Genomic DNA, 144,179 nt, shown 5'->3' with positions numbered 1-144,179 from the left:
GATGAGCAGGAGGGGTCTAAGGTATACGGTAATTTGATATCTGCCAAGGAGTTTCCGGAGGTGGTGCGGCTGAAGCTGCAAAAAGAAGTACAATTGGTTAAGATGGTGGGGCCATTTGCAGAGCCCCCACTGGCTAATTTGAGGGTTTCACCGCTGGGAGTGGTGCCCAAGAAGGCGCCAGGGCAGTTTCGGATGATACATCATCTGTCATATCTGAAGGGCTTGTCTGTCAATGACGGGATCGACCCGGAATTGTCAGCAGTGCGGTATGCCTCGTTTTATAGGGCCGTAGAATTGGTAAAGTTAGCTGGGAAGGGCACCATGTTGGCAAAGGTAGATGTGGAGGCAGCATTCTGTTTACTCCCGGTTCATTCTAAATGCCACCATTTGTTGTTTTTTTTTTTTTGAGGAGGCTTTCTTTGTTGATCTAACATTGCCAATGGGCTGTTCTATTTCCTGTTCATATTTTAAAAAGTTTAGCAGTTTTGTGGATTGGGTTGTTCAGGTAGAGGGGGGAATCTCATCGCTAGTGCGTTACCTAGATGATTTCCTGTTCGTGGGTCCGGCTGCAAGGCAGGATTGTCAGTTATTGATGGAGACATTTCAGGGGTGGTGAAGGAGTTTGGAATCCCGGTGGAAGAGAAGACTGAGGGGCCCTGCACATCATTAATTTTTTTTGGGATTTGTATCAATTCAGTGCGATTGGAATGTAGGCTGCCAAGTGGACTTGAAAACGTTGTTAGCAGTCATGATCAGGAGGACTTGAAAACGTTGTTAGCATTCATGATCAGGAGGCAAAAGGTGACTTTGAGGGAACTCCAGTCTTTACTCTGTAAACTGATTTTCACCTGTAAGATCATTCCAGTGGGCAGGGTCTTCTTCCGGAGACTGTCGTTGTGGTGGGAGTGAAAGAGCCTCATCACCATGTGCGCCTGACTTGGGAGCACAAGGCTGACCTTCAGGTGTAGAAGTCCTTCTTGGAAGAGTTCAACGGGAGGACGTTGATACCTCAGGCAAGAGTGTTAGATTCAGACATTGCACTATTTACGGATGCAGCTGGGAGCATGAGGTTTGGGGCCTATCTGGGGGGGCGTTGATGCTTGGGTCAGTGGCCGATGGATTGGGTGGAAGCTTGTTTGATGAAGAATGTAACTTTCTTAGAGCTGTTTCCTTTGGTGGTTGTTTTGAATGTCTGGCCAGAGGTATTAGGGAACAGGAGGGTGACGTTCCATTCTGATAACAGGGGGGTGGTGTTGGCTATAAATAAGTTGTCTGCGAATTCCCCAATTATCCACTTGCTCCGCCTGTTTGTGTTGGAATGCTTGAGGGGTAATGTGTGGTTTAGAGCTGTACATATAGCTGGTAAGTAGAATGGTATTGCTGACGCTATTTCCCATTTGCAGTGGGACCGCTTCCAAGCACTGGCACCAGAGACAGAAGAGATGGGAGTGGAATGCCTAACAGAACCGGTTGTGAATTTGATGAGGGGAGCTTTAGCTCACAAGACATGGAGGGCCTACGTCCAGGTATGGCAAGAATGGGTCAGTTTTTTTGGGGCGTAGGGGTTTCTGGGATGAGAGTGCGGGGAGGCAAGAAGCCTTGTTACAGTAGATGAAAGAGTGGGATGAAAGCAGGGTTTCAAAGTCGATGGTTCAGAGGAGGCTGTCAGCCCTAGCCTTTTTGTTTCAGTTGTTAGGATGGGTAGATGTTACAAAAGCGTTCGTAGTGAGGCTGGCGGCTAAAGGGTGGTCAAAAAGGGGGGGTACCAAGGACAGCAGAAGACTGGTTGTTTATTCTATTTTGGTTAAAGTTGTAGTTTCTATTTTGAGGATCTGTGAGTCGGACTATAAGGTGTCTTTGTTTCAGTCAGCTTTTGTGTTAGCCTTTTTTGGAGCGTTCAGGGTATCGGAATTGGTAAGTGCAAACAAAAGAGACCCTGGGGAGATTCAGGCCTCTGACATGTGGCTTGATGGGGAAGCGGTTTGTATTTGGTTGAGTCGGTCTAAGACGGACCAAAAGTGTATGGACGTTTAATCCGGTTGAAAGCCGTTGGTGGGGTGTGCTTTTCAGTGTTAGCGGTCAAAAAATGTTTAAGTGTCCGTAGGGCTGGGGACGAACCATTTTTGGTCCACAAGGTTGGAACTTTCCTTTCCCGTTTTCAGTTTGTGTCAGTTTTTAGGAAGTCCTTGCCCTTAGCTGGCTTTAATTCTGCTGAGTTTTGTTCTCATTCTTTTAGAATTGGGGCAACCGCGGAAGCTAGTTTGTTGGGTCTTGGGGAGGTGGCTATTAAAGACATTGGGAGGTGAGCTTCTAGGAAATTTAAGGGGTATGCTCGTCCTCACTTGGTGGTTTAATGTGCGTTTTTATGTGTTTATATTTTTCAGGTCCAGTTTCTTGTTGGATTATTGGCCATTCATATATATATTGGGCGAGAAAAGCAGCTTCTGTTAAGGAAAAGGGTGCACAGTTGAGTTTTGAAGCCAGTGCAGTGCAGTTCCATTGCTGGGGTCCCGGGGCTTGAAATGGGAGCAGGTTTTGTTAAAGGTGGTGGACTTTTCCTGTTTTTTTCCGCCCTCCAGGTATGTTTTTGAGTCATGCTGGGGGGAATGATTTAGGTTTAATGCTTCAGAGGGTACTGGTGGAGAATATTAAGAGGGATGTTGGTCGGTTGTTACAATTGTTCCCTGGTTGGTTGTTATTTGGTCTAAAATCGAGCCCCGGTTGTCCTAGAGGGCGGCCTGGGATGTCAAAAAACTTGAAACGTCCAGAAAACAGGTGAATAGGATGGTGATGAGCAGCTTTGTCAGGCAATGTGGCTGTGTGTCAATTCAGCACATGGAATTTGAGGGGGAGTCAGGCAGCTGTTTTTTTCTGAAGGATGGTGTGCACCTTAATGAAGTGGGGCTTCAGTTATTTAACTTTAACTTAAGGGAGTGGGTTATAAAGGCTGTGGAGTTGGTTGGTGGGGCTAGGCTCTAGTTGCCTTGCCTTGTGGCGGGGGTGCTTGCTGAGGAATCATTGGTTGGGTAAAAGGGGTGTACCTCCTGGCTTGCCAGGGTAGGTTGGTTCAGGGAGATTCTGAACTTGGTTCCTGAGTCTTTGGGTGGGCAAGCACCGCTGGTGGGATTTCTGATGTATAGTTTGAGTTATTTATTTTATGCAATAAGTTGGTTTCATGTTTCGATATGTTAATTTAATAAATCTGTGATGCGGCCTTTATACCCCAATTTTGGTGTCTGAGTATTATTGCGGAATATTGCACATATAGGGTCAAGGGAGCCCGGACGTGGCCATACATGGGAGGGCATTTGACCCTCATTGGGCATGCAGCCTAGTTGGGTGGGTAAGGGCTGTTGGGGAGGAGATTAGGTTTTAAATGGAAGGCCCTCTTTCATCCTGGAGCCAACATGTGGGAAGTAGCTCCCTCCCTCCCTCCCTAGGTTTGGTTTTGTTGCAGCACTTTTTGGGGCAGGGGTGCTTGCTGGGGAATCATTGGTTGGGTAAAAGGGGTGTACCTCCTGGCTTGTCAGGGGAGGTTGGTTCAGGGAGATTCTGAACTTGGTTCCTGAGGCTTTGTGTGGGCAAGCACCACTGGTGGGTTTTCTAGTTTGAGTTATTTATATTATGCAATAAGTTGGTTTCATGTTTTGATATGTTAATTTCATAAATCTGTGCTGTAGCCTTTATACCCCAACTTTGGTGTCTGAGTATTATTGCGGAATATTGCACATATAGGGTCAAGGGCTTTAAAATAGAGTTTCATACAAACACGTGTCTATAGATGCATATGTAAGTATATTTATATATATATATATATATATATATATATATATATACATATATGTGTGTGTGTGTGTGTTTAGATACGTATATATGTTTTTATTTACAGACATATACACACATAAATACATATGTACACACCTAAAGACATATAAGTGCATTGGAGCCCCTTGCAGTTAATAGATGAAAACATGTAAAAAAAACATTTTTATTCAATATTCATTTTAGTAAAGTGTTATACTGTTTATTTATTGTAAATATATTTTACATTCCAAGGTTCTTAACATATGAGGAATATGTTATAAGTATTTCTAAATAGATATTCCTATAAATATCTTTATATATCTATACCTATATATAGATAATCCAAACAGATGCACTCCATGAAACAATTTCTCTTAATGCCACGGTGCCATATAATAATCCAGATAGTTTTGCAAAAATAAGCACTCACTGGTCTTTATAAAACTTCACATTTAATGTAGAAAATTTAAAAACAGAGCATAACGTTTCGAGACCACAGTGGCCCCTTTGTCAAATGCCAAACACAATACCAAACAATCTTACCTACTAAAACCCAGTATACACCACCTAATATACCCAGTGTCTAATTATCATATCCCCATCAGCTGAACGGAACTCCAACGCTATTTGAGTTCCATGGAGCACACTGCGTTCCAGTGACGTCACCGTCACCTGATACGCACTTCCTGATTCAATATTGACGTTTGCACGCAACATCTGACAGCTGTCAAAAATCGTACACGTGTTGGGAAAACATCCACGGCAGAATCATCCAGTAGTGTCATGTATGTATAGCATCCCATAATGCGTCTAACTATAAATTTGGAATAAGGGATATACTTTAACCAAAAAACCTAAAACATTAAAAACAATAGAGGACCTATACTATGTACATTAAATATTGACATCAAACATATCAACATTCATATGGATACATTTCTTCAAGATATATATATCATAGCCAACAGGGAGTATGGTGAGAAACTCATATTTGAAACTGAGGTACTACGATGGAAATTGATTGATCCAAGGACATTATCATGTCCGTATAGGTGCATAGTAAATGTCCATTTAGTCATTGCAGTTGTTGCAGTCTTGGGGAAACCAGATCCAAACTACTTAGGGCATCTTACCACATGTTAATGTCCAAGTATTGTCTATGTATGCCAAAACTTTCATAGTTTGCAATGTGAGTTAACCCCTTAATGACCGGACCATTTTTCAATTTTCTTACCCTTAATGACAATGGCTATTTTTACATTTCTGCAGTGTTTGTGTTTAGCTGTAATTTCCCTCTTACTCATTTACTGTACCCACACATATTATATACCGTTTTTCTCGCCATTAAATGGACTTTCTAAAGATACCATTATTTTCATCATGTCTTATAATTTACTAAAAAAAAAATAATAAAATATGAGGAAAAAATGGAAAAAAAACACACTTTTTCTAACTTTGACCCCCAAAATATGTTACACATCTACAATCACCAAAAAACACCCATGCTAAATAGTTTCTAAATTTTGTCCTGAGTTTATAAATACCCAATGTTTACATGTTCTTTGCTTTTTTTGCAATTTATGGGGCAATAAATACAAGTAGCACTTCGCTATTTCCAAACCACTTTTTTTCAAAATTAGCGCTAGTTACATTGGAACCCTGATATCTGTCAGGAAAACCTGAATAACCCTTGACATGTATATATTTTTTTTTAGAAGACAACCCAAAGTATTGATCTAGGCCCATTTTGGTATATTTCATGCCACCATTTCACTGCCAAATGCGATCAAAAAAAAAAAAAAGTTCACTTTTTCACAAAATTTGTCACAAACTTTAGGTTTCCCACTGAAATTATTTACAAACAGCTTCTGCAATTATGGCACAAATGGTTGTAAATGCTTCTCTGGGATCCCATTTTGGTATATTTTATGCCACCATTTCACCGCCAAATGCGAGCAAATAAAAAAAAAAACTTAACGTTTTTCACAATTTTAGGTTTCTCACTGAAATTATTTACAAACAGCTTGTGCAATTATGGCAGAAATTGTTGTAAAAGCTTCTCTGGGATCCCCTTTGTTCAGAAATAGCAGACATATGGCTTTGGCGTTGCTTTTTGGTAATTAGAAGGCCGCTAAATGCTGCTGCGCATCACACGTTAATTATGCCCAGCAGTGAAGGGGTTAAATTAGGTAGCTTGTAGGGAGCTTGCAGGGTTAATTTTAGAGATCAGCCTCCCACCTGACACATCCCACCCCCTGATCCCTCCCAAACAGCTCTCTTCCTTCCCCCACCCCACAATTGTTCCCGCCATCTTAAGTACTGGCAGAAAGTCTGCCAGTACTAAATAAAAGAGTTTTTTTTTTTTTTAAATAAAAATAATAAAGTATTTTAGCTGTGATGGACCCCTGCCTTAGCCCCAACCTCCCTGATCCCCCCTCCAGCTCTCTAACCCTCTCCCTTACCTAATTACCACCATCTTGGGTACTGGCAGCTGTCTGCCAGTACCCAGTTTGGCCCCAAAAACCCCCCAAAAAGTATTTTTATGAGTGTTTTATGAACCTTTGGCAGTAAATAAAAAAACAGTATTTTTGGGTATGAAGTGGTCAAAAATGGTAAAACTGTTTCATCAATGTGTCCCCCCTCAAATGCAGACCTCAAGGACCTGTCAATTTTACTTTTAAATGCACTAGTAGGATTACCTCTCAATTTTGTATATACTTTTGCGTCATTAAGTTGCCTAAGTGCTTCCATTCTATAGTCGCTGTAATCTAGGATGACAATGCCACCACCCTTGTGAGCCGGACGAATGATGATGGCATTGTCATTCCTTAAATCTTCAAGTGATTGTAATTCATTTTTAGTCAGATTTGAAAAGGATTTAGTATCTCCAGTAATACAGTCCAAGGACATCATGCTTGTGAAACTTTTAATCGAGGGATTAGTATTAGGGGGATCACATGATGAATTAGTTTTAAATCTATTTGGTGCATTCTGTGCTGTATCTTTAAAGAAATCTTTCATACCTATATATAATCATGTATATTTACAATCATATATTTATACTGTATAGGTATAAATATAAATTGCACCAAAATACCATTAGTTATATGTAGAAGTATGTATTTATGAATAAACAGAACATATTCTGGTACGTGAAGAACATTGGAATGTGTATTACTCATATTTTCATTTTTTCATATTTTCATTTCGGGTTAGTCCACTTGTTAATATGTGATCGGGTTTGCGAGCGAGTAGTAAAAGCAAATGCAAGTAGCTTTGCAAGTGCAATGCCTAATAGGGTTCAAAGATAAGAAACCTCACTCACATTGACTCTCTCTTAAAATATGACAGCACAGCATATTTCAATTACTTGGGTTTTTGGGTACCTGGTAGTTGTGTTATTTCTATAATAATTTTGTTACTCTCATGTACCAATAAATACTGTTTTTTCACTGTTTGTCCTTATGTCACAATTTTAAATTTTAAATCTCACTTGAAATTGAACTGGGAAAAGATAAACATATTTTAAACATCTTCCTAATATAAATGAGTATACATTATATACAATAATTAATACTCTGAAGGTTTATTATGCAAAGAGTACTAATGACTTGTTGAACACTTGAAGCTTAAGCTGAGGACTTGACCTAGATTTGCCTTTGTTGACTCGAGACTTGACTTGGACTTGCCTGTCTTGACTTGGGACTTGACTTGGACTTGCTTGTCTGGATTCGGGACTTGACTTGGGACTTAAATACAAAAGACTGGAGACTTACTTGTGACTTGCAAACCAATTACTTCCACCTCTATATATATATATATATATATATATATATATATATATATATATATATATATAAACATATATATATATATTTTTTTTTTAAATTAATTATTTATTTATTTTAAAATTTAAAAAGTGTTTTAATTGAATCCCCTATCTTCCCTCTCCAAAATTATATCTATTTTATAAACACGATCAAATAATGATTTTAATCACTGCTGTATTAGATATGTTTTGTAACATTTTCCTCGGATGCTTGAAAATTCTAATTATAAACAAAAGTACCTCCTAAAAATTGTGCTATTATCTGCCATTGTTTTCCTGAATGTCCACAAAATATGTTCTCTCTGCATTCTGTCACCTCAGCTGGTCACAGCCCATTTTCTTTGTCCTGTTTGTTCATTCCACCATGACTGATTTTTCTGTCACTGTCCCCTCTCTGTCACCTGCGCCCGGCAAATTTTTATTTATTTTTCTTGCCCCCTTGTTTAACCTCCCACTGCTCACCGGTGACAGAAAAAAAAAGCTGACAAGAAAGAGAAACAAAATAGATAATAACAAATACAATTAAAGAGATTGAGAAAAACAAATAAAGAGGGGGCAAAGTAACTTATCTGCAAAAGGGGATGAACAGTTGCTGCAATTTCTTATATCTGTCAAGAGAAGGTCAAGAGAAGGAGGTGGAAAAGGGAACAACGAAGAAGTAGTGAGTGATCTGCAATGGAAACTTCTAATTAAGACATTAAAAATCTCTTCATGTTGTAAACTTAGACCTTTTAATCCCAGACAGTGGTAACTATCAGATCTGCATTTTAAATTCTTTTTTTTTCTTCTTCTTATTCCTCATTGCACAGTAGCATAAGGGCTTAAAAAAATCATACAGAAGTTCCTACAGCAGAAAAATATGTTCATTTCTTATTTTAGTTAGATAAAATGCTTCTCTAAATCCCCTGTCTGCAGTTTTACTTTTGCTGAAATAAATCTTATTTTTCCCATTTTAACCACTACAGATGTGTGGAGGATCGCCAGTGGAATCAGGACAAATTCTGTATCAGCAGAATATTCTCAACAGATTTCTTTACAGGGAATCAGCAGTTCAATTACACATAAATAATAAACTTACATGAACTAATAAAAATATTTTCAAAGTATATATATATTTATATTCCCTAGACACATACAAAACAGGGAAATGGACTGGGTACACATCCTATGTCACTGAAAAATTATATACATCTAGACCAGAGATGGTGAACCTACTTACAGGTGCCAAATGTGGCAAATTTGCTGATAATTTATTTTTTTAACAAAATCCTTTCTTTCTATTTGCATTTAATCCCTGCAGTAGATTTAAATACAATGTCAAATTCCATTATGACTCCAGATGTAGAGAGAGATGATGAGCCAATGAAAATAGAGATGATGAGCCAAGGTATACATGTTTAAACTCAAATCAATTGTCATATCCACATAAGAAGCAGAATGGGGGCATTGCAAGATAATGTAGGATATAAATAAAGTAAAAAAGGAAAATTGTTTAAAAAAAACCCCGTTCTAATCAAATATAGAAGAACTAGTGTTAAAGCCTGTGTACACGGACCAAAATGTTTAAGGAAATAAATATACCTATCCCTCTATCTCAATCCCTATCCCTCTATCCCTGTCCCTCTGTCCCTATCCCTCTATCTCTTTCCCTCTATCCCTATCCCTCTATCTCTATCCCTCTATCCCTATCCCTCTAGCTCTATCCCTCTCTCTATCCATCTATCCCTATCCCTCTATCCATCTATCCCTCTATCCCTATCCCTCTATTTATCTTTCCCTCTATCTCTATCCCTCTATCCCTATCCCTCTATCTCAATCCCTATCCAACTATCCCTATCCCTCTATTCATCTATCCCTCTATCTCTATCCCTCTATCCCTATCCATCTATCTCAATCCCTATCCCTCTATCCCTATCCCTCTATTCATCTATCCCTCTATCTCTATCCCTCTATCCCTATCCCTCTATTCATCTATCCCTCTATCCCTATCCCTCTAGCTCTATCCCTCTATCCATATCCCTCTAGCTCTATCCCTCTATCCCTATCCCTCTATCTCTATCCCTATCCCTCTATCTCTATCCCTTTATCTCTATCCCTCTATCCCTATCCCTCTATCGATCTATCCCTCCATCCCTATCCCTCTCCCTCTATCTCTATCCCTATCCATCTATCTCTATCCCTCTATCCATCTTTTTCTAGCCATCTGTCCCTCTATCTCTATCCTTATCCCTCTATATATATCCCTCTATCCCCATCCCTCTATCCCTATCCCTCTATCCCTATCCATCTATCTCTATCCCTCTATCTATCTATCTATCTATCTATCTTTCTATCCCTCTATCTCTATCCCTCTTTCCCTATCCCTCTATCTCTATCTCTATCTCTATCCCTCTATCGATTTATCCCTATCCCTCTATCGCTATCCCTCTATCTCTATCTCTTTATTTTTCTGCAGCTTAGGATTTCCCTAACCCTCCAGCCTCCCTGATCTCCCCTCAAACAGCTCTCTAACCCCCCCCCCCCTCTAAATAGTGCCACCATCTTAGGTACTGGCAGCTGTCTGCCAGTACCTATAAACACCTTTTTTTTTTTTTTTCTTAGTGTAGTGGTCCCAACACTTCACCCCCTCCCGTTATTGCCATTTTGTACCCCCCACACCCTCAAACCCCCTTTCTGTAGTGTAGCTGCCCCATCCCTCCCAGATTTCTGTAGTGTGGGGCCCTCCCACTCCCTCCCCTTCCCGCTCCACTGCTGAGCTGCCCACCCACCACCAGCATCCCATCCACACCTCCCGCACACAGTGTCACCGTCTATAACTATCAGGCATCTGCCCTCATATGGAGACGGAGCACAGATCACGCTCTGGCTCCATATGGGGCAGATGCCTGGAGCTTCAAAAACTCCAGCTCTCGACTGTAACTTAACGGCTGAGAGTGCTGAAGCTTCCTGAAGCTATCTTGCACCTGCGGTTAAGGCCAGGTATGTCTCTACTGTGCATGACTACATCGGACAAACATACTTGGCCTTTTATAATATAGGATTTTATGTTTTCCCTAGAATGCCAGAGTAAATCTGTTCTATGTATAAGCAGTTGTTTTAATTGCTAATGTGTTTTATTGATATTTAAGAAAATTAAGTGAATTCCTTCTGTAATGTCCCTTTAAATCACAAAGGCTGTAACACAGCCTGAGTAGGATCTGGTGCTTCAGAAAATGTGCATATAAAAATAGTGTACATTTTGATTATGGAAATATGCTGAGAATGTTTTTTTTTATTTGCATGTTCTATCTGATTAATGATAGTTTAACTTTGACTTTAGTGACCCTTTAATGGATTTTCCCATATTGAGAACTTCTGCTCTCCCTCATTTGTCTAATAATTATCCCAGTTACTATTAAAAAAAAAAAAACCTAAACCCTGGAATTGTCCAAACCTCAGTTAGGAATGACCAAACCCCACACAACTCATACAATGTATTACGTGACTACTATTTATTTTGCTGTCTGCACTAAAATAAGAGGGCTGCACAATTAGACAGATTCCATGTTGTTAAGCCATGACCTTGGTTGTTTTGGATATCCATTTGAGAATTTCAGAGTACAAAAGTAGCTCATAAACAGTAAAATACATAGCAATTCTATGGGGCCGATATATCAAGTTCCGTATGGTGCTTAATGCCCCTTGTTTCTGGCGAGACTTCAGGCTCACCAGAAACAGAAGTTATAAAGCAGCTGCTCCATAACTTGTCTGCCTGCTCTGAGGAGGCGGACAGAAATCAACCCGATCTAATACGATCAACCCGATCGAATACGATTGTCCGCGAATCTGCAGGAGACGGCATTGCACCAGCAGTTCACAAGAACTACTGGTGCAATGATAAATGCAGACAGCGTATGCTGTCGGCATTTATCAATGTGCAGCGGACATGATCCGCTATATCGAATCATGTCTGCTCGCACCGTAATAAATAGGTAAATAAAAAAAGTTTGCCAATGGTATAAGCACACAGTGCATTATTTAGACGTAGGGGTAGTTTACCAAGCAGCGGATGCTGCTTTTAACCCCTGTACTTTCCGGCTCGCCAGAAATCTAAGTTAAGAAGCACTGCTCCTTAACTCGTCCGCTACCTCTGAGGTGGCGGACAGCAATCAGCCCAATCAGATACGATCTGGTTAATGGACACCCCCTGCTAGCAGCTGATTGACCGCAAATGTGCAGGGGGCGGAATCGCACCAGCAGTTCACAAGAACTGCTTGTGCCATGATAAATGCCGACAGCATATGCTGTCGGCATTTATCGATGTGCAGCGGACATGATACACTACATAATATCATATCCGCTCACACATTAATAAATATACTCCTTTAATAATGTCAATCATATTCCTAATAACGTTATCTGTAAGTTTTACAAGTGCTGTTAAGTCTTTATACACCAGTGTTAATTTTGACGGCAAATTCCGATTTAGTCTTAGTTTTAGTCTATTGACTAAAATGCCATTTTAGTTTTAGTCATATTTTAGTCATCTGAATTGTTTTAGTCTAGTTTTAGTCGACTGAATCTCCAGTAGATTTTAGTCGACTAAAATCTAAGGGGTTTATTATAGTGTAATGCATTATTTAAGCATTTCTCTATAATTTGCAAACTGATTATATACTCCAGGAGTAAACATAACAACTGTTATTATTTATGGTATTAAGGTTTAAACATGCAATACAGACACAGATTTAGCCGTTGTGATATATAAAATCTTTATTAAACTTAAAATTAAATAATACCAAGTTTCATAAACAAACAGAAGTGCAACTTTAAACTATAAAAAAAAAACTGTAAACTGTATTGGCTGTATTGCACATATTACCCAATATAAAAACTTTAACTTCTGCAGCTAGCACAGGCACAGCATAACTTAAACCCATACTGTTGGGTTATGCTTATTTCTATAGGAAGAATCAATTGATTGTTCACTGATTCAAACATTTTTCGGCATCGATATTAGTACTGCTCTAGAACTTCGAAACTCATTAAATACTCCTGGAGTAAAGGTTTATTAACCTGTTTTTATTTATGGTATTAAGGTTTGAACATGCAAAACAGATTGAACAGATTTAACTGTTGTGATATATAACATCTTTATTTATCTTAATATTTAATAAAATGACGTTTTGTACATTTTACAAAAGAGCAGTAATTAGATATGGATTGATTGTAACACCCTGCATAAAAAAAATTTTGTCAGCAAATTTTGATTTAGTTTTAGTCGTATTTTAGTCATCAGAATTTCTTTAGTTTTATACTCATTTTAGTCTAGTTTTAGTCGATGAAATTAACACTGCTATACACAAAATTATAAAAGTGCTGAACATATAACCCCCTCAATTTAAATATTTATGAGTACTTTAGCTTCCAAATCACTCATTCAATATAAATTATTAACAAAAACACAGCTTCAAAATAGTAGTTGAGCTATTTTTAAAAAATGCAGCTTTTCTTTCAATATAGTTCCTAAAAAAGGATCTACTGAAAAATACTCACACCATTGATTGATTAGTTAACAATTAACTGGACGTTCTAAATATTTTTGTCATACCTGTAAAAGTACACTATTTAAACATGTTAAAAAAAGAAAAGGGTTAAAAAAAACAACAGTTTGTGTAATGTGAAATAAACAGGAAGTGCATACCTGTGTACAACTTGGTCGTAAAGGGACATAAAACACATTTTTTTTTTATTTCATGATTCAGATAGAACATACAATTTTAAACAATTTTCTAATTTATTTCAATCACCATATTCTCTTTGTTTTCTTGTTAACCTTTGTTGAAAAGCAGGGATTTGAGATCAGGCGTTTAGCAACAATTATGTTCATTAGCATGCGCACTAGATGGTAGCACTATTTCCTGTCATGTAGTGCTTCAGGTATGTGCACGCTACTTGAGATTTGTATTGTATTCTCTATCTGAATAATGAAAGAAAAATGTTAGGTTTCATGTCTCTTTAAGGACTGATGGCATACTGACTGATAAGCTCTATTGGTGAAAAGTAATACACCACATAAACATAAATACAAAGTATTTTTTTCTTTTCTTTTCAGTACAGGAACATTAGTTAAAAAAAAAAACAATATTGTATTTTAAAAGGCTCTCCTTAAAATGACACTGTAAATTAGATTTTTGTTTGCATAAATGTTTTGTAGATGATCCATTTATATAGAATATCTGTGAGTGTTTTTGTAACAATGTATTTTTTTGCTCCTAACCAAGCCCCAAAGTATTAGATGTAGACCCAAGTCTACAGACTCCTGCTTGCTCCTGTTTGTATAATGGGTCTTTTCAAAAGCAGGGGAGGTTTTACTCTTGCTGCTTTCTCACCCCCTTTCAGTGGGTGTCCCAGCCTAACTTCAGCAACAGTGCTAAAATGGGAGCTGGGGACGTTTTTAAAGATTTTATACTAGATTTTATTTTATCAGTATCTGTGCATATTCTTCTTTATAGTAGTGTCTATTACTTTCAGTTATATGAAAAATGGTGTATACTGTCTCTTTAAATTCAGACTGTGTCCCAGTGAAATTATTCCCAACTAGAACCCTGTGTGAGCACAATTAACCCTAACCACCATTGACAAAGCCAAGAAGCACAATCCATTCTGAATCTCCACCCTGTGTTTTTTAATGCGGAACCCCTTTATTGTGCCTCATTTGCACTTCTGCTGGTCTTTTGAAGGTTTAACAGCAGCTTTCATAGGTTGAACATCTAATAAATATACGATTTTGTAACTGTATTTTTGCTAATAGTCTGCTGAACAGATATAGTTATTTCTACATGTACAAATTTGAGTTAAAATTTAGTATTATCATAATATACTATAGCTGAAAGGCTTAAAATGTTAATTTTAAATGTGTTACTTTCCAAAATGTATTATACAATAAAAAAAAATTGTTTTATTTTATAAAAAAAGTGATTACAGTGTTTTAAATGTTAAAATGTTAATGCTAGAATCATAAGTCTTTTTTCCCCCCGTGCCCTTGCATTGCTACAATTTTCCATGTCATATTTCTGTATAAATTGTGTAATCAGATCAGAGAAACACTGCTAAAAGCATTTAAAAGGAGACATTCTCATTTTGTGTCCTTTCTCATTTTTTCCTAGATAGAAACTGAGAACAAGTAGAGGGGTTGTCCTTTTAATATCAATTTAAGCAAATACTTTAAAGGGACAATGTACTCAAAATAAAATTCCACCATTAATATCAAAGTGCAACAAGAGAGAGAGAGTTAGAGAGAGAGAGAGAGAGAGAGAGAGTCTTTTGACTTGTCTAGATGTGTTAATGGGCTACACAATGAGTTATATTCTCTACAATTTGTGCTTAGTGGAGGATTTTAATCTCACTATCAGCCAATGTTCAGTAGCAGGAAGTACCTATGAGTTAAAGAGACAGTAAGGGGAAAATTAAACTTTCATTAGTTCCAGTTTTAGTTGTTTTTTCAGGCATTCTTTTTATAAATGCTACTCTTATGATTGATGGAAAATATTTGAATACATTGTTCCTTTAAGTAAAAAAATAAAACATACCTACTGTATATGAAATGCAAAGATCTCATTGAATATCTAAAGGGTGTTATAAAAGGTTCATAGGGAAAAAAAACCTGAAGATTGGCTACAAATGGATCATCTAGCATAAAGGGTAAGATATGTTATATGTCTTAATAATTATATACAATGTCATATTCTCAGTTTCTTTCAACATTGAGTTTTCAACATCTGGTTAACCACAATTTAAACATCACAAGTTTTTGTATGAAAGGGACACAATAATGCAAATAATGCTCCTTGTTCAATATGTATTTAAAGGGACACTAAAGTCAAAATTAAACTTTAATGATTCAGATAGAGCATTATATAAAAAAAAAATATGTTCCACTTTACTTCCATTATCAAAATGTGCACAGTCTTTTTACATGCACACTTTCTGAGGCACCAACTCCTACTGAGCTCACACAGTGTATATGTATATGAGTCTGTGATTAGCTGATGGCTGTCACATGATACAGGGTTAATGAAATTTAAAGGAATTTTGAAATTTGTCCAAAAAAATAATAATCTACTGCTCATTGAGGGAAACCAGGTCAATATAGAGCTAAGTAGAGAAAATTGTATTAATCTTTCATCTTACACTCTCTCTAAAGTAGAAAGGAGTGTTTGAATTAGGATTTAGTCGTAATTTTGTCCTAACCGAAATTTTAATCTCTTCCAAACTATACTTGATGTCAATAAATTTATCAGGAAGCTTATCCTTAAACTTTTTTTTTTGTTAATGATTCCTCTCAGGTTTGCTCCACTGATGGCACATAGCCATACAGTGATGAAGAATGAGATGACTTTCCAGGATACGTGTGGCTTAGTCACACTAGAGGCTTTAAACTCTTAGCAAGTTTACTGTTCTTTTGATCCTTCACATGAAAACATTCCTAAGTTTAAATCTTGCTCTTAAACATGTAAGATCTGACCACACTACAAAATAATAAAACTTACACACAGTCCTATCTGTCCAAATTAGAAGGACAAGCTATTATCTCCCTGCAAGGGAATCAATCTATAGTGATTAAACAGTCAGACAAGGGGGGGGGGGGGGTTGTGTAATAGTCTTAAATTGAGAACAATATGTAAATTAGACATTATGCCAATTAGGAGACATGACCACATATGAAGTCTTGAATGGAAACCCTATGAAAAAGTTTCAGAAAGAATTTAAATCGCTTGTGGATGATAGACTTTGGGCATGTATTATTGATAAGGATACATTTTAGCATTTATATGTGCAGTATCCTGTTACCACCATTTTTTATCATTCATGAAAGTACATAAAAGTTTGGAAAATTTAAGGGGACGACCCATAGAGTGTCTGGATGCTATACTTGAGCATGTAGGTTTGACATTACTCAGTTACGTGAGAGAGACTACACACATTTTTACTTTTCTTGGTAACATAGAATGCAAAGACAACTATAGCTGGTTAACTGTGGATATTGTGTCCTTATATTCCAGCATACCCCACTCTTTGGGTTGAAAAGCATTGACCATCTTCCTAGAAATGAATGGTGATTTAAGTCAATATACTATACATTACATTATTAGAGTGACAAACGAGGCAAAGCAATGGGTGACAAATTTGTCCCATCTCATGCCAACCTTTTTCGGAGCTGGCTAGAGTGTCTTTGTTTATGGAGATAATAAACCATATTTGGACTCAATTTATTTTTAGATATGGTATTTCAATGACTATGGGGCCTATCTATCAAGCTCCGAATGGAGCTTAATGGCCCGTGTTTCTGGCGAGTCTTCAGACTCGCCAGAAACAGCAGTTATGAAGCAGAGGTCTAAAGACCCCGGCTCCATAACCCTGTCCGCCTGCTCTGAGCAGGTGGAAAGGAATCGCCGCAATTCAACCTGATCGAATACGATCGAGTTGATTGACACCTCCCTGCTGGAGGCCGATTGGCCGCGAGTCAGCAGGGGGCGGCGTTGCATCAGCAGCTCTTGTGAGCTGCTGGTGCAATGCTGAATACGGAGAGCGTATTGTTCTCCGCATTCAGAGAGGTCTTGCGGACCTGATCCGCACTGTCTGATCAGGTCCGCAAGACCTTTCATAAATAGAGGCCTTAATATTTATTTGAGCATAAAGTGAATAAAAAGCCCAATTATTAGTTGATTTCTTGATTAATGAGAATAATGGAATTTCCTTCACCTGTGAGTGACACGGTACTCACATTTTTGGATGTTACACTTAAAGTATTGCTTGATCTAGATTCTAAACATTTACAGACCAAGCTGTTCTGTAAGCCCATCTCTGGTAATACTGTATTGCATGCTGCTAGCGCACATCTTAGGAATGTTTTAAAAGGTATAGCCAAGAGAAAGTTCACTAGAGTCTTAAAGGGATTATAAACCCAAATTTGTTCTTTCATGATTCAGATAGATCATGGAATTTTAAGAAACTTTATCATTTACTCTTATTATCCATTTTTCTTTGTTCTCTTGGTATCTTTATTTGAAAACCAGGAATGTATGCTTTGGATCCGGCCCATTTTTTGTTCAGCACCCTGACTAGTGCTTGCTGATTGGTGGCTAAATTTATCCACCAATAATCAAGCGCAACCCAGGTTCTGGGTTTGACTTTTGACTTTAGTGTCCATTTAAGATTTTGCTTTGAGGAACCAGAGCTTGATTTAGAAAGTTTAAGAATCAAACAACACCTGGCTAATAGAGTAAGGTGCTAGATAAAATGTAAATTGAGATTAAGAAACAAAAAAGGAGTATTTAATAAGATCTAAATCCAGGAGAAAGGATAAAAGACAACCTATTTATTCCATATTCTCAGTTTTATGAGATATGTAGTTTTATCAAGAAGTACCTTCCCTTTTTTGAATGAAGATGATGCTCTAAAGACTTTGAGACATTGAGGGCTGCTGTAACTTTGTCTTTTCAAAGAATTTAACATTGGAGAATTTACTCCCTCCTAGCCAAATGCCTAATATACAGAATACAAGTTCATAGTACTGAAAAATGAGAAAATGCCCGGTATAAGGCATGTGATTATTTAAAATGTGGTAGAGAGTTTTCCTCATATGTCACTGGCCAAAGGTTTTAAAAAAAGGTTTTAACAAAAGGCTGTATAATTTGTTCAAAGCAGTCAAGGTGAAGGATTGTCCTCCTCCGTCCACAGGAACATCTAATGTTTGGCGTGTGACATCCCCAAGTCTAGCTGAATCCTTATACTACCATGCGGCTAGTGGATGAAAGCTTGCAATAAAGTGAGCAATCAATCAGTATGTTTACCACAAAAAGCCAGCATATTCTATACATTTGCTAGGTGTACTTATAGGAGAACTTCTTCCCTCAAAAATATACTCACTCCTAGTAAAGTGGTGATAAGTCAAACTTCAGGACAAACAGTGATGGTTCTCCACCTGCAGATTATATTCTATTAAGGGGTCTTATACGTGCGGAAGGGCCCAGTGTAAGATGTGCCAATGCATCACTTGTGGTGCTACTCATTTTATTTCTAGATGCATTAATAAAAGTTATACTTTCCTTAGTCATATGACGTGTGCCTCTACATACATTGTATATTTATTATCTTGTGTTTGTAATATGTAATATATAGGCCGTACCTGTAGGAATGTCAGCAATAGATCAAGCAAATACTGTTGCAGACTTATTCATACTTGACATCGCTGTTTTTATGTCTATAATAAAGAAGATATGATTAATTTGGTGCTGTGAACTGCTATTTTCTAGTAACAAGTCTAGATTAGCTCCTCCATATAGGGCATACATGGGAGCTTTGTTATTGATAAAACAGTTGCGGAAAAGGGCATTGATACATTAGATATATTTTCAAACTCATGTAGTATGTTCATGTATTGTAAGACTACAGAAAAATGTTTACTGTGACTTAAATGGGAAAAAACAATGATGTGACTAAAGCAAAACAAGCCCCTTCATAGCTATATAGAAGCTTCCTACTCAGTAGTGATATTTTGAACTTACTGAACAGCAAATTTAGCAGACACTACCTATACCTATACCCATACCCAAACCAAAACCACACCCAAAAAGATAAATTCAAGTACAATATATATATGAAGAACATAAGGTTCTAAAAATGTTATTTATATAACAGTTCTGTATAATATACTGATCTGCAAAGATCATTTTAAGTATGGTGTCTTCAGTAAGATTTTTACAAAACTATTTTCAATTAACCAGTAGCCATCCTATTCCTACTTCAAACATCCTAAAGACTGGCGAGTGACAAAGTATGTATTTATCATGAGTAGCTCTTAGAAAGACTACAAAAGGATGCTCTATGAAAATATGGAATCACAAATAACTAGCCTGTATATTAAAAATAATTCCAATATTAATGGGCCTAAAAGTGACGTGGGTGCAGTTTATAGTTTGCAAGATATTGCTCACTTTTACTTTAAAAAATAAATATATATATATTTACAATCTGCCATACTCCGGATGTTTCAGAAAATGAAATAAAGCAGCATGATATGGAGCACAAACAACATATATCAGGGGACAGTGTAAAGAAGATACTTCTGAAGATGACAAATAAATTAAAATTAAAAGAACCCTCTAGGAAAATATATGAGGCAGCAGTCTCATAGCTAACCTTCTATAAAATGTAGTTTGTTTGTAAATGTAGGTTGTGCAATGATAAATGCAGACAGCGTATGCTGTCGGCATTTATCGATGTGCAGCGGACATGATACGCTACATCCCGCACTATGATAAATCTACCCCATAGGGTCTTAGTATCTAGGATTTTGAGTGTTTTTTGGCAAATTTCACTTGAAGATGTGAATGGGGAAAATGGTTACAATATACACTAAACCTTTCTGAGAATTTTCAGCTACGGCCATGGAATAGGGATTGGCGAATGTTTCTAAAAATTCGAAATTTAAAATGAATTTTTAAATATTCATTTGCTTGAATCAAATTTCGAATGTTTATATAACAATCTAACATTCTATTTTCGAATTTTCATTTTCGAATTTTTCAATTAAATTCGAAAATATTCTTTAGAATAATAGAATGTTTAGCTATGTATTCATTCAATTTCGAAATGTAATATTCGAATTTGAATGTCACATTCAAATTTGAAATAGTATTTCTAGTCTAATACTGTGTTTTAAGTGTAATATTCGAATTCAAATGTCACATTCGAATTCGAAATAGTATTTCTAGTCTAATACTGTGTTTTTTAAATGCAATATTCGCATTCAAATGTGACATTCGAATTTGAATGTGACATTTGATTCAAAATAGTATTTCTAGTTTACAACTGTGTTTAATAAATGTTATATACGATTTGAATGTGATATTCCATTCGAATGTGTTATTCAATTCGAATGTGAGATTCGAATTCGAAATAGTATTTCGAGTCTAATACTGTGTTTTATAAATGTAATATTCAAATTCGAATGTGATATTCGATTCAAATGTGATATTCGATTTGAATGTGACATTCAAATTCGAAATAGTGTTTCTAGTCTACAATTGTGTTTTATAAATGTAATATTCGAATTCGAAAGTGTTAACATATGTATCTCCTTCACATGCTTAAAGGGACATGAAACCCAAATTTTGTTTTTCATGATTCAGATAGAGAATGTGATTTTAAACAACTTTCCAATTTACTTCTATTAGCAAATGTGCTTCATCTGTTGGTATCCTTTATTGACACAACAGCAATGTACTACTGCAAGCTATCTAAGCACATCTGGTGAACCAATGACAAGAGGCATTTATGTGCAACCACCAATCAGCAGCTAGATTCCAGTAACACATTATTGATCCTGATCCTACCTAGGTATTCTTTTGAATTAAGGATACCAAGATAATGAAGCAAATTAGATGATAGAAGTAAACTGGAAAACTGTTAAAAATCTCATGCACTATCTGAATCATGAAAGGATTGAACTTGATTCTGATTGGCTAATTCCATCAGCCAATCAGAATATTCCTACCTTAATTCCGATTGGCTGATAGAATCCTATCAGCCAATCGGAATTCGAGGGACGCCATCTTGGATGACGTCATTTAAAGGAACCGTCATTCGGCGAGTAGGCGTCGGGAGAAGAGGATGTTTCGCGTCGGATGGAAGATGATGGCTCCCGAAGAAAGAAGATTGAAGATGCCGTTGATAGAAGACTTCAGCCGGATCATGGACCTCTTAAGCTCCCGCTTGGATGAAGACTTCAGCCGGATCATGGACCTCTTCAGCTCCCGCTTGGATGATGACTTCAGCCGGATCATGGACCTCTTCAGCCCCCCGCTTGGGCTTGGATCAGGACATCGGAGGAGCTCTTCTGGATCGATCGTTGAACCTGGTATGGTGAAGATAAGGTAGGAAGATCTTCAGGGGCTTAGTGTTAGGTTTATTTAAGGGGGGTTTGGGTTAGATTAGGGGTATGTGGGTGGTGGGTTGTAATGTTGGGGGGGTATTGTATGTGTTTTTTTACAGGCAAAAGAGCTGAATTCTTTGGGGCAAAGGGCCCTGTTCAGGGCTGGTAAGGTAAAAGAGCTTTGAACTTTAGTAATTTAGAATAGGGTAGGGCATTTTTTTTATTTTGGGGGGCTTTGTTATTTTATTAGGGGGCTTAGAGTAGGTGTAATTAGTTTAAAATTGTTGTAATATTTTTCTGATGTTTGTAAATATTTTTTTATTTTTTGTAACTTAGTTCTTTTTTATTTTTTGTACTTTAGTTAGTTTATTTCATTGTATTTATTTGTAGATATTGTATTTAATTAATGTATTGATAGTGTAGTGTTAGGTTTAATTGTAGGTAATTGTAGGTATTTTATTTAATTAATTTATTGATAGTGTAGTGTTAGGTTTAATTGTAACTTAGGTTAGGATTTATTTTACAGGTAATTTTGTAATTATTTTAACTATTTTAGCTATTGTACCTGGTTAAAATAAATACAAAGTTACCTGTAAAATAAATATAAATCCTAAAATAGCTATAATATAAATATAATTTATATTGTAGCTATATTAGGATTTATTTTACAGGTAAGTATTTAGCTTTAAATAGGAAGAATTTATTTAATAAGAGTTAATTAATTTCGTTAGATGTAAATTATATTTAACTTAGGGGGGTGTTAGTGTTAGACTTAGCTTTAGGGGTTAATACATTTATTAGAATAGCGGTGAGCTCCAGTCGGCAGATTAGGGGTTAATGTTTGAAGTTAGGTGTCGGCGATGTTAGGGAGGGCAGATTAGGGGTTAAGAATATTTATTATAGGGTTAGTGAGGCGGATTAGGGGTTAATAACTTTATAATAATAGCGGTGCGGTCCCCTCGGCAGATTAGGGGTTAATAAGTGTAGGCGACGTTGTGGGGGGCAGATTAGAGGTTAATAAATATAATATAGGGGTCGGCGGTGTTAGGGGCAGCAGATTAGGGGTACATAGGGATAATGTAAGTATTATTAGGGGTTAAAAATAATATACAGGGGTCAGCGATAGCGGTAGCGGCAGAATAGGGGTTAATAAGTGTAAGGTTAGGGGTGTTTAGACTCGGGGTACATGTTAGAGTGTTAGGTGCAGATGTAGGAAGTGTTTCCCCATAGCAAACAATGGGGCTGCGTTAGGAGCTGAACGCGGCTTTTTTGCAGGTGCAGCTCAAACAGCCCCATTGTTTCCTATGGGGGAATCGTGCACGAGCACGTTTTTGAAGCTGGCCGCTTCCGTAAGCAACTCTGGTATCGAGAGTTGCAGTGGCGTTAAATATGCTCTACGCTCCTTTTTTGGACCCTAACGCAGCCATTCTGTGGACTCTCAATACCAGAGTTATTTTAAAGGTGCGGCCAGAAAAAAGCCAGCGTTAGCTACGCGGGTCGTTACCGACAAAACTCTAAATCTAGCCGTTAGTTTTTGTTTCTTTAATAGCCCTCCAATGAAAGCTTTAAGGTCTTAGTAAATTGTAATATAATATTTACTTAAAGGGTCATAAATCATCTTGTAATTTTAAGACTTTTATGTAGAGTTGCAATAAATTAACGTAATATGAAGGTGTTTTCTTATTATGAGGAGGCAAACCATACTTGTTACTGGAGTAGAGACAGATTGCCACAGTCATATTGGTAGCAAAATGTGTGTTTGTATCTTGTTTTATCCCCGCAGAGGCCAGTCAAGGTAGATATGTGACAGGATTAGCTTGCGCGGAAACAGTTACATTTAGGGCCATTCGGCCCTTGTTAAATCAGCCAGTAAGTTTTTAGTTTTACCACACATAATTAGACATTTTGCTTTACAATCTCAAAGTGTTTTATGTCTCCTAAAGTGTACAGAAATGTGTCTTTAGAATTATAAGTAAACATTGTTTGCATTGCTGGTTATAACAATGTTAAATACATAGTAAATTATGACACGTGCACACCCCTGAGCATATACAGGGGCCTATCTATCAAGCTCCGTACGGAGCTTTAAGGCCCCGTATTTCTGGTGAGCCTGCTCTAAAGACCACTACTCCATAACCCTGTCTGCCTGCTCTGATGAGGCAGACAGGAATCGCCAGAAATCAACCCGATAGAGTACGATTGGGTTGATTGACAGCTCCCTGCTGGCGGCCCATTGGCAGCGAGTCTGCAGGGGGCGGCGTTGCACCAGCAGCTCATGTGAGCTGCTGGTGCAATGCAGAATACGGAGAGCGTATTGCTCTCCGTATTCAGCGAGGTCTGGCGGACCTGATCTGCACTGTCGGATGTTAAATAGAGGCCATAGTATATGTATAAATTTAGGTGAACAAATGATTTTGATCAACCTATGGTCATCGCCTAGTACTGTCTGTAAGGTTTCTGAGATGCCTTTTATTCTATCTATCGATACTACTTTTTTTTCAATAAAAAAAACAGACCTACAAATATTCTACACTTATAAACATTTACATATACTGTACCGTATTCAAGCGTGTTTATGAAGGTATTGTGTTTCTAATTGTGTAACTGCATAGCAATTAAGTTCTCGTTTCACGTGGGAGATTCCAAAAAATACATAGGTCTAAATGTGTTTTTCCCCTCCAACACTCATAGGGGCAGCAGTCATTGAATTCTACTAAAAAAAGGCATTGTCCTAGTGAGTAGCCAGATGTCTCTCATAGAAATAATGAGAGCTCTCTGTTACGTAAGAGTTTGCAATGGAGGACGAAGGTCAGAGGAAAACCAGGTGTTTCAACTTTAATATTACGCCTAATACAAATCAAATGACTCTGTTTTCAGTGCACTGTACCTTAAAATCTCTACTTTTCCCAAAGGCATAGGTTTTCCTTTTGGAGTAATTAACGTTTTCAGTATTTTGATAAAAGCTCGCCACCTTTTAAGTTGCTATAAAAAACTGAGATCTGTAGGATGAAAATGTTTACAGAAATATGCTGGGATTTGAGAAATAATTTCATACACGCCTATGGTACACCCATGTTCAGCCCATATGAATTTCTTCCTTTTTTTCACATCTAGTGTACTTAAATTGCGATTTACGATGTGCATATTTAATACAATTTATTTATGTATAATTTACGTACAAATTTTAAATTTTTGATAAAATATGATTTTCGGTGATCAATTTTGTTACGATTTTTGATTCAGTTTTATTAGTGGGAGCTCCTGCCATTAACCTCTCCGTAAGGTGCCAATAAACAGAATCTCATACATCAAACATGAGATGCTAGCAAGACAAAAACAATAATGATTGCAGCAGTAAGAGTTAATGTTGATGGGGGCCATGTCTTCGGATGTTTTTTCTGATAAATGTGCTTTCAACTAAACAACGCAGTCACTGGGTTCATGCAGCATCTGTGATATTAAGATAATAGATAATGTATACCTCGTCCTCCCACCCCATTTTCACACGAAACAAACATGAGAGCCTCTCATACAAGCAAAGGTCCAGGCTAGAACAACATTGGGGCATCATAAGGGTTTCTTGGAGACTCAGCCCAGGGGCCATTCTAGGAACTACAGGATAAGGGGGAAGGAAAATGTTCACGTGCTGTTGAACATGTTATAGTTTGAGTGTTTTGATAAGATAACTTGACCTTAAGTAGTTTTCATAAACATTATGGGCCAGATTACAAGTGGATCGCTAATTAACGCTCCCCCTTGAGCGCTAATAGCTCTAGAATTAAGATTTTTGCACTCTTCAAGTTGCGCTCGTATTATGAGTTGAAAGTAAACTGTTTTCACCCGACGAATGCAAAAGTCCAAAGTTAGAATATCACATGCGCGTTCCTGTATTCCCCCAAAGAAGTCAATGGAGACCCCACTATCGCGCAAATGTGATCACATATTCTAATATAGGCAAACCCGGCATGAAAATATGAATATTATATAGCTATGATTTTACATGTTACCATCTACCTAACTCCAAAGGGCACCAATGTACATATATATATCCAATTTGAAGATTGCAGCACTCTCACAAACTCCTGCAGACTCAGCTGTACTCAGACCAGGGTGCATCAAGGATACAATAAATGAAAGAAAAGGTTGCACTCTCTGGATTTAAAAGTTTCAAAATAGCTTTACTGTGTTACGTTTCGAGGCTTTCTGAGGAAGGGGTGAAAGCCTTGAAACGTCACACAGTAAAACTATTTTGAAACTTTTAAATCCAGAGAGTACATTCTTTTCTTTCATTTATATACAGTATATATATATATATATATATATATATATATACATATATATATATATATATGTGTGTCTGTGTGTGTACATAGGATTTCTTGTGTTTATAGGTGTATTTATATCTGTAAATACAAATATACACATATAAATACATAAATAAATATTTGTGTGTGTGTATATATATATATATATACATATATATAAATATATATATATATAAATATATATATATATATATATATATATATATATATATATATATATACACACACAGATATCCATCTTGAGACATGTATATGTATGTATCTCTATGTTAAAGCCCTTTGCCTGCTTTTTTCCTAACACCTAGAACCTGATATCTTTGAGCCCTTATAACTTTTTTGTGCAATGTTTTTTTTTTTTAATAACTTTTATTAGATGTTGTTATTATGGTTGTAACTTTACTTTGTAGTGTATTTTTTGATGTTTTGTGCAACTTTTTTATTTTTGCAAAACAGTTAACCACCACTTTGAGGACGCGGTAATCATTCTAGCATTTACTTTCAAGTCGTAATACGAGCGCAATTCAACCTGCGCGCAAATGATCGTGAACACCCTATATCGCTTGCACGCAAACGTTTGGACTTCCCTTGTAATCTGGCTCTATATAAGAGAGTGGGAGTGCCCCACCTCTCAGAATTGTTTGTATCATTTTTTACCTAGTGGTCAATAGGCATCTTGATCAATAAATAATATACTCCTTACAATGAACCGTTGTGGTTGTTTTTTATCTTACCAGGTGGACCACCCACACAACACGTCAGAAACATGCTAGCAAAACAGTTTATGTTAATGTTTGTAATTATAAACTATTTACATCTGTTTTGTTATTGGTAAAGCTAATCTTGCTGGATAGAACGAAACGTTTTTGCCTGTGAGAAGTGAACAGTTCCGAGATAGAAACGGCTCTATTCATTAAATCTGAGAGTGGCTCTAACCTTGCTGATGTAATGAGGGGCAGTTATAAATCTTCATAAATTATTCAGTGATGGGATGAGTTTAGATATTAGTTTTAGCAACATTTTCATTCATTTAAAGGGACATTCCGGTCAAAATCTAAAAATCAATGCATTACATCTTTGAATAGAAACATATTTACAATATGCATGTATTAGCAGAAATGCTTCTAGTAAAATGTATCACAGTTTTAGTGTTAACATTTTTCTCTGCACGTGCATTTAAAGCATAGCTAGATATTCTCAGTACCCCAGCATTCTAAGTACTGCAGCTGCTTGGAGCACCAGTGGGGCTTGTATCATGTCAGCAATTAACAAATCAAACCATTACAAGATGGTACAAGCACCTTAGGCTCTATGGGGTCAATTTATCAAAGGCGTTGCAAGTCTTTCGACCTACTACAGCTGCAGGTTCTCACAAGAGAACCTGCACGCTGTATTTAGCAAGCAGCGGTCATGAGATCGCAGCTTCCCTAATCTTTCGCCACGTCTAAAGTGGCAAAATTCAATCTCCGCGGTCTAGTCCTACCGGGCTGATTGACTGCTCCTGCCCGTGCGTGATTGACTTTGCGCGGGCAGGGGAGGGATTGGACGTGAGCGTAAAATAGCGCTCGTGTACAATGCTAAATATCCGTCAGGGGAATTCAGCCCACCAGAGGCGAGCTGCGGCAGACAGGGGCACATATGTGGACCCTTGTATGCCTCAGCTTGATAAATCACCCCCTATAAGTGAGTGCTGTATTTAAAATGCTGGTGCACAATGCATACTTAAATACACTTTTGAAACAGCTATAGCTTTTATTAGAAGAATTTTGGCTAATAAATGTATATTACAAAAATGCTTCTATTCAAAACTGAAATTCATCCATGAGGATTTCAATTTGTGCTGGACTGTCCCTTTAAGCTAATGACACCTTGCATGCTAAAGAAAATGACACAAAGAAAATCACTTTTTTGGCACTTTGTGTAGTGGCCTTTGCCATTGTCAGATAACTTTGCAAACTGAAATTATTTTAGATTTTTGGTCTATGGTTTGTGTGGGTATCTTTATAGAAAAAAAGCACTAAGTGATGTCACGCTGAATGGTCATAGCATTTATTTGTAAAATGACAAGTCTTGGCCAACTGAGGGAGGGGATGAAAGTCACAAGATTTTCTTTGAGATTTGTAGTTAGAAAAATCTTAGGGATCTGATGATCTAAAGCTCTCAGAGCTTGTAGTATACAATAAAACTTGTCAGTACTATAAAGCCCCTATTATAAAGTCACTTTTAACCTTGAGAAGAGTGTGTCTCACAAAGGGTTGTTCCCTGCTTTTAATTATGTGAAGGGGACACATACATTACAATAGGACTCACAACAAAATTGTAATTTAAAAATCATATAACATGAATAAATAAAGAACTGAAATAAAAATATGCAGTAAAAAATTGTATTGTTTAATCACATTTAAAATTGTAACAAAGTTGTTCTGCAAAAATCGTATTTCATTGAAAAAATTAAATTCATGTTGAAATTATGCAGGGAAAAAAATGATTTAAGATGCACAGTAGAAATAGTAATAAAACCACATTGCAAATGAAAAAAATGCTGTTAAATTTCATATTTATAATACTAAATTTATACATTTATCATTTTATTTATTATGAAATAAGTTTCCCCATCTAGGGCTAGCTTAGAAGTGAAGCACAAATTTGTCCATTTGCGGGTGCGCCATAAATAGCCATCCAAGTGGCTTGTTATTGTGACCATGAGCTTGCGGTATAAATGTCCACTAAATGCCCCCAAAATCAAGTGTAATATATACGTATATATATATATATATATATATATATATATATATATATATATATATGAAGTAACTACCCTTAGCAGTTTTTGTGGGCTAAAGTTGGCGGCTGAAAAGTGCCTTTACTTTGTAGTCTACGGGAACTGTGTGTTCCATGTAAATACATATATATTTATGTGTCAATATGTGTTTATACATATATATTTACAATTTGCTCTCATCGCTGCACGACTTACCCCCTTCGATGCGTTAGTTCTCATGCCGTGTCTCACAGCATGAGAACGAGAATTACATTGGAGCCTATAGACGCGCACTTGCATTGCGGATAAGTAGTAATACCAGTGCACATTTGCGTGCACCAGTATTACTCAGTGGAGCACAAATATCGCTTTCGCACTTAGTGGGCTGAACAGGGGCATTTCATAGGCAAAGCTGAAATTTCTCCTCCATGTATGGTGTAATTATCTAAACAATTCACACCTTCAGATCTTGCTGTTTTTTCTTGCAGAGTTAAAGGTGGCAAGATTGTGTCTCACAAATACGCAAAACAATAATTATCCTAATAGAAAAACCCATGTATAAAAAAATTAAGGTGATTGTAAGGTACAATATACTGAAAGCAGAGTAATTTGATCGGTATTAGCAGCAGGATTTTTAAAGTGTGCCCCCTGCTAACTTTGCTCTTCCTGGCAATGGTTCCCTTTGCAGCGAGCTCCATAATATTATAGGGTAGAAATCTCGTCCCCGTTAGTGGCAACCTGTTTTTTCACCAGTTTTAACCCCTTAATGACCACAGCACTTTTCCATTTTCTGTCCGTTTGGGACCAAGGCTATTTTTACATTTTTGAGGTGTTTGTGTTTAGCTGTAATTTTCCTCTTACTCATTTACTGTACCCACACATATTATATACCGTTTTTCTCGCCATTAAATGGACTTTCTAAAGATACCATTATTTTCATCATATCTTATAATTTACTATAAAAAAAAATATAAAATATGAGGAAAAAATGGAAAAAACACACTTTTTCTAACTTTGACCCCCAAAATCTGCTACACATCTACAACCACCAAAAAACACCCATGCTAAATAGTTTCTAAATTTTGTCCTGATTTTAGAAATACCCAATGTTTACATGTTCTTTGCTTTTTTTGTAAACTATAGGACCATAAATACAAGTAGCACTTTGCTATTTCCAAACCATTTCTTTTCAAAATTAGCGACAGTTACATTAGAACACTGATATCTTTCAGGAATCTCTGAATAGCCATTGACATGTATATATTTTTTTTTAGTAGACAACCCAAAGTATTGATCTAGGCCCATTTTGGTATATTTCATGCCACCATTTCACCGCCAAATGCAATCAAATACAAAAAATCGTTCACTTTTCACAATTTTTTTCACAAACTTTTGGTTTCTAACTTAAATTATTTACAAACAGCTTGTGCAATTATGGCATAAATGGTTGTAAATTCTTCTCTGAGATCCCCTTTGTTCAGAAATAGCAGACATATATGACTTTGGCGTTGCTTTTTGGTAATTAGAAGGCCGCTAAATGCCACTGCGCACCACACGTGTATTATGCCCAGCATGTAGGGAGCTTTTTGGGGTAGTTTTAGCTTTAGTGTAGTGTAGTAGACAACCCCAAGTATTGATCTAGGCCAATTTTGGTATATTTCATGCCACCATTTCACTGCCAAATGCGATCAAATTAAAAAAAACGTAAATTTTTTCTCAATTTTAGTTTTCTCACTGAAATTATTTACAAACAGCTTGTGCAATTATGGCACAAATGGTTGTAAATGCTTCTCTGGGATCCCCTTTGTTCAGAAATAGCAGACATATATGGCTTTGGCATTGCTTTTTGGTAATTAGAAGGCCTCTAAATGCAGATGCGCATCACACGTGTATTATGGCCTCCCACCTGAAACATCAGACCCCCTGATCCCTCCCAAACAGCTCTCTTCCCTCCCCCACCCCACAATTGTCCCCGCCATCTTAAGTACTGGCAGAAACTCTGCCAGTACTAAAATAAAAGGTATTTGGCCCTTTTTTAAAAATAAAAAAAAAAGCATATTTACATATGCTTATGTTTAGGATCCCCCCTTAGACCCCAACTCACTGATCCCCCACCAAACAGCTCTCTAACCCTTCCCCTCTGCCTTAATGGGCGCCATCTTGGGTACTGGCAGCTGTCTGCCAGTATCCAGTTTTATAAAAAAATGTGCCTTTTTTTTTTTTAAATGCCCTTTTCTGTAGTGTAGCTTTCCCCCCCCCACCAAGACCCCCCCAACCCCTTCCAGGTCCCTTAGATTACATTTTTAATAGTTACATTTATTATTATTTTTTTAGCTTTTAACTTTTTTTTTTCTGTAGTGTAGCGGTTCCCACCCGCTCCCGCCCCGTGCACGCGCCTGCCCGCCACCCCCCGTGCACGCGCGCGCTCCCGTGTGCGCCCCCGTAGATCCCGCCCCCCGATCCCGCCCACCTCCACTTCACACAGAGCACCGATGGCCGCCCACCCGCCTCCCACGTAAGCTCCCACCCACCAACAATACCGGCCATTAATGTCCGGTGCAGAGAGGGCCACAGAGTGGCTCTCTCTGCATCGGATGGCCAAGGGGGGTTATTGCAGGATGCCTCCATATCAAGGCATCACTGCAATAACCGGAAAGCAGCTGGAAGCGAGCAGGATCGCTTCCAGCTGCTTTCCAGACCAAGGACGTACGCCACACGTCCTCGGTCATTAAGTGTATTTTTTTTTAGGACGTGTGGCGTACGTCCTTGGTCCTTAAGGGGTTAATAATTGGGCCCTTAGTCAGCCTATGCTAATGTTTATTACCATTAATAATTGTGTATCAAGAAGTTGTGCCATGTGTGTATGTATTTGATTTTTTAATGTTAAAAGTTTATTAATGGTAGATGAAGATCGTAATGTGTTAAATTGAATTTGATAGAGCTTTTTTGTAACAGAACACAAAACAAAATGAAAATAGAATTTATGTTTTAAAATAAAATGATTACGAATATTTAGCTAAACCCAGACCAATGTTTTAATATCAAGTTTTTATTTTTGGATCTAGCTGACACCCTAGGAATTCTGCTACATTAACAGCTGATTTAGGTGGAATAAGAGTGATGTAGGAAACAGGAGAAACTAAGGTTTCTGTGTAGCTCCTGCTGATATCTATAATATAACTGTGACAGCTGCTCTAATGATTTTGTAGAATAAGATGATTTAAAATATAAACTGTAGAGGAAACACATTTATTAGCAGTTTATTATCAGAGAATGGAAAATGTACTGTCCAAAAAATCCTGTGATTTAAAAAAAATAATAAATAATAATAATATAACCTGCTCTCCATGGCAGCTCCTCAGGAATTTTAAGCAGGACAGCTTTTCTCCAGAGTCTTGAGATATGTGATGTGTTTTAATTATCTAAAGCAATAATGAAGCTGATTTAGCACAGCATATTAAATCCATCTGGCAAGTAGTCTGTCAGAATCCATCCGTGACTCCATGTTCAAAGTTATATTTTATCACTTGTAGTTTTCTTTCAAAGTTCTTCCAGAAGTTTGACCTCAAACTCAATGCAAAAGAGAAGTAGATTAATTGGTTAATGAGTATATAAATGTATGATGTTAAGAAGTCCAGGGCTGTAAGTATCTCAGTGCACAAAGCTTTATGTGACCTGGATTGTTTTTGTTGGCCCAGGACATGGAACATGTACAGGAATCCAATCATCTTCTTTCATTTAGGTGTATCACTCCACAGTCCCCTGGACCAATCAGAGAGCTATAACTAGTAAAAGTACTTCAATTCTAAAAAAAATGTAATCTTGAACATAAGCACTATTACCCTTTTCCTAAAATGGTTAAACAATCACCTGCTTGTTAATGGTTTTACACAACCTACAAATACTAGACACGCACCTTACAAACCTTACAGACAGAGACATGCTACATCTAGGCCAAACCAAGACATTGAGTAGATTGGGTTCAAGAATGAAATGACAACCTAACTGTGCATTCCAATTTATACCCAAACATAGGGCTAGATTACGGGTGGCGCACTAGCAGTTATGCGCAAGCAATATCAGGTTTATCGCGGTTGTTTGCGCGTTGGAAGTAGCGTGGGTATTAAAAATTGAAAGTAAATGCGACTGCTTGAACGCAATTGAATTTAATGTGTGTAGGGGTATTGCGACATCAGAGTTCTGGTTAACTGTTATGCTCAAATAAAATGTGTTACAAAACACATCAAAAATACATTTAAAAGTACAGTTACAATCATAATAACGCTATAAGATATATATATATATATATATATATATATATATATATATATATATATATATATATATATATGAATGAAACAAAGGGTTAACAGCGCTTATAGATATTCCTAAATATTGTATATGGTATGAGTCTCTGGAGAAAAATAAACAATATATATATATATATATATATATATAAATATATATATATATATATATATATATATATATATATATATATAGTCTTTGATTAGAGAGCAAAGTGGTAAATCCAAGTGTAGTAGGAATGTATTAGATACCCTTACCAAAAATTACCCCAATCGTATGAGGTAAGTTTGCCGCATTGGAGGATGTATCTGGTGGTTAGTGAATCCTGGATGATATGATCTGTGTTATTCAACTGCCTCTTGGAGTAGAAGGAAGTGTAGGTCCTTCTGTACTGGTCTCTCTTGGAAACTTCCTGTGCTTGTTGCCTCTTGGAGCTGTGCTTTGTTGTCTTGGTATGAACTGTCTTGTCCGTATGTGTACCTGTTGTTGATCACTTTGTGCTGATGTACCTAAGCATCTCCTGCTTTATAATGTCATTAATGCTTAATAACTATTTTCTAACTACCTAGCTAAAATAAATACAAATTTACCTGTAAAATAAAACTTAACCTGTCTTACACTAACACCTAACCTTACACTACAATTAAATAAATTACAATTATTAAATACAATTACCTAAATTACAAAAAACAAAAACTAAATTACACAAAATAAAAAAGAAATTAACAGCTATTTAAACTAATTAAACCTAATCTAATAGCCCTAACAAAATAAAAAAAAAAACATAAAAAAAAAAAAAAACCCTAGCCTAAACTAAACTACCAATAGCCCTTAAAGGGGCCTTTTGCGGGGCATTGCCCAAAGAAATCAGCTCTTTTACCTGTAAAAAAAAAAAATACAAACAACCCCCAACAGTAAAACCCAACACCCACACAACCAACCCCCCAAATAAAATCCTAACTTTAAAAACCTAAGCTCCCCATTGCCCTGAAAAGGGCATTTGGATGGGCATTGCCCTTAAAAGGGCATTTAGCTCTTTTTCAAGTGCCCAAACCCTAATCTAAAAATAAAACCCACCCAATAAACCCTTAAAAAAACCTAACACTAACCCCGAAGATCCACTTACAGTTTTGAAGACCGGACATCCATCCTCAACAAAGCCAGGAGAAGTCTTCATCCAAGCGGCAAGAAGTCCTCAACGAAGCCGGGAGAAGTCTTCATCCAAGCTGGCAGAAGTGGTCCTCCAGACGGGCAGAAGTCTTCATCCAGATGGCATCTTCTATCTTTATCCATCCAGCGCGGCGCGGGTCTATCTAAAAGACATCCGGCGTGGAGCATCATCTTCTTACGATGACTCTTCTGGAATGAAGGTTCCTTTAAGGGACGTCATCCAAGATGACGTCCCTTGAATTCCAATTGGCTGATAGAATTCTATCAGCCAATCAGAATTAAAGGTGAAAAAATCCTATTGGCTGATGCAATCAGCCAATAGGATTGAGCTTGCATTCTATTGGCTGATTGGAACAGCCAATAGAATGCTAGCTCAATTCTATTGGCTGATTGAATCAGTCAATAGGATTGAAGCTCAATCCTATTGGCTGAATGCATCAGCCAATAGGATTTTTTCACCTTTAATTCGGAATTAATCGGAATTCAAGGGACACCATCTTGGATGACATCACTTAAAGGAACCTTCATTCCAGAAGAGTCGTCGTAAGAAGAGGATGCTCCGTGCCGGATGTCTTGAAGATGGACCTGCTCCGCGCCAGATGGATGAAGATAGAAGATGCCGTCTGGATGAAGACTTCTGCCCGTCTGGAGGACCACTTCTGCCCGGCTTGGATGAAGACTTCTCCTGATTTCGTTGAGGACTTCTTGCTGCTTTGATGAAGACTTCTCCCGGCTTCGTTGAAGATGGATGTCCGGTCTTCAAAACTGTAAGTGGATCTTTGGGGTTAGTGTTAGGTTTTTTTAAGGGTTTATTGGGTGGGTTTTATTTTTAGATTAGGGTTTGGGCACTTGAAAAAGAGCTAAATGCCATTTTAAGGGCAATGCCCATCCAAATGCCCTTTTCAGGGCAATGGGGAGCTTAGGTTTTTATAGTTAGGATTTTATTTGGGGGGTTGGTTGTGTGGGTGTTGGGTTTTACTGTTGGGGGTTGTTTGTATTTTTTTTTTACAGGTAAAAGAGCTGAATTATTTGGGGCAATGCCCCGCAAAAGGCCCTTTTAAGGGCTATTGGTAGTTTAGTTTAGGCTAGGGATTTTTTTATTTTGGGGGGGGCTATTTTTTAATTTGGTAGGGCTACTAGATTGGGTGTAATTATTTAAATATCTGATAATTTCTTTTTTTATTTTGTGTAATTTAGTGTTTGCTTTTTGTAATTTAGGTCATTGTATTTAATTTATGTAATTGATTTAATTGTAGTGTAAGGTTAGGTGTTAGTGTAAAGGTTAGATTTTATTTTACAGGTACATTTGTATTTATTTTAGCTAGGTAGTTAGTAAATAGTTAATATCTATTTACTAACTAGTCTACCTAGTTAAAATAAATACTAACTAGTCTACCTGTGAAATAAAAATAAAAAGCTAGATACAATGTAGCTATAAGTTATATTGTAGTTAGCTTAGGGTTTATTTTACAGGTATTTAGTTTCAAATAGGAATTATTTAGGTAATGATAGTAGGTTTTATTTAGATTTATTTGAATTATATTTAAGTTAGGGGGTGTTAGGGTTAGGGTTAGACTTAGGTTTAGGGGTTAATAAATTTAGTACAGTGGCGGCAACATTGAGGGCGGAAGATTAGGGCTTAATAAGTGTATGTAGGGGGCAGCAATGTTAGGGGCAGAAGATTAGGGGTAAATAATATTTAACTAGTGTTTGTGATGCGGGAGTACGGCGGTTTAGGGGTGAATATGTTTATTATAGTGGCGGCAACGTTGGGGGTGGCAGATTAGGGGTTAATAAGTGTAGGTAGGTTGTGGCGACATTGGGGGCGGGAGATTAAGGGTTAATAAATATAATGTAGGTGTCGGCGATTTTGGGGGCAGCAGATTAGGGGTTAATAAGTATAATGTAGGTGTCGGCAATGTTGGGTGCAGCAGATTAGGGGTTAATAAGTGTAAGATTAGGGGTGTTTAGACTCGGGGTTTATGTTAGGATGTTAGGTGTAAACATACATTTTGTTTCCCCATAGGAATCAATGGGCTGCGTTACGGAGCTTTATTGCAGGTGTTAGCCTTTTTTTTAGCCGGCTCTCCCCATTGATGTCTATGGGGAAATCGTGCATGAGCACGTAAAACTAGCTCACCGCAGCTGGTATTGGAGTGCAGTATGGAGCACAATTTTGCTTTACGCTCACTTCTTGCCTGTTAACGCCGGGATTTTGTAAACCTGAAATACCTGCGCTGTAGGGAAGTGAGCAGTGACAGTAACTTGCAAGTTAGCACCGCACCCATCATAACGCAAAACTCGTAATCTAGCCGTATGTGTTGCCTATTGCAGGTATAGGGAGTTAAATATGGAGGTATGAGTTTTCTGGTCATCTGGATGTTTATGATAGGCACGAGGGGGCCTCACGAAGAGCTGTAAACTCGATAATTAGGCATATTTCAGTTGATCAACTTTACATAACCCCTAACACTAAATTTGTCTTCTATAATCTAGATATCTGTTCCTACTAGAGAACCCAACTGACAAAGAAGAACAAATGGCCTTAGAATTGTGTCAGACATAATTGCTTTAGAAAACTTTTTTTACAATCACGTTGATTTAGAGTTAGGAAAACCTTTATGTATCTTAAAAAGTATTTTAATTCCCTTCCTTTATTATATAAGAAAATGGCCATCTATGAAAGTGTCTTCCTTAATCTCATACAGAGACAAAATAATGTGTTTTTGTGGAGATGTATTAAGAAAATGGATTACATCAGTAATGCAGGGAAAAAGTAATGTGCCGCTTTTGTTCATTTACAATGATGCATAATAGCAGAAATACATGTATAGCTTAATAATACTTTGCTTTTATGTGATGCATTGATCTGATTTCCCTCATGATACACTTTATCAGAACCCCCAAACAGCCATTGTAGATGTCCTGACCTTTCCTTGGCCTCTAACTTATGTTCTTCTAGTTGCCATATTCCCTATGAGCTCTACACAATATCATTATAATTTAATCACCCCCATCTCATAGAATTATGTTCACTTATCTAATTTTGTTTTGGATTCTTTTATACGTCTTCCACTACATATGAATCTTCTATGGGTCCAATATTTAACCCAGACTTGCCTTTTTTTTAGCTATGTTATCTTGGCTTTTTCACTCATTTTTTGGCTCTTGGCCAAGTCCATCGTTTCTTCTAGGCTCCAAATCCTCCTTGGGATCTTCACCAAGATGCATCAGCATTCCCTGTCTGAACCTAAACATTTCATATTCTTAAAAGTACTCACATGCTTTATTGCCAGTTTTAGTATTATAACATTTAATGCATCAGATATTTATACTTCATTGTCTGTCAAATTATAAACATTGTAGGATAATTTATTAGAATATGTTTTATTTTGATACTCTATGCTTTGTTCTTAATACATCCACTGTGCCAGATTTAAAATTGGACAAAACAGATAGCCCACTCACATAATCTTTTTCCTGGTTGTACAACTATTGCTACTTTATAATGTACAACATTATGTTCTAAGATTATGGGCCAGATTACAAGTGTAGCACAAACATTTGCACACGAGAGATAAAGGGTTTATTGCGTGTGTTTGCGCTTGTCGGGCTTATCACTCGTATTACGAGTTGAAAGTATACCCGATTGCTTAAGCGCAATCTCGATTTACGCTAGATTGATTACCACGACTTCGGAGCTCGGGTTAACTGTTTCTCAAAAATATAATTTTGCTTGAAACACATAAAAAAATACATTACAATACTGCTACATTCATAATAACACTATCTAATATATATATACTAGTCCTAAAGCCCGTTCACATGGGCCATTTTTTGCAGTACAGCGGTCCCACCCCTCCCGCTTTCTTTTGCTCTCTCTCTCCCCCCTCTCTTTTGAGCTTTCTCTCCCCCCTCTCTTTTGAGCTCTCTCTCCCCCCTCTCTTTTGCTCTATCTCTCTCCCCCTCTCTTTTGAGCTCTCTCTCTTTCCCCCTCTCTTTTGCGCTCTCTCCCCCCCTCTCGATTTACGCTAGATTGATTACCACGACTTCGGAGCTCGGGTTAACTGTTTCTCAAAAATATAATTTTGCTTGAAACACATTAAAAAATACATTACAAGTACTGCTACATTCATAATAACACTATCTAATATATATATATATATATACTAGTCCTAAAGCCCGTTCACATGGGCCATTTTTTGCAGTACAGCGGTCCCACCCCTCCCGCTTTCTTTTGCTCTCTCTCTCCCCCTCTCTTTTGAGCTTTCTCTCCCCCCTCTCTTTTGAGCTCTCTCTCCCCCCTCTCTTTTGCTCTATCTCTCTCCCCCCTCTCTTTCCCCCTCTCTTTTGTGCTCTCTCCCCCCTCTCTTTTGCTCTCTCTCTCCCCCCTCTCTTTTGAGCTCTCTCTCTCCCCCTCTCTTTTGAGCTCTCTCTCTCTCTTCTCCCTCTCTTTTGCACTCTTTCTCTCCCGCTCTTTTTTGCGTGCTCTCTCCCCTCTCTTTCGTGCTCTCTCTCCCCCTCTCTTTTGCACTCTCTCTCCCCCCTCTCTTTTGTGCTCTCTCTCTCCCCTCTCTTTTGCACTCTCTCTCTCCCCCATCTCTTTTGCGCTCTCTCTCTCCCCCATCTCTTTTGCGCTCTCTCTCTCCCCCATCTCTTTTGCGCTCTCTCCCCCACTCTCTCTCTCCACTATCTTTTGCGCTCTCTCTCCCCCCTCTCTTTTGCTCTCTCTCCCCCCTCTCTTTTGTGCTCTCTCTCCACCCCTCTCTTTTGCACTCTCTCCCCCCTCTCTTTTGCGCTCTCTCCCCCTCTCTTTTGCGCTCTCTCCCCCCTCTTTTGCGCTCTCTCTTCCCCCCTCACTTTGCACTCTCCCCCTCTCTCTTTTGCGCTCTCTCTCCCTCTCTTTTGCTGTCTCTCTCCCCCTCTCTCTTTTGCTGTCTCTCTCTCCCCCCTCTCTTTTGCTATCTCTCTCCCCCCTCTCTTTTGCTGTCTCTCTCCCCCTCTCTTTTGCTCTCTCTCCCCCCTCTCTTTTGCTCTCTCTCTCCCCCTCTCTCTTTTTGAAGCTTTCTCCCCCCTCTCTTTTGCTGTCTCTCTCCCCCTCTCTCTTTTGCTGTTTCTCTCCCCCCTCTCTTTTGCTGTCTCTCTCCCCCTCTCTTTTGCTGTCTCTCTCCCCCTCTCGTTTGCTGTCTCTCTCCCCTTCTATTTTTTGCTGTCTCTCTCCCACCTCTCTTTTGCTGTCTCTCTACCCCCTGTCTTTTGCTGTCTCTCTCCCCCTCTCTTTTGCTGTCTCTCTCCCCCTCTCTCTTTCCTCTCTCTCCTTCCTCTCTTTTGTTGTCTCTCTCCCCCCTCTCTTTTGCTGTCTCTCTCCCCATTCTCTTTTGCTTTCTCTCTCCCCCTCTCTCTCTCTCCCCTCTCTTTCCCCCTCTCTCTCCCCTCTCTCTTTTTCTGTCTCTCTCCCCCCTCTCTTTTGCTGTCTCTCTCCCCCCTGTCTTTTGCTGTCTCTTTCCCCCCTCTCTTTTGCTGTCTCTCTCCCCCTCTCTCTCTCCCCTCTCCCCTCTCTCTCGTTTGCTGTCTCTCTCCTTCCTCTCTTTTGTTGTCTCTCTCCCCCATCTCTTTTGCTGTCTCTCTCCCCCCTCTCTTTTGCTGTCTCTCTCCCCCCCCCCTCTCTCTCTCTCTCTCTCTCTCTCTCCCCTCTATCTCCCCCTCTCTCTTTTGCTGTCTCTCTCCCCCTCTCTTTTGCTGTCTCTCTCCCCCTCTCTTTTGCTGTCTCTCTCCCCCTCTCTCTTTTTGCTGTCTCTCTCCCCCCTCTCTTTTGCGCTCTCTCCCCCCTCTCTTTTGCGCTCTCTCCCCCTCTCTTTTGCGATCTCTCCCCCCTCTTTTGCGCTCTCTCTTACCCCCTCACTTTTGCACTCTCCCCCTCTCTCTTTTGCGCTCTCTCTCCCTCTCTTTTGCTGTCTCTCTCCGCCTCTCTCTTTTGCTGTCTCTCTCTCCCCCCTCTCTTTTGCTATCTCTCTCCCCCCTCTCTTTTGCTGTCTCTCTCCCCCTCTCTTTTGCTCTCTCTCCCCCTCTCTTTTGCTCTCTCTCTCCCCCTCTCTCTTTTTGCTGTCTTTCTCCCCCCTCTCTTTTGCTGTCTCTCTCCCCCTCTCTCTTTTGCTGTTTCTCTCCCCCCTCTCTTTTGCTGTCTCTCTCCCCCTCTCTTTTGCTGTCTCTCTCCCCCTCTCGTTTGCTGTCTCTCTCCCCTTCTATTTTTTGCTGTCTCTCTCCCCCCTCTCTTTTGCTGTCTCTCTCCCCCCTGTCTTTTGCTGTCTCTCTCCCCCCTCTCTTTTGCTCTCTCTCTCCCCCTCTCTTTTGAGCTCTCTCTCTCCCCCTCTCTTTTGAGCTCTCTCTCTCTCTTCTCCCTCTCTTTTGCACTTTTTCTCTCCCGCTCTTTTTTGCGCGCTCTCTCCCCCTCTCTTTCCTGCTCTCTCTCCCCCTCTCTTTTGAGCTCTCTCTCCCCCCTCTCTTTTGCGCTCTCTCTCTCCCCCTCTCTTTTGCACTCTCCCTCTCCCCCATCTCTTTTGCGCTCTCTCTCTCCCCCATCTCTTTTGCGCTATCTCTCTCCCCATCTCTTTTGCGCTCTCTCCCCCACTCTCTCTCTCCACTATCTTTTGCGCTCTCTCTCCCCCCTCTCTTTTGCTCTCTCTCCCCCCTCTCTTTTGTGCTCTCTCTCCACCCCTCTCTTTTGCGCTCTCTCCCCCCTCTCTTTTGCGCTCTCTCCCCCTCTCTTTTGTGCTCTCTCCCCCCCTCTTTTGCGCTCTCTCTTCCCCCCTCACTTTTGCACTCTCCCCCTCTCTCTTTTGCGCTCTCTCTCCCTCTCTTTTGCTGTCTCTCTCCCCCTCTCTCTTTTGCTGTCTCTCTCTCCCCCCTCTCTTTTGCTATCTCTCTCCCCCCTCTATTTTGCTGTCTCTCTCCCCCTCTCTTTTGCTCTCTCTCCCCCTCTCTTTTGCTCTCTCTCTCCCCCTCTCTCTTTTTGAAGCTTTCTCCCCCCCTCTCTTTTGCTGTCTCTCTCCCCCTCTCTTTTGCTGTCTCTCTCCCCCTCTCGTTTGCTGTCTCTCTCCCCTTCTATTTTTTGCTGTCTCTCTCCCACCTCTCTTTTGCTGTCTCTCTCCCCCCTCTCTTTTGCTGTCTCTCTCCCCCTCTCTTTTGCTGTCTCTCTCCCCCTCTCTCTTTCCTCTCTCTCCTTCCTCTCTTTTGTTGTCTCTCTCCCCCCTCTCTTTTGCTGTCTCTCTCCCCATTCTCTTTTGCTTTCTCTCTCCCCCTCTCTCTCTCTCCCCTCTCTTTCCCCCTCTCTCTCCCCTCTCTCTTTTTATGTCTCTCTCCCCCCTCTCTTTTGCTGTCTCTCTCCCCCCTGTCTTTGCTGTCTCTCTCTCCCCCCTCTCTTTTGCTGTCTCTCTCCCCCTCTCTCTCTCCCCTCTCCCCTCTCTCTTGTTTGCTGTCTCTCTCTCCTTCCTCTCTTTTGTTGTCTCTCTCCCCCATCTCTTTTGCTGTCTCTCTCCCCCCTCTCTTTTGCTGTCTCTCTCCCCCCTCTCTCTCTCTCTCTCCCCTCTATCTCCCCTCTCTCCCCCTCTCTCTTTTGCTGTCTCTCTCCCCCCTCTCTTTTTGCTGTCTCTCTCCCCCTCTCTTTTGCTGTCTCTCTCCCCCTCTCTCTTTTTGCTGTCTCTCTCCCCCCTCTCTTTTGCGCTCTCTCCCCCCCTCTCTTTTGCGATCTCTCCCCCCTCTTTTGCGCTCTCTCTTCCCCCCTCACTTTTGCACTCTCCCCCCTCTCTCTTTTGCGCTCTCTCTCCCTCTCTTTTGCTGTCTCTCTCCTCCTCTCTCTTTTGCTGTCTCTCTCTCCCCCCTCTCTTTTGCTATCTCTCTCCCCCCTCTCTTTTGCTGTCTCTCTCCCTCTCTCTTTTGCTCTCTCTCCCCCTCTCTTTTGCTCTCTCTCTCCCCCTCTCTCTTTATGCTGTCTTTCTCCCCCCTCTCTTTTGCTGTCTCTCTCCCCCTCTCTCTTTTGCTGTTTCTCTCCCCCCTCTCTTTTGCTGTCTCTCTCCCCCTCTCTTTTGCTGTCTCTCTCCCCCTCTCATTTGCTGTCTCTCTCCCCTTCTATTTTTTGCTGTCTCTCTCCCCCCTCTCTTTTGCTGTCTCTCTCCCCCTGTATTTTGCTGTCTCTCTCCCCCCTCTCTTTTGCTGTCTCTCTCCCCCCTGTCTTTTGCTGTCTCTCTCCCCCCTCTCTTTTGCTGTCTCTCTCCCCCTCTCTCTTTCCTCTCTCTCCTTCCTCTCTTTTGTTGTCTCTCTCCCCCCTCTCTTTGCTGTCTCTCTCCCCATTCTCTTTTGCTGTCTCTCTCCCCCTCTCTCTCTCTCCCCTCTCTCTCCCCCTCTCTCTCCCCTCTCTCTCCCCCTCTCTCTTTTGCTGTCTCTCTCCCCCCTCTCTTTTGCTGTCTCTCTCCCCCCTGTCTTTTGCTGTCTCTCTCCCCCCTCTCTTTTGCTGTCTCTCTCCCCCTCTCTCTCTCCCCTCTCCCCTCTCTCTTTTGCTGTCTCTCTCCTTCCTCTCTTTTGTTGTCTCTCTCCCCCTCTCTTTTGCTGTCTCTCTCCCCCCTCTCTTTTGCTGTCTCTCTCCCCCCTCTCTTTTCCTGTCTCTCTCCCCCTCTCTTTTGCTGTCTCTCTCCCCCTCTCTCTTTTTGCAGTCTCTCTCCCCCCTCTCTTTTCCTGTCTCTCTCCCCCTCTCTTTTGCTGTCTCTCTCCCCCTCTCTCTTTTTGCTGTCTCTCTCCCCACTCTCTTTTGCTGTCTCTCGCCCCCTCTCTCTTTTGCTGTTTCTCTCCCCCCCTCTCTTTTGCTGTCTCTCTCCCCCCTGTCTTTTGCTGTCTCTCTCCCCCCGCTCTTTTGCTGTCTCTCTCCCCCTCTCTTTTGCTGTCTCTCTTCCCCCTCTCTCTCCCTCTCCCCCCCCTCTCTCTCCCACCCTCTCTATCTCTCTCTCCCCCCCCTCTCTCTCCCCCCCTCTCTCCCCACCCTCTCTCTCCCCCCTCTCTCCCCCTCTCTCTCCCCCCTCTCTCTCCCCCCTCTCTCTTCCCCCTCTCTCCCCCTCTCTCTCCCCCCCCTCTCTCTCCCCCCCTCTCTCTCCCCCCCTCTCTCTCCCCCCTCTCTCCCCCTCTCTCTCCCCCTCTCTCTCCCCCCTCTCAATCTCTCTCCCCTCTCTATCTCTCTCTCCCCTCTATCGTGCGGCCACGCCACTTCAAGCCAGGCCACGCCCCTTCACGACAATTCATGCAAGACTACGCCCCCTTTCTTACCCGGTCACGCCCCCGCTCACACCTGACCATGCCCACTTCTGCCGCAGATCAGCTAGGGACTCAAAGGCCAGGTGTGTTTGTCCTCGTGCTGTCTCTACTGCGCATGACTGCTTCGGACAAACACACTTGGCCTTTTATTGTATAGGATTTTTTTTTAAATGCACAAAAAAGTTATAAGGGCTCAAAGATATGTGATCTCAGGTGTTGGGAAAAAAAGGCAGACAAAGGGCTTTAACATTGAGATGCATATATATACATGTCTAAATATGTATTTATGTCTATATAGTTATACATATGTATTTATAAATATATATGTGTATATATGTATATACAGACATATATACACATATAAACCCATAGTTTACATAGACATATATATATAAGTGCATTGGAGCTCTTTAGAGTCAAGTAGATTAAATCATGAAAAAAACATATTTATGCAATATTCATATTTAATAATGTATTTAACTGCGTATTTACTGTAAATATTTCACAATCCAATGTTCTACACATAAGTGAATATGTTCTAAGAATTTTTAAATAGATATTCCTATATTTATCTGTATATATCTATACCTATATATAATCATATATATTTATATAGGTATCAATATATATTGTACCAAAATACCATCAGATAAGAAGAAATATTTATTTACCAATAAATACAACATATTCTGCTATGTGAAAAATATTTAAATGTGAAATATTTATGATTTCATGTTGGGTTAGTGTACTTGAGAAAACACAATCGGGTTAGTGCACGAGTAGGCTGTTCCCCCCCCCCCCCCCCACACACACACACACTTTTTACGCTCCATTGACTTATATGGGGGAATAAATTAACTTCATCGCTATTTTCGAAGTTCGACTTTTTTCATGCTTCGAGTTAGTGCATTAGCATAAACTTTTTACTTTCAACTTGTAATACGAGCGCTACCCGATGCATGAAAAAAGCTGACTTCTAGCGGAGTTAGCGCGTCTATATTTATTTATATAAGTGCATTGAAGTCCTTTGCAGTTAAGTAAATGAAAACATGGAAAAGCATATTTATACAATATTCTATTTTAATAAAGGTTTTAACTATGTATTTACTGTAAATATTTCACATTTCAATATTCTGCAGAATTGCAGAATATATTCTAAGAATTTCTAAATAGATATTCCTATATATATCTGTATATATCTATAGCTACAAATAATCATGTATATATATATATATATATAGATATCCAGATGATAGATAGATATAGATATATATATATAAAAAACAGATATATGTAGAAATATGTATTCATGAATAAATAGAACCCATTCTGTTATGTGAAGAACATTGGAATGAGAAATATTCATATCTTCATGTCGGGTTAGCGCACTTGAGATTATGTGTTCCAGTTTTGAGCGAGAGTGGTGTTTTGCTCCATTGATTTCTATGGGGGAATACGTGAATGCATAAGCAATATTCTAAGTTCTGCTTTTTGTGTTTGTCGGGTTATTTTGTAGCACCCATGTTATAAAACTTATTGTTTTCAAGCATATTAAGTTATGAAATTATTTACTTAACAAAACACTCTTTGATAATCCAAACTTGTTTATAAGTGTACATAATTTGCAACATGGTTTGCTCATACAACATTTTTTGTAATGTTTTGTAATTCAACTTTTATAGAGATCATTTAAGAAATTGTTTTCCTTTAATTTGACATTTACTATTGCCAACATAAATGCAATTGTGTGTCTTTTTTTAACTTATTTGATCAAACAACTGCTTTAAAGAGTGATACTGTTTGTGTTCATTTTTGTAATTAAATGGTTAATAGGGGGTGTGTATTCACACCAACCAATAGCCATTCAGATTGTATCCTTTTTAAGAAGGCACTTACCTGTGTCTAATCAGGTTTATGAGTATGGCACCACCCGAAACGCGTAAAACCCGATATTTTTTACTGTGTATGCCATGTTAATTTTTAAGATGGAGAAATAAAGGCTGTTTTTTATACGTATTTGGATCTTGGGACCACTTTTTCTTTTTTTTCTCTTACATATGCAATTAGGATTACAAGGAATCCTTCATAGGTACCCTCTATCCACGAGTACACAAGGCTACCATTGGCGGATCAACTCTGAAAACTTTCACAGAGCTCCACACATTTGGGCGATAACAGCTGAGCTGAAAGAATGAGCACTGTCTTTGATTGGATTGCCGCCTACCACGTGACCCCGCACTCTGACTCCCATTTGCCTACGGACCAGTTTGTTAGTCCCATAGAGGCAACCCGGAACCAGCTAAATGAAGAGCCACATAGCTGCAGTCGCTGCAGGAGCAGGACGTGACTGGCGGCGGCTGAAAAGTTTTAACCGCATCAGGGACCAAAGGACGAGCATTTAGAGCACCTGGTTGGCTCTATCTCCGCGCAGAGTGGATACTCGTCAGAGGCACATAATGGTCAAGTGTGGGTGAGTCCTACATCAGTGTTGACATTTAATATACTATTATATGAGTGCTGAGCGGCTATCTTGTTCTACAGTGTCTTGGGGACACATACTTAACAGTGCATTTTGTATCGCCTTTCTGTTTTGAACTGACATAAGGAGCTGTGGACTGCTTTATCATTATTTTTTCGGTTAATCACGGGCTTACCACAGAACTAACTCTTCTTTATATTTTTATATTTTGAATTCCTTGACTCTGGGGTTACCCGAAGTATTACCGAATCTGGTTTGCCTGATACTCGTTATAGCTTTACAACATGGAGAATACACTAGAATGCACACAGTACTATTCACTTTTAAGCTTAAATGATCAAGATCTAGAAGGATTGGAACTTGAGGAATTTTTCTCAGCAGCATCAATAGACATCAAGCTGGGGGACTTATTTCATAATTTAGAGATTTTGAGACTTAAGGAGATAAGGTTGAAGCTGGACTCTTGGATTCTGAATAAATATCTAGCCCTACAAATGATCCCAAGGGGACTAAGAGTAAAAAAAATCCCTAATTTCGAAGTATCTGATCAGAACTTTATCAGAGAATGGAACAAGATACTTTCTGAATGTTCCCTGAGACTTATGAGTATGCTGATTAAATTCAAGACTGACCAATTAATTGTAGTCAGAAGTAATATCGCTAAGCTACAGGCTGAGTTAAATAATTTTAAGTCAAGTGATGAATATGTGGGTTTTGATTTGATGCTAAGAGAAGTTGTTGAGTCCTCTAGACAGGATTTGATTTCCATAAAACACACAAAGTTTCTAAGAGATCAAAAAGACTATTTGGATAATCAAGTCTTTATTTGGCAGAAAAATAACAAGCACCATAGAAAAAACTTTAATAATAAGCGCATCACCAATGTTAACCCAAAACAAAATAAAACCATCCACACCAATACAAACACCTCAGGTGCTAATAAGGGTTCAGCTGCACTAACAGAAGTACAACCTTTTATCCCTCACCATAAGAAGAGAAAGAACAATAAGTCTAAAAAAAGAGTTACTTTCTCTGACGCTGAAACCACGGATGATGATGTATCATCACAGGGGGCATCTACTTCTGGTGATGAGGGATCTGGTAATGATTATTATAATAATGATTTAGAGGTGGAGGGTGAAGAAGCTGAACCCACAACATCTAATGACAAACCATCAAATTTGGGTACCCTGAGAGACCCCAGGCTGACCAAATGACTCCATCGAGTAGTGTCATAAACTTGTCCTCTTTTACACTAAACAAAGCAGAACTTAAAATTTTGGAACTGGGTTTGGGCTTTTGTCCAAATAGAAAGTTCATTTTTTTTCAAACGATTATTGATCTTAATCGTTTTATTAGAAAAATAACTTTAAACAAACATTTTGATATGACAACTAGAACTGATGATGTAGGTTCATATCCAAATGATATTATGGAACCCACATGTCTTCCCTCTCTTAGTTTTCAGGAAGCCTGCAGCGTTGCCTCCTTGGAAGGTTTGGAAAGGGAATCTACATCATTCAATCAAGAAATAAATATGAGTTTTCCAAAAAGAAAAGTTACATCATAGAGGTAAATCCTTGGAGGTGATTCATAAACGCGTAGTCGAGGACTTACATAAATTAAGTACATCAACCACACCTACCACACACAACCTCTCTAGGTCAGAAAAAGAGGCTATCATTTCAATACAGAACGATGACTCAATTGTCATCAGACAGTCTGACAAGGGAGGTAGTGTGGTGGTACTTGACCGTGTGGATTATGTTAATGAGGCACTACGCCAATTAACAGACTCTGACACATATTCAGTTCTGGAACAAAATCCCACAAAACGTTTCCAATATGAGCTTGGGCAGATGCTGGATGATGGGGTGTAGTTGGGAATCTTGGATCAGCAAACAGCGGACTCCCTTTATGTGAAGCATCCCATCATCCCCGTCATCCATCATCTGCCCAAAGTTCACAAAAGTGTGACCAATATCAAAGGTCGTCCCATTATATCAGGGATAGGTTCTCTTCTAGAGCCTTTGTGTGACTGGCTTGATGGAATACTCCAACCTTATGTCTTAGCCTTGCCAAGTTACATTCGCGATACCTCTCATGTGTTGGGTATGAATCTATTAAAGATGTGAAATGTGCCCATTACAGAGTTGACTATAGACTAACTGTAATAGTTTTTTAAAAAACCTTCACATAGATCTATTGTTCATCCACACACTTATAGTATTTCTCAAAGGTGAATCTCAGTTTAAAATATCGTTGTTTATTGCTATAGTTACAACAACAAATTATTTTGTAGCACCCATGTTATAAAACGTATTGTTTTCAAGCATATTAAGTTAGGAAATTATTTACTTAACAAAATACTCATTGATAATCAAAACTTGTTTATAAGTGTACATAATTTGCAACATGGTTTGCTCATACAACATTTTTTCTAATCTTTTGTAATTCAACTTTTATAGAGATCATTTAAGAAATTGTTTTCCTTTAATTTGACATTTACTATTGCCAACATAAATGCAATTGTGTGTCTTTTTTTAACTTATTTGATCAAACAATTGCTTTAAAGAGTGATACTGTTTGTGTTCATTTTTGTAATTAAATGGTTAATAGGGGTGTGTATTCACACCAACCAATAGCCATTCAGATTGTATCCTTTTTAAGAAGGCACTTACCTGTGTCTAATCAGGTTTATGAGTACGGCACCAGCCGAAACGCGTAAAAACCGATATTTTTTACTGTGTATGCCATGTTAATTTTTAAGATGGAGAAATAAAGGCTGTTTTTTTATACGTATTTGGATCTTGGGACCGCTTTTTCTTTTTGTTTCTCTTACATATGCAATTAGGATTACAAGGAATCCTTCATAGGTACCCTCTATCCACGAGTACACAAGGCTACCATTGGCGGATCAACTCTGAAAACTTTCACAGAGCTCCACACATTTGGGCGATAACAGCTGAGCTGAAAGAACGAGCACTGTCTTTGATTGGATTGCCACGTGACCCCGCACTCTGACTCCCATTTGCCTACGGACCAGTTCGTTAGTCCCATAGAGGCAACCCGGAACCGGCTAAATGAAGAGCCGCATAGCTGCAGTCGCTGCAGGAGCAGGACGTGACTGGCAGCGGCTGAAAAGTTTTAACCGCATCAGGGACCAAAGGATGAGCATTTAGAGCACCTGGTCGGCTCTATCTCCGCGCAGAGTGGATACTTGTCAGAGGCACATAATGGTCAAGTGCGGGTGAGTTCTACATCAGTGTTGACATTTAATATACTATTATATGAGTGTTGAGCGGCTATCTTGTTCTACAGTGTCTTGGGGACACATACTTAACAGTGCATTTTGTATCGCCTTTCTGTTTTGAACTGACATAAGGAGCTGTGGACTGCTTTATCATTATTTTTTCGGTTAATCACGGGCTTACCACAGAACTAACTCTTGTTTATATAAAAAAAATCATATATATGTAGAAATATGTATTCATGAATAAATAGAACCCATTCTGTTATGTGAAGAACATTGGAATGAGAAATATTCATATTTTCATGTCGGGTTAGCACACTTGAGAATATGTGTTCCAGTTTTGAGCGAGAGTGGTGTTTTGCTCCATTGATTTCTATGGGGGAATACGTGAATGCATAAGCAATATTCTAAGTTCTGCTTTTTGTGTTTGTCGGGTTAGCGGCGCATAAGGAAAAACAGTTTACTTTTAACGCATAATACGAGCGCAACCTGACCAGTGCAAAAAGCTTACTTCTATCGCAATTAACACTTGAGCAGGAGTATTAAATAGTGTTCCACAACATGGTTGCCAATTAAAGGGACAGTCAATACCTTAGTCATCCTAAAGTCTTAGATTAAGCTTCAAATATCCTCCTGCAACCTTTTCTATATAATGCAGCAGTAACAGTTAAAAAGTTATTTTAAAATTATTATCATTTCTGTTCACTTTGAAATGGCTGCCAAGCTCCGCCCCACTGATGAAATCATGATTTGGGCTGCATCTATGCACTCTACTGAATAGCGTTGACAGTCTGTTGAATCCAATTAGTGAGTCTTTTATAACTAGTGAAGCCTGTTATGCAGCCCAGATTGTGATGTCATCAGTGGGTGGAGCTTTGCAGCAATTTCAAAGCCATTAAAGCTTGTTAAATGTTTACTTCTGGCGGTGTTTGTAAGAAAGCAAAAGCATTAATATCACGCTACTTGTAATCTGGCCCATATATTTATTTTGTCTGCTTTTGCTGTAACGTACCATTGAAAGGTTCAATGCCATGCTTAACTGGTGACATATGGTATGAGTTTAATAGCGCTTTAAGGTGTTAATAGAATATCAATAAGGTATAGGAAAACATTGTAATGTTGATATTGAATACATTACATACTTTATATTACAGGTCAAATTAGTTAATTGTATATTATCAATAAAAATATAATCAAAATTGTTGGGACACAGCTTAACCTCCATTCAGGGCACTTAACTCTTGGACTGTTGCAGGACTGCAAGAATTAAACCAAGATGTGGCAAGTATACTATATGTTATTAGTATGTTGAATTATTCATAGGGTTAGGTTAACTAAATATAAATTGTTTAGTGTTAATGCTTTATCAGTTTGATGCTTATGCTGTTTCATGACGTTTTGCTTCTTAGGTTATATGCTTACATAACTTATCATGTACTAGAGTTCTTAATACGTTCTACTAAGCTTACGCCCATGGACACCACTAATTAGTTCTGCCGAGTTAGATCGGATACTATATATATCCCCGTTTGCCTTAATGTTGGATCTGGTTGAAGCGGAGGAGGCAAACTGGGGTGTGATCGACTAGGTGTGTCTCTAATACCTGGAGATAGCCCAGGAAAGATAGATATACTAATGTTCATTGCGTTAGAGACTGTAAATGCAAATATAAAAGCATGCCAAATTCCCCATATACACGGGTCTGTTCATCTACAAATTGAGTTGAATAATTCACTGTACTGTTAAGTGTGAGTTAGGTAATCTCTGTTGATAAAAAATACTACTACTCATCTGACACAATGCTGAAGATCATGCTAACCATTTATTTAGCTACCAGGTGTGTTAACAAGCCTCCACTGTTGAAAGTTTTTTTTTCAAAGTTCATAAATCTTGATTTGTACATCATTCCATATTTCTGTTTAAGGTATCCTCAGACAACACAATCAGTTATATCCCGTCCTGAGTGTTTGATTCACTTCCCCCCTCTTTTTACCTCCCTTTTCCTCTGATCTTCCCACCCCTCCCACCCCTCCGGTATAGGACCCTGAATATTTGACAGAAACATAGTGACAAATAGAACCAGCGCTATCTGTATACGACCTCTAGACTGTAAAGATGGTCACCATCACAGTAGCGAGTCAAAATATTAAAGGATTCCTCTCCGCTGAAAAACGTTCAATAGCATACTTTGACTTCCATAAGAAGGGCACAGATGTAGTTATGCTCCAAGAAACCCACTTTAGGAAAAGAAATGAACCCCAATTGACCACCCGATATTTTGACAAACATTATCTTAGTTCAGGGCTGGGTAGAAAAAATGGTGTATGTATCTCAATTAAAAGAAATGTCCCCTTTGGATTGCTCCAGAAGCATTCGGACAGAGAGGGCAGACTGCTGATTTTAATTGGGCTGCTATATGGCGGCCGTAGTTACCCCTGGTCAATGTTTATGCCCCAAACAGACCCACGCCCCTCTTTTACAGATCAGTTATCAATAAAGTATTGGATGCTTCAAGAGGCCCAATTATCTTAGGGGGGGATTTAAACTTCACGATGCAACCTTCCCTTGACAACTCCACAGGGAAATCCTATATTAGTAATAAAATTATAAAGGCCAACTGTACCGCTTTATATTCTGTCTCTTTATTTGACACATGGAGAGTCGGCGCACCCCTACACAGAAAGACTACACATTCCTTTCTCACCCCCAGCATTCCTACTCTAGGCTGGATTACATAATGTGTAGCCAAATGCTTTTAACTAACCTAACACAATCCAAAATTACTCACACTCCATGGTCAGACTATAGTATGGTTATATCTACATTCCAATGGCCTTCCAAACCAAAAAATACTTTAAATTGGAGACTAGACGAGGCCATTTTGACAAACCAAACAACAATAGAAGAGCTGACTAAAGCAACTGATGAATTTTTTCTAAATAATAAACCAGAAGACACGTCTACCAGTAACAACTGGGAGGCATATAAATGCTACATTAGGGGTTACTTAATAAAGCACACGGCTAACATTCGGAAAAAAAGACTGGCCCATTACATTTCCCTGACCGACACTCTGGCTAGAGCAGATAGGCTACACAAAACTGACCCTGCTTCCACCCAAAAACTCGCAGACCTCACAGCAGCGAGAGAGTGTCTCAATAAGTTTCTTACCCAAAAAGCACATTTAAGAGCATTAACTACCAAGGCTAAATTTTTTGCAGAAGGTAACAAAGCCGGCCGCTTACTGCAAGATCACTTTAAAAAAGCAAAAATACAACTCATTTATCAGATCTATCTCGCACCCATCCGGTAGATTAGTAAGTAAGCACAATGAAATAGCAGACACTTTTGTATCCTATTACACAAAACTGTACAACCTTAATCCCAACATTTTACAGGATAAAGCTGACGACATTTCCCGTTACCTTAACATATTAGAGACCCCAAAAGTCTCAGAGGAGGATAGTCATATACTAGATGCCCCTATAACGATTCAAGAAATTTCTAATACTATTAGGACACTTCCAAATGGGAAGTCCCCTGGCCCGGACGGGCTGCCGGCCAAATTTTACCAAATTTTCCAATCACAATTAAGTTCTCCCCTACATGCGCTCTTCACATCAATAGATAAAGGAGATGCCTTCTCTGCTTCCCTACTGGAAGCAACTATCACAGTAATTCCAAAAGCTGACAAGGCAGGGACCCTGGCGGGTAACTATAGACCTATCTCACTCCTCATTATCGACATAAAGATATATGCCAAAATTCTATCGAATCACCTTAATAGATATACACCCAGATCAAGTGGGCTTTGTCAAAGGTAGGGAGGCAAAGGATAACACAATTAGAGTCCTGCATACCCTACAGACTTCATACAAAGATAAATCCTCTCTGGCGCTTCTGTCAACGGATGCAGAGAAGGCCTTTGACAGGGTCAGCTGGCAATTTATGTGGGGGGCCCTGTCAATGTTTGGTTTTTTCCAAAGCCTTTGTGACCAGAGTTCAAACGATGTACTCGGGCCCACAGGCCAGAGTGCGGGTGAATGGCACTACTTCCCGACCCTTCCCAATAACAAATGGTACCCGCCAGGGGTGCCCGCTGTCACCTCTACTGTTTGCTATTACTATAGAGATCCTAGCAATCAACATCAGAGCTAATAAAGATATATTAGGAATACAATATAATCATGTACATCAGAAATGCTTACTTTTTGCAGATGATGTCATTTTTTACCCTTAAATCACCCTCTACTACCTTGCCAGCGTTGCTTAAGACTTTAGATGACTATGGTCAGGTCTTTAACTTCTCCATCAATATGGAGAAGTCGGGGATATTACTATTGAATTTGCCCCAACGAGATACTGATTTTGTGAAACGTCACACATCATGTCGAGTTACTGACAGACTCAAATATTTAGGGCTAATATTGCCACACAATTACCAGGATTTATTTCAATTTAATTATATTCCCTCCAAAACTCAGTTAAAGCCCTTTTGGAAGGCTGGCACAAGCAGGGACATCTATCTTTGCTAGGAAGGATCAACACCATAAAAATGATGATAATTCCAAAATATCTATTCCTCCTTCAAACACTGCCAATGGCCCTGCCGGTCTCTTATCTGAGAGGCCAACAGAAATTGATTAACTCCTTCATCTGGTCCTACAAAAAATCTAGAATTTTCCCAACAAACGGCTTTACTTACATAAGGACGATGGTGGACTCAATGTCCCCAACCTCTTAAATTACTATAGAGCTGTACACATGCCAGGGTGGTTGCCTGGACACACTCTTCTCAATCTGCCCTATGGGTGCAGTTTGAAAAGCTCCCTATTGAAGGGTAAATGCATGAGGGACTTAGCATGGATTCCCAAAGGTCACAGGTCACCCCTAGCATACGATAATGACTTCATCAAGGCTACTCTCAATGTCTGGGATCATGTTTTAGCACACAGGACAGAAATCTCTACTCCCATTTCACCTCTTACCCCTATACTAGGCAACCAAATCTTTTTGCAGAACACCAACTTCACTCATAGTAATGAGGTGGAGCACTTCCATAATCTACCAATCTACCTGCTGATAGATTCAGGACGGATCAAAGACAGAAACACAGTTACATGACGAATTGGGACCCACCTTTCCATAATTGGTATTCGTACCTACAGATATGACATGCGCTCTATGCCAACACACTTAAGACTAATACACTCCGACCGTTTAACAGCATTTGAGAGGTTATGCATAAACCCCGAACTCTCACAAGCTCATCTTTCCCTAATATATAAAATGTTGAGGGGGGTCTTTTCTAGAGCAGCGCCCTACCTTCACAGGGAGGTGGGAGGCGGAGAGTCCAGAGATAATCATGGATGAAGACTGGAAGGTTAGCTTCAAGTTGTCACACTCAGTATCCACCTCAGCCTCTCTATCTGAAATGAATTATAAGATATTGACTCGCTGTATCTGACACCAGAGAGGATCAGGTACATTTATCCCACTGCATCTTCAGCCTGCTGGAGGCGCTGTGGGGAGGTGGACACCATGTTACACATCTGGTGGGATTGTCCGCTCCTTTCCGGGTTCTGGAAGCAAATTGATATTGTGTTAACAAAATACTAGACCTCCATATTGCTTTTGGCCCTAAACTGGTTTTTCTGTAACATTCTACCCCAACTACATTGTTTATTACCGCACAAAGCTTCTTCAACTAATGCTGGTCTGCACAAAACGCTTGATTCCCAGATTGTGGAAGACTCAAAGTGTTCCGACTCAAGCACAATGGCTAGCAGAAGTAGAACATACTCTAATACTAGAAAAACAATATTCCTACTATGTGGGAAAGCAGGACAACTTTGCTGACCTGTTCCTTATATGGGAACAAGGTATCATTAACTTAGACTAGAAGACAGAAAATCCTAACAAATATAGTGGTTAGAAGCAATTTTAACAGGGAAATATTGAAGTACCCCCCCCTCCCATACCCTTCTCCTGCCCCCCTTTTTCCCTCCTATTCCACCCACCTCCTCAATTTCCTGAATAACTGTAGACAAGTTTTTTCTTGGATAACACTCTAATCGACAGATACTCAGTTTTACGGATGTATTATATGGAAAGATTACAGGAAAATATACATTTATCATCTATCATATGTTATTGCTCTTTATATAATGTTTCAATTGTTGACTTTGCATATGTATTGTAACATGTTTTTGGAACATGTTAAAAATTAATAAAAATTATTGAATATAAAAAATAAAAATATAATCAAAATTAAAACAGGAATGTCCTTGTATGATATAACGCACAAGTGGTATCACATTGAGTACATGGACCATCATGAGGAGGAGAGAACCCCAAATTCTATTCTGAAAGAACTGAAAATCAAAGCATCTGCTGAAATATTGATATGTTGTCACAATAGGGAGTACCATTTACATTCTACTTTAAATTCTTATGCTTTCTTTTACAGGAGTGTTGTTTCATATTTTGTTCACTGTAAATATGAAGTAATGTCTAGTGAAGCTCATAAATCTCCACTAAAAACTATTTCCATATGAGCCGAAAGAGATCTGTAATCTTTTGTGGCTTCTTACTGCAATGAAAGTAAATGCACAAGGTTTATGATCATTAGGATATCATCTTGCATGTCAGAATAAAGAGATTTAAGCTAAGTAAAACTAAAATTACACTTTATTGAATGTTTATATCTATTTTAGATCAGATAACATGATCTCAAAATAGAGAAGTAAAATGACTCTGTGTTTAGTTAATAATAAAAGCTGTATGCTTTTGTTATGGCTTGATTTAAAATGCTTTATCATTCTACCAGTCAGTGTTGTTTATGGGTCTAGTTGGGCTGAGGAGGAAGTTGAAATTTACACCACCTTGCCATTGTCCTTCATACCTAGCCACACCCTTAGACCACGGTATCACAACTCTAAAACACCTAGGCCACTTCCACAGATCACACAGAACCTACAGCTCCAAATCCACCCACCCTCAGGCTTCCTGTTTGCTCCACAGCTAAATGTAATTTCTGGAGCCATTACTGCCACCAAAATATTTGCTATATATAAGCCTATTTGTTACCAAGTACAATTTTCTTCTGATTGCACTGGGATACTAGATTACAGAATAAAAAATATACAGTACATCTATGCGTTTTACTGCCAATATTTTTATCACATGACTTTCATAGACTACTTCTGCATAAAGTTTCTAAACTAGGTTGACATTTAGTGTATCTTTGCATACAAATGACATATGCATTTTAATAATAAATGGGTAATCCCTGTGGTGTCTTTATTGTTTGCATTATCCTAGCCACTAGGGAATCTGATGCTACCTAAAACCCCCCTCAAATTTACCTCACATTTGTCACATATATTTCTCACAAATGGAGGCCATAAATTTGAAGTCTATAAAACAAGGAATGCATTATTCAATTGAACTAAAGCTCAGGTTACTCCCTAAATCCTGCTTCCCAATGCACAAGCCTTGTCAACTTAGAAAAAATATGTGTAAAACTTTTATAGAGAAAGAGATCCAACTTGACAACACTTACATTTTCTTTTACAATGAAAAAAGAAATAATAATCCAGGAGAAATGCCACTCTGAATGGTTAAAATAATTTATTGATGCAAATATAATTTGTTTCATAACCCTCTAGTGTCTCTTTCCTCAAGGACAAACTCAATGTTTCTACCATTGATTATCCTTCTTTAAAGCACCTGGGCTCTCCTCAGGAACTGTTACAGCTAATTGCGGCCATTTCTTTTCCCCATTTTACGGATGTATCACGCCTAGACTGCGTGACAGTTCTTGCATCAAGACTGGAGATTAGTTAACCAGCCACCGACTGTCCATAGGATTTCTATTATGTTTTAAACAGTGAATTAATTAGAGCAAAAATACATGAAACATTTTAAAATTGTCGAGACAATTGGCAGATTTGATTGACCAGGTGATTCATATAATTTATTTTAGTTCTCTCTTTCTAATTTATACTTTAAATGAAAACATTAAAGTACAGATTGAAAAGTAGTTATTAAACACAGACACTTCAAACAATATGAAACCCACGGTTCACAATAGTAGCCTTGTGAAAAATGATATTATTTTAGTTATTTTCCAAGGACTATTGAATATATGAAGAGGGGGAATAAGACTTTTTTTTACAGTAAAACATTTAGCCCCTCAATTACACTCAAGATTCTTTCTCTCAACATGAAATAATATCTTAGAAAAATATATGAGAGAAGATTAGAAACTTTTTACAGTGTACACAAAACATAAGCGAGAATGGAATATCCAACCTGCTGAGAAATATCCTATTAGACATGTTTGTGTGTCAAATAGGTTGCATTGATATATTTGATGTGTGTGGGTCAACCACAAACTGGATTACTGATTGTTCATCAATTATTCATATAAAGGGATGTGAAAGTTAATGAAGTTAAATGGATATTGTTTTGTTTTTTTGTATCATAAAAAAAGACATTTAATACTGAATTTTTGTTTAAAAACTGCATGTTATTGTTCTAAATAAAAATAAATCTTTTCCTACTTCCAGAAGTGCGTCCTCTTAGGGATATTGGATTTGGACATAACAGACACTGATATACAACTTTCAAATTAGCTTTTAAACTGATTTTAGGCCAGCTTACGAGCGCTACGTTAACAGTTACGGGCTGTTTGTGCGCAAGTTAAACAAAAAGGCGAACGCGTGAGCAGAATCCACGATTTACGCTAGAATGATTAGCGTTTTCTTAGAGCTGTAGTTAACTGTTTTGTGAAACAAAACAGTGTCAAAAATTATATTTAAAAGTACTGTTACACTTATAATAAACACTATCTAACACAAATTGTTGGGGGGAAAATTGCAAAAAAAGTTATAAGGCTCAAACATATGAGGTCTCAGGTGTTATAAAAAAAAGGCTGGCAAAGGGCATTAACATTGAGATACCTACATATACATGTCTAAATATGTACATATATATATTTATATATATATATATATATATATATATATATATATATATATATATATATATATATATATTATTCACAGAGGCTGGTGCACTCGCACAAACAGGTGTCCAGTTGCCAGGGTGCTAAATGCAGGTAGAGATAAGGGTAATAGAAGCCAGCACTCGCTGGGTTTAAAGGGACAGTAAACCTTAAAAATAATGTTATATAATTCTGCACATAGTGCAGAATTATATAACATTATATTAGCCAAACATTTATAAAAACCTAATGTACCCTATTAATGTTTTTTTTAAAAACGCTGTTTTACAGAACCGCTCTCTGTACTCTGCTGAGCTGGTCTGTTATATTTACTCAGCGCATCGGGCCAGCTGTATAGTCACAGCCCGGTCCCGACCACGCCATAAGACTAAGTGCAGCTCGCTCCTGCTCTGTCTGAAAGCAGGAGCGAGCTGCACTGTGTATAATGGCGCGGTTAGGCCGGGCTGTGACTATACAGCTGGCCCGATGCGCTGAGTAAATATAACAGACCCGCCGCAGCAGAGTACAGAGAGCGTTTCTGTTAAACAGCGTTTTTTAAAAAAAAATTAATAGGGTTTATTATGTGTTTTATAAAAGTTTGGCTAATATAATGTTATATAATTCTGCACTATGTGCAGAATGATATAACATTATTTTTAAGGTTTACTGACCACTTTAAGGATAAGCAATAGAAGTTTTTATTTACATGACGTTTCAGGGACAGCTCCCCTTCATCAAACCCGGGTCGGATGAAGGGAGCTTGTCCCTGAAACGTCACGTAAATAAAAGCTTCTATTGCTTATCCTTAAGCCAAGTGAGTGCTGTCTTCTATTACCTATAGATATATATATATATATATATTATATATGTAATTATGTATTTTATGTGTATATATGTATTTACACAAGGACATTCACCTTTTTCTCCTTCAAACCACTGTGCGTTCATTTTTGCTGTGGTAAACCTTCTTCCCATTGACAACTTCCTGGCAGGGGGCAGCAACTTTTCCTCAATAATTTGACAGTATTTTGCCCCATCCATTATTCCTTCTATCTTGACAAGTGCTCCAGTGCCTGCTGCAGAGAAACACCCCCTTAACTAAATATTACCAACTCCATGCCTTACTCTAGGTATGCTGTTATTTGGATGGTGAGCTGTATTGGATTTCCTCCAGACGTATCATTTGGTGTTGAGGCCAAATATTTAATTTTAGTCTCATCTGACTATAACACTTTTTCTATGTTGCCTCAGAATCTCCTAGATGTGTTATGGCAAAGTTTAGCATGTGGCCCTTTCTTGAGGAGTGTTTTTTTCTCTTGTAAACCCTCCTATACAAGCCACATTTGTGGAGAATTTGTGATATTGTTGTCACATGCACACCATGAAAACTCTTTTTCATAAATTACTGCAACTGCTTCAGAGTTGCTGTGGGCCTCTTGATAACTCTCTCTGACCAGTTTCTTCCTGGCTCTTTCAACCAGTTTGGAGTGATGTCCTGATCCAGGGGAGGGTCTGTGTTGTACTAAATACCTTCCACTTCTTATAATAGACTTCACTGTGCTTCTAGGCATTGGTAAAAGCTTTTTGATATTTTCTTGTATTCATCTCCTGACTTGTGCCTGTCCACAACATTATCCTGGAGATCTTTTGAAAGTGCCTTGCCACCCATAGTTGATTGTTTGCTTCAGTTGCTCTACCAGGGAATGAGATGCTCCAGGAAAGCTCTTTTCAAGCTGAGCTAATTAATATACCCCCAGCTGATCACAGTTGAAGGTCAAATGACTTTGAGTGTGCCGTTGAGAAGGGTGATTACTACACCTGATTGAGTTTACACAGTGCCGGCCCTAGTGATTGCGGGCCCAAGGCAGGATGACAAAATGGGGCCCCCTTCTAGTACGACGCCCCATCCCCTTCCAACCCCGCCGACCACAACTCCATCCATTCCAAGCCCTGCCCCCACCATTTTAAAAATGAAAAATTGGAGAAAAAAACAATTTAAAAGTGGCAGTGTACACCAATTTTCATATACTACCTGCATGTAATAAACACTACTATAAAGAAGAATATGCACAGATACTGATATAAAATCCAGTATAAAACCTTTTAAAAAATTACTTAGAAGCTCCCAGTTTAGTTCTGTTGATGAGGCTAGGCTGGATACACAATGAAAGGGGTTAATATTGATTAAGAAGGATAGGAGCGCCTAAGGAGAAAGAAAATCATGCTGCTACTTAGTTAATCCCCTCTGGAAAAACACATAGAAATACAGAAAACAGAAGAGGGCAGCACTCATCAAGCACAGATAAAATAAAAAGAGATGCACAGTATGTAAAAAAGTCAAAAATATATACACTTTAATGATACTAAATAAATCATACACACTGCATTCAAGCCAATATAAAACTTCAGGGACGTCTCCCTTAAAATTAGCAAGTCACAATAAGTGAATATATAAATCAGAATATGTGAATATGATATAAAAGCAGAATCAAACAACTGGGTGTAAAATTAAAGGGTCTGGGAAAGGCAGGAACAGGCAGGGCACCCCCCTCGTCCTGCATATGAAAAGACCCATTACTCAACCAAGAAGTCTGTAGACATCAGTATACCAGTCTAAAACATCGGGGCTTGGTTAGGAGTCTTAAAATCAGCACATGTTATTGAAAAATAAGCAAAACTATACATTTTTACAAAAACACTCCCAGATCGATGGGCTATATAAAGGGATTCCTCTACGAAACATTTATGCAAAGAAAAATCTTGTGTACAAATGTCCCTTTAAGGTAATGCACAACATTTTATTTAAAAAAAAATACAAATCCACAAATGTAGAGCACTATAACATTTTATACATTGCAATATACTGTTTGTGCTATTGTACGACACCAATATTTTTGCAGGATAATGAAGGAATTATGCTGACAATAAGGGACAGTTTAGTTTAACTGGGTCCTTATTTTTATGTGGTTTTTTTTATATGAATAACAAGGACATTACAGTGACGCAAAACCTCAAGTTGCAACCCAAATAGACAGTCATACATACTATGGGGGGTAGTTATCAAGCCATCAACCTCAATACGCTGGAATTCCGCAGCTATTTGTGGCGAGGCTGATTCGCCTTAGTTATCAAAGGCTAGAGACCGGCAAAAGTAGAATTTTTGTGACGTAAGCTTCTATCCGCCGGACTCATGTGGCAACACAAATCGATTCTTACGTCACTCCAACGTTCCGCCACACAAGTGCTGCACTATCTGACTACTTTTGCTAGTTATCAAAAAACTAGCAGGTACGCTCGGCACTTTTTCCCAGCCCAGCGTACCTGGTTATCAATCCTGCTAAACCCTGGAGGCGGCGGATCCCATAGGAATCAATAGGGAGTATGACCATAGCGAAAGTACAGAGTTCGCTGCTGCCAGAAATCCCATTGATTTCTATGGGAGCTGTCTACACCTAACACCCTAACATGTACCCCGAGTCTAAACACCCCTAATCTGCCCCCCCTACACCGCCGCCACTAAATAAAGTTATTACCCCCTAAACCGCCGCTCCCGGAGCCCACCGCAAGCAACTCTATACATATTAACCCCTAAACCGCCGATCCCTGACCCCACCGCAACTATAATAAATGTATTAACCCCTAAACCGCCGCTCCAGACCCCGCCGCCACCTACATGATACCTATTAACCCCTATCCGCCCCCCCTCTACCGCCGCCCTCTATAATAAAGTTATTAACCCTATCCTGCCGATCCCGGGACCTCGCTGCAACAAAATAAATAGTTTAAGCACCCCTAAACCGCCGCTCCTGACCCCCGCCGCAACCTTAATTAAACTTATTAACCCCTAATCTGCCCCCCCTACACCTATAATAAATTTATTAACCCCTATCCTGCCCCCCCTACACCGCCCGCCACTGTAATAAAATTATTAACAAGATGAGGAAAAAGGAGGCTGAGTCCTGGAGTCAATTTAGTAAGAGTTTAATTATGGAGCAGGGCTTCAGCATATCATGTGAGCTCCTATCTTACGCGTTTCGCGCATGGGGCACATGCGCTCATCAGAGATGTCAGTCTCTGCCGGCCAGGATCCATATGAAGGTGTAGTGGACCAATCAGTTTGATTCGGATAATTGGCCATTAAAGAAACAGTGTGTTACAGAAGTGATGGAAAAAAACCCTCAATATGATCACATAGATCCTGGTCGGCATGAGACAGACAGAACAGATTATTTATAAACAATTGTCGATGTGAGTAATACTTGCTTATGCTCAATATTTCAGACACAAAAGTATGTAGCATTTAAATCAAAACAATCTTAACAGGGGTCTCTATGGGAAAACCATATAGAGTATGCTAAATAGAGTGTGAGCATTGGTTATGATTTCACTTTCAATGTATCTACTGACAACTTATGCTATACTGATGTAACAAAGTTATTTAGCAAACTTTAGATTGAGTGGGGGCCCCTTGATTCTGAAATAGTGCTATGTCAATACTAGTACTACACTCGACATTGTATGGGCCTCAAAGAGTCCTCACAGTGTGTATAAAGCATCAATTAGTTAAAACCTTAATAACATTCTATAAACCCTATGTATATTCTAATGTGTATAGATGTATACATATATGTAAATACTACGTTTTAAATCTATAAAGAGGGGGGATATGTGTATGCCTCTCTGTGTTGGGTGTCCTCTAAGAAACATTTGGCTGTTAAATAGGACTTCGCTCTATTTAGTGAATGAGTGTATGAGCCATAATGTTCTAGTCCTCTCTAAGATAATTGTATATACAATAGAGGGGGAGGGTGGCTCAAATGATTCTAGATCTTATGAAGAGCTGGAATATGTTATATACCTAGCCAGCTATAAGATGGCACTCTAGAGAGAGTGGGGGGGGGGGGGTTAATAACTAATGAATAGGCATAATAAAATCATAAGTGTATAAAACTTAAGGCTAACCTTGCTTTTTTCATGAATATTCTAGGAGGAACTCATCTGACTTGGTTAGGATAGCATTCGACTAGTTATATTCCTTGGTGGGTGTGTTATAGATGTTGTTGGACTCTTTGTCTTTCTTATCTTTTTTGTTTTCATTTGTTAGAAGATTTTAAAGGTTGAAAAGAGACACTAACAGAATAGAAAAAATCCTATTGTTTTATGTATAATGTCAGAAAACACTAAAGGATTTTAAAGTATTTTGAAGTTATCAAGAATCAGAGTGGAGTAAGTCCTGTTTATTCTATGTATAAGTTACATCATATCTTTTGTTCATGCCCTGGGGTACCCTAGTTTGTAACATGAAAATCCAATATACTTCTCTTTTGGAGAGTGTTTTGTTTCTGTCTCCCCCTAATGGGTTGCTAATTATGTGTTCTATTGCTTTAAATGTAAAGTGAGTTAGCTTTTGTGCGTGTGTGTGAAAATGTTTCGCCACCATGTTCTAGGGAGTTCTTCTTCTATTGAGAGGAGATGTTCTCTTATGCGGGGGTTAAAATTATTAACCCCTAAACCTAAGTCTAACCCTAACCCTAACACCCCCTAACTTAAATATTAAATAAATAAATCTAAATAATATTTATCTTATTAAATAAATTAATCCTATTTAAAACTAAATACTTACCTGTAAAATAAACCCTAAGATAGATACAATGTAATTAATAATTACATTGTAGCTATTTTAGGATTTATATTTATTTTACAGGTAACTTTGTATTTATTTTAGCTAGTTAGAATAGTTATTAAATAGTTATTAACTATTTAATAACTACCTAGCTAAAAGAAATACACAATTACCTGTAAAATAAATCCTAACCTAAGTTACAATTAAACCTAACACTACACTATCATTACATTAATTAAATAAATTAACTATAAATAACTACAATTAAATACAATTACATAAACTAACTAAAGTAGAAAAAATAAAAAAAGCTAAGTTACAAAAAAATAAAAAAAATAAGTTACAAACATTTAAAAAATATTACAACAATTTTAAGCTAATACACCTAATCTAAGCCCCCTAATAAATAACAAAGCCCCCCAAAATAAAAAAATTCCCTACCCTATTCTACATTAAAAAAGTTCAAAGCTCTTTTACCTTACCAGTCCTTAAAAGGGCCTTTTGCGGGGCATGCCCCAAAGAAAAACTGCTTTTTTGCCTGTAAAAGAAAAATAAAACCCCCCCAACATTAAAACCCACCACCCACATACCCCTAATCTAACCCAAACCCCCCTTAAATAAACCTAACACTACCCCCCTGAAGATCATCCTACCTTGAGTTGTCTTCAGCCAATGATCGGAACAGCCAATAGAATGCGAGCTCAATCTGATTGGCTGATTGGATCAGCCATCGGATTGAACTTCAATCTGATTGGCTGATTCAATCAGCCAAGCAGATTTTTCCTACCTTAATTCCGATTGGCTTATAGAATCCTATCAGCCAATAGGAATTGAAAGGACGCCATCTTGGATGACCTTAAAGGAGCCTCCATTCATCGGTAGTCCGTCGGGAAAGAAGGATGTTCCGCGTCGGCGGGATGAAGATGGATCCTGAAGAAAGAAGATTGAAGACCCCCGCTTGGAAGATGGACATCACCCGGATGGGAAGACTTCTTCAGCGCCGCTTGGAAGATGACATCGCCCGGATGGAAGACTTCTTCAGCGCTGCCTGGATGATGACTTCATCGGATGGAAGACTTCTTCAGCGCCCCTTGGAGGATCACTTCTGCCGCTCCGGATCTCCTCTTCGGTTCCATTGGTGGGTCGGCTGGCTGAAGACAACTCAAGGTAGGATGATCTTCAGGGGGGTAGTGTTAGGTTATTTAAGGGGGGTTTGGGTTAGATTAGGGGTATGTGGGTGGTGGGTTTTAATGTTGGGGGGGGTTGTATTTTTCTTTTACAGGCAAAAGAGCAGTTTTCTTTGGGGCATGCCCCGCAAAAGGCCCTTATAAGGGCTTGTAAGGTAAAAGAGCTTTGAACTTTTTTAATGTAGAATAGGGTAGGGAATTTTTTTATTTTGGGGGGCTTTGTTATTTTATTAGGGGGCTTAGATTAGGTGTAATTAGTTTAAAATTGTTGTATATTTTTTAAATGTTTGTAACTTATTTTTTTTTTTTTTTTTAACTTATCTTTTTTATTTTTTCTACTTTAGTTAGTTTATGTAATTGTATTTAATTGTAGTTATTTGTAGTTAATTTATTTATTTAATTAATGTAATGATAGTGTAGTGTTAGGTTTAATTGTAACTTAGGTTAGGATTTATTTTACAGGTAATTTTGTATTTCTTTTAGCTAGGTAGTTATTAAATAGTTAATAACTATTTAATAACTATTCTAACTAGCTAAAATAAATACAAAGTTACCTGTAAAATAAATATAAATCCTAAAATAGCTACAATGTAATTATGAATTACATTGTAGCTATCGTAGGGTTTATTTTACAGGTAAGTATTTAGTTTTAAATAGGAATAATTTATTAAAGTATAGTGTAGTGTTAGGTGTAATTGTAACTTAGGTTAGTTTTTATTTACAGGTAAATTTCTCTTTATTTTAGCTAGGTAGCTATTAAATAGTTAATAACTATTTAATAGCTATTGTACCTAGTTAAAATAAATTGAAAGTTACCTGTAAAATAAAATTAAATCCTAAGATAGCTGCAATATAATTATTATTTATATTGTAGCTATATTAGGGTTTATTTTATAGGTAAGTATTTAGTTTTAAATAGGATTAACTTAGTTAATAAGAGAAATGTTATTTAGATTTATTTAATTAATATTTAAGTTAGGGGGGGTTTAGGGTTAGTGTTAGGACTTAGGTTTAGGGTTTAATAAATTTATTACAGTGGCGGGCGGTGTAGTGTGGGGCAGGATAGGGGTTAATAAATATATTATAGGTGGCGACGGTGTAGGGGGGGCAGATTAGGGGTTAATAAGTTTAATATAGGTTGCGGCGGGGTCCGGGAGCGGCGGTTTAGGGGTTAAACTATTTATTTAGTTGCGGCGAGATGCGGGATCAGCAGGATAGGGGTTAATAACTTTATTATAGAGGGTGGCGGAATAGGGGGGGCAGGATAGGGGTACTAGGTATAATGTAGGTTGCGGCGGTGTCCAGGGGCGGGCGGTTTAGGGGGTTAATACATTTATAAGAGTTGCGGCGGGGTCTAGGAGCACCGGGTTTAGGGGTTACTAACTTTATTTAGTTGCGGGGGGCTCCGGGGGGCGCCGGTATAGGGTGGTAGAACAGTGTAGTTAGTGTGGGTGCTTAGTGACAGGCTAGCAATAAAGCTGTAAAAAAGCCGAAGAGCAGCGAGATCGGATGAGTGATAACTATCACAGTCCGCTGCTCATCGCCCCGTACTTGGTGCGCGGCTTTTTGACAGATTTATTGATAACTTAGGTGAAATTTTTCAGGATCGCGGCGGCGATGGTAGGCGAGCTTAGGTGTGCGTATTGGGCCGGCGAAGGCAGGAAAGTTGACACGTTGATAACTAGGCCTCTATGTTAGAGAGGCCATTATAATTATTTTATCAAATAGATATAAAGATACAAATAAAGCTTATACAATTACAAGCATATTAAATACACTTTTCAGCCTTTTAATTCTTAGGTTACAGTATGATATTACATTTTAATTAGCACAAAGGACTACTCTTGGAAAATAAAATAGATAGATAAAGATAAGGGTTTGAAGACTTACATTCAAAATGTAGGAGCAGGAGGCCATAAATCTAGGAGCCAAGTATTTTTGGAAAATTTTAAAGTTGTATTATATATATAAGAAATGCATAATCAATACAGGAACAAGACATTGGGGCACTAATTAATTGGAGTGTTCCTGCTGATATGCAATTGTTTAAGATACTGATAGAAATAAAAAGTAAATTTACCTCAAAATATGCACCATCCTTATGAAGCATTATAGTTTGTGCAAGCAAAAAAAAAATACATTTTGTGCAATATGTCAAGAATTGTGTTCTTAGGTCACTCTGCCTAATGCCTTTTATAATCCAATTCTTTCCCTCACAGTGCACCTCTCCCTCACACACAGCCCCCTCTTCACCCTCTCCGCCCCCCTCTTCCTCACACACACAGCCCCCTCCTCACTCTCTGACCCCCTCTCCCTCACTACACAGCCCCCTCTTCACCCTCTCAGCCCCCCTCTTCCTCACACACAGCCCCCTCCGCACTCTCTCAGCCCCCCTCTTCCTCAAACACAGCACCCTCCCTCATTCTCTGACCCCCACTTCCCCACACACAGCTCCCTCCTCACTCTCTCAGCCCCCTCTTCCTCACACACAGCCCCCTCCTCACCCTCTCAGCCCCCCTCTTCCTCACACACAGCCCCCCTCCTCACTCTCTCAGCCCCCCTCTTCCTCAACACACAGCCCCCTCCTCATTCTCTGACCCCCCCTTCCCCACACACAGCTCCCTCCTCCACTCTCTGACCCCCTCTTCCTCACACACAGCCCCCTCCTCACACCTCTCAGACCCCTTCTTCCTCACACACAGCCCCCTCCTCACACTCTCAGACCCCCTCTTCCTCACACACAGCCCCCTCCTCACTCTCTCAGTCCCCCCTCTTCCTCACACACAGCCCCCTCCTCACCCTCTCAAGCCCCCTCTTCCTCACACACAGCCCCCTCCCTCACTTCTATCAGACCCCCTCTTCTCACACACAGCCCCCTCCTCACTCTCTCAGACCCCCCTCTTCCTCACACACTGCCCCCTCCCTCACTCTCTGACCCCCTTTTCCTCACACCACAGGCCCCCTCCTCACTCTCTGACCCACTCGTTCTCACACACAGCCCCCTCCTCACTCTCTCAGGCCCCCTCTTCCTCACACACCAGCCCCCTCGTCACTCTCTGACCCCCTCTTCTTCACACACAGCCCCCTCCTCACTTTCTGAAAGGAACTTTACTTCCCAAGGGAGCTCTAAACTAGACTAGGTAATAGCCTAGGTAATAAACTCAGTCACTCTCTCTAAATAAACAATCCTTGAGGGCAACACATATATGAAATATTAGTAATATGAGGCATATTTATATAGAATATTAAAGTATTGTTTTAGGTAATATGTGCAAATCTGTATGTTTGGTTTGCAGACTTTGAACAAAAAGTCTTATGTGTGAATTGGTCATACAGCCCTGCTATACTGTTACATTATACTACTACAGATGTATGTGGCAGCACAGCACTGATCACTCAAAAACAAACTATTTTTTTTTTTAAGTTCCTTCTTTCTGACTACTGTAGTCTGTTATTCTAACTTTAACTGTGTCTGATTTTCTGTCTAGTTTCACCTCATAACAAACCGCCCAGCCCCTGACTCATTCGGACTCTTGGAATACCTGAGCCACTGCAGTGCCAGCCCAGCCACAACACTGTCACCCGCTAGTTACTTTGCACCATCTGCACTCTGCAACACTTTGGTCACTGACTGACCACTCTCTCCGCTCTGCTCTTTTCAGTCACCCAGACGGGACTCCTACTCCTCACTGCTCCGCCCCTTGATCACCAGTCACCACCCTCTTATTCATGCAAGGAGCTGATTGATTGGAGAATTATAGTATGATCATCCAATTATTCAGATGTTTGCATGCTTAACTGCCTAGTGTCTACTTCCTATCATTCCTGGGGGAAAAAATAGTGCTTAAAAATTGCATCAAAAAATTACAGTGCACCGAAAAACATAAAAATATTACATAAAAAATACACAGTTGGCACCAGCATGGTGGGCCCCCTTAACTGTGGAGCCCATACCCTAAGGCCGGCCCTGAGTTTACAAGTAATTTTACGAGGGGGTGATCCTTTTTCCAACTAAGTGATTCTATTTTTGAATTTTCTATATTTTTGCCTGGCATGTTGGTATTATATCTTTCACTTGGATGTTATAAGTTGCACTGAGTAATTACAACTGGCTAAACAAAAACTGTGTGTGTTTTTATTTTAGGCTGCAAAGCAACAAAATATGATTATTTTCAAGGGGGGTGATTATTTTCAATACCCACTGTATCTGTATATATATTTACCTATATATAATCATATATATATTATAGTATAGATATATATTGTACCAAAATGCCATCAGATATATGTAGAAATATGTATTTATAAATAAATAAAACATATTGTTCTATGTGAAAAACATTGGAATGTGAAAAATGTATATTTTCATTTCGGGTTAACCCTCTTGAGTTCTCCAATGACTTCTCTGGGGGAATATGTTAAAAAGAGCAAAGGGAAGGAATGTGACTGGAGCGGCCTAAGGGCTGGGCTCCTGGCTGGAAGGGTGAGGGGGAGATAAGAGGGGGGAAGGGGGTTAGGAGTTAGAGGAGAAATAGGGAAGTGAAAGATAAGAGTGAGAGGAGGTATAGCGGAGAAGAAGGGGCTGGGAAAGGGTATATATAGATAGGACAGCAGGAAGTGATATCATTACTAACCTTTTTTGTTTCAGTGCTGTTTGTAGCTGTTGTTCCAGAAAAAGTTGATGAAGATGTCATCCAGAAGTAGGAAGATCCCAAGGCGTTTCCTCAATGAGACCCTGTGGAAGACAAGGGCGATGCGGGTGCAGAGGAAGCTGAAGCTGCTGGAAAGAAGACAGGAAGAGATTCAGAAGCAACTGGAGGCAGAGTAGGTCCGGGTGGAGACGGTAATCCCCCCAGGGAGAGCGAGTGTGGCGGAGGTGGCCGTGAGTATGGAACAGGGGGCTAGGGCAGGAGATGGGGCCATGTCTGATGGGAGTATGGGGGAGCTCTTTAGTGAGTCGGAGCGTTTCGCAAGCCCAGTTATCCCTCTTGGGCAAGGGGACTGTCCAGACCAGATGGCAGCTAGTGTTTCAGCACCCCCCAGGAGTTGCGGGTCCCAACCCAAGCACAATAAGCAGGGCGTGCGGCGGCAATCACTCTCCAAGGCGGGGCATAGGGCAGGCCCAGACAGTATTACTTGGCGCGCGGCCCAGGCGCGCAGTAGCAGGCAGCTTGCGGCAGGCTTTAGGGGATCCGTTTCCTCAGATGAGGAGAGGGCCATCCATAGATTGGGGCGCGAGCGGAGTTTGTCTCCCCCCCTCCCTGGGTAGTTCACAAGTACGGCGCATGCGCACGCTGGATGGGCGTAGACGCAGTCAGGATGTCACCGCGGGGGGGGAGTGCACAGCCAAGCGCAGTACAGGCACTGCAGTGCGCGATAGTGAGCAGCGGGGGGGGGGGGGCTGGTGCAGCAGGGTGTAATGAATGTGAGTAAAGGGAGATACATGCACAAGGGGAAATGGTAGGCCCAGGACCCGGTGGTCCAGGCTGCTCATTAAGAGAAAGTCCCCAAAGAGAGGCATCAATGGGGGATGGGTACAGGGCATCCCCGGGATACTTAGAAATACATGAGCGGGGGGCGGGTGATAGTAGAGCAATAAAAAGGGCAAGGCAAGAAGGGAATAGGTCAGAGCGGCCTAGGATTATTAGAGACATGGATGGCAATACTTATAGGATTATAGAAGAAGGGGATCGGGGTACGGTCCAAAAAGCAACCAGCAGCTGTGGGCCAGGCCAGAGGCCCGGGAGGAAAATCAGTGGAATGGGGTGGATTGTACTAATGTAAATATGAATATATTCCAGAGGAGAGACAAAGGGAATAAAGTACCTAAAGGAGCAAGGAGCAAGGAGGATGAAAGAGACAGCGTGACATCGCAAAGCAGGCTGGCAGCGGACAAGGAGGGACAGAAAGACTTGCACAAACAGCAAAGGAATCAAGGTAAACAAATGTATTCTAGTAATAGTAGTGAATCTGATTCATCAGATAGTTCCACAGATGGTGAATTTGAGAATGATATGCATAATGGTAAAGGACATAGGAACATTTTAAAAATTGTAAGAAGAATATATGCTAAGCAAGGAAAAAATAGAGTGTTGAAAGAAGGGTCTGTAGGGGGGGGGGACAGCAGTGATAACGAAGTAAATTTAGATGATGAGGTAGCAGGGACCAAGCTTTTGCCCCTTCCCACACATTTGAAAGTGAAAGTGGTTAGAAAAGCGCAGAAAGGTAGATATGTGGACATGTTTGAGATGACTAGAGAGGTGCTTGCATTTAAGTCCAGGGGGGGGATGGTAAAGGGAGGAAGGCAAGGCAAACATTTCCAGAATGGGTGAAAGGAATGGTTATATATGCAGAATGTTTTATAACGGTTAACCCGGACAAGGTGAAAGGGGTACTGCGATACATCCATTTAATAACGGAGTGCTATACGACATATGGGGGTTTCGCATGAAAAGATTATGATAGGGAATTTAGGAAAGGGAATCTGCAGTTGGGAGGGAAGGGTAGAAAGGAGTTTGGAGTTAAAATACTGGATATGTGGACGAGGTTAATGAAGGTCCCAGAAGGGCAAGGTGGCAAGTGTGTCGGGCAAGCGAAAGCATTTGGGGGATACAAGGCAGAGATAAAGGAGTGCTGGGCTTTCAACGACAAACGGTGCGATAGGGGGAATTCATGTAAATATAAGCATGCATGCAGATACTGCGGGGGAGCTCACCCAGGCGTAGAATGTAGAAAGGGTAACGCTGGTGCTGGCAGTAAATTTTCCTTTCGAGGGCACGGGAGCAGCAGTAATGGGGCAGGAATGGCGGGAAATGGCCAAAACACAGCTGAGAACAGATAGAATCATTAAGGAACTAGTACTAAAGCCCGTGTACACGGGCCATTTTTTTCAGAACAGCGGTCCCACCCCTTGCTCTCTCCCCCCTTTCTTTTGCTCTCTCTTCCCCCCTCTCTTTTGCTTTCTTTCCCCCCTCTCTTTTGCTTTCTCTCCCCCTCTCCTTTGCTCTCTCTCCCCCTCTTTTGCTCTCTCTCTCCCCTCTTTTGCTCTCTCTCTCCCCTCTTTGGCTCTCTCCATCCTTTCTTTTGCTTTCTCTCCCCCCTCTTTGGCTCTCCCCCCCCTCTTTGGCTCCCCCCCCCCCTCTTTGGCTCCCCCCCCCCCTCTTTGGCTCTCTCCCCTCTTTTGCTCTCTCTCCTCTTTGGCTCTCTCCTCTCCCCTCTTTGGCTCCCCCCCCTTTGGCTCTCTCCCCCCCTCTTTGGCTCTCTCTCCCCCCCCTCTTTGGCTCTCTCTCCTCTTTGGCTCTCTCTCTCCCCCCTCTTTGGCTCTCCCCTCCCCTTTGGCTCCCCCCCTCCCCTTTGGCTCCCCCCCTCTTTGTCTCTCCCCCCCCTCTTTTGCTCTCCCCTCCCCTCTTTGGCTCTCTCCCCCCCTCTTTTGTTCTCTCCCCCCTCTTTGGTGCTCTCCCCCCCCTCTTTGGCTCTCTCCCCCCCCTCTTTGGCTCTCCCCCCCCCCCTTTGGCTCTGCCCCCCCTCTTTGGCTCTCTCTCCCCCCTCTTTGTCTCTCTCTTTGGCTCTCTTTCCTCTTTGGCTCTCTCTCTCCCCCCTCTTTGGCTCTCCCCCCTTTAGCTCTCTCCCCCCCCCCTTTGGCTCTCTCCCCCCCCCCTCTTTGGCTCTCTCTCCCCCCTCTTTGGCTCTCTCTCCCCCCCTCTTTGGCTCTCTCTCCCCCCTCTTTGGCTCTCTCTCCTTTTTGGCTCTTTTTCCTCTTTGGTTCTCTCTCTCCCCCCTCTTTGGCTCTCCCCCCCTTCTCTTTGGCTCTCCCCCCCTTCTCTTTGGCTCTCTTCCTCCCCTTCTCTTTGGCTCTCTCTCCCCCCCCCCTTCTCTTTGGCTCTCTGCCCCCCCCCTTCTCTTTGGCTCTCTGCCCCCCCCCCTTCTCTTTGGCTCTCTGCCCCCCCTTCTCTTTGGCTCTCTGCCCCCCCCTTCTCTTTGGCTCTCTGCCCCCCCCTTCTCTTTGGCTCTCTGCTCCCCCCCTTCTCTTTGGCTCTCTGCCCCCCCCCCTTCTCTTTGGCTCTCTGCCCCCCCTTCTCTTTGGCTCTCTGCCCCCCCCCTTTTCTTTGGCTCTCTGCCCCCCCCTTCTCTTTGGCTCTCTGCCCCCCCCCCTTCTCTTTGGCTCTCTGCCCCCCCTTCTCTTTGGCTCTCTGCCCCCCCCCGCCTTCTCTTTGGCTCTCTGCCCCCCCGCCTTCTCTTTGGCTCTCTGCCCACCCACCTTCTCTTTGGCTCTCTGCCCCCCCCGCCTTCTCTTTGGCTCTCTGCCCCCCCGCCTTCTCTTTGGCTCTCTGCCCCCCCGCCTTCTCTTTGGCTCTCTGCCCCCCCCTTCTCTTTGGCTCTCTGCCCCCCCCCTTCTCTTTGGCTCTCTGCCCCCCCCTTCTCTTTGGCTCTCTGCCCCCCCATTCTCTTTGGCTCTCTGCCCCCCCCCCTTCTCTTTGGCTCTCTGCCCCCCCCTTCTCTTTGGCTCTCTGCCCCCCTTCTCTTTGGCTCTCTGCCCCCCCTTCTCTTTGGCTCTCTGCCCCCCCCTTCTCTTTGGCTCTCTGCCCCCCCTTCTCTTTGGCTCTCTGCCCCCCCCTTCTCTTTGGTTTTCTGCCCCCCCCCCCTTCTCTTTGGCTCTCTGCCCCCCCCCCCTTCTCTTTGGCTCTCTGCCCCCCCCCCCCTCTCTTTGGCTCTCTGCCCCCCCCCCCTTCTCTTTGGCTCTCTGCCCCCCCCCCCTTCTCTTTGGCTCTCTGCCCCCCCTCCTGCTCCCTCTCTGGCTCTGTCTTCGCGGGACCCCGCCCGGCCACGCCCCATCACGGCAACACCCGCCCGGCCACGCCCCTCGCGATGCCCGGCCACTCCCCTCGCGACGCTCCCGTCGGCCACAAACAGCTGTGAGGTCTGGGGAGCGCGTTGCCGCTTCTCACGCAGCAGACCTCACAGCTGTTGAGTAGCTCGCGCTCCCTATCTCACAGCTGCTTGTATGCTGTGTACCTCGCACTCCCAATCTGTCAGCTGTCAGCTATGCCGAGGTGCGCGAGAATAGAATCTAAGGCCAAGTGTTTGTCTGTACTGCGCATGACGGCTTAAGACAAACACTTGTCTTTTATAATATAGGATTAGCGGCATACCCGCTGAGAGAGGAAAGAAATTTGTTAATGAAGGGTTTGCGCAAAGGTTTTGTTGTCCCAGTTAAAACAGAAGTAAATGGGCAATGCAGGCGAGAAACCGGAAATCAGAAGCAGAATTTCCAGGGGTACTAGCGGAAAAATTGGAGAAGGAGGTTAAGCTGGGTAGAATGGCGGGGCCATTTAAAGAGAAGCCGTGTGTTGACTTGATTGTGTCTCCCCTGGGGGTAGTTCCTAAAAAAGAGAGAGGAAAATATAGAATGATACAGCACCTGTCCTTCCCCAGGGGGAATTCAGTCAATGATGCAATTGATAAATTGGATTCGTCAGTGCAATATCAATCGTTTGATAGTGCAGTAAAAATAGTGAAACGTCTAGTAAAAGGGGAATTGATGGCGAAGATAGACGTGGAATCTGCTTTTAGGTTGTTACCTCTGAACCCGGTTAGTTTTAATTTGATGGGTTGTAAGTTTGATGGAGTTTACTATATAGATAAGTGTTTGCCCATGGGGTGTTCGGTTTCTTGTTCAGTTTTTGAAAAGTTTAGTTCATTTTTACATTGGTTGTTTACGGAAAGGTGTGAGTGTGGCTCACTACTTAGACGATTGTCTGGTTGTAGGTAGGAAGGAGGCAGATGAATGTAGGATAGGGAAAGAGGGTCTGGAGGCCATGCTAAAAGAGTTGGGGTGCCAGTAGCAACATAAAAAGTCAGAAGGGCCAGGTACAAGACTTGTTTTTCTGGGAATCATGATAGATTCAGAGAGGGGCCAAAACGAGCTTCCAGCAGATAAGATTGAGAAGGCGAGGCATATGATAAAAGTAATGTTGAAGAGAAGTAAAGTTATGCTGAGGGAGATGCAGAGATTACTGGGAGTTTTAAATTTTGCGTGCAGAGTGATACCTGTGGGCAGATTATTTAAAAGAAGGTTGGAAATGGGAACAAAAGGGGCCAAGCTGCCCGAGCATATGGTGCGCGTGAATAGGGAAATGAAGGAAGATCTCAGAGTGTGGGATTTATTTTTAGACAAATTTAATGGGAGGAGGCAAAGTCTGTAGAGGAATTGTAGCTGTTCACGGACGCGGCAGGCAGCGCAGGTTTTAGGGCATATTTTCAGGGCAGATGGAGCGCGGGCGAATGGCCCCTTGGTTGGAAGGAGAAGGGATGGGTACGGAACATGACTTTGCTAGAGTTATTTCCAATCATTGTAGCAATAGAGCTATGGGGCCACTTGTTGAAGATCAAAAGAATCATATGTCGGTCCGATAACAAGGCAGTAGTGGACGTGATGAATAATTTGTCATAATCATCTGGCCTGGTAATTAAGTATTTGAGATATTTTGTATTGAAGTGCCTTAAGCACAACATTTGTTTCAAAGCGCAGCATATACCTGGGTATAGAAATATTGTAGCGGACGCACTGTCACGGTTTAAGTGGGAAGTATTTAAGAAAGCTGCTCCAGGGGCAAGAAAGGAAGGTGAAACATGCCCTGATCTTCTTTGGCAAATTGGCAGCAAATAGATGGAATCAGGGAAATGGTAGAGAAGTCCGTGGAGCCAAAAACGTGGGTGGTATACAAGAAGTATTGGGAGCGGTGGTGCAAATTTAACAGGACTGTAGGTCAAGCGGAAGAAACGTTTTTCTGGAATGGCTATGGGTTTTAAAGCAGGGAGGCATGAAGAAGGGGCAGTTGGGCACGGTATTGGCTGGTGTGTCGTACTTCGCGCAGCTCTACGGGGAAAGTGATGTAACAAAGAGATTCGTAGTGAAGAAGGTATTTAGAGGATGGGGCGCAGGGGAAAAGAAGCAAAAGGATAGAAGGGAACCAATAACGGAAGATAGGCTTTCGGAAATGATAGCGGTACTTAAAGAGGTATGTTTTAACAACGACGAGGCATTGGTATTTAGGACGGCATTCGTGTTAGCGTTCCTTGGAGCATTGCGCATAGGGGAGTTACTGGCCAAGAATAAGAAGGATTCGAGCAGGTTCTAACAGCTGGAACGGCTTGCCCAGTGGCAACGGTAAAAGAGTATATGTTAGCTGCGCGGACCGTGGGCCCTCAATTCATTAGACATAAGGATGGGACCAGCGTTATGGTTTTTCAGTTTCGGAAGGTATTGGAAAAGGTGGTAGAAAAGCTAGGTTGGTCAAGTGCATACTACACTCCACATTCATTCAGAATAGGGGCAGCAACCAGCGCAGCAACCAGGGTGTGCTCGGTAGAGTAAATTTAAAAAATGGGGAGGTGGAAATCGGCAGCGTACAAGTCTTACTTCAGGCCAAAAGGGGATTTGTAATTGTTACTAAGGGTGTGAAACCATCTGAGAACGTTGAACCAATATAAATGAAATTGTTTTTCTCCATTTTTGTTGCAGGAAGAGCTTTAAGGATATGGGTTGTGGGACACTCATATGTGTACTGGGCACAAGCTAGGGTGGCAGCATTGGCAAAAGGGACGCATTTAGGTTTCAAGCAAACTGAGGCCAGTGTTAGATGGATAGGAAAAAGAGGAATGAAGTGGGAAGAATTGGTAGGCACCATACAGCAGGCAAGGCAAAGATGGGGGCGCCCAGATGTATTGATAATACACTTAGGGGGGAATGATATTGGAGCATACCCGTTGAAGGAATTGGAAGAAAGTATAAAAAGCGTAATAGGGTGGCTGGCGATAGCATGGCAGGAGGTAAAGATAGTATGGTCAAACATAATATCAAGATTGGTTTGGAGGAACACTGACACGCAAAGGGCGAGTTATAGATCCAGGAGGAAGATTAATCTGGTGGCGGCCAAAGCAGTGAGGGAGATAGGAGGCGTAGTGCTAGAGCATCCGCTAATAGCAGCAAAAACGGAAGAGATATTCAGGCAAGACGGAGTTCACCTGAACAAGGCGGGTAACGATCAGTTCCTGAGGACATCAGGAGGATGTTGGAGGAAATGATAAAGGTAAGGAAAGGTCATGGGAAAGATTAAATGGTGATTGGCGGAAAGAGTATTTCTTTGTTGGCGGTGAAATTGGGATCTGGCACATAGGCGGGGCATGCGAGGGGCGGAGGGGATCCTGTAGCATACCCAGCCTAAGTCGTGATTCGGTGGTCTAGCTAATGGCTGGTATATGCTGCAGGTTCTCTCTTCCCCTTTGGCTCTGCCACAGGGGGGGGTTTGTGGTCTCCCCCCCTGACACGTGGGATCCAAGTTCAGGTTATGCAAATGCTGGTGCATTTTGATTTGTGGTGTTGAATTTGGGGTATATTATTACCCAATGAGAAATTTAATTATTAAATGTGACCTTTCCATATTTAGCCAAACTCCTGTGTTGCGTCATTATATTTCAGGTTGCGATGATGGAAGAGGTGGTAAAAAAGTGTGTTCAAAGTGTGTGTCATGTGTCTTTACATATGGAAGGTACATGGAGCCTCTAAGACCTCATGCTAGTGTGATATTCTAAGTTCAGCTTTTTGCACACACCAGGTTAGCGCACAAGTTAAAACAATTTACTTTCAAATTGTAATACGAGCGCTACCCGACGTGCAAAATAACCTTACTTATGAGCAGGAGCGATAAATACAGCTCCACTTGTAACCTTGCCTTTTATGTTATATTTTCAGACAAGATCATATTAAAAATTCACTGAGGCTTGCTTCACTGTTCTGTTCCAGCATTTTGTTCCTTTTTATACTCATCCCTTGTTACATCTGTGAGTTATAGAAACAGCTGCATTATAATCAATGGAGCACATCTATCTTGCAACCGTTTACTTTTATTAAGAAAACTGACATCACAAAAATGCCTTCAAAGCCTTAAAAAACAAATTCAAATAAAACACACCCTCTATATAACAGTCTGCTCTAATAGTTCTCCAAAAATAACTTTTTGATCAAATGAAAATAAAAATAAAAATGAGATTAAATCATCAGTTTTTGACAAGTAAGACTTGACCACAATAAGAGACACTTTGCAAGGGTATAAGAGTCTGTATGCATTTAGGATGCTTGTCCAAGATTCAGGATGGAAATCTCACACCCAAAGAAGAGCAAAGGTCACTCGCTTGTTCTGTCTGCGAGGTTTCTGAAACGCCTTTTGTTCTATCCATAGAGACTGGTTTACCCGAATAAAACAGGCATGCAAATACTTTACACAGACTACCAAGTGTCGAAGATTTTATTATTTTCCCATGTTGCTTATGGCTCTTGTTTGATGTGTGAACAATCATATACTGTACACTATCTAAGATAATGGTAGAAACTTCTACTGGCAAAACTGTGGAACATATAGGTGGATCAAAGCTCAACAAATGTAAAAAATTATTTTGCCCTTAAAAAGAGGCACAAATGGCAGCCTCACAAATGTCCATAAATCTTGCCTTTTATCTCAACTATAACAACTATGTTGCTCTGGGGGAATCTGACTTATTTAAAAAAAAATGTATTTTTTTCATTTTTTTTAATTGAGGAATTACAGGTTAAAATGATCATATTCTTACAAGAATATACATTTCACAAGGTGCAGATATAATACAGAAAACAGATATGTAATTTATAGCGGATTGTCCTTATTTTAGTCCCTAATACTAGGATTGGGGATCTCTCTTGGATCCTTGTTTTTATCAAAAGAGATAGTAGAAGGATATAGGGATTATTTAGGTATAGTAGCCCAGACTAAACCATCTGATATCAGTTTTGAGAAAGCAAATAATATGTGTTGTGAATTACATAGAGGGGTTTATATACCATAATAAAGGCTTGAAGTAATAACTTTATAGGGATTTCCAAGCTTAAGTAATGTAAGCAACTGGGCTTAATCAATCTAAACTTAGTTTTATATTCCACATTAAAATTTTATGTATGTGTTTTTTTCCAACATAAGACACTTATTTTCAACTCACAGGCCACACCTCAGCACACCATTTACCATTTAGGTAAGCCCCGAAACCACATGTACCAGACGCGTCCGGGAACAGACATACACGCTCATTGGACCAACCAATCTCTTGAATCAGCAACCGGCCATTGAAGTCCTTCAAAAAAGCCGTCCATACCCTAAGATAATCTTTCAATTCCTTTGACAAACGAATATGGTGATAGGGCCGTGACCCCCACCATCGCCAAAGACAGCCTCCTACAGAAAACCCTTCCAACTGGAATAATGCGACATGCAAAGTTCAATTTACTGAGCAGAGATTGAAGCTGCCTTAGCTTAATTTTTTCTGCTGTCAAAGCACCCTGAATAGATTCATTCAAGTCCATCACTTTGTCTCATGGAAGTCGGGACTCCATAAACTTTGAATCCAACTCAATGCCCAAAAAACATAACAAAGTCACCGGGCCATCAGATTTCTCTTCTGTGACTGGAATCCCAAACTCTGAAGCCACCAACCCAAACATATGCATAAGGCTCTGACAGACCACCGATTCAGTAGGACCCACAAGCAAAAAATTATCCAGGTAATGAACCAAGGACGACAAGCCTGAACGTTGTTTAATGACCCACTCTAGGAACATGCTGAACTTCTCAAAATAAGAGCATGATATCGAGCACCCCATAGGCAAACACAGTTCAACAAAAACTTTTTTTTTTTTTTTTTTTTTTTTTCCTTTCTGGGAATTCATATTTCACCACAAGAAGATAGATGGTATAGGTTAAATTATCCACCGTTATTTAAAAATAACCACAGCCATCAACTCCTCCAGCAGGCCATCCATGGTAAGTATAGGCACTTAAACCGTTGTCTCCAGCCAGGTAAGTAAAAAGAGTGCCAAACACACTGAACCACCAATACAAATAGGCTCACATCCAGGTCTCTGCCCCTTGTCCTTTACCTGACCCTCCATTCCTCCAATAGGGATCAAAACCCCCTCCCTCTATTCCATTTGTCCATGATTCTTCCTTTCCCAATGGCTTCCCCTAGTATCTCTTTAGTAAGGACTGCTGGTTTAATTTTACCAGTTTGTAGAAGCTTTTAATTGGCAGTCAGTTACATCTTTTTGGACCATCAGAATTTGGCGGTCCATTATCAATCGCTTTCCTCTTTTGTTGGTAAGTGACCCTCTTTACTTAGATTTATTGTTGTTATTAGTCGTGTTGGTAGCTCAGTATGGCTAGCTAGGGTTGAGTATCTCGGCATAGGGCACAATGTATGAGGCACCACTACGTATTGTTATACCCTGGAATGTAAAGTGGGTGAGTCTGTTGTAAATAGTCTCCTTTAACTAGTGGATTATTAGAGATTCAGCCAGAGCCCTGGAAAGCGCAACCGCTCAGGATCCTGGCTCAATTTTTTTTGCCAAAAAAAGCAATTCTGGACTAGAATTTTTAATGGGATTTATGAAAGTCACTTGATCTTTGAAAGGAAACCATACTCCTAACAATACCTCTGCCTAGCAGCAGGGCCGCCACTACAAATTTTGGGGCCCCTGACTTAAACAATGATCAGGCCACCCCCCCCCCCTTTGACCAAGTAACTAAAACGTATATGCACTTTATTCTTAAGTGTCTATTTAAACTTGGAAATGTCTTAAACATACAAAAATACAAACACACAGACACACTCATGCACTGAAACACACACACACTCACACGCAAGGATTCACATATAGACACTCTAGCAGACACGCAAAGAAACACACAAACACACTCAGACACAGACATCCAAACAGACACTCAGAACTTGATTAAATTGACCTGACAAGTAATGAGGTAGACTACAGTTTTGTAAAAAAAAAGGAGATTTAGAAAACAAAATATGGAGTTCTGATTATCTTTTTGTAAAGGAAGATGCCAACTAAATGATGACAACAGCATGCAGTGGCTGAAAGGAAGGGCCCTGAACTGCCTAAACAATCATTTAAAGTTTAAATGGTAGATTGGTGACTTCTGTAAAGGTCTCATTAGTCTCAAAGTCTGTAGCAAGATGTGAATAATCAGTAGTAAGGTCAAAATATCCTAAAAAGGAACAGACAATGGACACACACACACACACACACACAAACTCAAAATTGCACATACACCCAAGGAAACACCGACAGATACAGCCTCAGAAAACACACAAAGACATACACACACACACACAGAGACACCCACAGAAAACACACAAAGACATACACACACAGAGAGACAACCACATAAAACACAGAAAGACATACATACACACACCCTCACTGAGACATCCACAGAAAACAAACAAAGACATATACACACACTCACAGAGACACCCACAGAAAACACACACCCTTATAGAGACATCCACAAAAAACACAGACATACATACATACACACACACCCTCACAGAGACATCCACAGAAAACACAGACATACACACCCACCCTCACAAAGGCATCCAGAGAAAATACACAAAGGCAAACATACACACAACCTCGCAGAGACACCCATAGAAAAAGCTCAAAGACATTTGCACATACCCTTACAGACATCCACAGAAAATGCACAAAGACATACACACCCACCCTCACAGAGAGACCCACAGAAAAAATACATACACACTCAAAGAGAAAGAAACCAAAGCACAAAGATATAAACACAGACACCCACAGAAACACTCTCAGGAGGAAACATTTATGCACATTGCATCCCCTAAATCAACAGTGCAATAAAAAAATTGCAGAAATTAAGAGATCACTTTTTAAAGAATCATATTTGTAAATGTGTAAACAAAAATAAGTCTGTGAATTCAAAATTGTACATTAATGATCTGGGTAGATGGCTAGATGAAGAAAAGTACTTTTAAAAGCTTGACATATGTTTGTTTGTTTTTTCCCCATTTTCCCCAACCAAGTGCACCCCTTCAAATATAGTGTACAAATGTTCCCATCTGTCAGCTGTACTTATGGATTTTGAAAATGCTGTACTCTATATGGTCTTGGTGGAACCATAAGCTGTGGTACTCATACCATTAGATCTGGTTAAATGCAGGATTTAGGCTTGTTTGTATGTATTTAAAAATTAAGTCAGCTGTAGTGTAAACTGAACAGTTTTAAGTTAACTTGTCTCATTTCAAACACTGAGCAATCTTAGTCTGAGAGTATAACATTTTATGCAGATGTAAAAATCTTAGATAAAATGCCTCCTTGCATCTGGAAAGTCCTTGCATAAAGGGGCAGTAAACTGGAATGTAATATATATAGAAACATTTCTGCATGGTTTTAAATATAGAATTTCTACAGCATTGTCAAATAAATACACTGCTGCTAATTTTTTTTTTTGTTTTTATTGACCCCTGGGCCCACCATACAACTACTACCACACTGAAGTTACAATCCAAAATTGCACATATAAATAAAACACATTTGCTAAGTAAGTCCTACCTCCTCTGCAAATGAAAGTGATCTGCCATCTTACTCAGGCACACACTGTACAAACAAAGTGCCAAGTCTGTCTCACACTGTGCATAGTGGTTTAGTGCACACTCAGAAATCCTCTCAAATGCTAATACTTTACTCCTTGTAATAACATATCCCATGCTCAATTAGCACTCTGCTGTAGTACCCACTGGTGGCTGCCAAAATTTTTAATATTTTTTTTTTTTTTAGTTCTTGCCTCATGGGGCCCCCCTGGCCCATTGGGCCCCTGACAGGAGTCACCCCTGTTTATATTGTTCTTTTAGTATCTTTTGTTGAAAAACATACCTAGAAAGGCTTAGGAGCAGCACTCCATTACTGGAAACTAGGTGATAATTGGTTGCAATGCAAATATTACTCACCACCGGCCAGATTACACACTAATGTTTTTTTCACTCACGTGCTGGCTGTGCTCAAAGTAAAAAATATAGTGGCTGCATCACAGTGCGTATTACAAGTTGAAAGTAAAAAGGTAGAGTGCGAGCAAAACACTTCAGGCCTTCAGATATCACAACCACGCTAACACATTCTTCCTATAGACTTCTAGTGGGCGAGTTAAAAAAAAAAATATATATCTATTTGAATATATACAGATAAATATATATGAAAGTTTATTTCACCTGCTCAATACCCTACATAATTTAAATAGAGAGCACTTGATAAAAAAATAATTACATATCTAGTGGGGCACGGGGGTACTAGTTAAACAAAATATGGAAAAAAAGGAGAAAACCTCTAGAGTACCCTAGCCAGCAAATACCATTGTCAATAAATACAAAAAATCAACAACAGTGAAAGGATTCAATGGAACAGGAAACATGGGACCCTACACAAAAACCAAAACCACAAATATATAATAAATCACTTTTATAAAAGAATTGCCAATAATATGAAAATATATACCACCTTAGAATAAAAATATTATTTGTATGATAGTGATCATCTTTAATCCAGATCTATAGCTTTTTCCCGGTCACTTATGCATGTTTAAGAAATGTGAAGATCTCTTTAGGTTTTTTCAAGTGGCCAAGGGCATACAGATAATATATTTTTTTTTATTCTAGATCCCAGTAGTGCATGGGCCGCACTGGAGATGAGTTTAACTACATGTTTAACTTGTTTGCAATAGTACAAAAAAAAAAAATACACTGCTATTTTGAGGGGTTAGGTTGTGCGGAGCTCAAAATACAGGAACAGATACACTGAACAACAAAAGTCTTTTAATAGTTTACACAACAATAAGCAAAAGATTGTTCAAATTGGAGGTAAAAAAACCTGCAAATTTGAACATAGGCCCAATGCAGAACACTCCAATACCAAGTTCAGAATACTTAAGTAGGTTGCAGTAACAAGGTCCAGCAGACACTGGTGCTTGAATTGTGCAGTAAAGGGTAAATCTTTCACTGAAAACCTGGTAGGTACAGCAGACACAGTTGGTTTGAGGAAAGCTGTCACTGGTTTAGCAGACACAGGATTCTCAGCAGGCACAGAATTCCCAGTGGGTACTGTTGTGAGACTGTCATGGGCTACCAAGTTGGTACAGTAGACACAGCTTATTTGAAGAACGCTGTAACTGGTATAGAAGACATAGGATACCCAGTGGGTACTGTTGGTGAGAGACTGTCACAGAATAACATATAGGTACAGTAATCACAGCTGGTTTGAGAAAGGCTGTCACTGTTATAGAAAACACAGGATTCTCCGCAGACACAGGATACCCAGCAAATACTGTTGATGAGACTGTCACGGGATACCAGATAGGTACAGCAGGTAAAGCTTCAGGAACAAAGTGAGCATACACAGGTATCAGACAAGTGTTGGCTTTCAGTAGCCAGGTGAGCATACGCAGGTACACGGTAAGTATGCTTGGTCTTTGGAACAAGGTGAGCATACACAGGTATCAGTCAAGACTGGTTGGCTTTCAGGAACCAGGTGAGCATATCCAGGCTCAAGATAAGTATGCTTGGTCTCTAGAACAAGGTGAGCATACAAAGGAATCATGCAAGATTGCTTGGCTTTCAGGAACTAGGTGACTATACACAGATACAAGGTAAGTATGCTTGGTCTCTGTAACAAGGTGAGCAAGCACAGGTATCAGGCATGACTGCTCGGTTTTCTGGAACCCGGGTAAGCATGTGCAGATGCAACGGAAGTATGCTTGGTCTCTGGAACAAGGTGAGCATATGCAGGTATGAGGTAAGTATGCTTGGTCACTGGAACAAGGGGAGCATACACAGGTATCAGGTAAGTATGTATAGCTTTCAGGAACCAGAAGCAAGGTAGGTAAGGCAATAACAGCCCAGAGTGATAAGCTGATTTAGCTTTTATAGGTACTCCCACACCTCCTCCAGTCGTCCAGGTGGGATTTCTGGTAATTAACACATCACCCCTTTATACCTTGGCCGGGGAAGTGGCTACAGCAGGATCAGAAGGAGTTGAGTCTTTGAGTCCCTCCACATGGGACACCGAGACTGAAGAAATCACTCTCACCATTTGCAGAGACGACAGCCACTGATCAGGGGTGGAACTACTGGTGGTGCAGCCTGAGCAGTGGCACTGGAGCCCAGTGTTTGGGGGCCCATCAAGCAGAGATATTAGTTCTGCTAGCAAACTTTAATGTTGTTCCCTGTCTTTGCAGATACCATTTTACTTGATACTATAGAAGTTAAGTTTTACCTTTCTAATTTGCATCCCCATAGCTGGAATACTTTTGTTCTATATTACAATATTTAAAAGTTGTCATGGGAGTGGCTCAATTCCAGTGTTGCCAATCAGCTAATGTGTCATGTGATTGACCAAACACTCAAAAGAGTGCCAACAGAAATGGCTCTGTATTGAGATATGCCAGGGGTAGCATTACAAAGCAGGGCACGACCTGTGCTACTGTGGGACCCGTCTTGCTGTAGATCCGGTGAGAACGTCTGGAGGGTAAGTATACTTACTCAGTAAGTGTATTTCGCATGAATGCCTAATACTTATTTACAGGGTGGTTAATCATTTCCTCTCTGCTGGTTTATTGACATAGTATTGTTTGAGCTTTCATCTTGTGTATACAAATTACTATTAAACTCTTTACTGACTGTTGAAACCGCAACATGATTGCTTTTATAGTAAATGGCCCATCAAGCAGTGCAGTAGCAGGCAGAAACATTTTGTGCTGCGTGTGTAACATAGTGCTATTAATTAGCAGGCTTGCTTCTGGGAGCAGGAAAAATGAAAAGAGGTGTCTTGTCTACTGATGCGGGCCACTCAGAGGCAAATGTGAGGCACTGCAGTTAAGGCACTGGGGTAAAGTCTGAAAAAAAACATGCTCAAAGACACAAATATAAAAGGTTAAGTCAAGCGAAAAAAATAATAATATACTTCCAATCCCTTATGTTAATTTATGAACCAAGTATATAATAGTAACCAAATAGGTGTTACTGGCCCATAGTATGGAAAATAGTGCCTATATTTAAACCGCTATCATGGATGTATAATTCATTAAACAATCAGACTCCAAAGTGTTTTAGCAATGCTTAAACACTCCTTCTGTTCTTTAAATAATGTATTGAGAGGTAAATGTAATAGCTACTCACAGGATTTAACCTCAATCTAATGAGGTTAGTAGTATGCCCATGGGAGAGGAGTATATGTAGGACCCATAGGTGAGTGAAGTTTTTTGTAGGTCCTGTATAAGTCTTTTGTAGCATCAATACATCTAATACTCCCAGATCCCAAATCCCCCCTCCTTACAAGTATCTATGGACAGGAGTAGCACTTCCCATAGTAACTTTGTTACACTTCTTGCTTATGTATGGAAGGGTGCAGGGCCAGACTGGGAATAAAAAGCAGCCCTGGAAAATTTGGAGATAAGCCCTATTTTCTGTTGACTAATGTAATGCGCACACCCCATTTTTCTCAAAGGGGATTACTGGGATATTTCCTCCCCCCCGAAAAAATGTTTCTTCAGAATTATTTTATATTAGTTTATAATAAAGGGCCATGAAACCCAAATGTTGAAATGCAGTATAGCTGTAAAAAGCTGACTTGAAAATATCACCTGAACATCTCTATGTAAAAAAGAAAGATATTTTATCTCAAAATTTCCTAAGTATTCACACCCCATTGTAAAGAGCTTTAAGCAGCAAATCAATAAATCTGTTCCAGGACCTGCAAGGGAGCGAGCCTCGTGCACAGTCATGTTATTTCCCTATTCAGTTTAAAGGGAGTTTACTATGAGTTAAAGGGACAGTCAAGTAAAAAAAAAAACTTTCATGTTTTAAATCGGGCATGTCATTTTAAACAACTTTCCAATTTACTTTTATTACCAATTTAGCTTTGTTCTCTTGGTATTCTTAGTTGAAAGCTAAATCTAGGAGGTATATATGCTAATTTCTTAGACCTTGAAGGCCACCTCTAATCTGAAAGCATTTTGAGAGTTTTTCACCACTAGAGGGCATTGGTTCATATGTTTCATATAGATAACATTGAGCTCAGGCACGTGAAGCTCCTAAGAGCAAGCACTGATTGGATAAAAATGCAAGTCTGTCAAAAGAACTGAAATAAGGGGGCAGTTTGAAGAGCCATAGATACAAGGTAATCACAGAGGTAAAAAGTATATTATTATAACTGTGTTGGTTATGCAAAATTGGGGAATGGGTAATAAAGGGATTATCTATCTTTTTAAACAACAACAATTCTGGTGTGTACTGTCCCTTTAAGTGAAATCTCATGAGATCACAGTAAAAGAGTTCATGACCTCAGCACTGCTGATCCTGATTGGCTGCTGTTAAAGGGACACTGAACCCAAAAATGTTCTTTCGGGATTCAGATAGGGCATGCAAATTTTAAGCAACTTTCTAATTTACTCCTATTATTACATTTTCTTCATTCTCTTGGTATCTTTATTTGAAAAGCAAGAATCTAATTTTAGCTGCCGGACCATTTTTGGTGAACAACATGGTTTGTTCTTGCTGATTGGTGGATAAATTCATACACCAATAAACAAGTGTTGTCCAGGGTACTGAACAAAAAATTGGCTGGCTCCTTAGCTTAGATGCCTTCTTTTTCAAATAAAGATAGCAAGAGAACAAATAAAATTTGGAGTAAAGCAGTAAATTAGAAAGTTGCTTAAAATTGTATGCTCTATCTGAATCACAAATGATTTTTTAACTGCAGCTGGACAGCAGCTGAATTATAACTTTTTACACAGCACTTACTCTGGAGAGCTGAGGAAGTTGTGAGGTAAAATATCTTCCTTTTTTACATAGAGATTTTCAGGTGATATTTCAAGTGATTAAGCATATGAGTATTATGTCCCTTTAAAAATGTGCCAAATTGTTGTTATATAGGCATCCTACAACCCAGCTGCATCCATTAATCTCCCCTTTAAATTGTAGCTTTCTAGCCCCAGTTGCTGCAGCCCACTGGCAACATTGTTGTTAAATAGGCATCCTACAACCCAGCTGCATCCATTAATCTCCCCTTTAAATTGTAGCTTTCCAGCCCCAGCTGCTGCAGCCCACTGGGAAATCTCCTGGTATCTTGGTAGGCCAATCCGGCCTAGGTAGGGTGCTTCCATGGGTTAGGAGAGATTGTTATGCTAGGCATTCCCTTGGTATTCATTAAAGTGGTAATTTTGCTGTACAGTGGCTGTCTAAACAATATATATATGACTTGATTACAAGTGCAGGGCTAATTTAACATGCACCCATAAAGGGGGAAATTTGAAGGTCACGTTCAAATTGCACTTTATTCATAATAACAGCTAACATTTGTGTGCACCAGTATTACTGAGTGTAGTGCTAATATTGAGCTTGCAAAAGCACAATTTTGTGCTCCACACGTAATCTCGCTCATAATGTATATTTTATCTATGGGGGGAAGCAAAAACTTTCTTGCACCAGGACCCTCTGTTCATTAGGTCAGCCACTACCACTGATATATAAACCAGATTGGTTTTATAATAAAGAAACAAAAACTCTGTATCATGTGGTCAATTAAAAATATTCTTATTATTTGGTAACAATATGGGCTCCATGTACGAAGCAGCGAAAGCTGCTCCGGAGCCTTTGCGGGGCAGGTTCGCATATGTGAGCCTGCTTCCCGCAATGTAAGAAGCAGCAGTCATTAGACCGCTGCTTCCTACACCCTACGCCACCTCTTAGGTGGTGAAGCAAAATCACCAAGAGCACGCTCGCTCTCAGTGATTGACAGCCCCTTCAGTCGCGTGATTGGTCGTGAGATTGAAGGGGCAGGCATTACACACTCCGATGAGTGTGTAATGATACATACGGGCAAGCGGATCAACAGATCCGCTGCCCATGTGTAGCGGAGGCGAGCGGACAGCTTTGTGAGTTAAGAAGCTGTCCGCCCGCCGTTTAGTACATGGCGCCCAATATGCTTACAACTGCCAAATTTCTTGACATAGTGATCAAACATTTTGATATTATTATAATTATTTATATAATTTTAATTGGTAACATTTTTTTATCGTTCAAAAAGTGTGTTTTTACCTACTTTCAGGTTTAAATAAAACCAGATAAGCATTTAAAAAAATAAAAAATAAATAATGAACAAAAAAAGTGAAAGATCTAGATGCATTGATTCCCATTTATCAAGCTCCGAATGGAGCTTGAAAGGCTGTGTTTCTGGCGAGTCTTCAGACTCGCCAGAAACAGCAGTTATGAAACAGCGGTCACAAAGACCACTGCTCCATAACCCTATACGGCTGTTCTGAGCAGGCGGACAGGAATCGCCGTAATTCAACCCGATCGAGTACAATTGGGTTGATTGACACCCCCTGCTGGCGGCTGATTGGCCGCGAGTCTGCAGGGGGCGGCGTTGCACCAGCAACTCTTGTGAGCAGCTGGTGCAATGCTGAATATGGAGAGCGTATTGCTCTCTGCATTAAGCGAGTTCTTGTGGACCTGATCCGCACTGTCGGATCATGTCCGCAAGACCTATGATAAATAGGGCTCATAATCTGAAAGTAGTAAACATGAATTTTTTAAATAGCGTAGCCGTACAAAAATGTAGGAACTACGCTCCCTGATCAAATAGTATTCAATGAGTTTAGTAACTCATTGAATACTATGTAACAATGACCATCTAGCGTTGATTTGGGCATGCGAAAATTTGCCGATTCTCATGAGCGCGCTTAGGAGTTACATATAGAGCGTTTACGACCGCTCTGTACGTCACATAGTACTAAACATGGAAGGATCGTTTGGGAGGTATAGATTTGAAAGCATAAATTTATACCAAATAAAAGATTTGTATTAAAAAATAACCTAAAATTTTAACCTAAATTTTTTTATTTTTTTATTTTTTTTTAATGACACTGGGTATTTAATTATTGATTATATAAGAATTTTGTATATAAAGTTTTATTCTCAATAGACTAAACTTTTTCAATGATATTTTTTGTGGCACCTTACTGAGAATATTTGGGAAATGACGGAATGGTGTTAATTAATTAGGTGATTGTACATTGTGTTATCTTGTTTTATTTATTATTTTTTTTTTTTTTTTTTTTCACTCAATATTCACAGTGCACGTGTTCAAGACGGGTTTAAGTTAAAGGGACACTGAACCCACATTTTTTCTTTTGTGATTCATATAGAGCAAGCAATTTTAAGCAATTTTCTAATTTACTCCTATTATCAATTTTTCTTCGTTCTCTTGCTTTCTTTATTTGAAAAAGAATACATCTAAGCAAAGGAGCCAGCCAATTTGTAGTTCTGAACCATGGACAGCACTTGTTTATCGGTGCTGTCCAATCAGCAAGGACAACCCAGGTTGTTCACCAAAAATGGGCCGGCATCCAAACTTAAATTCTTGCTTTTCAAATAAAGATACCAATAGAATAAAGAAAATTTGACAATAGGAGTAAATTAGAAAGACGCGTAAAATTGCATGTTCTATCTGAATCATGAAAGAAAAAATTTGGGTACAGTGTCCCTTTAAAAATTTTTTTTTTTTTCTGAGTAATTTTAATAGTATTTATAATGTATTGATGTTGATTACCTAGGGTACCTGTGTCTGAAAATTGAATTTTATGCTGTTTTTCTATGTTGTGTGGTCAGAATATATTTCTTCTGTATATGTACATTTGTCTTTTCAATAAAAATATTAAAAAAAAAATATAAAAAAAAATAACCTAGCAACTACATTAAGGGTTAGAAAACATATGGGTGGCTGTGCTACAGGTAGGGTAAGTTGACACTCACTTTCAGTAACATAGAGATGTTCATGTGATATTTTCTAGTTAGCTTTTTTCTACTATGCTGCAACACTATTAGTGTATCATGGCCCATTAATGTACATGTTTGCAAGTGTAAAATATTAAATTATCAATCAGAATATTATAACAAGATTCTGTAATAAATTTTAGCTGACTATTTGCTTTTCATAAATATTTGGTTGATAAGTAACGTATTGTTCAACACAAGAGCAGTATTAGGACTAAAAAATTGGATGCTCCGGTAGGTTGTCATTTTTTGTCCGCTGGACATAATCTTAATCAGTTAAAGGGACATTATACACTCATTTTTTCTTTGCATACATGTTTTGTAGATGATCTATTTATATAGCCCATAAAGTTTTTTTTTTTTTTAAAATGTATAGTTTTGCTTATTTTTGAATACCATTGCTCTGATTTTCAGACTCCTAACCAAGCCCCAAAGTTTTATGTGAATACTGTCAGCTACCTTCTCCAGCTTGCTCCTGTTTGTGTAAAGGGTCTTTGCATAAGCAAAAGAAGGGGGAGGGGGGAGTGTCTTATTTCCCACTTGCAGTGGGCTTTCCAACAGCCTTTTCAACTGAGCTAAACTGAAAGCTTCTAAGTACGTTTTTAAACAGTTTTATACTGGATTTTTATATCAGTATCTGTGCATCTTATTCTTTATAGTAGTGTCTATTACACAGAGTTATATGAAAATGAGTGTATACTGTCCCTTTAAGGTTCCAAGTCCTAGAGCATATTCCTATTCCTAGAAGGGGTGGGAACAGGGTTAAAATCCTTAAAAGTAGAGAAATGTTCTGGATTAACAAGTTGGGGACATTATACCAAAATGGGATGAATAGGGAATTTGACCTGTCTGTCTGCCTTTAAATTACATACTATGCACAATGTTGTTTAATTATTTTTTCTTTTTCTTTTATTGCAGATGACAGTGGATTATGTTCTGCTTTTTTGCTTGATGTATAGATATGCATCATTGTATTCCAATATATATGTAGTTGCTATGTTTAGCTTTAATGATATTGCAATGTACTACTTTGCTGACACTAAATCCTTTCCTGTGTACTAAAATTAGGTGGTAAGGGGTTAATTAGGAATGTGCAGTTGTACAGGTGTGGGGGTGGGGCTTATGTAGTATTTAAGGTTGATTCTATGTACAGTTTAGCCATACATCACTAAGGACTGTGTCCGAAACGTTGTTGTTTGAATTTTGGTCTGGCTACTCCTCAAGCTGAATAAAGCTACTTGAAGAAAGAATTTTCGTGGTGGTGCTTCATCTTTGTTTGTACTCTATTGTTGGGTTCTGGCAGGAACCTTGTTGCTGGCACACCTTGATACATTCCCTTCGCTGGAAACTTGAGACTGTTGATAAGTAAACATATGGATAAACACGGTTTATAAATAGGGTTGCCACCTTGGCCATGTTTTCCTGGACACTTATGAGTTACACGTGCTGCAGGGTGTGCAGGGAAGAATATGTATTGCTCACATGGAAAGCACTATTCCTGTTCCTCCCTGCACACACTGCAGCATGTATAACTCATAAGTGTCCAGGAAAACATGGCGGAGGTGGCAACCCTATTTATGAACTGTTTTCTGATGCATGATGTGAACTTTCAATGTGCTGGCTTTTTACTTTGAGTAGATATTGGATATAATAGAGATTGTGTATAATTGGAACATTGTGCTTAATAAAGTGTTTTCCTTTGTATGATAAGTGGGAATTATGTTTGTTTCGGATTTGGCTGAATTTAGGGCTAGAGTGAAGCGCAATAATTTGTATTGTGAATATTAAACATTCCAATGTTCTGCACATAGCAAAATATATTCTATGTATTTATAAATAGATATCCATATATATATATACAAAACACGGAAGGGGACTGCAATCTCAAACCGGACTGGGTACACATCCCATGACCCTGCAACAGGCACAGTCCTGGGTGCACAATAGCACTCTCAGGAAGCTGCACTGTCCCCAGAGTCACAGGCAGTTAACCCCAGACAGGTCTGGGTGCAAGGCCCATAGGGAAAATTACAAAACAAATTATTACGGCACACAGAGAAAGTCCAGCACTCACTTACAAGCTCTCAGCTAAGATTAAAAGCAAAAATGGAAGAGAGCTTGTAAGTGAGTGCTGGACTTTCTCTGTGTGTCGTAATAATTTGTTTTGCATTATGTGGCTGTTTAGGGTTTTAGAAGAGACCTTGACGAGGTACCTGGGCTTATCCCATTTGGCCAGATGCGGTAACTAACTCTTCCATTTTTGTTTTTAATCTTAGCTGAGAGCTTGTAAGTGCTGGACTTTCTCTGTGTGCCATGTGTATATATATATATATATATATATATATATATATATATATATATATATAGTATATATAGGTATAGATATATATTGTACCAAATACCATCAGATATATGTAGAAATATGTATTTATGAATAAATAGAACATATTTTTCTATGTGAGGAACATTGGAATGGGAAATATTAATATTTTCATGTCAGGTTAGCGCACTTGAGAAGATGTAATCTGGTTTGCACAAGAGTGGGGTATTTTTTCTCCATTGACTTCTATGGGGGAATACGTGAACGCACACATAATATTGTAAATTTTGCTTTTTTCTGCTCGTCGGAATAGCGCACAAGCGAAAACAGTTTACTTTTAACTCATAATACGAGCGTAATCCGACGGACGCATAAAGCTTACTTCTAGCGCAACTAAGGCTCCCACAAGTTAATAATGTTTCTGGTATCTTACAAGTAAGTTTATTAGGGTTTCTTGCTTTCCTTTTTAGTTCAAATCTTAGTTGTTTTAGCACAGTAAATCTTATTTGATTCCTTAAGTGCAAAATATTTGCATGTCTGGTTTGTTAAGGAAAAGTTAAATTATGTTCACCTAGAATTTCAATTCCAAGGGAATGTTTGCTTCATTTGTCTGATTTAACAAATGATTATGAGCATCTGCTTCACATTCTTGATGTAGGCAGACTGAGACAACAGAATGCTTGCCAAAGCATTTTAGACATTTAAATCTGTTGTGTATTCATTTTGGCTTTTTACCTCAGGATAAAAGTCTCCCCTTTTAATGAATAGTACCTTTCCACCAGGGCTATTGCTTCTTTGTGGCCTGGTAATAATTTTGCAAAGCAGCCACTTAGTCGTCCTTGCATACATTCACAAAACTTTTATTAGTTTAACATGTTTACATCATTAAGGACAGTGTCTAGTGGGAATTACTTGTAGATAGTTTATACTCAGACCAAGGAGAATGAAAGTGCAAATCTTTATCTGGAACACCTTAAGGGATAGCTTACCCTAAGAGCAACCCTGAGCCAGAGTGGAGACATATTTGCGATGTAGTGGGAGGGGATATCTTATCTTGTAAAAGCTTGTGCATGAGATTCTTCTTCCTCTTTTCCTTTTGATCCTGCTTCTGGTTATTAGTGATGGATCACTCTTGTCGTGCTTCTATATCCCCAAAACGTTACAGGATGGTGTCTCCTTCCTCTGGAAGACCTGGAAAAGATTGCTGCAGGTATGGTCATAAACAGCCAATATTGGTTTGTACCAGAACTTATCAACAGTAGTGTCACAAGCCCTTTTATATTAATGTTAAATCGTGATGATACATTACTGGACTAGTTGCAACTTATTAAAAACCACAGGACACCCAACCGCCCTGTATTTCCTCCCTTAACATGTTTCACCTTTTGGTTTCTTCTAAACTATCTGGTACTCCCTCCTCTACTTTCTCTCCACGGGCAGTGAGGTGTTGCTGGGGGCTAAAGCAGGAGGATTATCAGCAGGGGTGTGCTGTGAACAGGTCATAGCATGTGATGAGATTAGAATCTGTTATCCATGGACCCGCTTAATCTGGAGCTACTCTGATGGCATCATCGACCAGGGCCCTTTCACATCAAGCAGTATCACTGAGGCACAATCAGCTGGTTTGGTTGAGTTGGCATTCTCCAGGTCTGTGTTGTGTTGCTATTTTGGTTAGTTTTGGATGGCTTAGGTATTGCTTGTAAATGGGTAGGTTTAGCCCTTATGAAAGTGCAAGCCTTTATCTGGAAAGCCTTAAGAGATCATTTACCTAAGAGCAAGGCTGAGCAAAAATGGAGATTTTTTTTCAATGTAGTGGGAGGGTTTGTCTTACCTTATAAAGGTTTGTGCAGGAGATTCTTCTTACAATTTTCCTTTTTTTTCCCTCCCTCCATCTCTGTTTGCATGTCTTCATGTGGGCGCAGCACAGAGGCTACCGGCTTCCATAGGCCTAGATTTGGAGTTCGGCGGTAGCCGTCAAAACCAGCGTTAGAGGCTCCTAACGCTGGTTTTGGCCGCCCGCTGGTATTTGGAGTCAGTGATTAAAGGGTCTAACGCTCACTTTTCAGCCGCGACTTTTCCATACCGCAGATCCCCCTACGCCATTTGTGTATCCTATCTTTTCAATGGGATCTTCCTAACGCTGGTATTTAGAGTCGTTTCTGAAGTGAGCGTTAGAGCTCTAACGACAAAACTCCAGCCGCCTGAAAATAGCAGGAGTTAAGAGCTTTCTGGCTAACGCCGGTTCATAAAGCTCTTAACTACTGTACCCTAAAGTACACTAACACCCATAAACTACCTATGTACCCCTAAACCGAGCTCCCCCCACATCGCCGCCACTCGATTAAAAATTTTTAACCCCTAATCTGCCGACCGCCACCTACGTTATACTTATGTACCCCTAATCTGCTGCCCCTAACCCCGCCGAACCCTGTATTACATTTATTAACCCCTAACCTGCCCCCCACAACGTCGCCGCCAGCTACTTAAAATAATTAACCCCTAATCTTCCGACCGCAAAGCGCCGCCACCTACGTTATCCCTATGTACCCCTAATCTGCTGCCCCTAACACCGCCGACCCCTATATTATATTTATTAACCCCTAATCTGCCCCCCTCAACGTCGCCGACACCTGCCTACACTTATTAACCCCTAATCTGCCGAGCGGACCTGAGCGCTACTATAATAAAGTTATTAACCCCTAACCCGCCTCACTAACCCTATAATAAATAGTATTAACCCCCTAATCTGCCCTCCCTAACATCGCCAACACCTAACTTCAATTATTAACCCCTAATCTGCCGACCGGAGCTCACCGCTATTCTAATAAATGGATTAACCCCTAAAGCTAAGTCTAACCCTAACACTAACACCCCCCTAACTTAAATATAATTTACATCTAACGAAATAAATTAACTCTTATTAAATAAATGATTCCTATTTAAAGCTAAATACTTACCTGTAAAATAAATCCAAATATAGCTACAATATAAATTATAATTATATTATAGCTATTTTAGGATTAATATTTATTTTACAGGCAACTTTGTAATTATTTTAACCAGGTACAATAGCTATTAAATAGTTAAGAACTATTTAATAGTTACCTAGTTAAAATAATAACAAATTTACCTGTAAAATAAATCCTAACCTAAGATATAATTAAACCTAACACTACCCTATCAATAAAATAATTAAATAAACTACCTACAATTACCTACAATTAACCTAACACTACACTATCAATAAATTAATTTAACACAATTCCTACAAATAAATACAATTAAATAAACTAGCTAAAGTACAAAAAATAAAAAAGAACTAAGTTACAAAAAATAATAAAATATTTACAAACATAAGAAAAACATTACAACAATTTTAAACTAATTACACCTACTCTAAGCCCCCTAATAAAATAACAAAGACCCCCAAAATAAAAAATTCCCTACCCTATTCTAAATTAAAAAAAGTTACAAGCTCTTTTACCTTACCAGCCCTGAACAGGGCCCTTTGCGGGGCATGCCCCAAGAATTTCAGCTCTTTTGCCTGTAAAAGAATAAATACAATACCCCCCCCCCAACATTACAACCCACCACCCACATACCCCTAATCTAACCCAAACCCCCCTTAAATAAACCTAACACTAAGCCCCTGAAGATCTTCCTACCTTGTCTTCACCATCCAGGTTCACCGATCCGTCCTGAAGAGCTCCTCCGATGTCCTGATCCAAGCCCAAGCGGGGGGCTGAAGAGGTCCATGATCCGGTCAAAGTCTTCATCCAAGCGGGGCAGAAGAGGATCTTCCATCCGATTGAAGTCATCATCCAGGCGGCATCTTCTATGGTCTTCCATCCGGAGCGAAGCGGCAGGATCCTGAAGACCTCCAGCGCGGAACATCCATCCGGACCGACGACTGAACGACGAATGACTGTTCCTTTAAGGGACGTCATCCAAGATGGCGTCCCTCGAATTCTGATTGGCTGATAGGATTCTATCAGCCAATCGGAATTAAGGTAGGAATTTTCTGATTGGCTGATGGAATCAGCCAATCAGAATCAAGTTCAATCCGATTGGCTGATCCAATCAGCCAATCAGATTGAGCTCGCATTCTATTGGCTGTTCCGATCAGCCAATAGAATGCGAGCTCAATCTGATTGGCTGATAAAGGAACCGTCATTCGTCGGGAGACAACGGAAGAAGAGGATGGATCCGCGTCGCCTGCTTCAAGATGGACCCGCTCCGCACCGGATGGAAGAAGATCGAAGATGCCGCTTGGAGAAGATGTTTGCCGGTCCGGATGTCCTCTTCTTGCCGGATAGGAGGAAGACTTTGGACCCTCTTCTGGACCTCTTCAGCCACCGGATGATGGATCGCCAACCCCCGCTTGGGTTGGATGAAGATGTTGGAGCCAGGACGGATCGGTGATACCTGGATGGTGAAGACAAGGTAGGAAGATCTTCAGGGGCTTAGTGTTAGGTTTCTTTAAGGGGGGTTTGGGTTAGATTAGGGGTATGTGGGTGGTGGGTTGTAATGTTGGGGGGGGTATGGTATGTTTTTTTTTACAGGCAAAAGAGCTGAAATTCTTGGGGCATGCCCCGCAAAGGGCCCTGTTCAGGGCTGGTAAGGTAAAAGAGCTTGTAACTTTTTTAATTTAGAATAGGGTAGGGAATTTTTTATTTTGGGGGGCTTTGTTATTTTATTAGGGGGCTTAGAGTAGGTGTAATTAGTTTAAAATTGTTGTAATATTTTTCTTATGTTTGTAAATATTTTTTTATTTTTTGTAACTTAGTTCTTTTTTATTTTTTGTACTTTAGCTAGTTTATTTAATTGTATTTATTTGTAGGAATTGTGTTTAATTAATTTATTGATAGTGTAGTGTTAGGTTAATTGTAGGTAATTGTAGGTAGTTTATTTTATTAATTTATTGATAGGGTAGTGTTAGGTTTAATTATATCTTAGGTTAGGATTTATTTTACAGGTAAATTTGTTATTATTTTAACTAGGTAACTATTAAATAGTTCTTAACTATTTAATAGCTATTGTACCTGGTTAAAATAATTACAAAGTTGCCTGTAAAATAAATATTAATCCTAAAATAGCTATAATATAATTATAATTTATATTGTAGCTATATTAGGATTTATTTTACAGGTAAGTATTTAGCTTTAAATAGGAATAAGTTATTTAATAAGTGTTAATTTATTTCGTTAGATGTAAATTATATTTAAGTTAGGGGGGTGTTAGTGTTAGGGTTAGACTTAGCTTTAGGGGTTAATACATTTATTAGAATAGCGGTGAGGTCCGCTCGGCAGATTAGGGGTTAATAATTGAAGTTAGGTGTCGGCGATGTTAGGGAGGGCAGATTAGGGGTTAATACTATTTATGATAGGTTTAGTGAGGCGGATTAGGGGTTAATAACTTTATTATAGTAGCGCTCAGGTCCGCTCGGCAGATTAGGGGTTAATAAGTGTAGGCAGGTGTCGGCGACATTGAGGGGGGCATATTAGGGGTTAATAAATATAATATAGGGGTCGGCGATGTTAGGGCAGCAGATTAGGGGAACATAGGGATAACGTAGGTTGCGGCGGTTTACGGAGCGGCAGATTAGGGGTTAAAAAAAATATGCAGGGGTCAGCGATAGCAGGGGCGGCAGAATAGGGGTTAATAAGTGTAAGGTTAGGGGTGTTTAGACTCGGGGTACATGTTAGAGTGTTAGGTGCAGACGTAGGAAGTGTTTCCCCATAGGAAACAATGGGGCTGCGTTAGGAGCTGAACGCTGCTTTTTTGCAGGTGTTAGGTTTTTTTTCAGCTCAAACAGTCCCATTGTTTCCTATGGGAGAATCGTGCACGAGCACGTTTTTGAGGCTGGCCGCGTCCGTAAGCAACTCTGGTATCGAGAGTTGCATTTGCGGAAAAAATGCTCTACGCTCCTTTTTTGGAGCCTAACGCAGCATTTGTTTGAACTCTCGATACCAGAGTTAAATTTATGGTGCGGCCAGAAAAAAGCCCGCGGAGCGTTAACAGCCCTTTTACCGCCAAACTCCAAATCTAGGCCTTAGTGTTGCTGTAGTTACCAGGTTACAATCGTTCTAGCTCTGTCGGTAGGTGGAGGGTTTTACATTTTGGCTCCTCCATGTAGTTCCTTTGAGGTACAGCTGGCATAACCTGGACCTCTACTGGGAAGGAGAACTATTTTATATTTATCCTGGCAGGCGGGGTCAGGGCCCCAAAACTTTGGTCTTGAGCCTGTTGGTGCAAAGGTCGAGCTAATGGGATACAGCAGGTCAGAGCCTGTTGTGCCTTTCCCCACGCACCTATTGGCCCTTGTCTTCTGATGTCTTTTGAAAGTGAAGCCCAGCAGGGGTTCTGCAGAACTTCACATATTGTGGGCCCTGTCCTTGCTTTGCTTGGAGGGGGTGTGAGCCCCGAAATGTTGCTCTATCTGTACTGCTACTCATGAAGTAAAGTATTTTCTGGATTTCAAGCATCTGAGTGTCTGCCCATTTTCCCTATTATATATATATATATATATATATATATATATATATATATATATATATATATATACAGAATCTCACAAAAGTGAGTACACCTATCACATTTTTGTAAATATTTTATTATATCTTTTCATGTGAGAACACTGAAGAAATTACACTTTGCTACAATGTAAAGTAGTGAGTGCACATCCCGAATAACAGTATCAAATTTGCTTTCCCCTCAAAATAACTCAACACACAGCCATTAAGGTCTAAACCATTGGCAACAAAAGTGAGTACTCCCCTAAGTGGAAATGTCCAAATTTGGCCCAAATTTCAATATTTTGTGTGGCCACCATAATTTTCCAGCACTGCCTTAACCCTCTTGAGCATGGAGTTCACCAGAGCTTCACAGGGTTGCCACTAGAGTCCTCTTTCACTCCTCCATGATGACATCACGGAGCTGGTGGATGTTAGAGACCTTGCGCTCCCCCACCTTCAATTTGAGGATGCCCCACAGATGCTCAATAGTGTTTAATTCTGGAGACATGCTTGACCAGTCCATCACCTTTACCCTCAGCTTCTTTAGCAAGGCAGTGGTCATCTTGGAGGTGTGTTTGGGGTCGTTGTCATGTTGGAATACTGCCCTGTGGCCCAGTCTCCAAAAAGAAGGGGATCATGCTCTGCTTCAGAATGTCAAAGTACATGTTGGCATTGATGGTTTCCTCAATGAACTGTAGCTTCCCAGTGCCAGCAGCACTCATGCAGGCCCAGACCATGGCACTCCCACCACCATGCTTGACTGTAGTCAAGACACACTTGTCTTTCTTCTCCTCAACTGATTGCCGCCACACACGCTTGACACCATCTGAACCAAATACGCTTATCTTGGTTTTATCAGACCACAGGACATGGTTCCAGTAATCCATGTCCTTAGTCTGCTTGTCTTCAGCAAACTGTTCGTGGGCTTTCTTTTGCATCATCTTAAGAAGAGACTTCTACAGCCATGCGGACTGATTTGATGCAGTATGCGGCGTATGGTCTGAGCACTGACAGGCTGAATCCCATACCTTCAACCTCTGGAGCAATGCTGGCAGCACTGATACGTCTATTTCCCAAAGACAACCTCTGGATATGACGCTGAGCATGTGCACTTAACTTCTTTGGTCGACCATGGCGAGGCCTGTTCTGAGTGGAAACTGTCCTGTGTGAAACCGCTGTATGGTCTTGCCCACCGTGCTGCAGCTCAGTTTCAGGGTCTTGGCAATCTTCTTATAGCCTAGGCCATCTTTATATAGTGCAACAATTCTTTTTTTCAGATCCTCAGAGAGTTCTTTGCCATGAGGTGCCATGTTGAACTTCCAGTGACCAGTATGAGAGAGTGTGAGAGCGATAACACCAAATTTAACACATCTGCTTTCCATTCACACCTGAGACCTTGTAACACTAACAAGTCACATGACACCGGGGAGGGAAAATGGCTAATTGGGCCCAATTTGGATATTTCCACTTAGGGCTCTACTCACTTTTTGTTGCCAAAGGTTTAGACATTAATGGCTGTGTGTTGAGTTATTTTGAGGGGACAGCAAATGTACACTCTTATACAGGCTGTACACCCACTACTTTACATTGTAGCAAAGTGTCATTTCTTCAGTGTTGTCACATGAAAATATATAATAAAATATTTACAAAAATGTGATGGGTGTACTCACTTTTGTGAGATACTGTATGTATATAAATATTTGCTTAGGACCTCTTGCACTACCTCCCTGGTTAATTGTTTAAAAAGTTAAACAAAATTTCATGCCGTTTTTATTGTCAATAAACGCGACCTTAACTGGTCTTCTCTCCAGCTCGGTGTTGTGTCATTATTTAGGTTAGTTTTGAGAGACTTAGGTATTGTTTGTAATAAGTGGGTTTAGCCCTTAAAGAGACACTCAAGTCAAAATAAACTTTATGATTCAGAAAGAACATGTAGTTTTATGACACTTTCCAATTTACTTCCATTATCAAATTTTTCACAGTCTTTTTTATATTAACACTTTCTGTGAAACAAGATCCTACTAAGCATGTGCACAAGCTTACCGGGTAAACATAAACTAGTCTGTGATTTGCTGATGTCTGTCACATGATACATTGGGGCAGAAAATAGGAAAGAAAATAAATATGAAAGATAAAAAATTTATTTTGTGAAATTCAGAATAGGTTTTATAGGAATAAGCCTGAAGGAAAAAATTGCAGAAAGGGTTAAATGACCCCACTAGGAAGCAGGGCATGGGGTGAATTAGAGGGCAAGGGGCTGAGCTAGGAGGGGGGTTTAAGAGGCTGCAACAGGAAGTAGGAACAGTCACTTTTGCTGGAGCAGCACGGTGGGAGCATCTCCCGCCCTCCCTCCCTAAGTTTGAACTTTTGGTTACTTGTCGCAGCAGTGGCGGGGTGCTTGCTCTGGTTGGTAGAGGCTTACGCCTGGAATGAGGTAGAGTGGACTTCCTGTTTGAGCAGCAGGGGTTTGGTTTAATGGTGGTAGCCCCTCCCCTGAGGTGGGCGGGGCTTGTGGAATAAATTGAGGGGGCAAGCACTGTGATTGGTTAAGAAGTTTATGTTATTTATGTTTTGGTTATGTATTAATAAATGAGCTGCAGCCTTTTCAATCCCATACAAGGTGTGAAGTGTGTTTTGTTTTGGGGAATGCGGTAAATGACAAACTTGACGATGTGGGGTCATGCCTTTTCTTTTAATGATACAATTGTTAATTATGCAATTATACTGCATTAAGTGCTCATTTAAATATTATTTTATATATCAAAAAATTGTGCACTCCTCAAGCAATTTAAAAGCAGCAACTTTATTCCATAGTATTAAAACATAATCTCACACATGGGGCCTTATAGTCAAAACCTCGGTGCTCAGGTGAGACGATCTAGGATGTCTTGTCGTTACGACGAGGCCCTTAATTTTATTTTTAGAAAAACAATCTGATCTTGATAAATGGAAATGTTTATCTTGCCATGTAGTATAGTGTTCTTTATGTCAGAGACTCCTAAATTACAATACAAGGTCTAAAAATAATCCCAAGGCGAGGTTTTGAATACGAGTGGAGTGCTAACTGTTGAGTGCAAGCGATATTGGATTTTTCTGCATTTTATGTGTGACGGAAATAGAGCACCTACTACGATTTGAAAATAAATCAGTTTGCTTGAGCACAACCGAATTTAAGGCGCATCCAGTAAATGTGACTTCAGATTAACTGTTACGCGGGACAAAAAAGTGACACTTAACACATCAAAAATACATTTAAAGTAAATTTACACACATAATAAAACTGTCTGATAAAAATTGTTTTTGAAAAATGGCATTAAAAGGTTGTAAGGACTCAAAGATATGAGGTCTCATAGGGCTTTAACGGGTCATGAAACCCAAAAAACGTATTTCAGGATTCAGATAGAGCATTTAAAATTAAACAAGATTCTGCTATAGGATAGCTCCAGGAGCTGGGAGCTAGCCGCTGATTGGTGGCTGCAAATACATGCCTCTTGTTATTGACTTACAGATGTGTACAGCTACCTCCCAGTAATGCATTGCTGCAACTGTAATAAAATATACCAAGAAAATGAAGCAAAATTGATGATAGAAGTAAATTGGAAAGTTTAAAATGACATGCTCTGTCTGAATCATGAAAGAAAAAAAAATTGGGTTTCATGTCCCTTTAACATAAAGATACATACATATGCATGTCTAAATCTTTATTTGTATATACACAAATTTACAAATTTAAATGTAATAAAAATTGAAGGACAACATCTAGGGGCCTATTTATTATGTTGCGAGCAGACATTATTCCGATATAGCGGATCATGTCCGCTGCACATCAACAATGCCGACAGCATACGCTCTTGGCATTTATCATTGCACCAGCAGTTCTTGTGAACTGCCGGTGCAATACCGCCCCTTGAAGATTCACGGGCAATCGGCTGCTAGCAGGGGGTGTCAATCAACACGATCGTATTTGATCGAGTTGATTTCTGTCGATTTCTGTCAGAGCAGGCGGACAGGTTATCATAACTTCCTATCTTCTGTTTTGGGCGAGCCTGAAGGCTCGCTGGAAACACGGGGCATCAAGGTAACTTAAAATACAAAGCCTTAAATGGTTAACATATAAAAACTCATATTTTACATATATTACTAACACATAAAAAGGGACAAGGCAATAACACATAGGGGTAGATTTATCAATGTCTGTCCGACATGATACGCTGTAGAGTATAATGTCCGACAGACATCGCTGAATGCCGACTGCATACTCTGTTTCACCAGAACTGCTTATGCAATGCCACCACCTGCAGATACATGGCCAATCGCCTGCTAGCAGGGGGTGTCAATCAGCCCGATCGAATAGGATCGTGGGGATTGAAGACCGCAGCCTCAGAGGCAGTGGACCAGTTAAGGAGCAGGGGTCTTTAGACCGCTGCTTCATAACTGCAGTTTCCGGCAAGCCTGAAGGCTCGCGCAGAAAGAAGGGGAACAAGGGCCATTCCGCCCTTGTTAAATCGACCCCTTATTGAGAATTTTAAATGAGCAGTCAATACTTTTCTAACAAATTTCAAAATGTCATTACATTTCCCTGTCCCTTTGTGTCATGTGACAGCCATCAACAAATTACTGACTGCTATACATCTACACTGTGAACTGTTGCACATGCTCCGTAGGAAATGGTGCCTCAGAAAATGTGTATATAAAAAGACTGGACAATTTGATAATGGAAATAAAGTGCAAAATGTTTATTTGAATCATGATAATTTAATTTTGACTTTAATGTCTCCTCAATCTTACCTAAATTGTGAACACTTATTAATTTAATATAGTTCAATGTAATTTAGTATAACAGGGTAGATTAATTATTAGTTTAATATAGTTTAATGTAATTTTAGTCTAATAGTTAGGGTAGGTTAATTAATAATTTAATATAGTTTAATTTAATTCTAAAGGTAAGTTTAAATTTATTATAAGATAGGGATGAGTTAATATTTAATGTACAGTTAGCGGGTTGTTAGGTTTAGGAGTTAATAGGTTAATTTAGTATATGGCGATGTGGGGGGCTGGTGGTTTAGGGGTTTATAACTTTATTTAGTTGCGGTGGGCTCCGTGAGCGGCGGGATAGGGGTTAATAACATAATGTAGGTGGCGGCGGTGTAGGGGGCGGCAGATTAGGGGTTAATAACATAATGTAAGTGGCGGCGGTGTAGGAGGCGGCATATTGGGGGTTAAGAACATAATGTAGGTGGCGGCGGGGTCCGGGAGCGGCGGGATAGGGGTTAATAAGCTTATTAGAGTTGCGGTGGGCCCCAGGAGCGGCGGTTTGGGGGTTAATAACTTTATTTAGTTGCGGCTTGGTCCGGGAGCGGCGGGATAGGGGTTAAACAGTTTAGTATAGTGTGGGTGTTTAGTGACAGGGTACAAATAAAGCTGGGAAAAAGCCGAAGAGCAGCGAGATTGATGACTGTTAGTTAACAACAGTCCGCTGCTCAACGCCCCGTACTTGGTGCGCAACTTTTTGACAGCTTTTTTGTTAAATTTGGAGATCATATTCAGGTCCGAGGCCGCAATATTAGGCAATGTCAGGTGAGCGTATTGGTGCCGTCGAATGCAGCACAGTTGACGGCTTGATAAATAGGCCTCCTAGTCTAGATGAATCCTCTATTACTTTTGATTCTTCGAAAATGTTTTTTATTTGGCTATGTATAAACCATGTTGGGAGGGGAATATATAGTAAGAGGACCACCACAGAATATATTTGGGAGCTTTCTATCTTTTCCAAGAAGGCATTCTACTGTAGTTCACTAGCAATGATATATTTAGTTTTTGTGCTGACCTAGGCACAAAGAAATCATGGGCCCGATACGATATGCAGCGTCGCCCGCAAAAGCCGGCGACCCCAAATATTGCGCTGGTTTGGTATCACATATACGGTGTAACCTAGAAGTTACGCTCGTATATTTCTGCCTTCGGCCGTAGTTTTTTGGCCCAAAGACAGGTATACAAAACCAGCGCAGTTTGGTATCCAATATACAGCGTAAGGACTTACGTGGCAAAAATGGAGAAATCTTACTCCATTTTCACCTCGCCACAAAATGCAGGCGTAGTAAGCCTTACGCTGAGTATTAGAGCCCTGTAACTCCCTAAACTACCTGCAAAAAAAAACACCTAACGCATGTGCAATGTCTATCTACCTGTCAACCGTAATCCCCCGCCGCAATCCCTAATAAAGTGTTTAAGCCCTAAACCGCCACTCCCGGACCCCGCCGCCACCTACATTAAATGTCTAACCCCCTAATGTGATCCCCCTACACCGCCGCCACCTACATTAAAATTATTAACCCCTAATGTAATCCCCCTACACCGCTGCCATCTATATTAAAATTATTACCCCCTAATGTGAGCCCGCCGCCACCTATTTTAACTATATTACCCCCTAATCTAATCCCCCTACACCGTCATCACCTATATTAAAATGATTAACCCCTAATCTAATCCCCCTACACCGCCGCCACCTATGTTAAAATTATTAAACCCTAATCTAATCCCCCTACACCGCCGCCACCTATATTAAATGTATTAACCCCTAATCTAATCCCCCTACACCGCCGCCACCTATAATAAATGTATTACCCCCTAAAATACTAAAATGTCCCTACCCTAAACTAAATTACAAATAGCCCTGAAAAGGGCCTTTTGCGTGGCATTGCCCCAAAGTAACCAGCTCTATTACCAGCCCTTAAAAGGGCCCTTTGCGGGGCATTGCCCCTAAGTAACCAACTCTATTACCAGCCCTTAAAAGGGCCTTTTGCGGGGCATTGTCACAAAGTAATCAGCTCTTTTCCATGTAATCTAATCCCCCTACACCGCCGCCACCTATAATAAATGTATTACCACCTAATCTAATCCCTTTACACTGCCGCCACCTATATTAACTATATTAACCCTAATTATATTATTATAATATTGAAGACCGGCGATGCAGGGACTGAAGATCGGCATCGCTGGAACTGAAGACCAGAGCTGATTACTTTGGGGCAATGCCCCATAAAAGGCCCTTTTAAGGGCTGGTAATAGAGCTGATTACTTTTTGTAATTTAGTTTAGGGTAGGGACATTTTTTTATTTTGGGGGGCTTTGTTATTTTATTAGGGGGCTTAGATTTGGTGTAATTAGCTTAAAATTCTTGTAATCTTTTTTTATTTTTTGTAATTTAGTTTAGTGTATTTAATTATATTTTAGTTTAGATAATTGTAGTTTATTTAATTAATTTATTGATAGTGTAGGTGTATTTGTAACTTAGGTTACGATTTATTTTACAGGTAAATTGGTAATTATTTTAACTAGGTAGCTATTAAATAGTTATTAGCTATTTAATAGCTATTGTACCTAGTTAAAATAAATACCAAGTTACCTGTAAAATAAATATAAACCCTAAAATAGCTACAATGTAATTATTAATTATATTGTAGCTATCTTAAGGTTTATTTTATAGGTAAGTATTTAGTTTTAAATAGGAATATTTTAGTTAATAAGATAAATATTATTTAGATTTATTGCAATAATAATTAATTTAGGGTTAGATAGGGTTATTATAGTTAATATATATAATATAATATAATAACTATATTAATTATTAACTATGGCCTAGATTTAGAGATTTGTCGGTAAAGACCCGCGTAGCTAATGCAGTTTTTTTTCCTACCGCTGCTTCCAAACAACGCTGGTATTGAGAGTTGTCTGAGGGGCTGCGTTAGGCTCCAAAAAGGGTGCGTTGAGCCTAATTTACCGCCACTTCAACCCTCAATACCAGCATTGCTTACAGTAGCGGTAAGCTGGCAAAACGTGCTCGTGCACAATTCCCCCATAGGAAACAATGGGGCAGTTTGGGCTGAAAAAAAAATCTAACAACTGCAAAAAAGCAGCGTTAAGCTCCCAACGCAGCCCCATTGTTTCCTATGGGGAAGCACTCTCTAAGTCTGCACCTAACACCCTAACATGAACCCCGAGTCTAAACACCCCTAACCTTACACTTATTAACCCCTAATCTGCCGGCCCCGCTATCGCTGACACCTGCATTACACAATTAACCCCTAATCTGCCGCTCCGGACACCACCGCCACCTACATTATCCCTATTAACCCCTAATCTGCTGCCCCTAACACCGCCGACCCCTATATTATATTTATTAACCTCTAATCTGCCCCCTCCAATGTCGCAGCCACCTAACTTCAAGTATTAACCCCTAATCTGCCGACCGGACCTCGCCGCTACTATAATAAATGTATTAACCCCTAAACCGCCGCCCTCCCGCCTCGCAAACACTATAATAAATAGTATTAACCCCTAATCTGCCCCCCCCAACGTCGCCGCCACCTAACTTCAAGTATTAACCCCTAATCTGCCGACCGGACCTCGCCGCTACTATAATAAATGTATTAACCCCTAAAGCTAAGTCTAACCCTAACATCCCCCTAAATTAAATATAATTTTAATCTAACAAAATAAATTAACTCTTATTAACTAAAGTCTTCCTATTTAAAACTAAATACTTACCTGTAAAATAAACCCTAATATAGCTACAATATAACGAATAATTATATTGTAGCTATTTTAGGATTTATATTTATTTTACAGGCAACTTTGTATTTATTTTAACTAGGTACAATAGCTATAAATAGTTATTAACTATTTAATAGCTACATAGTTAAAATAATTACAAAATTACCTGTAAAATAAATCCTAACCTAAGTTACAATTAAACCTAGCATTACACTATCATTTAATTAAATAAATTAACTAGCAATAACAACAATTAAATACAATTAAATAAACTAAACTAAATTACAAAAAAAACAAACACTAAATTACAGAAAATAAAAAAAGATTACAAGAATTTTAAGATAATTACACCTAATCTAAGCCCCCTAATAAAATAACAAAGCCCCCCAAAATAAAAAAATGTCCCTACCCTAAACTAAATTACAAAAAGTAATCAGCTCTATTACCAGCCCTTAAAAGGGCCTTTTGTGGGGCATTGCCCCAAAGTAATCAGCTCTTTTACCTGTAAACAAAAAATGAACAACCACCCCCCCATTACAACCCACCACCCATACACCCCTACTTTTAAAACCCACCCTATCCCCCCTTAAAAAAACCTAAGTCTAACCCCCAAGTGCTCCTTACCTGTCCTGAAGACCGGCGGAGAAGGTCCTGTTCCAGACGGAGAAGTCTTCTTCCAGGTGGCGACCTCTTCTTCTTCCAGGAACCAGCCGGCGCGGATTGGAGGAGTTGAAGACCGATGACCGCGAAGTTGAAGACCGTCCTCTCTGGAACTAAAGCCTGGCGATGCAGGGACTGAAGATCGGCAACGCTGGAACTGAAGACCGGAGCCATGGAGCGTGGAGGGTCCTCTTCATACGATCGCCACCGTACACTGAATCGGAATTCAAGGTACGCGATTAAAAATGGCATCCCTTGAATTCCTATTGGCTGATTTGAGGCTTCAAATTCAAATCAGCCAATCGGATGAGAGCTACTTTAATTCTATTGTTTGATTTGATTAGCCAATAGAATAAGAGCTACTGTAATTCTATTGGCTATTCTAATCAGTTACCTGTAAAATAAATGTAAACCCTAAAATAGCTACAATGTAATTATTAATTATATTGTAGCTATCTTAAGGTTTATTTTATAGGTAAGTATTTAGTTTTAAATAGGAATATTTTAGTTAATAAGATAAATATTATTTAGATTTATTGCAATAATAATTAAGTTAGGGTTAGATAGGGTTAATATAGTTAATATATATAATATAATAACTATATTAATTATTAACTATGGCCTAGATTTAGAGATTTGTCGGTAAAGACCCGCGTAGCTAATGCAGCTTTTTTTCCTACCGCTGCTTCCAAACAACGCTGGTATTGAGAGTTGTCTGAGGGGCTGCGTTAGGCTCCAAAAAGGGTGCGTTGAGCCGAATTTACCGCCACTTCAACCCTCAATACCAGCGTTGCTTACGGTAGCGGTAAGCTGGCAAAACGTGCTCGTGCACAATTCCCCTATAGGAAACAATGGGGCAGTTTGGGCTGAAAAAAAACCTAACACCTGCAAAAAAGCAGCGTTAAGCTCCCAACGCAGCCCCATTGTTTCCTATGGGGAAACACTTTTTAAGTCTGCACCTAACACCCTAACATGAACCCCGAGTCTAAACACCCCTAAATTTACACTTAACCTTAACCCCTAATCTACCGGCCCCGCTATCGCTGAAACCTGCATTACACAATTAACCCCTAATCTGCCGCACCAGACACCGCCGCCACCTACATTATCCCTATGAACCCCTAATCTGCTGCCCCTAACACCGCCGACCCCTATATTATATTTATTAACCCCTAATCTGCCCCCTCCAACGTCGCAGCCACCTAACTTCAAGTATTAACCCCTAATCTGCCGATCGGACCTCGCCGCTACTATAATAAATGTATTAACCCCTAAACCGCCGCCCTCCCGCCTCGCAAACACTATAATAAATAGTATTAACCCCTAATCTGCCCCCCCCCAGTGTCGCCGCCACCTAACTTCAAGTATTAACCCCTAATCTGCCGACCAGACCTCGCAGCTACTAAAATACATTTATTAACCCCTAAAGCTAAGTCTAACCCTAACAACCCCCTAAGTTAAATATCATTTTAATCTAAAGAAATAAATTAACTCTTATTAACTAAAGTATTCCTATTTAAAACTAAATACTTACCTGTAAAATAAACCCTAATTAGACATGTGCAGCCGCAAAAAATTTGGTTCGGTTCGGATCGATTCGGACCGATTCAAATTTCGGTTCGGATCAATTCGAATTCGGAAGAAATCGAATGAATTTGTTTCGGATTCATTCGGATTCTTTCGGATTCGAAAAAATTCAGTTCGCATTTGTTTCGGTTCGATTCGGTTCGAATCGATTCGGATTTTTGGAAATTCGGTCACTGTAAAGTGGGATGTGCTGTGTATTACACTAGTATACTAGTGTAATACACAGCCATCCGAATCCATCCGAATCTACCGAATAAATTCGTATCGATTCAGATTTATTCTGTAGATTCGGAACTACCACAATTCGGAAATTCGAATCGATCCGAACCTCCGAATTCGAACAAATTCGTCCGAATCCTATCAGCCAATTGGAATTCAAGGGACGCCATCTTGGATGACATCACTTAAAGGAACCTTCATTCATCGGGTAATCGTCGGTGAAGAAGGATGTTCCACGCCGGAGGTCTTGAAGATGGAGCCGCTCCTCGTTGGATGGATGAAGATAGAAGATGCCGCTTGGATGAAGATGTCTGCCAGTCCGGATGTCCTCTTCTGTCCGGATAGGATGAAGACTTCTGCCGGTCTGGATGTCCTCTTCTGCCCCATCGGATGAAGACTTCGACCCGGCTGGGTGAAGACGACTCAAGGTAGGGAGATCTTCAGGGGGTAGTGTTAGGTTTATTTAAGGGGGGTTTGGGTGGGTTAGAATAGGGGTATGTGGGTGTTGGGTTTTAATGTTGGTAGGGGGTTGTATTTTTTTTTACAGGCAAAAGAGCTGATTACTTTGGGGCATGCCCCGCAAAAAGCCCTTTTAAGGGCTGGTAAAAGAGCTGATTACTTTGTAATGTAGAATAGGGTAGGAACTGTTATTATTTTTTATTTTTTTATTTTATTAGGGGGCTTAGATTAGGTGTAATTAGTTTAAAATTCTTGTAATCTTTTTTATTTTCTGTAATTTAGTGTTTGTTTTTTTTGCAATTTAGTTTAGTTTATTTAATTGTATTTAATTGTTGTTATTGCTAGTTAATTTATTTAATTAATTTAATGATAGTGTAGTGTTAGGTTTAATTGTAACTTAGGATAGGATTTATTTTACAGGTAATTTTGTAATTATTTTAACTAGGTAGCTCTTAAATAGTTATTAACTATTTAATAGCTATTGTACCTAGTTAAAATAAATATAAAGTTGCCTGTAAAATAAATATAAATCCTAAAATAGCTACAATATAATTATTCGTTATATTGTAGCTATATTAGGGTTTATTTTACAGGTAAGTATTTAGTTAATAAGAGTTAATTTATTTCGTTAGATTAAAATTATATTTAATTTAGGGGGGGTGTTAGGGTTAGGGTTAGACTTAGCTTTAGAGGTTAATACATTTATTATGGTAGCGGCGAGGTCCGGTCGGCAGATTAGGGGTTAATACTTGAAGCTAGGTGGCGGCGACATTGGGGGGGCAGATTAGGGGTTAATACTATTTATTATAGTGTTTGTGAGGCGGGAGTGCGGCGGTTTAGGAGTTAATACATTTATTATAGTAGCGGTGAGGTCCAGTTGGCAGATTAGGGGTTAATAAGTGTAGTTAGGTAGCGGCGATGTTGGGGGAGGCTGATTAGGGGTTAATAAATATAATATAGGGGTCGGTGATATTAGGGGCAGCAGATTAGGGGTTCATAGGGATAATGTAGGTGGCGGCGATGTGCGGTCGGCAGATTAGGGGTTAAAAATATTTATTACAGTGGCGGCGATGTGGGGGGACCTCGGTTTAGGGGTAAATAGGTAGTTTATGGGTGTTAGTGTACTTTAGAGCACTGTAGTTAAGAGCTCTATATACCGGCGTTAGCTTAGCCCATAAAGCTCTTAACTACAGCCTTTCCATGGGCGCTAGGAGTCTTGTCGGTAGAGGGTCTACCGCTCACTTCAGCCAAAACTCTAAATACCAGCGTTAGGAAGATCCCATTGAAAAGATAGGATACACAATTGGCGTAAGGGTATCTGCGGTATGGAAAAGTCGCGGCTTGAAAGTGAGTGTTAGACCCTTTCCTGCCTGACTCTAAATACCAGCGGGCGGCCAAAAGCAGCGTTAGGACCCCTTAATAATAATATTAATAATATTAATAATATATATAATAACTATATTAAATATATTAACCCTAATATAATTAGGGTTAATATTGGTGACGGCGGTGTAGGGGGATTAGATTAGGGGTTAATATATTTAATATAGGTGGCGGCGGTGTAGGGGATTAGATTAGGGGTTAATACATTTAATATAGGTGGCGGGCGGTGTAGGGGGATTAGATTACATGTAAAAGAGGTGATTACTTTGGGACAATGCCCCACAAAAGGCCCTTTTAAGGGCTGGTAATAGAGCTGGTTACTTTGGGGCAATGTACCGCAAAAGGCCCTTTTCAGGGCTATTTGTAATTTAGTTTAGGGTAGGGACATTTTAGTATTTTAGGGGGTAATACATTTATTATAGGTGGCAGCGGTGTAGGGGGATTAGATTAGGGGGTAATACATTTATTATAGGTGGCGGCGGTGTAGGGGGATTAGATTAGGGGGTAATATATTTATTATAGGTGGCGGTGGTGTAGGGGGATTAGATTACATGTAAAAGAGCTGATTACTTTGTGACAATGCCCCGCAAAAGGCCCTTTTAAGGGCTGTTAATAGAGCTGGTTACTTTGGGGCAATGCCCCGCAAAAGGCCCTTTTAAGGGCTGGTAATAGAGCTGGTTACTTTGGGGCAATGCCACGCAAAAAGCCCTTTTCAGGGCTATTTGTAATTTAGTTTAGGGTAGGGGCATTTTAGGGGGTAATACATTTATTATAGGTGGCGGCGGTGTAGTGGGATTAGATTAGGGGTTAATACATTTAATATAGGTGGTGGCGGTGTAGGGGGATTAGATTAGGGGTTAATACATATAATATAGGTGGCGGCGGTGTAGGAGGATCACATTAGGGGGTAATATAGTTAAAATAGGTGGCGGTGGTGTAGGGGGATCATATTAGGGGGTAATATAGTTAATGTAGCTGGCGGCGAGGTCCGGGAGCGGCGGTTTAGGGGTTAATATATTTATTGTTAGGAGTGAGAGGAAGGATTGCGGATAGAAGGGTATACGCGTCGGGCTATGTTTGGGAGGCGTGTTAGACAGTTACGGGTGATTTTATAACTTAGTCAGTTTTTTTATGCGGCGGCAGTTTCTAAAGTGCTGTAAGTCACTGGCGACTCCAGAAATTTGTACTTACGCAGATTTCTGGACATCGCTAGTTTGTCAGACTTACGGCACTTTAGCATCTGACGGCGCCATATATGAGATAGCTCGAGTTGCGAGCTGAAACTACGGGCAGCGCAGGTTTCCACGCTTGCGCTGAAACCTGCGCCGTATATCGGATCGCGCCCCATATTTTTCACAACCAGAGACCTTGGACACATGAAGTTACATACCCCCACTAGATAACCAGGAATCATTTATTTGTAATAGAATTAATAAACAAAACATTTGTAGAGGATATGAGTGGGGATACATCATGACACATAGAATTACCCCTAAAATGTTGCTGCCCCTCCCCTATAATCTGCTGCCCTAGGCAATGATCTAGGTGGTCTAGGCTAAAATACACTCCTGGAAACTGACTTATTGTCAGGTTTAAATAATGATGTTGGTTCTCATTATTAAATAACTTTTAACATCCATTAAATCATTTTAAAAAATAATTACACACTGTGAAATGGAGAGTACATTTTGAAGCACCATTAACGCCAAGGAAAAAGCTCAAAGGATTTTAACAGTAGACATTTTTTAATGAAGAAATTAGAAAATAATGGAAAACTTGACCATTTTGAAGATTTCCCAAAAGATTTATCTGAATAATTATTAAACTTTATACTTTCCCCCTTTGGCTAAATGAACATTGAAAAAAAAAAAAGTTAACAGGTTTTCTTATATTTGATTATGACAGACAAGGCTGTGTAATATTACTTCAGATGTAGCGGAAAATAATAAAATAAAAAAGAACAGATGTACAATCATTCATTTGTACAAATACTTTAACAATACTTAGGTGAATGTATAGCACATAACAATCTAAAAAACTTGAAAAGTAACACTATTGCTTTGATCTTTAAGCAATTAGTAAGTATTGCTAGGTAACAAAATGATTGACAGTGCCCTATACCAATTAGAACAGTTTGGCTGCACATGAATGTAACTCGGCTGGCTATTTTAAGGGACATGAAACCCAAAATTGTTATTTTAGGATACAACAAAAAGAAAGAGAAGAGCGCAAAAGCCACTCTAAGAGTACATGTATTTAATAGTGGGCAATAAAATGCAAACGTACAAGACATTAAATTAAATAGTCACAAAAGTGATATCACCACAGTGTCCTCGACATCCCATAAATCAGATAGAATCTCGGTCCAGTTCTTGTTACAACTGTGCTGGCAATCTGTAAAAACGCCAATCAATATCCAGGGGAGTGGCTGTCCAAGAGATATATGTAGCTGGGGTCAGTAGGTACCAGTAGTACCGGTGAGGGACCTGGGTGATCTGAACTCCTCAACGTGTTTCTTCTGTTTGCAAACAGACTTTCCCAAGAGACATAATGTCACGTGCCATGGGCTTGTTTAAAATCCAACGCGCTGACATTAGTGATGTCGCAAACCTAAAATTTTGCGTTCGCAAACAGCGAACGCGAACTTCCACAAAAGTTTGCGAACCGCCATTGACTTCAATAGGCAGGCGAATTTTAAAACCCACAGGGACTCTTTCTGGCCACAAAAGTGATGGAAAAGTTGTTTCAAGGGGACTAACACCTGGACTGTGGCATGCCGGAGGGGGAGCCATGGCAAAACTCCCATGGAAAATTACATAGTTGATGCAGAGTCTGTTTTTAATCCATAAAGGGCATAAATCACCTAAAATTCCTAAATTGTTTGGAATAACGTGCTTTAAAACATCAGGTATGATGTTGTATCATTCATGTAGTGTAAGGGTTACGCCCGCTTCACAGTGACAGACCAAACTCCCTGTTTAATGCACCGCAAACAACTGCAAACAGTCCATTTGCACAACCGCAAACTCCCCATAGATCAATAGATGCAATAGATACATTTGATGATAGATACGATAGATAGATAGATTTGATAGATAAATAGATAGATTTGATAGATAGATAGATAGATAATTTCCCAGACAGAGAATTACAAGACGGGCGGTCTGGGAACCATGGTAAGGTTCCCAGAGGCAGTTGCGGCGCCCGAGGCTCTGATTAGAACAGAGCATTCTGTGTATCTGCCCTCGGCCAAAATCGGAACATTCTTTAGCTTTCTGCCTGTCGGCCAAATGTCCATCTGCCAAATGTCCGTCTGCCAAATGTCCTTCTGCATTTTGTCAGACACAGTATATGCTGTTTTTTTTTAAATTTACACTACTGTTACACCAGATATGACTGGTGGCACTGAGCAAGTAGGCACAGTATATGCTGTGAGCCTGACACACAGGCTGGCAGTGGCAGACTGGCCTGGCAACTGAAATTAGATTACACATTAGCAGACTGATGTAAAAGTTGTTTTTTTTTTAATTTACACTAATGTTACACCAGATATGACTGGTGGTGGCACTGAGCAAGTAGGCACAGTATATGCTGTGAGCCTGACACACAGGCTGGCAGTGGCAGGCAGGCAACTGCTATTAGATTACACTAGCAGACTGATGTAAAAGTTTTTTTTTTTAAATTTACACTACTGTTACACCAGATATGAGTGGTGTGGCACTGGGCAAGTGGGTCTGGCACACACACTGGCAGGCAGGCAACTGCAATTAGATTACACCAGCAGACTGATGTTTCACAGTCAAAAAAGTTTTTTTTTTTTAAATTTACACTACTGTTACACCAGATATGACTGGTGGTGGCACTGAGCAAGTAGGCACAGTATATGCTGTGAGCCTGACACACAGACTGGCAGTGGCAGGCTGGCCTGGCAACTGAAATTAGATTACACTAGCAGACTGATGTAAAAGTTTTTTTTTCTAATTTACACTAATGTTACACCAGATATGAGTGGTGGCACTGAGCAAGTAGGCATAGTATATGCTGTGAGCCTGACACACAGGCTGGCAGTGGCAGGCAGGGAACTGCTATTAGATTACACTAGCAGACTGATCTAAAAGTTTTTTTTTTTAAATTTACACTACTGTTACACCAGCCAGATATGAGTGGTGGCACTGAGAAAGTAGGCACAGTATATGCTGTGAGCCTGACACACAGGCTGGCAGTGGCAGGCTGGCCTGGCAACTGAAATTAGATTACACTAGCAGACTGATGTAAAAGTTTTTTGTTTTTAATTTACACTAATGTTACACCAGATATGACTGGTGGCAGTGAGCAAGTAGGCACAGTATATGCTGTGAGCCTGACACACAGGCTGGCAGTGGCAGGCTGGCCTGGCTACTAAAATTAGATTACACTAGCAGACTGATGTAAAACTTTTTTTTTTTTAATTTACACTAATGTTACACCAGATATGAGTGGTGGCACTGAGCAAGTAGGCACAGTATATGCTGTGAGCCTGACACACAGGCTGGTAGTGGCAGGCAGGCAACTGCTATTAGATTACAAAAAAAAAAAAAAAAAAAAACTGATGTAGCCCTAAAAAGGGCTTTTTGGGGGTGCTGTCCTTACAGCAGAGATCAGATGAGTTCTTCAGGACTGTAGTGGACACTGAATACACTAGCCTAGCTATAGATTTCCCTATTAAATTAGCAGCAGCTACACTGTCCCTCCTCTCACTAACAATGCAGGATCAGAATGAATCTAAAATGGCTGCTGCCCAGGAGCGGGGAGGGTCTGGGAGGGAGTGTCTGCTGCTTATTGGCTATAATGTGTCTGCAGGCTGTGAGAAACAGGGTCAAAGTTTAATCAATGATGACGAATAGGGGGCGGATCGAACATTGCATATGTTCACCCGCCGCTGCGAACGCGAACAAGCTATGTTCGCCAGAACTGTTCTCCGGCGAACTGTTCGCGACATCACTAGCTGACATTGTATAATACGTGGCCGCTTCAGATTGGCTGAAAATAGAGCTGCTCCGGATCAGCTAATAATCGGCCAATAGGTATAATTCAGAGATAGTTATTGTAATACCACAATAGTGTCTAGCTGTAAAAGGGAATCATTGCAAAGAACATTTTATACATAACCACATTACTTGAACGTATATTGATACATGACGTGCCACACTGCATATGATAATCAACCAGAGCTGGTGAAGACAAAATTTGAAAAAGCTTCATTTCTAGAATACATTCAATGTAGTGTGTGATATGCGGACATATATAATACTGTACGCTTCGTAGGAGCATGACTAGATAATTATAAGAAAAGCTAATGGTGAGCAATTACACAAAGAATGATGGATCCTTAACTAAAGACTTAAAAAAACTGAAAAGAAGCTAGGGAAGAGATGGCGAGAACGATCATATATGATGATACATTTTAATTATAGGATCTATAAAATTTATGAAATTTATAAAATTTATAAGACAGAGTCAATAATTTTTATGGGTGGCTGACTGCCAGAACTAGAACAATAAAAAAACACTATTTAAATGTAGAATATTAAATGGTACAGGTATAAATCTAGAATGCAAGAGATGTTATGTTTGCCTGTCTATAAACTGCATAATATGTGTTAAAACAAAAAGTCCACAAATACAGACTTAAAGGAATAGACAGATCATGTATATACAGTATGTCAAGATAGACATGTGTATCAACCTCAAAAGTTAATATCTCCAGATGGGGATAGTGATTGTTAAGAAACTGCATCTATAAAGTAAAATTATAAACCTGATGATTAGAGTGTATCTTAAAACTAAGTGAATGACCTATGTTCCTAATATACTGTACTTAGCAGATTCTGTCCTATATAGTTGTTGTAAATTTATATTGTCACACTATGAGGATACATACCTAATTATTACATAAATGCTTGTAAATCAAGTTTTATGTTGAGTCCTTTAGGGTGAGAAACATTAAGGGTATTCAGTTCATGTACCCAATATGTTTTTTGTTGGCGTAGGGTTCTTAATCTATTGTTTGAATTATTTGGGGGGCTCCAATCTATAATTTTAATCTTTAGACCATTAGAACCGGAATTATGAAGAGAATTAAAATGATCGGGTACACCGTGGGTTTCAATTTTGTTTTTAATATTATTGCAGTGTTCACCAAATCTAGTTTTCATAATCCTTTTGGTTCTCCCAATGTAAAAACAATTACATGGACAGATCAAAAGATATACTATGAAAGTAGACTTACAAGAGTATTTATATTTGGTTTTATATTCTTTGGTGCCATCTATATTCTGAAAGGTATCCCCTTTTATTATTGAACCACACATAGTGCAACTCCAATGTCCACACGGCCATGTCACATTGGCTCTGCTGAGCCAATGGGAATGGTCAGTAGTGCTGGACCTGGTTATAGGTCTCAATTTTGATGGAGCGGACTTCACCCTATACAGGTGTAATTACATTGTGTTCCATTTTAGTTAATAATTGTGGATTTTTTTTATATACCACCCAACGACCTGTACTATTCTTTCCAGTGCCTGTTGTTATAGTACTTCTATAGCCATCCTGCTTATTTGAATGCTTATTTGAATGGTCTTTTAAGTATTATTATATGATTATCGGATTATTTTTTAGTGTTTATTATTTTTTGCATCTACCATTTATATTTCCAAGTGACTATGGGGATTTGATTGTATTGTTACTTTTGCAAGCATTATACATTTTAATAGGGAAGTGCAGCTAATCCTTTGCATTCTGTTATTTTATGATGCATTTTTAAACAGCTTTCCAATTTACTTTTATTGTTAATTTTGCTTAATTCTCTTGGTATCCTTTATTGAAGGCACAATAATGCACTACTGGATGCTAGCTAAACACATTGGTAAGTTAATGGCAAGAGGCATATATGTACACCCCCAACAGGCCCAGCAGCTAGCTCCTAGCTCCTGGGCCTACCTAGGTAGGCTTTTCAACAAGTGATACCAAGAGAACTAAGCAAACTAGATAATAGAAGTGCATTGGAAAATTGCCTAAAATAATATGCTCTATCTGAATTATTAACAAAAAAAATGTGGGTTTCATGTTTATTTAACTTTCAGAAAACATCAAAATATATTTGCACCTTGCTATATATTCATATTCGATATAGCCCCATGTCTATCCTACATGTTCCCTCAAGAACTAAATTGAACATGGGACTACTAACAACACTTAGGATCACAGATATATGACTTTACAACTTTAGATAAACTATTGCTTGTTAACAAACACCCAGTAGGCATCAGCACAAACTGGAAGTGGGCGGTCCTAAACTATTTTGGTACCCAAACAGTCTTAATTGAACCCTGCACTTAATCTTTAAAGGCTACCAGTAAATACACAGTAGTATAGTCTTGAGAAAGGCCTGTGAGAGGCCTAAACGCGTCAACATACCACTGGTAAGCCTATTTCTAATACCCTAACAAGGTGTTTTAAACTTTATTGCACTATTGCACTTTTTGTTTTTTCACAGGTTTCAGGAAGACTCTTTGGATCTTTATTATTAGGATACACCAGAAGTTTAGTTTCATATCCTCTCAAAGCACACACTTCCCTTCTTTTATTTATTTTTTATATCTTTTAATTGGGATACTCTCCAAACAATTTGAGAATAATATATATTGTGTCACTGTTATATATTTTTTTCACAATTTTTCTACCTTTTTTGGATAATTTTTATACATTTTTTCACTTTTTTGGCATAATTTTTACTTTTTAAGTCACTTCAAAAGTTTTCAAATATTACTATTTTTATTGGAACTTTCTTTTATTGGAACTCTGAATTTTTTCATATTTATTTGAACCCCTGGATTTGTCACTTCTACACACGATATTTAATGGTAAGTTTACACTAAGCGCCAATTGCCAAAGACCCTTTGCTCTAATCAGTTGACTCCTAGCGGTCAAAAAGATATGGATAATCAGATAAGAGGTAATCAAAGCGCCAAAAACCAAATGGCCGGGTCTGGGATATATAAAATTATGTACGTTTATTTAAACATATAAAAGTTAACATTACGTTAAACCTTAAAAACAAAATAAATAAATAATCAAGGATCCAGGATTTTACAATAAGTTAAAATCACAAAATAAAAACAATTATTTCTTTGGTAATTTGTATATATTAGAAAAATTGGAATTGCTAGCGGTGTAATGTAGCCTGATGTATAATTGGACAATTTAGTTAGAGAGACACTCCTTTTATTGTGGTCTGTCTAATGGTGACTAAATGTCTTGCATCATGTGGTAGTTTTTAACGTGTGTTTTCTAATTCCTTAATGTGAGTGAAGAGTACCCAATGGTACTGATGATATATTGAAAATATATAAAAAGTGAAGTGTTTAAATAATTTCTTAAAAAATTGTTGATAAACAAATGTTGAAAAACAAAAGATATTCAGAGAACAAGGTGAACAAACAATAATCCAAATGCTAATCCAAATGCTGTGTGAACAAACTTATACTCAATAATTGGTAGAAAATCACAGTAAAGGTGGTCAAAGTCAGTGTTGATGTGAACACAAACGTGAAAAAATGAAAAAAAGAGAATAAAAAATGAATAAAAAATATATTTGCAAAAAATAGTCCTGATAAGATGTGAACAATCATGTATCCATAAAATTGTCAGTTTAGGATGAAAGTGTGTACTTGTTATTTCTCCCAAATGGAGTGTAGAAAGTTATCTCCCAGTGTTCCCAGTGTGGGGTGCAATCTGTCTTCTAGGTGGTGACCCAAGCGGTCAATGTAATTTTCAGCAATATTCTATTCTTTTCTGCCAACAACAAAAAACAATAATAGTGCAGATGGTTTTAAACAAAATAATCCTACCAGAGTGTCACTTACCAGTCGACGCGTTTCGGTCATACACTGACCTTTCTCAAGACTAGAAGACAGATTGCACCCCACACTGGCGAGAAGAACACTGGGAGATAACTTTCTACACTCCATTTGGGAGAAATAACAAGTACACACTTTCATCCTAAACTGACAATTTTATGGATACATGATTGTTCACATCTTATCAGGACTATTTTTTGCAAATATATTTTTTATTCATTTTTTATTCTCTTTTTTTCATTTTTTCACGTTTGTGTTCACATCAACACTGACTTTGACCACCTTTACTGTGATTTTCTACCAATTATTGAGTATAAGTTTGTTCACACAGCATTTGGATTAGCATTTGGATTATTGTTTGTTCACCTTGTTCTCTGAATATCTTTTGTTTTTCAACATTTGTTTATCAACAATTTTTTAAGAAATTATTTAAACACTTCACTTTTTATATATTTTCAATATATCATCAGTACCATTGGGTACTCTTCACTCACATTAAGGAATTAGAAAACACACGTTAAAAACTACCACATGATGCAAGACATTTAGTCACCATTAGACAGACCACAATAAAAGGAGTGTCTCTCTAACTAAATTGTCCAATTATACATCAGGCTACATTACACCGCTAGCAATTCCAATTTTTCTAATATATACAAATTACCAAAGAAATAATTGTTTTTATTTTGTGATTTTAACTTATTGTAAAATCCTGGATCCTTGATTATTTATTTATTTTGTTTTTAAGGTTTAACGTAATGTTAACTTTTATATGTTTAAATAAACGTACATAATTTTATATATCCCAGACCCGGCCATTTGGTTTTTGGCGCTTTGATTACCTCTTATCTCACTTCTACACACGGATTCAATACCTCCAGGAGAGACTCTTTATCACCTGTAAAACTATCAGTCCTCCTTTATAGGAACACCATCAAAGTCAAGCACTTTATACATTGTATCTAAGCATCCATTTGCAACACATCTGTACATTGTTATGGATTGTTTTATCTTGTAACTATCTCATTGCGAATATTATAGCGTATCATATTTTATTGTGTTTTTTTCTGTTTTTATCTGTATCATAGATCCATGAAGTCTTTTAACATATGTTAGTTATTGCGATTGATTTTATACTGTTGTTATAATTAAATTTCAGCCTTTTACCATATCCACCACAGCCGTCTTTTGTTGGCACTCTCTTCCCCCACCCAGATATCTATCCTACATATTTTAATACTTTATATTCTACAAGTAAATGACTCCAAATGTGAACCCTAGCAACTTATATTATTGGCCTCTGTTCCAATCCATTAGAATTTGTGTGTGAAAATATTGTATGACAGATTGGGTGATTTTTTATTTATTTTTTGCTTCATTTTCTAAGCCATTTCAATCATTTAAAGGAGTGTTTAAATTAATAAAAATGTTTAACTTATGCAAGAAAACTGGAAATTATTATTATTTTGACTGGATATTTTATTGATAGTCACAGTAGTTTTATTCATAAATTGATTTGATACATTGAGCTCCATTTAGCAACTTCGGAGCCCAGCATTGCAGGCTCATGATTGGCCGAGTGCAGCGGCTTGTGCAAAGTTAAATGTGGGAAACGTATTGCTGCCGCAAGGCTGGACGAACAAGGTTCATGTCATCATGTCTTGGAGACAACATTTAAGAGTGTTTTATCTTATTTCTGAAACGATCAACACCTGATAAATAATTTTACTGATTATGCAGATATTCACAGTGAATTGTTTTAATACATTTAAAAGTAGTAAGATTCATGTATCTGCTGTTGTTAGAGACTTGACTATATTTGGTTATATTCCTGCTAAATGTGTTAGCTTGTCATAGGGTCTAATGTAATGTACAGGTGTAAGCACAGGTGCAACCTCCTAACATGTTTCTGGCTAGTATTCAACATAGAGATGCTAGGAACAGAATAAGAGTTAAAGAGCTATAGGGGTAGATTTATCATACCTTGGGCGGATATGGTTCGCTATAGCGAATCATGTCCGCCCTGCATCGCTAAATCCCGACAGCATATGCTGTCAGCATTTAACATAGCACAAGCAGTTCTGGTGAACTGCTTGTGCAATGCCCCCTCCTGCAGATTTGCAGCCAATCGTCCGCTAGCAGGGGGTGTCAATCAAACCCGATCATATGAGATTGGGAGGATTGATATCCGCAGCCTCAGAGGCAGCGGACGAGTTAAGGAGCAGCTGTCTTAAGACCGCTGCTTCTTAACTGCTGTTTCCGGTAAGCCGCATGTTAAATCGGCCCCATAGAGTTATTTGTTTTAAAACAAAATAATGCAAAATATAGTTTCACAAAATCTGTGATATTTCTAGGAATGGCAGTAGAAAAATAGATGGCGCTGGTCTGTAGAATGATTTTTCACTAGTGAATGAAGAGAAAAAAAGGGCTTTAAGTGTATATAGAAACCGATGAATATGGGTGCAGTATACTCACTCCATAGGTTGTAGAAGTTCAGCTGCGATGTAATATGCCTCCAGGTAATGTGAATCCCCCAGAATGGAGTGTAGGGTTGTGCCTACTGGTGGGCTGCAGATAAATGCAGACTCAAAAGACAAAATGTAATCCAGTAAACAAAGAAAACAAAGTAGTAACTTACTCCATATAAAGGAGACTGTAAGAAGGCTGCGGTCTTACCTAAAAGGAGAGTATTAGTTCCTGTTTTTTTTTTATCTTTGTTATTCAGTGTTGTTTCCATCTCACACTTTTGTATTGCATTTGTTTGTATTTTGTATTCTGCTTGTATCTATATTTCTAGGAATCAATTAAGCTTGTTGAAAAAAAAAAAGAAGTGTGTAATTGAATATTAAAGGGACACTGAACCCATTTTTTTTCTTTTGTGATTCAGATAGAGCATGCAATTTTAAGCAACTTCTCTTCTCTTGCTATCTTTATTTTAAAAAGAAGGCATGTAAGCTTTTTTTGTGGTTCAGCACTCTGAACAGCACTTTTTTATTGGTGGATGAATTTATGCACCAATCAGCAAGGACAACCTCGGTTGTTCACCAAAAATGGGCCGTCATCTAAACTTACATTCTTGCATTTCAAATAAAGATACCAAGAGAATGAAGAAAATTAGAAAATTGGTTAAAATGTCATGCTCTATCTGAATCATGAAAGAAAAAAATTGGGTTCAGTGTCCCTTTAAATACACTACTGTGAATGTTAAATGTATATTTTTTTGTACCTTTAATGTCATAATTCTGTTGTCATTTATTTTTTATTTATAATATTATATAAAAAAATAAATACATGTTTTATTAAAATGTATTTTATTTATTTTTTCCTAAAAACAGAAAAAAAATAAAACACAACTTACAAAAATATTGCAACAGATAGCTGAACTTTGGCCCCCATCTACCAAAAGGCGTGCATTCAGGTTCTAAACTTGAGAAGCTGTCCGCACGCCTTCGCCACATACAGGCAGTGGATCTGTTCGTCCCCTGGTCCGTATGCAGCATTACACACTCAGATGAGTGTGTAATGCCCGCCCCTTCATTCACGCAACAAATCGCGCGAGAGAAGGGACTGTCAATCACCGAGAGCAAGCGAGCGCTCAGTGATTTCTCTTCGCCACCTAAGAGGTGGCGAGGAGTGTAGAAAGCAGCTGTCTAATGACCACTGTTTTTTACATTGTGGGAAGCAGACTTGCATGTGCGAACCTGCCCGCAAGGACTCCAGAACAACTTCCGCTGCTTCGTACATGGAGCCCCTTGCATAAGTATGATTATATTATCGAGCAGGTGCTGTAACATGTTAAGTAAAGGGTTACTTATAATGCAGATACAATGAACAATACTTTTAAAATCCTTAAAGAAGCATAGTGCATTTCAGTTATGAACAGATGCCTTTTAGCAATATCCTTAAAGGGACATGAAACCAAAAATGTTCTTTCATGATTTAGGTAGAACATAAAATTTTAAACAACTTTCTCCGCCGCACTTCAGGAATCATGAGTAACTACTTGGGGTTTTAGTGTTAGGCTTTTTTTTGGGGGGGGGGGGGCGAAGTTTAGATTATGGTTTTTTGTGCAATTAAAAAAAGAGGGGAATGCCCTTTTAAGGGCAGTGAAAAAGAGCTGAATGCCCTTTAGAGGGCAATGTCCATACAAATGCCCCTTTAGGGGCAATGGGTAGTTTAGGTTTTTTAGTGTTAGGTTTTTTATTTTGGGGGTTTGGTGGGTGGGGGGTTTTACTGTTAGAGGGGGGACTTAGTATTTTTTTAAGGAAAAGAGCTGTTTAACTTAGGGCAATGCCCTACAAAAAGCTCTTTTAAGGGCTGTTGGTACTTTATTCTTAGATTAGGGGTGTTTTTTTTTTTGATTAGGGGGTGTTTTTATTTTGGGGGGGCTTTTTTATTTTCATAGGGATTGGGTTTATTTTTTTTATTTTGAATAATGTGGTTTATTATTTTCTGTAATGTTAGCCTTTTTTATTTTGTTTAATTTTAAATTAATTTAATGTAATCTTAGGTTGTTTTTTTTTTAAAGTACTGTTAGGATTTTTTAATTGTAATGTAGTATTTTATTATGTTATGTAATTAAGGGGTTAATTATTAAGGGGTTAATTTAGGGGGTGTTAGGTTAAGGGGCTTAGTCATTAAATTAGTTATTTGCATTGTAGGGGTTGACGGTTTAGGAGTTAATAGGTAAATTAGGTTTAATGCGTTGTAGGGGGTTGGCAGATTAGGGGTTAATATGTTAATTAAGTTTATTGCATTGGTGGTGGATGACGGTTTAGAGGTTAATAAAATAATTATTTAATTTGCAATGTGGGGGAATGGCAGATTAGGGGTTAATAGATGTATTAGGTAGTTTGCGATGTTGGGGTTGGGGAATTTAGGGGTTAATATTTGTATTATGTTTGGCGGATTTAAGGGATAATAATACTTATTGCGGGCGTTTTTTGTTTTTTTTAAATACTTATTGCGGGCGGTTAGGTTTTTTTTCTAATCTTATTGCGGGTGGTTAGGTTTTTTTTTTTAATGCTCTGAAATTCACCAACCTGCCATTTTCAGAATCTACTGGGATGCAGCTTCGCTGTATCCAGGTGAATTCTATTGGCTGGGCGCACAGCCAACATTCCTTTGAGGATGCGTGCGCCACTGGCGACACTGACGGACGCGTTACTAACGCGATTATAGTATAGATAAACTAATCTAATGTTTTGTTTTTTGTTGTTGGTGTAAATAGACCATATTTGCAATTATATTTGCTGATCATTTTTATAATTAAGTATGTTCCTATAGACCAGCAGTGCTTAACCCCTTACAGTCTTTCTATTGGGTTAGCGTTACTAATTTCCGGTGACCAGAAGGGAGGAGGAAGGGTATAGATCTACTATTGTGTATGACAATTTTAAGCCATGGGTGAGTGTTACAGCTCAGTGAATGGTGTGGCATTTGCAATCATAGGGCCCCATTTATTAAGCAGCAAATGCAGATTCAGGGCCACAGTGTTTCAGGATCATGCAAAAAGCGCTAGTTAAGTAGCTGCTGTCTTAAGGCTGCAGCTACTTAGCCTATCAACCACCTATGTATGGTGCCTAATAAATCTGTTTCCCCGCGAGCCTTCCGGCTCGCTGGAAACAGCAGTTAAGAAGCAGCAGTCTCTGAGCAGCAGACAGCAATCAACCCGATCAGATACGATCAGGTTGATTGACAACCCCTGCTAGCGGCCGATTGGCTGCGAATCTGCAGGCGGCGACATTGCACAAGCAGTTGGCTAAATGCCAACAGCGATGTCTGTCGGACATGATCCGCTGAGCGGATCATGTCGAACAGATATATGATAAATCGACCACAAAGTGTGGTGGAGTTAAATCATCCCGATCCGATCGGATAAGGATGATTTGTGAGCCCCTGCTTGCATGAGACAGGCCACACCTGAGCAGGGGGCGGCACTGCATAAGCAAACCTTGTCTGCCCAGCTTGTAATAAGTGGCGCCAATAGAGGAATTATTTCCACTGAGCTGCATTGGGTTTATGTGAGCTTGCAAAGCAAAAAAAAAAAAACACTGTCGGAAAGGCATTATACATACTGACAGACTCCAAAGGTGCATTTTTCCCATTACCAGCAGAGGGGTACCCTACACTACAGAAAAGTTATGAAGAGAGAGGGAGGGATGGGTTAACACATTTTATTTATATGATCATAATTGGCAGCAAAACAGGGCATAGACCATGACATAGTTTACATAGGTAAATAATAAAAAAGGCTGTTTAAATGAAGTGATAGCAAAAATGCTTAAACTTCTCTGGTACGTTAGGCAAGTCTTTCTTTGAAGTTCCTCGTAGCAAAAGGGGGTAAAGAAAAAGTTATTGAAAAGTATTATTACAAGATTGTTCCTTGTTCTGTACTGTAGAAGGTGTGTAATAAATTTGCCACTGGTAAAGGATTGGCACAATCCAGGGCACCTGAAAAAGGAGAGAAAAAAAGTTTAGAATCATTGCATATTTAAGCTAAATTAGCAGGCTTTCCTCTGAACGGGGGGAGGTGGGGGACCACTACAAAAAAAAATTCAAATAAAAAAATAAAATTAGATAAACATGAAGGGTTTTATAGGTACTGGCAGACAGCTACCAGTACCTAAGATGGCAGCACTAGTTAGAGAGGGGAGGGTTAGAGAGCTGTTTGGGAGGTATCAGGGAGGTTAGAGGGTAAGGGGGGGGGGGGAATTTAAACATATAAAAAAATATTTAATAAAAAAAAAAATCATATTGACAGACTGTCTGCCAGTACCAAAGATGGGGGTGCCCATTGGGGGGTGAGAGACGGAAGAGAGCTGTTTGGAAGGGATCAGGTAGGGATCAGGGGGTGGGAAGTGTCAGATGGGAGGGTAATCTCTACACTAAAGCTAAAATTAGCTTTACAAGCTACCTAATTAACCACTTGACTGACGGGAATAATAGAAGTGTGGTGAACAGCTGCAATTAGTGGCCTTTTAATTAATAAAAAGCAATGGCAAAGCCATATATGTCTACTATTTATGAGCAAAAGGAATCCCAGAGAAGCTTTTACAACCATTGATGTCATGATTGCACAAGCAGTATGTAAATTTCAGTGAGAAACGTTGTTTGTGGAAAAGTTATTTTTTTTAAATTTGATTTGGTGGTGAAATGGTGGCATGAAATATATCAAAATGGACCTAGGTCAATACCTTTGGGTTTTCTGCTTAAAAGATGAATATAGTCTTGACAGGTTAACAAAAAAAAACAAGACTCTATTTCTGTTTAAATGATAGCAAAAATGCAAAAATGAAAGTCTCTGTTATTTTGGGCAAGTTCTCTTCTGAAACTCCTGCTAGTGAAGGGGTTAATACCTTATTGCTGTTTTTTGGATACCGCTATATAAAATTGGCTACCTAAATTTTGATCAAATTTAAGGCATGCTAACTGTTTGTATGTGTCGGAAGTATTGTTCATATTACAAGTTGAAAGTACCCGCGTTCAATTGAGTGCATTTGAATTTGAAGCACATCTGGTTAACTGTTACATTTGAATAAAAATTTGCACAAAATACGTCAAAATTGCATTACAAAGTACAGTTACACTCATAATAACACCATCTAATAAAAATTATTGTAAAAAATACATTTGCATAAAAAAGTTATGAGGTCTCAGGTGCTAGGAAGAAAAAGGACAGCAAAGGTCTTTAACATAGAGTTACAAACATATACATGTCTAAATATGTATATGTATGTATATATTTATGTTTATATGTGTGTAATATATGTATTTATGTATTTATATGTGTATATATGTATTTACAGACATATATACACATATGGATGAAAAGAAAGAGGAGTGAGGTGTGGGAGGGATATATTGACCTGAAACAAAATGTGTATATATATCTCTGTGGAATATATAGTCAATGCCGTTAGTGACCTACAGGGGATATATCCCACAAGGCTACAAGGTTAAAAAAATCTTGTCTTATTGATATTGTGGAGAAAAAATCTTCTAAAATTCCTACTTACAGAAATTAACCTCAATCCTATGTGGTAATTGTCATCCCCGCAACGTGTCTGATTCTATTTTTCAGTAATCCTAAATTTAGCTCTGCTGCTTCTTTCTGAATGGTAGAAAGTCACCCGGCTCCAAACAAGTATAGAAAGAGACAAAGAATACCAAATAGTGTATTACTGCCATTTAATATGCAATGGAGCCCTTTGCAGTCAAGTAGCTGACAACATGTAAAAGCCTATTTATGCAACATTCCTATTTAATAAAGTGTTATTCTGTGTTTTTAGTGTAAATATTTCACATTCCAATGTTCTTCACACTTGAGAAAATGTGTTTGGGTTTGAGCATGACTAAGGGTGCTAGGGTTTTTTCCACTTTTCACTCTCCATTGAAGTCTATGGGAGAATACGTTAACATGGACGCAATATTCTAACGTCAGCTTCTAAAGAAAAACTTTTTAATTTCAACTTGTAATATGAGCGGTATACGACGCACACAAAAAGCCGAAGTCGAGCGCAGTTAGTGCGGGAGCAACAAATAGCATTCCAATTGTAATCTAGCCCTTAAAGGACAATAAAGTCATATTTAGAAATTCATGATTTAGACAGAGCATACAATTTTAAACAACATTCCAATTTACTTCTATTATTTAATTTGCTTCCTTCTCTTGTTATCCTTTGCTGAAAGGTTTATCTAGATAAGCTCAGGAGCAGAAAAGAACCTAGGTTCTAGCTGCTGATTGGTGGCTGCATATATATCGATTGCCATTGGCTCACCTGTGTGTTCAGTTAGAAACCAGTACTGCTCTGCTGCTCCTTCAACAAATGATACCAAGAGAATGAAGCAAATTTGATAATAGAAGTAAACTGGAAAGCTGTTTAATATTGTATGTTCTACCTAAATCATAAAAGAAATTTGGGGTTTCATGTCCCTTTAATCTGCAATTTATAGTGAAAGAGTTGTTAGTATGTAGTGAAGTGACTCTGTTACTAAAGATTATCGCTCAGCTGAGATCTTTACCATATTTTGTAAATATATTTACTTCATGCATGCATTCAATACACTAAAAGCCTCATTGACTCTACAAAAAACAACTATATTCTTTGGAGAGTATTTTTGTTCCTTATGTATTTCTTCCTCCTCTGTAAAACTAATGGAATCATTTATGCAATGTTAAGTTTGACTATTACCAACACAAATAAACTGATTAGGCTCAAAAGAATCTTCTTATGGGAGTTGTACATACAATGTGTTCAATAAAAGGAATTCCCAGCTGCGTAGAATATTTCAGGAGAATTCGTCTGTCAGTTTAAATCTATAATAGACTCTACATGTATGAAACATGGCCATGCAATTTGCATTTCATAAGCGAACAAGTATAAAGGCTTGTATTGTATTATTTTTATCTTTTATTTGATGAGGGATTTACGTACAGGTGTATCGCGTTGGAATGAAGACATGTGAACCGTAGGGTTAATTTAGTGAGAAGTGTATAAAAACTATGGACACATAAATGACACCTTATTAAGGCAAATAGGGACCTCATTCTTTTTTTGAGTGATGGTTTCAATAATTAGACGTCGGTCATGTTGTAGAACAATCTCATGCAATTGCATTTGGTTTCACAGTAACGGACCCAAGGGAGTAAAATAGTTTATAGGAACAATACCAAGAGAAAAGTAATAATATTTTATTTATAGTTATTTTGCATATTGATATAAATTACTCATGCAATTATGGAGCCAGAGAAATGTTTGAGTGGGAAAAGATTCTGCTGGCATTGAAATTACTCAAAATAACCTACAAAAAATAATAGAGGGCATTTGCTTTTCAGTTTGTAATATGATTCACCTCAGCATATATTTATTTTGTTAGCTATTACAGACAACTACTTGGCACTATTAAATTTATTTATAGCCTAAATGATTGTAATTGGTGTTATACATTAGCAGTCCAATAAAATGCTCTCTATACTGCTTTTGAAACCTTAATAGGTTGTTTTCCAACATTTCTTTTAAAACTCACTACTTTGCATATGAAACACAAGTTTGTAGTTTCAACAACTATAAATAGTTTTCTATTTCCAAAGGCCATAATGGTTCTTAAAGGGACAGTCTACTTGAAAATTGTTATTGTTTAAAAAGATAGATAATCACTTTATTACTCATTCACCAGTTTTGTATAGCCAACACTTGCATTAATATACTTTTTAGCTCTGTGATTACCTTGTATCTAAGATTCTGCAGACTGCCCCCTTATCTCAGTTCTTTTGGCAGACATGCAATTTAGCCAATAAGTGCTGACACATAAATAACCCCATGGGAGTGAGCACAATGTTACCTATATGACATACATGAACTAGCGCTATCTAACTGAAAAACTGAGATAAGAGGCGGCCTTCAACGGCTTATAAATCCGTTTATGAGACTACCTAAGTTTAGCTTTTAACAAAAAAATTCCATGAGAACAAAGCAAATTTGTAAAATTAAATGGAAAAGTTGATTCAAATTACATGACTCATCTGAATCATGAAAGTAAAATTTTGACTTGACTGTCAAACACATTTTCTTTCATGATTCAGATAGAGTATATAATTTTAACAATGTTTTGCCCTAAGTACCCCCAACTGCAATGCATGACTATTATAATATGAGATTATAATATTTCCAAAGATTTGCTGAGTTTGCATTCACTAAAACCCGGATTTTAAAATAAATACATCTATTCACAATTGTCTCTTATTTATTTATTTTAAACTAGTCCTAAAGCCTGTATACACTGGCCAATTTTTTAAGTACCACGGTTCCAACCCTTGCTCCCTCTCTCCCACCTCTCTTTTGCGCTCTCTCTCCCCTCTCTTTTGAGCTCCCTCTCTCCCCCTTATTTTGCGCTCTCTCTCCCCCCTCTTTTGCTCTTTCTCTCCCCTCTTGTGCTCTCTCTCTCCCCCTCTTTTGCTCTCTCCCCCCTCTTTTGCTCTCTCTCTCCCCCCTCTTTTGCTCTCTCTCCCCTCCTTTGCTCGCTCTTTCTCTCTTTCCCCCCTCTTCTGCTCTCTCCCCCTCTTTTGCTCTCTCTCTTGCCCTCTTTTGCTCTCTCTCCCCCCTCTTTTGCTCTCTCTCCCCTATTTTGCTCTCTCTCCCCGTCTTTTACTCTCTCCCCCCCCTCTTTGGCTGTCTCTCTCTCTCCCCTCTCTTTTGCTCTCTCTCCCCCCTCTCTTTTGCTCTCTTTCCCCCTCTCTTTTGCTCTCTCTCGCCCCCTCTCTTTTGCTCTCTCTCCCCCTCTCTTTTGCGTTCTCTCCCCTTCTCTTTTGTGCTCTCTCCCATCTCTTTTGCACTCTCTCCCCCTCTCTTTTGCTCTCTCTCCCCTCTTTTGCTCGCTCTCTCTCTCTTCTCCCCCTCTTCTGCTCTCTCCCCCTCTTTTGCTCTCTCTCTCTTGCCCTCTTTTGCTCTCTCCCTCTCGTCCTCTTTTGCTCTCTCTCCCCCCTCTTTTGCTCTCCCTCCTCTATTTTGCTCTCTCTCCCCCGTCTTTTACTCTCTTTCCCCCTCTTTTGCTCTCTCTCTCCATCTCCCCCCTCTCTTTTGCTCTCTTTCCCCCTCTCTTTCCTTCTCTTTTGCTCTCTCTCCCCTCTATTTTGCGCTCTCTCCGCTCTCTTTTGCACTCTCTCCCCCTCTTTTTTTTGCTCTCTCCCCCTCTCTTTTGCGTTCTCTCCCCCTCTCTTTTGCTCTCTCTCTCTCCCCCTCTTTTGCGCTCTCTCTCCACCCTCTTTTGCGCTCTCTCTCTCCCCCCTCTCTTGAGCTCTCTCTATCTCCCCCCTCTCTTTTAAACTCTCTCTCTCCCCCCTCTCTTTTGAGCTCTCTCTCTCTTTTGCGCTCTCTCTCCCCCCCTCTCTTTTGAGCTCTCTCTCCCCCTCTTTTGTGCACTCTCTCTCTCTCTCCCCCTCTTTTGTGCTCTCTCTCCCCCTCATTTGCGCGCTCTCTCCCCCTCTTTTGCGCTCTCTCTCCCCCTCTTTTGCGCTCTCTCTCCCCCCTTTTTGCTCTCTCTCCCATCCCCCTCTTTTGCTCTCTCTTCTCCTCTTTTGCTATCTCCCCCCTCTTTTGCTCTCTCTCTACCCCTCAATTTTGCTCTCTCTCCCCTCTCTTTTGCTCTCTCTCCCCCTCTCTTTTGCTCTCTCTCCGCTCTCTTTTGCTCTCTCTCTCCGCTCTCTTTTGCTCTCTCTTCCCCCCTCTTTTGCTCTCTCTCTCCCCCCTCTTTTGCTCTCTCTATCCCCTCTCTTTTGCTCTCTCCCCCTCTATTTTGCTCTCTCTCCGCTTTCTTTTACTCGCACTCTCTCCCCTCTTTTGCTCTCTCCCCCCTCTTTTGCTCTCTCTCTCCCCCTATCTTTTGCTCTCTCTCTCTCTCTCTCTCTCTCTCCCCCTCTCTTTTGCTCTCTCTCCCCCTCTTTTGTTCTCTTTCTCTCTGCTCTTTTGCTCTCTCTCTCCCTCCTCTCTTTTGCTCTCTCTCCCCTCTTTTCCTCTCTCTCCCCTCTCTTTTGCTCTCTCTCTCTCTCTTCCCTCTCTTTTGCTCGCTTTCTCTCTCTCCCTCCTCTCTTTTGCTCTCTCTCCCCTCTTTTCCTCTCTCTCCTCTCTTTCGCTCTCTCTCTTTCTTCCCCCTCTTTTGCTCACTTTCTCTCTTTCCCTCCTCTCTTTTGGTCTCTCCCACCTTTCTTCCACGCCCCTCATGCGATCTCCCGTGAGGTCATGTCCCCTCACCACGCCCACCGGCCACTCCCCCATCATGGCACGCCCGGCCACGCCCCTACCAGGCAGCTTCCGCAGTGCGCACTACTCTGCTGCTCAAGGCCAGGTATGTTTGTCCTTTGCAGTCTCTATTGTGCATGACTGCATCTGACAAACATACCTGGCCTTTTATTATATAGGATAAGAGACATTTGTGCATAGGTCAAGATGTGAGAAATTTGTGTAGATAGATAGATACCATCTAAATATCATCTATCTGTCTGTCTGTCTATCTATCATCTATCTATCTATCCATCTATCTATCATCTATCCATCTATCATCTATCTATCTATTAGATAGATAGATAGATAGATGATAGATAGATAGATAGATAGATAGACATGCAGATAGATGATAGATAAATAGATTGACAGACATACAGATAGATTGATGATAGATAGATAGATAGACATACATATAGAGGTTAGATATATGATAGATACATAGATAGACAGACAGACAGACAGACAGACAGACAGACAGACAGATAGATAGATAGATAGATAGATAGATAGATAGATAGACATACATAAAGACAGATAGATAGATATATTTATTTTAAAATCCTGTTTAAGTAAATACTAATTGAGCAAATCTTTGAAAATATTAGAACAACAGATAATAAATCACACACAACACACATATAGTCCTTTAATATTATGCCATAAAGATTATAGAAAAAAACATATGATAAAAGAGGTACCAATAATGTTACTAGTACATTTCTACATCTAATGTCATCACATACACAGCTTATCAGGTTCATTTAATTGTGGCATACATGGGTACAGTACACTTTACCTGGCACATTTCCTTATGGTATTTTTCCTTGTGAAATTTCCATGTGCCCCAAGGGCAAGTCCCTGAGTACCCCTTACCAAAGCTAAAGGTACTTCCAGGAGTGCACGTATAACCCATAAGATGCCAAATTCCATACTTGTAGTTCTCTCTGCAGAGACCACAAATCAACATACATTTTTAATAAAAGATGCAGGACATTTTAATAGATGTTTATTCTAATAATCTTGAGTCTTGTTATTTATGCAATACAATTTATTTTTTGCTTTAAAATGGTTCATTTGCATAATTTTTGCCCAAAAAACAATTCTTTTTTAAATCATTCTTATTATTTTTAATTTGTTTAACATTATTAATAAATTCTACCTTCTCTACTGGATGGAAACTCCATTAAATTTGCAAATAAATACAGCAAATGTTCCTATGAGGATAAACACAAAGGAAAACTAAATAGATCTAAAAAAAACATATCTGCATTTCTTAACCAACCACACACATCTACTTTAATTCCCAAATGTACTTGCTCAATAGAGAACAAGACTGTGATTGACAGATGATGAACATCACTATGGACACAAAGAGGAATTCCCAGTTCCCCTAACAAATGCCAAGTTCAAGAAGAGAAAATTCCCGTGGGGAGGGAGGGGATAGTGAGCAGATTTATCTTTATTAATATGCAAAGCAATAAGTGGAAGAAATCACCAAAGCTTAGATGATAATTTCAGTGAATTTTTTTTCTTGAAAAGTTGGCCAGCAATGAAAGTGAACTGAGCAATACAATAAAAGTATTATTTATTAAGATTAAACCTAAATATGTTTAAGAAAATCATTTTATAAATGAGTAGGTTTCCTATGTAATTAAACATAAACTTTTGCTCTGTATCTAAAAACAATTGAACTTGTGGTTGGAAAAAAAATACTTGTTAGATAATTGTTAGACAATTCTTTGTTGTTTATTCTTTTGTTTATTTATCTATATAACTCTCATACCCTTCATTCTGCATAGCTGGATTATCCCTCTCTGTAAAGTTTTCCAAATATACAACCTCTTGGGAAGGTGCATGCTATGTATCTTTTTACATTTATTTATTTTTTGTTATTTTTTTTATATTTACACACTAATGCCACTACAGTTAGCCTGACCAAATTGAATTGCTGTCAATTCAGATATATTAATACATTATTTTCTCAATATATACTTTATAATGAGAGTTATCACATACATTTTTTATGTAAATAAAAAATAAACATCTTTTTTTTAAAAATGTATTATTAATTTAAAACAATTATTCTTTTCCCAAGAGGGTAGAATGGTTCTGTCTTTTTAAGTCTGCTCATTACCACTTTTAATTGCCTGCAGCAAGCACCCAATGGAATTAGCACTTAAGGTATATATACATTGTTAGAAATCCTGTCAAAAGTATGTCTATGAGTTAGGCTTGTGGGCCGAAACACGAAAGACACGACAAGTGCTTGCTGCAATTGAGTATGCTGTTTTTATTGCCTTGTATTTGTTTATAATAAATTATCTAAAATCGCTTTTGAATGACTCGCTGGCTTACTGAACATTCCTAGACAATTGATATTCTCTTGTTTTGTGACCTACTTATATAATCTGTTTTCTGTGACCATTTAAGACTCAATTTATTAAAGGTATATGAAACCCAGGCACTTTTCCATTAGCGGACCACAACTCTGTTGGTGAATACAAAATGCTAGCAAATGGCGCTATAAAGTTTTAGTCCATTAAAGGGACCGTCTACAAAAGAATTTTTATTGTTTGAAAAGATAGATAATCCCCTTATTACCCATTCCCCAGTTTTGCATAACCAACAGGGTTATATTAATGCACTTTTTACCTCTGTGATTACCTGGTATCTAAGCCTCTGCAGACGGCCCCCTTATTTCAGTTCTTTTGACTGACTTGCATTTTAGCCAATCAGTGCTGACACCTATGTAACTCCATGTGCGTGAGCACAATGTTATCTATATGTCACACATGAACTAATGCCCTCTAGTTATGAAACAAAATGTCAAAATGCATTCAGATAAGAGGCGGCCTTCAAGGGCTAAGAAATGAGCATATGAGCCTACATGGGTTTAACTTTCAACTAAGAATACCAAGAGAACAAAGCAAAATTGATGATAAAAGTAAAAAAGAATGTTGTTTAAAATTACATGCCCTATCTGAATCATGAAAGTTTATTTTTGACTAGAGTGCAACTTTAATAGAAAAGTACCCATGGGGTAAGACATTCACCCTGCTCCAATATCTTTTATGCATCCGCCCGGGGGGGGGTTCAACGTCATTCTCCAAGGTTCACTTGGGGTGAATGCCGGAGAATTAGCGGAGCGCCCTGCTAAGTGTGAGAAGTGTAAGAGCAGCAAGAGCAATGCAGGGAAAGAGAAACAAGCACCCATAAGGGAATGTATGCTTCTGAAAATAAAGGTACTTTTAACGGATCAAAACTCTCTAGTGCCATCTGCTGGCATTCTGTATTCACTTATTCACTAACAGAGTGGCGGTTCGTTAAGGGAAAACTACAAAAACCCAAAAAGTTTATTTTGGGATTCAGACAGAACATACAATTTTAAAAGGTTTTGCAATTTACTTCTATTATCAACATTGCTTTGTTCCCATGATATTTTGTATTGAAGAGATACCTAGGTATGTGTCTGGAGCACTACATGACAGGAAATAGTGCTGCCCTCTAGTGCTCTTGAATAGAGATAACATTCTTGCAAAACTGCTGCCATATAGTGCATTTAGGCACGTGCATGCTCCTGAGCTTACACCCCTGCATTCAATTAAAGATACTATCTTAAAGGAGCATAAACCGCAAATGTTTATTTCATGATTCAGTTAGAGGACACAATTTTAAACGACTTTCCAATTTACTTCTGTTATCAAATTTACGTCATTCTTTTGGAATCCTTTGTTAAAGAAGCAAGATCTTCAATCCAGATCTTTTTTGCTATTTGTGTATATATATAAATTCCCTCCTATTCAGCGACATTACTTTAAAGGAACATGACACCCAAAACCTTTCTCTCATTATTCAGATGGACTTAGAGGATATAGTTTGACAACATTCCATTTTACTTCTATTATCTTATTTTCTTTGTACTCTTGATATCCTTTGTTGAAAAGCATACCTATGTAGGCTCAGAAGCAGCAATGTACACCTGGGAGTTAGCTGCTGATTGGTGACTGAACATATATACCTCTTGTCATTGGCTCACTATATGTGTTTAGCTAGCTCCCAGTAGTGCTGCTCCTTCCACAAAGGATACCAAGTGAAAGAAGCAAATCTGATAAAATAAGCAAATTGAAAAGTTGTTTAAAATGTGATGTTTAATCTGAATTATGGAAGAAAAATAAAGTGGGCTTTGTGTCCCTTTAACAAACATGTGTCCCTTTAACAATGACATGCATTTACAGAAACCCTTGTTGCAAACTGTTAATGTTTGTAATTATTGTGTTTTCATTGCTAGCGGTTCTCCATTGCTGTGCGCAATATCATGCACTGGGCCATTTCACACAGTTATATATGTTAATGGTTAATGGTGTTCAGCATGAAAAGATAGATTGAGTGTCAAATTATTTTAAACTGGAACTTGTCTTAAAGGGACATGAAACCCACACATTTTATTTCATGAGTTAAACAGAGCCTATATTTGTAAATAACTTTCCAATTTACTTCTATGATCAATTTTGCTTAATTCTCTTGGTATCCTTTGTTGAAGTATTAGTAGTGCACTATTAGGAGCTAGCTAAACACATAGCTAAGCCAATGACAAGAGTTATATATGTGCAGCCACCAATAAACAGCTAGCTCCCAATCCTACCTTGGTATGCTTTTCAACAAAGGATACCAAGAGAACTAAGCAAATAAGATAATAGAAATAAAACTCTTTAGCCTAACAAGCATCTATGAATCTAGCTCAATGAGAACACCACTAGTTCCCCGTACGATCCTGATATTTATATTTGTAACATTTTTCACCCCTGATGTTGTGGTCTATAATCACAGAGACCTGCCTCAAGGGTTTACAATGGATAAAGCTTAAACACAGTAACCAATTTATTAAATAGGCCATAAAACAAATTTATTATGTTTATGGCACCTTGAGATCTTTAACAGTTTATAGAAATATTGCATCTCATGCTATAGCAGTAGAAACAGGGACTTATTTTGTCCTAGGCAAATAAAACACTTGCCTAGCATGGAAGATTTTTTTGGGGGGCAGCACTTTTTGATTCTCACTACACACACACTAACTTCACACACACATACACACACTCACTACACACACACTAACTTCACACACACATACACACACTCACTACACACACACTCACTTCACACACACATACACACACTGCACTACACACACTCACTTCACACACACATACACACACTCACTACACACACACTCACTTCACACACACACATACATACACACACTGCACTGCACACACACACACACACTCACTACACACACACTCACTTCACACATACACACACTGCACTGCACACACACACACACACACACACACTCACTACACACACACTCACTTCACACACACATGCACACACTGCACTGCGCACACACACACACTCACTACACACACACTCACTTCACACACACATACAAACACTGCACTACACACACACTGCACTATACACACTCACTACACACACACTGCACTATACACACTCACTTCACACACACACAAACACTGCACTACACACACACTCACTTCACACACACATACAAACACTGCACTACACACACACTGCACAACACACACTCACTACACTATACACACTCACTTCACAAACACATACACACTGCACTGCACACACTCACTTCACACACACACATACAAACACTGAACTACACACACACTGCACAACAGTGGCATCACTAGGGGGTGCGGGCCGCACCCGGGTGACACCCTTCAGGGGGTGACACCACCAGAAAAAAAAAAGTAAAAATTTTATTGAAATTTAAAGAAATACAATGCAGAGATGCAGAGATTATTTTTTTTATTAGAGGGGCCAGCATTTGTGAACATTAGTGGGACTGGGGAAGTTGTAGGCACTTAACTGGACAAGAAACCCACATTTTTTCTTTCATAATTCAGATAGAGAATACAATTTTAAACAACTTTCCAATTTACTTCTATTATTTAATTTGCTTCCTTCTCTTGTTATCATTTGCTGAAAGGTTTATCTAGGCAAGTTCATGAGCAGCAGAGAACCTAGGTTCTAGCTGTTGATTGGTGGCTGCATATAGTATACTGTATATATTGAATGTGATATGGCTCACCCATGTGTTCAGTTAGAAACTAGTAGGGCATTGTTGTCCCTTCTACAAATGGTACCAAGAGAATGAAACAGATTAGATAATAGTAGTAAATTAGAAAGTTGTTTAAAATTGTAATCTCTATCTGAATCATGAAAGATAAATTTTGGGTTTCATGTACCTTTAATTTTTTTGCCCCTTGAGCCAGCGCTGCAATTTCCACAAATAGTTTTCCCAGCTGCTTTTGCTTGTTTGTACTTTGCTCCTCCCCTGCCCAATTTCACTATGAAGGTTATGGGTGTGCCGTGGGGCTTGCGAAGTTGCGCTGCTAGCCTAAACCTGCCTGCCTATCTGTGCTCACTGCTCAGTGACGTGTGGAGCAGAGGAATTACTCACTACTGTGCTGTCTCTCTAAACATGAACTGGGAAATCATGAGGGGGATGCCTGGCACCTGACCGCATGACTGTCTGACACTGTCTCTAAAGTGAATGACCCACGTATGATGCCCACCAGACCGGTAGGGTTACGGTACACTAAGTGCACACTGAAGAGGTAGGAGGGGAGGGCGGGTGGGTGGGGTTCTGGGGGTGGGCAGAGTGCAGAGGTGATTGGCCATAAGAAACGGTAGGCACGTGGCCCGGGGCTGTGCACTGACAGACTTGGAATAGAGTCAGAGAGCAGAATTTTCATAGTTTATGCGCCTAAACCTTTTCTTTAGTGATTTATTTTAGAGTGCTCTGTTTATCTTTCATTTGATGCTCTGCTGAGCCAGGGAGCAGCTCTAGGCATGAGCTTTATAATTAATGCAGTGCAGATTACATATTTTGTATGTGATTGTGTGTGTGTGTGTCTGAGTTTTTATGTGTGTGTGTCTGAGTTTGTGTGTGTGTGTCTAAGTGTTTTTGTGTGTGTGTGTGTCTGAGTGTTTTGTGTGTGTGCCTGAGTGTTTATGTGTGTGTGCCTGAGTGTTTGTGTGTGTGTGCCTGAGTGTTTTTGTGTGTGTGTCTGAGTGTGTTTCCGAGTGTTTGTGTATGTATCTGAGTGTGTTTTTAAGTGTGTCTGAGTGTTTGTATGTGTGTGTGCCTGTGTTTTTGTGTTTGTGTGTGTCTGCTTTCTGGGGGGGCACCATAACTTACCGCACCGAGTGACACCAACCCTAGTGACGCCACTGCTGCACAACACACACTCACTACACACACACACTGCACTATACACAATCACTACACACACACTCAATTCACACACACATACACACACTGCACTACACACACACACTGCACTACACAAACACACTGCACTGCACACACTCACTTCCTATACATATACACACACTTCACTGCACAAGCACACTGCACTACACACACTCACTACACACACACTCACTTCACACACACATAAACACACTGTACTGCACACACACATTGTTCTACAAACACTCACTACACACACACTCACTTCACACACACACACTGCACTACACACACACACTCACTTCACACGCACTACACTACACAAGCACACTGTACTACACACACTCACTACACAAACATATACCATAAACACATACTAAACATATACACACACTTGAACATAAACATTTATTTTGAAAATGCCATGAAAAAAAAGTCATGTTACACCCTCACCAAAAAATACTACAGCCAAAAAAGGCATAAAATCAGGGGGGGGGGGGTCATCACAAAACCTAAATATTCCACTAAGTAAAAGGGAAAATGGCAACTCTAAAATACAAGCCAACATTAGTAAGCTATACAGTCCTAATGACTGGACAATTTTCCTAATTATAATGTAGTCAACAAAATGCTGCAAGGATAACAGGGAATATAAACCTTACAGATATTAAAAAGCGATGGTGATGATATTTTTAGGATATATTAATGTCTTTTGTTGAGTGATGATAAGTAATTAGGATTAGCTGCCAAAAGATGTGCTGTATGAATTTTCAGATGTTATTTACATCATGCAGTGCAATATCAATATAATCAGCCAATAACGCAGTTGCTTTTGTGACCCAAAATTATTTCTTGTCTGATTACTACAGTAATGGTTCTTTTTTTCCTTAAAGCTAGTCCAACCTCAGTCATTTATTTATTGGTACGGATCTTTCCTGTGCTACATATTTTTCAATTTATCCAGCAGTTACAGCTACAAATAGGCAAGAGAGTGTTGGCATTTACCAATGAGGTTTTTGAGAACCACAAGCCTTTATTTGTCACTCACTGCAGAAATCAGCTTGGTGTAGAAAAACACAGCTATTGAGTTACAACTGCAGACAAAATGTCAAAAATGTGCAATTGAAACAAAAAATGCAATATCTATATGAAAAATATTATTCTGTATGTTATGTAGCTTTGCTGATGTTAATGTATAATAGATAGTAGGGACATCCACCTAAATTCCTATCTAAATGAAGGTCTTGGGTTTTTTTTTTTTTAATAACTTTTGAGCGTGCATCCATGTTTAATATACTCAAGGCTGCATCCAATGCAATGTGCTAAAATTAAAGTGATGGTAATGTTAAGCACTTTACTTACACTTTCTAGCAAGCCTATCTGTATGACAGCTTAGTCGCTAAGTTTTTTCATCTTCAATATTCGTATTAGTAAGAGATCTCAATGTTTTAAAAAATCTCCCTTACCGTCCCTCACTCCTCCCATCTCCCACTTCCTGGTCCAATATCGCCTTAGACTAGAGAACGGTCCCACCCACTCTCTACATCACAACTCAAAGCTCGCTCCCGTGAATTCACTTTTGTGCATGCACAAAACATCAGATGTTTATTGTCAAAAATCATTATTTATATGTTTTAGTGATGAAAATTACTGCTGTATTCAATATAGAATGATGCGCTTGTCCGTAACATTTTGCAGATGCATATTGTGTATTAAAGGATTGTCCTATTGAGAGTAACACGCATGCATTAAACGGGAGCACACATGAAGTTGAAGGCGATAAAAAAGAAAATCGTGCATGCACTATTGACTCAGTCGGTGGATGAATGGGAGTCACAGTCGCCTAAAGGCCTAATTTTCAACAGGATGCAAAAAATATGTGACCGGAGTGTAAAATAAAAACAAAAAAACGGGTTGAATAAATTACCACAAAAAAAAGACTTTTAAAAGTGTATAACTTTGTTTAGAGAATGAAATTTAAAAAACAAATTAAAATTATATTGATTTTAATAGATGAGTATAATATGTGATTGTTAACAACGTAACTTTACCATCACTTTAAGCTGCTACATTAAAAAGTAGTAGTGCTAGTCTTTTTGTTTTATAAGGGCTCCATTTTAGCAACAGAATCATTTTTGGTCCATTAATATTTAGTGGCTGCTCACATCTTGTGGTTGCTAAATAGTAATGGCTTCTGATGGCTGGTAATAGGGACCAGTCATCAGGGAGTTGCTGAAAAGTAAAGGTGACCACAAGTACAATAAACCACTTAACTGCCTTGACCCTACACATACTTTCAACCACAATTAACCCTAACAGCACCGACCACTTAGCCCTCTATCCCCAATTAGCCTTAATTTAATTGAGGAATCAGTCTACATCTCTAATTAACCTAAACCACAAGGCCTGAACACCTACCATCACGGCAAATACCCAAAATGCAAGATCCCTATGCCCCCCACAGCAACTAACCCTTAAGTGCTATGTCACCTGAGTGTAATTGTACTTTTAAATGTATTTTTGATGCGTTTTGTGACACTCTTTTGTCGAGCGTAACAGTTAACCAGAGCTCTGAAGTCAAGCCATCCAAATACGCATTAAACTAAATTGCGCTCGAGCAAACGTGTTTACTTTTAACTTTTAATATGCGCCCTATTTCTGTTGCACACAAAGAGTCACGACAAACCCCTTTTCACTCGCAGGCCACTCATAATCTAGTCCTCACTTGGTATACAGAAAATTAAAAATTATTGCACACTCAATCATTAGCATGGAAGACATATTTATGAGAAAAAAAAAGATTCATGACATTAGTG

This window comes from Bombina bombina, chromosome 6 (assembly GCF_027579735.1).
Source record: "Bombina bombina isolate aBomBom1 chromosome 6, aBomBom1.pri, whole genome shotgun sequence".
NCBI lineage: Eukaryota > Metazoa > Chordata > Amphibia > Anura > Bombinatoridae > Bombina > Bombina bombina.
This window is presented reverse-complemented; position numbering follows the sequence as displayed.